At 42.9% G+C, this 121,896-nt stretch overlaps 2 protein-coding genes and 1 long non-coding RNA gene across 3 annotated transcripts; 1 reads left to right on the top strand and 2 right to left on the bottom strand.

Annotated features, from left to right (window-relative positions):
• Positions 1-5,381: 5,381 nt before the first annotated feature.
• Positions 5,382-76,235, bottom strand: SRP68 (signal recognition particle 68). The gene is made up of 16 exons (XM_030208223.1): positions 76,098-76,235; positions 72,480-72,546; positions 55,945-56,058; positions 55,254-55,449; positions 48,544-48,626; positions 46,585-46,694; positions 46,233-46,315; positions 39,494-39,634; positions 33,236-33,334; positions 32,743-32,807; positions 26,850-27,009; positions 25,198-25,292; positions 17,664-17,793; positions 10,180-10,255; positions 9,429-9,481; positions 5,382-9,139 (listed from the first exon to the last, which is right to left on the bottom strand). Exons 1-16 carry the CDS (start codon positions 76,219-76,221, stop codon positions 8,912-8,914), a joined length of 1,824 nt encoding a protein of 607 aa, XP_030064083.1. The 5' UTR covers positions 76,222-76,235; the 3' UTR covers positions 5,382-8,911.
• Positions 76,236-99,215: 22,980 nt separating this feature from the next.
• Positions 99,216-112,974, top strand: GALR2 (galanin receptor 2). Its single transcript, XM_030206307.1, has 2 exons — positions 99,216-99,559; positions 112,092-112,974. The coding sequence occupies exons 1-2, from the start codon at positions 99,216-99,218 to the stop codon at positions 112,870-112,872; spliced, it is 1,125 nt and encodes a 374-aa protein (XP_030062167.1). The 3' UTR covers positions 112,873-112,974.
• On the bottom strand, positions 104,440-106,976 carry LOC115472157. The gene is made up of 3 exons (XR_003942472.1): positions 106,890-106,976; positions 105,236-105,336; positions 104,440-104,515 (listed from the first exon to the last, which is right to left on the bottom strand). It is a non-coding gene; the product is annotated as an uncharacterized LOC115472157 (long non-coding RNA).
• Positions 112,975-121,896: the final 8,922 nt, after the last annotated feature.

The raw sequence follows: 121,896 nt of genomic DNA, 5'->3' as shown, positions 1-121,896 counted from the left end.
TGTGGGACCACTGGGAGTGTGGCCCCAGTAACCTAGAAATCACTGGGGATAATTTGAGAGTAGGAGACTGTGTTCTAGTGTAGAGCACAAGCGGCAGGTGCAGGTGGACCCGAGCTGTGCTGGGGATAGACCCTCTAAGTGGCCATGGGGTAACCCCAGGCAGGTCACTATGCATTTCATGACACCCCCCTAAATTTGTGCTTGAGGCAATGGAGGGTCAAATGACTTGTCCAAGATCTCAAGGAGTAGCATTCAGAGTTGAACCCAGGCTTCCCTGGTTCTCACAACTAGAACATAGGAGGTTCTGTTGGCTATAGGTGCAGATGAGAAAGGGGGGCCATAGTTGTTGTTCAAATTGCTGAAATTGTAATGTCACCTTACCAGGTAACTGAATTTGGGTACCAAGTTGACAATAAAAGTATCCTTTTAAAAAAGCTGTAACACATATATTATCATGCACTCTTGCCAGAAGATTCATGTAGGACAAACCTCCCAAAATGTTTGCATTAGAATGCTGGAGCACAGAAGATACTTGGCAACTTTTGAAAACAGGTACTCCCTCGCTATTGCACTGTGACCAATTTCAACATTCAGTTTGACTCGTGAAGACATTTTATTATTGTTAAACTTCTACCCCAAGAGGTAATAGAAAAATGTCCATACATGGAAGCATGACACCCTAGTTGTAATACTGTGATATTAGCACTAGAGGTTTTGGCAGCCATTTAGATCCCAGCAGCCACAAGGCAAGAGCAAGTGGGCATTGCTCCCACCCCACTAGGCACGGGGACTGGGTCAGAGATGGGGGGTAGGAGTGGGGGCAAGAGTAAGGGCAGGGGGCCTTGCAGCCCAACATCTATTTTTCAGGGCCTTCATGCCCAATGTGCATGTAGTGGTGGTGGAAGAGATCTTTGAGGGAGGCTGCCACGTCACACTTGTGCTCACATGTGGGGCCTCCTTGGGGGGGGGGGGGGGGTCAATTTGGTGAATAGCGTCAGAGGTTGGATGATGGAGGGGAGTTATAGAAGCTTTTTAAAGAGGCAGTTGTGGAATGGTGTCTGGAAAGGAGAGGGAGGCAGGCATCAGCGTAGGACTGTGATATAGGGGGGGGGGGGGGGGAAATAATGCTAGGATCAGGGGGCAACATTTTTAGAAAGTTGCTCCTGCATTCCTGTGGGTAAGGGAAGTATATCCCCCCCCCCCCCAGCTTTCTAAAATTGCTGTTCAATCAGGACAGAGGGGCTGGAACATAAGTACATAAGTAATGCCATACTGGGAAAAGACCAAGGGTCCATCGAGCCCAGCATCCTGTCCATGACAGCAGCCAATCCAGGCCAAGGGCACCTGGCAAGCTTCCCAAACGTACAAACATTCTATACATGTTATTCCTGGAATTTGGGATTTTTCCAAGTCCGTTTAGTAGCAGCCCTGTTCCTATTTTACAAGAGGCTTTATATTGCGATGAGTTATAGGAGATTCTGACAAGACTGGACAGCCAAATGGCAGATGAAATTTAATATGGATAAAGTAAAAAGTAATGCTGTGAAAGAGTGTTTTAAGCCTGTAAAATAGATTGGATATTTTCCTGCCTGAATTAATTCTGAAGAGTATTTCTCTAATTTGGCAAGCAGATGGTGCATGTTTATGCTTAAAGCTGTTATAGAGGACTTTTTTATTTTAGGTAGCACACAGATAATAGGAAGAGCCTGTAGTAATGTGACCAGCTTTTATTTGAAACTTGACTGGTCCAAGCTCTTATTGGCCTAGAGTTTGAAATTATCCAGCAGATGTTGGCTGTTGCTTCAATCTTAGCCCAGGAGGAAAGAGAAATCTCTTTGCTGAGGCTTGGTGAATTATAAGTCCTGACCTTCCCAGGTACTGTTTAGACATAATATAGATGTTTAGGTGGTGTTATAATTGATCCATATTTCAGTTACCTGTTATTGTTTACTGACTGCACATTTTTTGTTAATTTGTTCCAGTGTGACAATAAACCTGTTTAGTTTGTTCACTCTACTGTCTGGACTTATAAAGAATCATGGTGGTTTGTGTGTTGGGTCAATGAGTGCTTTCTAGGAGCTGTGGGACGCAGTAACCTAGAAATCACAGGAGATAATTGGAGAGCAGGAGACTCACCCAGAGGCAGTTGTGACCCAGTTGGTGGGAGGAGGGTACTAGTGTAAAACACAAGGTGCACATGCAGGCTGACCTGAGCTGTGCTAGAGCTAGCCCCTACGTGACCAGTGGTGGCTAGACATTTCGTGACAGATGCATATAGGGAAAATAATCCCAACCACTGGTACAGAATGATGGGTTTCCGAGTGAGATGTTGACACCCAGTAAAAGGATCCTACAGTCACCGTAGACAGTACATTGAGAGCCTCAGCTCATTGATCAATGGTGGTAAAACAACATCAACAAATAAATAGGGTAGAGGAAAATAGCAAATATACTTCTGAATTGATCCAGTCTTTTTTTTTTTTGGGGGGGGGGGGGGGGTAGGGGGGATGGTAGTGTAGGCAGGAGTTAAGTAGTAGGTGCAGTTGGGGTTGCTCCATACTAGACCTAGAAAAGTTTGGTTATTTATTCTGCATCACAAATCAAAGCAATTTAAAATTACATATTAAAAAGCAGGAAAGTTACTATAATTGTCAATAGGGAAGAACACACAAAGTAGTCCTGACCACCACCAAAACCTCAACCCCTAACCCATATGGGCCAATTAAAAAGAGGTAAGTTTCTGGCAGGGATTGAATTTGACAAGATGATTCTTCACATAAGCACTTAGGGAAATTATTCCATAAGTACAGGGCCAGGAAATATCACTTCAAGCTGTGACAATGATAGTGAAGGAAGAATCAAATGATGATCATTAATGCAGCAAAGAGCACAAGGGACACATAGAGAAGTTACTGAAGCTAAGTAACTAGGAGAATGATCACAAATGGCCTTGAAAGTCAAAACAGCTTATACTGAAATTGAAACTTAATTGGTAACTAATGTAGACAGATTAATAGCAGACAGCAGTGGTCAATTTTTTAAGCACAACAGAGGAAGCGAGCTGCAGTATTGTATAATGTCTATAAGGCACAGAGAACAACAACAACAAAAAAAAAAAGGCTAACGGAGGTTAAGATGCTTCCTCTTGGAGAAGAGATGGTAGATGGGAGATGTAAACCTGTGAAATCATGAGTGGGATGGAACATGAGAACAGGTTAAATGGGGAATGGTTGTTTAACCTTTCAACTGCTACTACTCTCATTCCACACAGGATTAAGCTGTAGCATATGCTGTTGGAAGATGTGGTCAAGGTAATTAGCAGAAGAAGGTTTAAAAAGCATTTAGACAAGTTCCTGGAGGAAAGTTTATGAAGCCATGAAAAGCCACTAATTTTAATTAAAGTGTAAACGATATAGGATCCTGTCAGGAACTTGTGACCTGGACAGGAGGCCACTGTTGGAGAACAGATGATGGGTTTGATGGTCTAACATGGCACAGCACATCATACATTCTTATTATGAATGTATGCACACAGTGCTCTCACATATTCTTTCCCTTCAAAAGCATGGCTAAAAATATTTCTCAAGTAGTAACGCTAGAAAGTTATGTTCTCTTTGAAGAACAAGGTTCTCCTAAAGTGCTAACAAGAAACTAACAATTGTAAAGTGGATAACTACCCCTGAAATACAAAATATTACAGCTGTCTTCTGTAAGGAGGTGGTAATAGGCACTCCAAACTGCCCAGAATACGGCCGCCAGACTCAGATTTGGAAAGACTAAATATGAAAGTGCAAAACCACTGAGAGAAACTGCACTGGCTCCCACTGAAGGAACGTATTGCGTTCAAAATCTGCACGATTGTACACAAAATCATTCATGCAGACGCCCCACTCTACATGCTAAACCTCTTGGATCTACCTCCCAGAAACGCCACAAGATCATCCCGCTAAATTTCTCAACCTGCACTACCCCAGCTGCAAAGGACTGAAGTATAAACTGATGCATGCTACTACCTTCTCGTACATGAGCACGCAGCTCTGGAATGCATTACCCACAGACTTGAAAGCAATCAATGAAACAACTATCTTTCGAAAATCTCTGAAAACATTCCTCTTCAACAAGGCCTACAATGAACACCTATAACCTCACTAAGTCACCTCACCAACCCACTCAATCATGAAAGCTCACCTTATACAACTATCCTAAGCACTCCCTTCCTTCTTCCCTTCCTTGATCGCTACACATTACTAACTGTATCAGATATCCTGATATGACAATGTCAACAAATTTATGTAAGCCACATTGAGCCTGCAAACAGGTGGGGGAATGTGGGATACAAATGCAATAAATAAATAAGTAAATTTGTGGCAGTTCCACTTTTAACAGAAATGGCCATAGCCATCTAAAGACTGATCAAAACAAGCTGTAATAAAGGCAAAGCCATAATGTACACTTTTGGGTAGCTCCAGTTGAATCTGTTGGAAAATGAATAGTTTCACACAAAATTTATACCCTAGTGCAAGATTATACCAAAATCCTGCAAAAATATAAAGCTAAATACTACCAACCCCCCCCCCCCCCAAAAAAAAAAAAAACGTTTCAGTAACATATTTTTCTTTATCGTGTTCAATTCTATCATCCTGTTAAGAGAGAAATACAAAATACGACAAGGCATCTCACATTTGTTCACTTCCTCTGCTGCTGCAGCTGGCAAATGAACCAGATGCATCCATCATTCTGTGTTCACTGCAGTGAGGCACAGGTGAAGAGTAACCATACCACACATTTATACAGAACCCTGTCTGATTTTGCAGGGCACTTTCTCCACGTACCATGTTCCAAGACATAAAGCAGCTCTGAGGCTCTGTGAGGAACAATAAATTCTGTGCTTTTTATTCTGCATTTCATCCTTTTCTCATTTGCGATTGTATTTCAAAGGAAACACTGTGCATATTTTACTATTTATGGATAGTTCCCTGGTGCAACCACCATTCTTCAAATTATGCTCAGAATACAATGTATAGTCTACTACACAAAGCTCAGGAGCAGGTTCCAATAGTAAACCAATAAGGCTTAACATACCACTCCTATTAAAAGTGCATCACAAAGGCACTAACTCTGCCCTGATCCTTGTTAAATGTCTGCCCAAACTTGTGAACAGGCTACTTCTTTTCAAAATGCAAAGTGATTTTTCTACATTCTCTGGCTACAAGAACCTTGAACTCTTCCTTAGCATTTCAATTAACATTTTAAAACAGAGAAAAAATATGTTCTTCTTGCCATGACAATCTCCTTTTGGCTTCTCATCAGTTATGTGTCACAGCAGTTTAAGGTTCAAACGACATTTGACCTTTTTAAACATTTGTAACAGCAGCCAGAGATAAAACAGAGCACCATTTAATCGGGAAAGACTCACTGCTTGCAGTCTGTTTGAGGGGTGTAGGCAGGAGTTCATGGAAAGTACAGCAATATGTAATGAAGACAAGGCAGGAGAAATTTATTATAAACATTAAGACAAATAATATTCAAATCTGAGTTAATGTAAAACTCAAACAAGGAGACAGAAGTTTAGAACCATGGCCATTAACTGAAAAGAAAAAAATAACCCTAGACATGAGCCCTTAGGACACTGTCTCACTTTCAGAGACATTTTTCATTAAATAAGAGGACGACACAAATTATAAACTTTTTTCTACCTCCTGTTAGTTCAAAATCTATTACTTTGATAAATGAAAAATAGTCAATTTGAATTTCATACTTACAATTGTTTTTTCCTTAAATAAAGTTCTTTTTTTTTTTTTAATACGAGCAGAATATTACAACACCCTTCTAGATTAAGAAAAATCCCTAAATAGTGCACTCCTGAAATAAGGTAATTTTTTGTCCCTTTTGAAATTAGTCAAGGCAAAGTAATATACATGGTTTCTGAACTGTGTATATATTTCATTCTGAAAACAGAGGGGTAAGATGAACAGGTTTACAGCTAGAGCTTTAGTAAATAATAGGTTTAATATATTTTATTTTTCAGTTGTATTTACATGACTGCCATGGAAAGTGGAAACCTTCTAATCTCATTAAGACAATAATGCTCTTGCCATGGAAAGTCAGCAATACTACTGCAAGGGGTAAGTGGGCCAGGGGGTCTGAGCACTGGATGAGGGATGTGGGGGAAATCCTGAGGCATAAGATTTCCCTTTGACACCAACACACTCTCTCTCTGTACCTTCCCATATTTTTAGGAATAGATTAAGAACAGGAATACTGTCATTATCCGAGTTTCCTGATCAACAAAGAACCGTAATCTCACATTATATATAAGAGGACTAATCTATACCAGATGACAGTCTTTTCTTGGATTTAGAGATACCAAGAACTGTAAGAACAGTACTACTTTTTCTGTGCTTTTCTATCCTCCCTCATGGTTGTTTCCTACTGTAACTTTTTTGTTAAGATACGCTACATGTAAAGCAGTTAATCAAAATCATCAATAAACTGACCTTTGGTGCATGAATACCATATCTGATTTAAGATATCCTTGAAAGCTGTTTAGTAAAATATGATTATTCAAAACATATGAAGAACTGATTGCACTTCTATAGCAACACTCATCCAAAAGAGAATTGTGATGTGATTTCCAATTGAAGATACAGTTTTAAACGCTACATGGAAACAACCACTGAAGACGGGGAATGATTGGAAATACTCCAAGCAAGCTATCAGCTCAGAACAGTTGGGTAATGAGAAGTATGCATCCAAGGTCATGTAGATAAGTCAACATAGAGCCCATAACACACAGGTCACGGCAATCTTCACGCCCAAGTATCACATCCTCTCTTCATACTGCTTAATGTACTAGTCCAAACGAAGGTTCCCAACAACCTTGCACCAAGACCCATGCAACAATCTGAATCTCACCGACTTAATAAGGGAAAAAAAAACAAACCAACCAACCAAACAGCTGGTGTTTTTAAGAAACCAGGAAAACATTTCTTCGCCAAGTGAACTACGCTTAGGGTATATTTTTGCTCTACTTAGTCAATGGATTAAGCTGTTCTTCTGTCTCTTCATATAGCATAAAACTGTGAAGGGTTCACACTGAGAAATATTTACTCTGGGGAATGATGGGTGATGCACGTTACACCTGAGACCAGATACATTAACTAAGAAACTGTTAATATGGCATGAATATTGCAGGTGGAAATTATTCCAAGACCGTCTTTACAGCCATATCTGTTTCTCAAATGTTTTGCTGGCACTGAGATTGATGCAAAGAGAAAGAAAAGAGAATCAAAGGAGCATCAGGCTCTTGAAAGTTTTCTGGGCTCAAACTGCTTAGAACTTGGGCCCCAGCCATTATGTATTAGAGCATGACAGAGGTATCAGCCAAGTGGTTTCAGAGGTGTGTGAAAAGCAGCCTTTGCCTTGGGCAAGTAAACACAACATCTAAATGAAGCTAGCTATGGGAGCTCAAAAGCTTGGGAACATAACTATGGCTATTTACGTTGGTTCTGCCAAAAATATTAGAACCTATAATGGAATCAAGAGGGCAAATAAAGATATTTTGGACGGGAGAGGGGCAGGTGGCAAGTCTGTGTCTATGGTGCATACTAAATTTGAATTTTTTTTTTAAAGGTGCATTTCACTACATATATATATATCCTGTCGCTCAGTCCATCTGTCTGTCCACTCTCTAGTTGCAATTTGCTGGCATCATCCCTTATTGAAGTGCCAGCTCTCATGCCACGTTTCAGCCAGATCCAGCCACGGATGTACACGGAACATTGCAGGTACAGGAACCCTAAAACAGAGAGATTATGAAACACACTGCTCCGCATGTTACCTTTTGTAAAGTCCCACATTACACGATTTGTAGCATTTAAGATCATTTTATGCAGAAGGTTGTCTCACTTTCTATAACAAATTTAAAAAGTGTGCATATGAAAACCATATCAGGAAAAACTGGCCTCTGAAAGCAAGATCCAACCTATGGTAATGCTGTTACCTACGTGATTCTCAAAAATAACCTTTTAAGGATCAGCGGAGGTTGTAATACATATTCTGCCATGAATTATACTCTGATAGTAAGGTGGAATCCAACATTACAGATTACGCACTTATGGTCCATATTAGATTTGGCAGACAGCAGCAGAGCTCATGTACAGATATGTACAGAAGAAAGCCCAATTAACTTTTTGTGAGCAATTGTGCCTATCTGCCTGGCAAACATATCCCCCAAATCATGGAAGATACATATTCCAGTCCAGCAGGCTCAAATTAATGACCAGACACACAAGACTAGGTGTCTCTTGTTTTATCATCTATGATGGGTCACTAACAAAGTTAACAGGGCATTTGGTGAAAAATCACCTATTTGTTAGTGAAAATTTCTTAAATACACTGCTTCTTGATGAAAAATGGCGCATGAGGGACAAAATAAGGTAGACTAAGGAACAAAGCACAGTCAACAAAACCAGCTTGTTATCTTAGCTAGGGAGGAGCTGCTTCTCCCACCTGCTTTTGCAAGTGTTAACTTAGACAGCTGCCAAATTAAAAAATTGTCTTTCAATAATCCATTTCTCTCATTAATCATTCACTTTAATTTTGAAGAATACAAAGTTACTGGTCCAATAAGAGTGAGTATTGACCTTCAAGCGGTCTGAAAATAATTTCCAGACATTTCAGCATGGACCATATAGGAGTTCCTCTGCTCTAGATGTTATGATTTTTCCATTAAGTAGAAGGTGATGGTTCTTCTAATACAAACTAGTCCGATGTAAAGTATGCAACTGGATAATGCACTGAGAAGACCATATCCTTCCAGTAAGGTTCAAGATGCCACGTCGATGTCTGCTGAAACTTCACAAATACAGAACTGCTCCCCACTTTTCCTCCTTCATTTGGATCTCCTTAATTAACCTCTGAATCCAAAAATGCCCTTGATGTAACCAGTCAGGCCGCTTTTCGCCTTCTGCTCCACTTTGTCTTCCAAGGGCGGGAGAGTCACATGGTTGAGGGCTAGGTCAAAGAATAGAGGTTTGCATGGGATGGGCTGAAAGCCAGGGGGGAACTGTACAAGGTTGGCCTGCTTGGTAACAAGAGACGAATCCAGGCAGAAGATCTCAAGGCATTCAGAGAGAGGCTGCGAAGAGAAAGGCATGGGTGGGACAAGAGACAAAAAAGTTGAGGACAAGAACTATAATGAAACAAAAACAGCATTTATTTTTTTCTATTCCTTCTCCCTCCTGTTCAAAGTACCTGTTTTAAATACAGCTGAACAGTGAGAAGACTGGAAAGTCTGCCGCAATTTCAATACAAATTATGAAAAAGTAATGATTTAGCATTTTGAACTAGAACACACATGTTGACATAAAAATGTAGTCTTTTCTGCTCCCATTCCCAAAAATACACCTGGGAGGCACAGTTCTTACCTTGCTGTCTTTCACTTGGGAAGGAGACTCTGCTTCATTGGTGTTGTCTGTATCTAAAAACAATTCAGAGGAACTTTGAACAGCACTACTTATGGCAAAGGGATAGTTGGACTATTTAAAAAGAAAAGCTAACTGGCAAAATACAAGCTTCACAGTTTATGTAAGAGTGTCTGACTGGTCATCAGACAGACAGGTCTGCAACAATATTATCTTGAGCAGGGGGCTCTATAGCGGTTGGGTGGTAGCATATATTCTCTTCCCAAAACCTAGCAAGTATGGGGTATGCAGGCATGGTATACAAATGACTGCTCCCACCATCTCTAGGAGTCTCAAGTTATGATTCCTGAAGAATTGATAGTGTCTATAGTTTATGGTTCAGACCGACAATCTTGTCTAACTGGACAATAAACCTTTCATTTACTTTGCTACAATTGCTGGCATTTGACAAAAACAATGGCCTACGAAACAGCTTGTGCTGCCCTGGAGAATTTGCGTCCTCAATCCTATCAAGATAATGCTGGAAAGGTTTTGACCACACAATTCATGGAAGGCACTAGAGACTATTATTCCCTCATCCTATCAGAGCGAAGGGAGAGAGCAACAGGTTTGAATAGATTAGAAGTGACAGCCATATCATTAAGATAGAAGTTCGTAGTGTCTATAAAAAAAAACACTACTTTAACTGAGTGATTGGAATGACAGTAAAGTGTTTATAACCACATATTCCAAAACAGATTAGTTCATGGCTTACCCAAGATGGCAGCTGCCTGCAGAGAATACTTCTCGGCATTCACCTGTGTAATCAGTTCCTGGACATCCGGCAGGTCCTAAATCATTAAAAAGTAATTTTACTTGCAAGAAATTCAAAGCATACAAGATCATTACCCACCTTTTTGAAGAAATTTCACCCAAGGTGGTATACAACATATTAAGATTACTGGTGGTGGAGACAGGGAGGGGGAACAAAACCACAAAATACAAATAAATACAAAAAGTATATTAACAGTGAAAAGGTGGAAGGGTTGGTGATGGGGGAGACTGGCTTGTCAAGAACAGGAACAAAGCCGGTCTAGGATCTGGATTTAACACTCAGCTCACATCCTCTGCTCTACGGTGCAGAGGGGAGGGAGAATGGGAGGGTGCCTGTCATGTAGCCAAATTTCAGCTTTGGCACGGAAACCAGCCCAAAACAACCATTCGGCCTCGTTTTTGTTTTGGCTGAAAATACTAGTGCATTCTCGGCTGAACCAAAACTTTTTGTGCTATGTCCTGTGGCTCCCTCCCCACCAACCCCTGAATAGAAGCAGCTCACTCCCAGACCCACCCATAGGCCCTTTTCTTCCTCTGGACCTATTGCTCATCCCCTGGTATCTAGCTGGGGCAGGAGTGATCCCTAGTTGTGCTGCGTATGTCTAGTAGTGCCCATGGCGTTGCTGCAGTGAAAATGGCTGCCACTGGAGGTCACAGCAGCCATTTTTGAGACTGGAGCCAGCATGGGCAGGAGTGACTAGTAAGTTACTCCTGCTCTGACTAGCCACTAGAACACCAAGGGATGGAAGGAGGCTGTTCATGTTTTGGGGCTGGGTGTTTGGGCCACCCTTTACAAATCATCATACAACAGTGACACATAGAGGCTACTCTGAGGCCACTGGCTGAGGACTGGAGCTGCAATGACTGGACTGAAGTTGGGAGGAGCTATGAAATATGGGAAAAAAATTCCCAGACAGCTGTTAATGAAAGCTTATTGAGCCAGATCCCAGACCTGGTTCAAACTGACATTTAATCCTCAAGGAGAAGGAAACTGCCAGGTAAGGAATAAAACAAAAATAAAAAAAATAAAATTACAGAATGCTGATTTCTGGAATACTTAAAGGAAACTGGAAAGGTTAAGACTGAAATGTAGCTAGCATGGCAATAGCTGAATAATTATGTACACATAAGTAATAGTCTTTCTGCATGGGCATCCTTAGTCCAATGAAAAGCAGCTGTGATTATGGTAATATTTAATGGCCAGTTATCATCCTAAAATGCCTGTTTGCCAAGATTCTCATTCAGTACGTCTGGAGCTATGCCCAGAGTGTCAAGATAGTAAGTACTAAAGCCAAGCCACCGATGTAGCAGAAGCCTTAATTAATTAATTTGCAAGAACTAATTAATGCATTAATGCAGTTCTGGGCCTTCTGGGTTAAAACTTTTCAGTTAGGTGGCTTCCCAGATGCTCCTAGGTTTATAGCTTCTGGATACTCTCTGATTATGGAATTAGATTTGGTAATTTATTTTTCTTTTTAGTATCAAATATATGCCAACAAGAACTAGATTCTGAATCACTCAGCAGCAGTATGCACCACCTAAAAACTTTCCAAATCACTTGTCAAGGGTTAAATGCTACTCAATCTGAAGAGGAGAAACCCTTAAGTCCAAGTACAGAAACAGAGCATTTATTTGTTCCATGGGTAAAGATTATGTCCTTTGGAGCAGCTCTTACTCTAGACATTGGTGTCGTTACTAAAGCAGGTGCCAACTGAAGCACTGGATCAGACCCCGTCTAAAAGCACCAGATAAAAGTCATACTACTAAACTTTTAAGCTCGAATCCTAAATAGCCATCATGCAACTTTTAAATAATTCTACATAGAAATGATGGCTGACTATACTACCTATCAATGCCAACTACTAAGCTCTACAATCTCAGCTAAACTAAGTCTTTTCTTCAACAGAAACAATTCCTGACTCAGTCACAATGTATTGTTCATTTACTGACAATCTGTTGTCTGTACATGAGTGTATACACCACGATACAAACTAGTGCCCTAAGATTAAGCTAAAGTAATCCATTTGGTCTTCCATACCAGAAAGCAAAAGGGATCATTTGGATTCCTAGGTTCTGCAAGAGAGGCTGGAATGTCCCCAGATGATCTGGATCCGATTTCTTGACCTGAAAGACTGGTTTTTTCCCTTTATAGAATTTGTCAGGTGACCGATAAGAAAATCTAACAAATATGGAAATTTACATAACAGTCCCTGGACAGAGAGAAACTTACCTTGTATTCCTACATAAGCGCACAACTATGGAATGGGCTCCCAAAAGCTGTGAAAACAATCCACGGCCACTTGAACTTCAGGAAATCACTAAAAAAAACTTACCTTTTCAAAAAGGCCTACCCCAACGACCCCACGTAACCCTCTTCACCTACCAACACAGCATGACTATGATCGAACAGGACATCACGCAATCTTCATCCATTATGACCCTCCACTTATACCTCATACGATCACTATACAACTTTGTATTTGTTATCCACCGACTGGGCAAACGCCTTTGACGGTACTATGTAAGCCACATTGAGCATGCAAATAGGTGGGAAAATGTGGGGTACAAATGCGACAAATAAAATAAATAATCTCATGCAAGTCTGACCAACAACCAAATAGAGGAGGCAGACTCACTGATGTAACTTACTAAACAATATGTTCCATGCTGCAAACACTGCACTGACAGCAATCCTAACACCAACACAGGCAGCATGATGTATTTTACACAAGAACCTGTGAAAAGCTCACTGGAATTGCTTGTGAGAAAAAGGTTTACTTAAGTTTGATGGTTTGACCCTAAGTGGGATATCAAAGCAGTGTACAAAATGAAAAGGATGTAATAGTACAATGAAGAATACGAGCAACACAAACAGAAAATTTAAGCAAGACAGACGACATACATAGGGTTATAGATTCTGCTGTAAGCCAACAGTATTCGACAAGATCAGTCAGTCCGAGTTATTTATTTATTCATTCAGAACATTTATACCCCGCTTTATACCACTTAAAGCAGCCTCAAAGCGGCTTACAATGAACTGATGAATAATTACAATGACAATGGAAAGGGAGGGAAAATGCATTGCAAAGCGTTGGCCAGAGCTGAGAATTCAATTACAAATTGATCTGAATTGGAGTAGAGCAAGGAACCAGAGAAAAACAAACAACAGGAATGATGAAATTAAAGTCCAGGATGGTCCATAGATACGATGGTAGGAAGGACTTCAGTTGATTGAACAAACTGTGGCAGGATGAGAAGAGCACCCAGACAGGCCAGATTGAGGAAACCGGCTGCAGAAGAAGTGGAAAGCAGCTTTTCAACCGTCTTCTCCTTAGATGGATGCAGCAACCAGGCGACGCATTTCCCGAGGCCCAACAGCCCAGCCACAGCAGCCAACGGAGTTAGGGAGCAAAGATCAACAATTGAAGGCCGTATGGAACAAGCAGCCTTTCAGCATAGCTTTAAGCTATCATCTGGGAATGGCATATGTAATGGGAGAACAAGATGTCAAAGACAAGGTGCATAATGTCTTGCCAGACCCTCGGTTGAATTTAGAAAAAACTGAGATTACTGACTTCAAGGAGCAAAGATATGCAGTTTCTCCTGAAGAGATTTGTAAAGCTGTGACATGGTCTTTACTTTCTCTAAGCACTATAGGCTAAATGTTTTAGACAGAGGATAGTCTTTGGGGCAGCACTTAGAATTGGGGTTTCTGGATCCTGCTCAATTTAAGAGGTGTCCTTGTTACATCCCACATGCTCTGGATGGTCTGCTCTTATCTACTAATTTTCTTTCACAAGTCCTACCAGTCCAATCCAGTCTGGTCTCTGCGTCTAGGGAAAATAGTAATTTGCTTTGTTACACAAAGACTGAGTGGATCACCAGCTCTCCAACTTTGCTCTAGGCCATTCATCAAGATATGGATGAACCAACATACCCTCTCTGAATAGGGTCATGGCCGCCATAACCACCGCAACCTTTGAGAAGGCTCGGGGGGGGGGGGGGGGGGGGGAGTATGTTGGTAAACCAAGGTTAGGTCACCACTATCAGTTTCAAACTCTACCACCATAACACTCATGCATCTCTGACATGGCCCCAAACAAGAATATGGAGGTATGCCTCAAGGTCTAAGATTGGTAGGAATTCTCTTTTGCACACTGCTGAGAGCTGTCAGTTCACTCCTTTCAAATTCAGGATGGAGTAGAAGTGGCCTTCTTTCTTCAGCATGACAAAGTGGCATGTGGCCCACTCTTCTTGGCATGGGAACAACCATCCTCAAGTGTTTCAACCTTTAAATATTGGTCAGCCCTGCCACTTGTCTGGTGCTTGATAGGAAGACATGATAAATCTGAGGTGCTAGGAAAATACCAACATATAGCCTCTTCTAATTTCATCCAAGACCCAAGATCCTCAAGAAATTCAGTCAGATGACACCCTATCTGCTTGGTTGAGAGGACCCACAGTCTATCACTGGGTACCTTTGGCAGAAAAGGACTCTTACCAACTTCAAGTCTTCTTCAAAAGAGAAGCTTACCTCTAAAAGGCAGCCTACTAATCCAAGCTTTAGAGAAATGCTTGTCATCTTTTTGCGGTTATGACTGAGTAAGCTGCATGGAACCTGCTATGAGTGGGAAAGCGCGGGGTACAAATGTAACAAAAAATAAAAAATAAAACAAACTAATGTCCCCAAGAGGTGCAGAATAATGATGCACCTATGGAAAGCCCACCCAGATTGTAACCCCATTTGGAGTCCTGACCCACAGTTTGAGGAGCACTGCTTTAGAGGATGTATCTATTGACCAGTTCTTTCCTCATAGCAGGTGTCTGGTGGTAATGGACACTACCATACCCCTGGCTGAAGTCCAGGCGAGACTATACAAAGTATCTGCCACAAACTGAACTGCTTCAGCTTGACAGCTTCTCTTGGACGCCAATGTCCATCTTTCAAAGGCTCCTCAAGAAGCTGTCACACTCAGTGCAATCAGGCTCTGGACATGTAAGAACTGCAACCACAAAAGCCTGCTTCAATGACTAGTTTCTGGTCCTGAAGATCCTTAAGAACCATGCCATCCTCCAACAGAATAGTTTTTTTCTGGTTACTGTTTAACCAAGGCATCCACCTTAATTTTAAGCTGTCCTCTTCTGGAACCAATGGGTAAAGCTTACCCACAAGTCCTACCAACTCCGAGATCCAACTCCAGTGCATTCCACTCCATTGAAGTGAGGGCCTGGATGGCATGATGAATTGGAAAGGCTTCTGTCAGCTTACAAACACCCTCCAAAATGAATGTTCCTGTCTCCTGTCCTGGTAGCTCCAAGATGTACCTCAATTGCCTGCAAAATCACTGCTGGTAGCTGTTCTTGTTAGAAAATTTGGACCACTGTAGTGCCCCATCCCCCTTTCCCATGGGAATTGTCTTTGCTCTCCAGGCTGGATGCACAATAATCAGATCCTACACCTGATGCCACAGACCATGCCGTCCATTCCTCTCAGAACTCCAGGCAAGGTTTCTTGGCCTGAGAGGCCTCCTCCAAGACCTGTGGCTGATCCATCTCTTCTGGAGCCAAATACAAACTTCTGGATCTGCTTCAACAAAAATACACTTAATGCAAGAGGAAGACAAATCCTGGGGAAAAAGCTTCACCTGGTGCCAGAGACCTGGTCACATCAGCAGAGCTCCTAGCAGCTCTTTTGGGAAATAAGACCGCCTCAGGTAAGGCAGGATCTGGAGCCAGAGAAGGGGAAGGGATGGAAACTTGAGCCCTGACATGGAGAGAAGATGGCCACTTCTCCTGTGTTTTCATGACTGGCCATGTGCTCCTTGAGGGGACTTCAGTTTGACTTTTCTCCCTCACCAGTGGCCTCTCAAAATCCATCCTTAGCCCCAATGTTGCACTGCTATGCCCCTGGTGATCTGCCACTCCTCTGCAACATGAGCTGCACGGTCCAGAGCTACCATGGCAGCCTCTGTATTGGCAGCAAAGCTTTGCTTGTTTTGACAGTGATGCCATGCTAACCCTAGCAAAAGGCACAGTGCCACTAATCATGTGACCCCAATGACAGCCATCACTCTGCTGAAGACTGTGCTGTATCTGATACTCCCTCTAATCAGTGATGTCAGAGTTTCCCAGCCCCAAAACCTGTCACTTCTGGCGCTTAGTTAAGCAGAACCTAACAAAACCTGCAGCCTCAGCACCTGTGCTGCTTCTGGCGTGCTTTAGGCCATAAGGGAGGTAGGAGAAAGGCGGTAGCAAAGTGCCTAAGCCACCTCCCATTCTACTGCCCCTTTACCAGCTGCAGAATGGAAATCCCCCCTACAGGTACCTAGGTAGCTTTTTTTTCTTATTTTTAAAGAAAGAGCTTCAGAGGACTCTAGATACCCCCTCAATTGGATTATTAGTTCTCTAATTGGATCCAGGACCTACCAGACATGTTTAGAAACCAGCTGCTCAGAATGCCCATCAGAATCTGCTGGATACAGAAAACAATGAAGAGCGCACAGCTGCATGGTGCCTTATACATAACAGGGTTCACAGGAGTGGCCTAATGGTTAGCATGGTGGACTTTGGTCCTGGGGAACTGGGTTCGATTCCCACTGCAGGCACGGGCAGCTCCTTGTGACTCTGGGCAAGTCACTTAACACTCCATTGCCCCAGGTACAAATAAGTACCTGCATATAATATGTAAGCCGCATTGAATCTGCTATGAATGGGAAAGCGCGGGGTACAAATGTAACAAAAATGAAAATTAACAAAAATTAAAAATGTGCTCATTGTCTCCATTTACTGGCTGAGGGGCATAACCCAGGTGTTCTGGTCTAGTGGACAATAAGGAAATTGTGTTTTCACAGCAAAGGTACTGTTGCTGGTACCCTTCCCATCTCAATCAAAACACAGTTGTACAACTGTAGAGTGTCAGCATGGAAAAGCTGTAAGAGTGGAGAATCCAAGCAGACAATGGATAGGAAATGATTAGATTAACACTAGAAAGATATCAAACACCAATCTGAATGTTTTTTTTTTGTTTTGGCATCAGAGGAGTGTGTCTTATCAATTTATTGGTGAAAACCTAACATTAAAAACCTTAGATATATTTCAGCTGCCAGTCATAGAAGCTTAACTGCTTGTATGATATTGATGACTTGGATAAGGTGCAATATTTTACAAACAACCAAGTTTTTCCAGCTGGGATAGTTCCTTAGCAATGTACACAGAATAACTGGGCAGACTAGAAGGGCTAAGCTGGTCTTTATCTGCTGTTAGAGATATCAACTCACACAGACAGCATTAAAAACAAAACAAAAACACCTCAGGATTCTTTCTGCTGAGATTACACTGAACAGAAGAAACTTTCATAAAGGAACACAATAAATCAAACCAAAAACAATAGCAGCCTGTAGCACCTATAAAATATGGTTCTCGTACTTTCAAACTTTTCTTTGCAGCTCCAGCCTGGGTCTGAACTTCACTGGCATACTTCAGAACACGATCATACAGGACAAGAGCTTCACTCCACTTCTTCACAAGAACGTAGGACTGTGCAATAAAAAAACACCTAGAAAGGCATAATTAGACATCACCATTATGCTCTTTTTGTCAAAGTGCACATTTACACAAAAAATAACTCATAAGAGACATTAAAATCTGGTCACCAAATTACCATAAAGTGAACAAAATGACCAAGCTGTAAAGAAATTTCAGTTCTATGGTCATCACCTTCCTCCAAATGCACACATACCACATTTCCTATAGTTCAAAATCAAACCCTCATTTTTGTGTAAGCATATAATACACACACAAAAAAAGAAATACTTATCTGATACATTGATAAAGATAATTGTTTTCAAAATTAAAAATAAATAGTTCCAATCTTCCCTCTCCCCCACAAAAAAAAATAAAGATGAGTTTCATAGTGCTGATGGCTTTATAGTTCAAAGGTAAGACAATCACTTAAAAAAAAAACCAAAAAAAAAACAGCTACACAAAGTAATCTGAATTTTAGGCTACTTTGAAAGATATACACAATTTGCAGCCATCAGTGTTGTAGGTATTTTCTCTAGTAGCCACAAGCTTTGATGGTTTCCTATGGAACGATCCTGCACCTGTAGCAGAACAATTTAGCTAAAAATAATAAAAAGGACAAAGAACTAATGTGGACTTAAAAAAAAAAAAAAAAAAAAAGTCAGATGCCCCAAAACAAACGCCACAACAGCAAACCCCCCCAGAAACCAAACATAGCCTGCATTGGCAGATTCATAGTGCCCTGAAGAATCTCCCAAAAATGTAAGAGCCATAAGCACATCATACTGACGTTTAGATGAATAACTTGGATTCATTATAATTAAAACAGTATCAGTTAATATATAGGAAAGGGGGAAGAGAAGGGATTTTGGATCAGGCTCATGCCTTTTTCAGTTGTAGTTCAAGATGAGTTACATTCTCCTATTGTATTTTCCTCTCCTAGAAGTAGTGGAGGGTTTTAGGGGCCATTTTACCAAGCTGCAGTAAGCACTTGTGAGCTTACCATGGTACTTTTGACATGTGCACACACTACTGGTACAATAACATTTTTTATTTTGTTTTTGCTAAGGGGCGTCTGCTCTAATTAGTGCAGCCAGACTGCCAAGTGCTGATTCTCACGTGAGTCTTTACCACCTACAATATCATCAGGCTCATGCGCTAATGGCAAAATTAGCACATGGCCATTAGTAGAAAAATTGGCCATCTTACCGCAGTGGTAAAAAAATGGCCTATCACTGCTTTGTAAAAGGGCCCCTAAATGACTAGCAAGGAATCGCAGTGGCATATGAATAGGGCTTCTCCTGTTCTCACGTTGCTGCTCTAACCATTAAGCCAGTGTTTCCCAAACCTGGTCCTGGAGGCACCTCAGCCAGTCAGGTTTTCAGGATATCTACAACGAATATGCATGAGAGAGTTTTGCATGCAATGGAGGCACTACATATTTATTTATTGCATTTGTATACCACATTTTCCCACCTCTTTGCAGGCTCAATGTGGCTTACAATACATCATGAATAGTGAAGTATAAGAAATAAACATTTAGCATTACAGAGGATTTTGGGTAACATGATAGTGAAAAAGCATGATATTAGTATAGCAAGCAAACGTTATGAGACATTTCTGTGGAGGGGTTCACATGTGTTACTCTTTGTGGTATGGCTTGTTAAAGACATGTGTCTTCAGTAGTTTGCGGAAGTTAGTTCGTGGATCGTTTTAAAGTTGCGCGGTAGTGCGTTCCAGAATTGTGTGCTCAAGTAGGAGAAGGTTGATGCATGCATTAGTTTGTATTTTAGACCTTTGCAGTTGGGGAAATGAAGATTGAGGAATGTGCGGGATGATTTTGTAGCATTCCTGGGTGGCAAGTCTATCAGGTCTGACATGTAGGCTGGGGCATCTCCGTGAATGATTTTGTGAACTAGGGTACATATTTTGAACGTGATGCGTTCTTTAAGAGGGAACCAGTGTAGCTTTTCTCATAGGGGTTTAGCATTTTCATATTTTGTTTTACCGAATACGAGTCTAGTTCTTAAGAATATTCATTGTGGATAGTCTGAGAACCTGACTGGCTGAGGTGCCTCCAGGACCAGGATTGGGAAACACTGCATTAAGCTACTTTTCCACATCTCTTGAAAAAGCCAAGAGAACCATACTAATTGGTTTATTTAATATCAAGCCTTTTTCTCCATTCTGTACTACTCTTTTGATCTTATTCCAAGAATGTTTTGTTTAGTTCTGATATGTTTCATGCTTTTGAGAATAAAATGTGTGTTGATTATGGACCAGTCTTTGTTATTATATGTCCTTCCTTGTGTCCATCTTCTATGGGTATTTTTTTGTGTCTTTATATGTGCACATAATATTTAAAATAAAGTTTTTCTACTGTTCTGCTGGGCATATAACTCAATTTATTAATACATTGTATCCCACTGTTATCCAAAAAGTTTTGGTTCAAAGTGGAATACAATTTACATATTAGGTGAGAATTAAAAGTACATAAGTACATAAGTAGTGCCATACTGGGAAAGACCAAAGGTCCATCTAGCCCAGCATCCTGTCACCGACAGTGGCCAATCCAGGTCAAGGGCACCTGGCACGCTCCCCAAACGTAAAAACATTCCAGACAAGTTATACCTAAAAATGCGGAATTTTTCCAAGTCCATTTAATAGCGGTCTATGGACTTGTCCTTTAGGAATCTATCTAACCCCTTTTTAAACTCCGTCAAGCTAACCGCCCGTACCACGTTCTCCGGCAACGAATTCCAGAGTCTAATTACACGTTGGGTGAAGAAAAATTTTCTCCGATTCGTTTTAAATTTACCACACTGTAGCTTCAACTCATGCCCTCTAGTCCTAGTATTTTTGGATAGCGTGAACAGTCGCTTCACATCCACCCGATCCATTCCACTCATTATTTTATACACTTCTATCATATCTCCCCTCAGCCGTCTCTTCTCCAAGCTGAAAAGCCCTAGCCTTCTCAGCCTCTCTTCATAGGAAAGTCGTCCCATCCCCACTATCATTTTCGTCGCCCTTCGCTGTACCTTTTCCAATTCTACTATATCTTTTTTGAGATACGGAGACCAGTACTGAACACAATACTCCAGGTGCGGTCGCACCATGGAGCGATACAACGGCATTATAACATCCGCACACCTGGACTCCATACCCTTCCTAATAACACCCAACATTCTATTCGCTTTCCTAGCCGCAGCAGCACACTGAGCAGAAGGTTTCAGCGTATCATCGACGACGACACCCAGATCCCTTTCTTGATCCGTAACTCCTAACGCGGAACCTTGCAAGACGTAGCTATAATTCGGGTTCCTCTTACCCACATGCATCACTTTGCACTTGTCAACATTGAACTTCATCTGCCACTTGCACGCCCATTCTCCCAGTCTCGCAAGGTCCTCCTGTAATCGTTCACATTCCTCCTGCGACTTGACGACCCTGAATAATTTTGTGTCATCGGCGAATTTAATTACCTCACTAGTTATTCCCATCTCTAGGTCATTTATAAATACATTAAAAAGCAACGGACCCAGCACAGACCCCTGCGGGACCCCACTAACTACCCTCCTCCACTGAGAATACTGGCCACGCAATCCTACTCTCTGCTTCCTATCTTTCAACCAGTTCTTAATCCATAATAATACCCTACCTCCGATTCCATGACTCTGCAATTTCTTCAGGAGTCTTTCGTGCGGCACTTTGTCAAACGCCTTCTGAAAATCCAGATATACAATATCAACCGGCTCCCCATTGTCCACATGTTTGCTTACCCCCTCAAAAAAATGCATTAGATTGGTGAGGCAAGACTTCCCTTCACTAAATCCGTGCTGACTTTGTCTCATCAGTCCATGTTTTTGTATATGCTCTGCAATTTTATTCTTAATAATAGCCTCCACCATCTTGCCCGGCACCGACGTCAAACTCACCGGTCTATAATTTCCCGGATCTCCTCTGGAACCCTTCTTAAGTGAAAAGTACATAGAATTTTCAGAGAGGTAGTCTGTTTTTGTCTGCAGAATTTTCAGGAAGGTAGTTTTGAGGTGGTAGGACGATTTATGTAGTTGTGTGAAGGGTATTGATGAGGTGATTTGTAGAGGTGGGATGTTGATTTTTGAGGAGGGAAGATGATTTATGTAGTTGTGTGAAGGGTACTGATGAGGTGATTTAAGTAGGTGGGATGTTGATAGGGATGGGACGATGATAGAGGTATGACAATAGCTTGTGTGGCTGTTTGATGAGTTTTGATGAAGTAGATTTGTAGGGGTGGGACATTGGTGTCTTATGTAGTTAGCTTTAGAATTTGGCCTACAGTGCTATGAGCCATCATTTGAAGTTATCCTGGGCTCCACCCCTTCCTTTTTAGCCTCTCAACCATGCTCAGTTATCTTGGTAATAAAACTTGGCAAGAAGCCTCCACAAAACTGCTGCCTGGCCTGCCTGCTTACACCCCCCCCCCCCCCCATCCTTTTTCAAAACCTGTTTAACAAGAACACATTGGTAGGACTGGCTACGAAAAGAGGACCTTTCCAAAACTTTAAAATACCAGTTATCACTGCATTATATAGAAAAAAAACACTAGTAATTTGGAAGCAAAGCCAGCACTAGGTGGACTTCTATGGTCTGTGCCCTGATGGCGGCCTGGATAGATATGGATGGGTTTTAGAACAAGGACAGTGCTGGGCAGACCTCTATGGTCTATGCTCTAAAAACAGCATGAACAAATCAAGATCAGGTATACATGCGTTATATCACCTCATATCCATACCTTTAAGTAAAGCGAAGATACTTACCTGTAGCAGGTAGTCTCCGAGGACAGCAGGCAAGTGGGTTTGCGATCCGCGCTGGCCCGAAAACCGGCATTTAGAATAGCATTGACCAAAGTGGACAGCTGCCGCACCAAGTTCTGCAAGTGGATGCTCGTGAAGAGCTGGTATGATTGTATTCGGGCAGCAAGCATGGCGGCCTGACACATTTTCCTCCCAAAAGAACCCAAGGTCCTAGCTTCTCTGCCTGGGGGGCGCCGAAGCATAGTCTCTAGTACTCTTGGTTCTTTTGAGGGCAGAGTCCACCACCATGGAGTTTTGTGTGGGGTGACATCAACCCAGGCTCCCCGTGGATCCGATATTGGGACTCTGTCTTCTTCAGGACAATGAGAACAGAGGGGGCGCTCAGTTTCGCATAAGGACTTCCATGAGTACCTTATGCAAAGGAGCTGTCACACCTCCCTAGGTGGAGAGGTGTAGTCCAGGACCTTAAGCATCTCAGCCCTGGGCTCATCCTCCACGTCTATGGGGAATGGAATGGCCTGAGTCATTTCCTGCACAAAAAGATAAGGAGAGGCTCTCAGGAGGAGACAAGTCTCCTTTCAGGTGGAAGGGAAGGTTCAGAGGGAATCCCAAAGGACTCATCTGAGGAGAAGTACGTGGGATCTTCCTCGGTGTCAGAGAGTATTTCCTTCAGTGACTTCCGAGACCAGACCTGCCTTGACGCCAAAGACCCATGGTCTCAATGGCGATGTCGAGGGGCCTATTCCCGCACGGACTGCGGTGAAGCTTCCTCCATCGGCGTCGATGGGGAGTTGAATTGGGTGGCAGCTGATACCGGAGCCGCAAGCGGCGCCAAGCTCAGAGACCTCACCGCGGGTGGAGGCCCAGATATAGCTGCAGCAGACAGCAAGGTAGGCGCGAGCACCCCCGATGCCGGTGCAGTTTGGTGCAGCAGTCCTTCCAGAAGGGCTGAATCTGCTCGTCGAGAGCCGTCATCGGAAAACGCTGTGGGGCCGGTGGAGCAGTCAGTGGCAGAACTACCTGGGGTTTGGGAGCAGGAACTGGACTGTTGGGAGACTGATGCGCCGGCAAATCTTGTATGGAGGGGGAGCGGTCCTCCAGGCGTTCTCGCTTCTTGGGTGCAGATGTATTCGGTACCCCGGAGCTCCTGGTTCCATGTGTCGAGGGAGAACAGTGTCAGTGCTTCTTAGCCTTCACTTGATGCACCTCACTGAGGCTCCTTGGTGACGATGAGGACGTCATCGAATCCCCACGTCTCCTTGGGGTCAGGTGCGATGATGGACGGTCCCGGGGGGCCAGCATAGCAGGCGGCCTCGAGGCGGGTGGAGACCCACTTGACGTCTCGCTGCTCCCAGTGTGTCAAGGTCTCAGCAGCCATGCCTACCTCCATTCCCGACGTAGATGCCTCCCTCGATGCTGATGTTGAAGGACCAGACCGAGCCCCAAAAAGTGTCTCTCTGGGCTTCTCGAGCCAGTTGAGTCCTTTTCTTCATACGAAGACAAAGGGCACAACGGGCCGGTCTATGGTCGGGTCAAGGAACTGAATACACCACGAATGGGTATCTGTGCCCGAGATGGTCTGGTTGCACAGAGAACAGCGTTTGAAGCCACTGGGAGTCTTCGATGACATGAAAGGGAAGACTGCCCTAGCCAAATCAAAAAATGCAATCGTGCTGAAAAATACGCACAAAAAGGAGAAAACCCGGCCGAGCAGGCCTAAGGACGGCCGCAACTAAAATAAAAGGAAACTTGACGTGGGTCAAAAAATAAACCTAAGAAATAAAAGCAATTTTTTTTTTTTACTATACTAAAGAAAGAAAAAGAAGAAAATTCAGGCAAAAAAGCCGCGAAAAAAGAGGAACTGAAGATTCTCCCGGGCGATGAAGCGGAGCCAGGAAAACAGCTGCTGCTCCTCACACAGGAAAAAAAAAGTAACTGAGGAGCGCAGCCATGTGGCGGGTGGGAAGGCACTCAGCGCATGTGCAGTCGGATGCGCAGCGCGCTAAGGCTCTAGCAAACTTTTTTGCTATTCAATTTGCCGGTTCCCGGGCCGGCGCAGATCACAGACCCACTTGCGAGGATTATTTCAGCCTGCTTGTCCTCGGAGAATGAGTTTATCTACTTGGGCAGACTAAATGAACTGTACAGGTCTATCTACCGTCATCTACTATGTTACTATATACTATAGTGAAATTTCACCTATCACATGAATTAACATTCATTCTACTGATGCTCCATCACTGTGTGAATGCAGACCCCGAGTACTACTGGATTGGCTTTGTTATATTTTGCACTCAATCAGAAGAGACTTAATTTAGGTGGGCTGGTCTGAAAGGGTATTTGTTGATTGGAGAATAGGAATGTGTGTGCAGGCTGTAACATGGTATTTACTTTTAGTGCTTAACTGTTAGACGGCACTGAAATTGCTGGCACCGCAAAATTAGAAAGTGTAGATAATGCAGATAAACAGGGAAAATGACCACTAATCACATGACAGTCTTAAAAGGAAGTTCTTTGGACACAGCTGTAATTTGTTGAAATGCAAAATAGCATGCAATGTAACAAATTCTCAGAGCAACTTCACATAATAGTTGACCTCAAGACCACTCCTTGTCTGCCCCCTTCTTTCTGCTTGTTACCTGTAAGCTTTATACACTAGTGTCTTCAGTCCAGTTTCCTTCTGGAAATTCTTGTCCTCCTCCAGGCCAGGAAGTTGTATCAGCTCTACAAGATTCTGCAGAAAAACATCTAAAGTCAATCCCCAGACTCGTCACTCCTGATCTTTTAACTCAATCTCTATGGTCTGGCCACTCCTTCGGAACCTCCTAACTGCTGAACCGCTGGGAACTAGTTTCTGTCTCACAATTAGTGGGGTGGAAGGGTGGGAGAAAATGTATTGTGGCTTTTTTTTTAATCTAGATTAAAATGTGTGCTTTTTTTTTTTTTGCAAAATCATAGAAATTAAAAAAAAAATTGGACTTGAAAGTTACAAAAGAAGAAATTACTAAAACCAGTGTAGGGTTTGTAATCTACAAAGTGTTTGCACCAGATCTTTATGTCATTAAAGTTTTGTATAAAAGTGAGCTTGCTTTCTCGGTCCAGACTATTTTAGGGATGTATTCCGTAAATGCATTACTGGGTTTAACCAATATACTGAACTGCAATTATATGCATCTGATGACCATATTTTGTTTGATGCAAACTTGCTGTCAGGTTTTATTTGAGAAAGACGGATATGTGCAACACAGCACTTGTAAACAAAAGTATGACTATGTGCATGGGTTGACAAAACGTATTTATGGGCCACTGAATCCTTACAGACCAAGTCTGCTACATTTCAATCTTAATTGTACATGATGTACGGAGGGATTCTTACTCTAAGCTTACTTGACTCTGCCATCATACCAGCAACCTGCCTCATGGTTACTTTGGCTCTGTAACAAATGGGTGAAGTTCACTATTACTACTACTAAACATTTCTAGAGCGCTACTAGGGTTACGCAGCGCTGTACAATTTAACAAAGAGACAGTCCCTGCTCAAAGAGCTTACAATCTAATAGACAAGTGAACGGTCGGTCTGATAGGGGCAGTCAAATTGGGGCAGTCTGGATTCACTGAACTTAAGGTGCCGAATGCAGCAAAGCTTCAGCAGTATTAAAATCATCTAGCTACAGTCTGAGTAGTCTCATCCAGGACAGTATAATGCTTTCCCATTGTGCTAAGTGACAAGCAGTACCCTAGATAACAAGTTTCCTGATGTACTATTTAAGATAAGAGCTCAAAACAATCTTTGGTCCAAGGAAAATTACTGGAAGCATACATAAGAGATGACTGATCTTGGCTAGGATTAAATAAGAGCCTTTCTTCATGCATTCACATGGTTCAGGGAACAAGAGGCTTTTAAATGCAGGACAAGAAAAGGTGTTCTTGCACCACTGAAGAGCTACACCTACTGTATCTGAACGCAATTCCGCTTGAATTTCTGAGAAAAGCATGAGCTAAAGCCAAATCCTTTCCCTTCTTTGCTCAGATAACAAAATTTTAAGTACTTCGAATTTGTTTTAAATAATTTGAGAACCTTGAGTTTGTGTGTCAGGAGGCATCTGGTGATTAGTCATTTTCATGATCAGACAGGATATAAAAATTAATCCAGGAACTGCCTATTACTTTTCTCAACAAAATTTTTATCCAACAACACACTTTTTATATTATGAAGGAAAAGACTAAACTTAGGATTTATAGAGTGAGAACCATAGAAGAGGAAATCCAGTTTCCTCTCTGCCAGGTTTACCTGAAGGATGATATCATAAAGACGGATAAGGTCCTGAGGTCGTGGGGTGCGTTTTCCATCATCCACAGGTTGGTGCTGCTGTAGCAGTGCTTTCTGTAGTGCCTTGGCCATGCTCTCATTGCGCTTTATAGCTGTCGATAACTTGATGTAGGTCAGATAGCTGGAAGGAGAAATTAGGTCTTACCTGATAATTTTCTTTCCATTAGTCCTTCCCACTATTCTAGAACCTGTGGGACAGCTGTGTCCATCAACCAGCAGGTGGAAATAGAGAACTGAAAACTGAGCTGAGACATCTCTGGGCATCCAGTCCAGCTCCTTAGAATTTACGTAGGCAAGCAGTAAAGGAGAAACTCAAGAGTAACCACAACAACTTTAAACAACTCGCTAACCTAACACTAACCAGACTAGTAAACACATGTGGACCTTTCATCTCTGGGCAACTTGTACAGAACAAGAAATATGCAGGAAGCACCATGCAAGGTGACAGTTATTTGACCCATACTTCACACCGACTAAACATCTCAGACACCTCGGGCAGGCCTCTGGAATAGTGGGAAGGACTAATAAAAAAACATTATCAAGTAATACCTAATTTCTCCTTCCATTACACAGCTTCCCACTACTCCAGAACCTGTGGGATGTTCAAAAGCAATCCCTAGAGCGAGCGCGATCCTAGGGCTGCCGTCCCAAGGACCAAAGCCCCAAAACTGGTTTCCAAGTAAGCTGCAAAATCCACCCTGTAGTGCTTGGCAAAAGGTATGCAGCTTTCACCACACCACCACCTTGCAAATATCCGCCAGTGACAGTATGGTAGTCTCCACCCAGGATGTCACTGTATACCCTGCAGAATGAGCTGAGGAGCCTGCTTCTCCACAATTATCGCCATCAGCCAACTAGCAATAGCAGGTTTGGAAGCCACAAGGCCAAGCCTCAGTTTACCGAAACGCACAGTGTCAAATTTGCGAAACCCATTTGTGACATCCAGATATCTAATGAGGACTCTACACACAGAGAAGCTTCAAGGAAGAATACTGGTTCTCGTTGTCCTTTCTGCGAAAGGGCTGAAGCTCCACAGATTATTTCATCTCAACCATTGATGCCACTTGAAGTAAGGAACTGTGCTCAGGGAGGACCCCCCCCCCCCCTCGAAAAGTGATGAAAGGGATCCTAACGAGAAAGCCTGAAGCTCCAAAACCATGTGTGTTGACACGACACCAAGAACGCCATCTTTAGTGTAAGATTTTTCAAGGAGGCCTTCCAGAGTGATTCAAAAGGAGACTTCTAAAGAACCCAAAGGACTAAATTAAGGTCCCACTCTGGACATGGCATATAAAAGGGAGGTCACAAGCAGCCTGCTCCCCACAAAAATCAAAAAGACATCCGGGTAAGCTGCAAGAGATGTCTTCTGAAGTCACCACTGAAACAGGCCAAAGCTGCAACCTAAACTTCTAGAGAACCCAATGCCAATTCTTTCTGAAGACCTGCCTGAAGAAACACTAGGATGTGCACGATCTGAACACGAAAGGGAGAAAGTCTGAACTCAGAATACCAGTCCTCGAACGTCCTCCATACCCTCACATATGCCATGGCTATTGAAAGCTTCTGAAGCTGAAGCAAGGTAGCAATAGTCAAATCAGAATAACCTTTTCATCTCAACCAAGCCCTTTCAATGACCAAGCTGCAAGGCCAAAGGGGCACAGATCCTCTATGAGCACTGGACCTTGCTTCCGTAGGACATGTACCCCCAGTTCAGCAGCTGAATCAGGTCCACGTACCATGGCCTCCGTGGCCAATCCAGGACTATGAGAATTATTCGACCCTGGTGCAATGCAATCCTTTTCAACACGCAGCCGACCATGGACAAAGGAGGGAAGACATACATCTCCAGTTAGGGCATCGATCCCTATCTAGCCTGGCTCTTGCAGATGGCTGAAGAACTTGGGCACTTTGGCATTCTTTTTGTCGCTATCAAGTCCAGAAGTGGAGAACCTCATCATTCCATTAACAGCTGAAACCACTGGCTGGATAGTTCCTATTATCCCTGCGAGAAAGTCCACCTCCACATTCAAGGACCCCACGATGTGAACTGCCAACAAGCAGAGAAGACTTTCTCCAACTGACTCATGAGAGCGGCTGCCTTCACCACCATCAGAGAATGCAGGTCTCACCTTACTAGTATTGTCTGAGGGGAAGAAAAAAAAAATCAGACTGGGCCACTCTGCCAGAAAGGGAGCAAAGTTACATACTGTCCTGAGCTCCAAGTGACTTATCAACCACAGAGACTCCTGTTCCGTCCAGATGTCCTGTGCCAGATGGAAAGTGTAATGAGCTTCCCGACAGACTTAATATCCGTTGTAACCACCTTGCATTATCAGAAAGGAAGCTCAGACAGTCGAATTTGAGTGACAACCATTACTGCATACTCTGGCAACCAGCATTAAAGGAAGGTAAAGGTTGTATTTCTGTGTCACTGGAGACCAGTGGCTGACAAAAGAGTCCTTTAAGCCCGCATATGAGCCCTTGCCCATGGTACCACTTCCATCAACACTGTCATTGACCCCAAACCTGGATGTAGTCCCAGACCCTGGGCCTGCCTTGATACAGAAGACAATCTGTTGAACCAGCTTTGACCCCCCCTGCACTCAGTAAGGAAGATCCTTTCCCATGCTGTATCAAATAGCTCCAGCATCTACAATGGAGTTAGTCTGCTCTTCTCAAAATTGATCACCCAATGACAGCAGAAGACTGACAACTTTGTTCATTACCACCACGTTGTCCAAATAGGATGCATGAATGAGCCAGCCATTGAGATACGGGTGAACTCTGATTCTGTGGCACCACCACCATAACTTTAGTCTTGCCACGGCTCAAAGAACATTTACCAAAGGGCAAAGCCCCGAACTAGAAGCAAACTGAGGCTATGACTGCTGGAGGGTGTGAACGACATGAGGAAGGACCTAGCAAAGCTGGAGGAATGCACCGATATTTGGCAACTAAGGTTTAATCCCAAAAAATGCAGGGTCATGCACTTGGGTCGCAAAAATCCGAGGGAATGGTACAGTATAGGGGGTGAAGTGCTTCATTGTATGAAGGAAGAGCGGGACTTGGGGGTCATTGTGTCTGATGACCTTAAAGCTTCCAAACAGGTAGAAAAAGCGACTGTCAAAGCCAGAAGGATGCTTGGGTGCATAAAGAGAGGCATGACCAGCAGGAAAAAGGAGGTGATAGTGCCATTGTATAAGTCTCTAGTGAGACCCCATTTGAAGTACTGCTTGCAGTTCTGGAAACCACACCTACGGAAAGATATTAACAGGATGGAGTCGGTCCAGAGGGCAGCTATGAAATCAGTAAGCGGTCTTGAATGCAAAAATTATAGGGACGGGCTTATGAACATCAACATGTATACGGTGGGAGAGAGGAGACATGATAGAAACGTGTAAATATCTCAAGGGCATTTATGTACAGGAAGAGAGCCTTTTTCAAATGAAGGAGAGCTCTGGAATGAGGGGGCATATGACAAGAGGGAACAGGCTTAGCAGTAACCTAAGGAAGTACTATTTCACAGAAAGGGTGGTGGAGGCGTGGAATGGCCTCCCGGTGGAGGAGTCTAGTACTGTTCCAGAATTTAAAAAGGCATGGGATAAGCATGTGGGATTGCTTAGAACAGGAAGAATTAGGGGTTACAGAGAATGGGCAGACTGAATGGGTCATCTGCCTTCATGTTTCTATGTTTCTAGTGTCTACGCGAAAGCGGGACACATGGAAGCAGTTGTTTAGACCTTTCAGATTTAAGACCGGACAAAAGATGCCATCCTTCTTTGGGACAATGGAGTACACAGAGCATTTGCCTTGTCCCTGTTCAGCATGGAGAACTGAACAATGGCCTGCAGTGCCAGCAAAATCTACGATGGCATGAACCTCGACCGCCTTGTTTCCCTTTCGACAAGGAGACTGCAAGGAAAGAAGCGACCGGGCGGTTGAACTCTCAACTTGTACCTTTTGTAAGAATATCCGGAACCCACTGCTCCGATGTGATTTTGGCCCACTCCTCCTGAAAACGTCCTCCCACCAGAGGAAGAATGGACCAGCCTTGCATCATTGCAAAGCTCTGAAGGCATAAGGCACTCTAGCTGACTATGAGGACCTCCTGTCCACACAAAAAGGATGGGCATGCTTGAAAGCAGGACTTCTGACTGCATTGCAGACGACCAGGCTAGTACCGTCTGCCATCTTGAAATAGAGATAGAGAGTCCCCCTGAAGATGGACTACTAGAAGATTTCAGCATATCCTCCAGCTACTGCTGTGGCTTAGTTTTCCCCAGTTCTTTCACCAAGATAGTCTCCAATTAGCCACTTGCCAAATCTGAAATACGCTGTGCCAACTGTTTCCTCTGCATCCCAAGGGTTCCCAGCTTGCACACAATGCAACATCCTGGAGAGTCCCACAGCGGGAACATTGCTTAACTGCTTGTCAAGTGCAGCACACAGTGTCCCAAAGCAGCGAGTCAGGATCCTTCCCCTGCATCAAGTAGAACTTCCAGCACTCCAAGCTACTCTGAATAAAACTTTAATGGGACTTCTAGTGTCAGCTGCTTCACCCCCCCCCCCCCCCATATCACAGTCTCCACAAGTCTTACCACATCTGAGAAAAGCTAAGGAGCGATAGTTTGTCCCACGCTCTCCAGCAAATCTCTTCCCATTATTATTATTATTTTTTTTAAGATTGTGCTGGAAAAGAAGAGCTCCACAGGAAACAGGAGGTGGGAGGGAAGAAGTAAATTCACAAGGCACCAGACACAGGGATCTGAAGACCTCCAGATATGATTCTGCAGACTCAAGCCACCTGCAACGCTCAACTGGGGGACCAGCTGACCTACAGGATCAGGAGCAAAGCACCGAGAACCAGAGACTGAAAAGTGAGTCCATCCACCTACTGGATGGCAAGAGATATGCCTCAGCTCAGTTTTTAGTTCTTTACCTCCACCTGCTGGTTGATAGACACAAATATCCCACAGGTTCTGGAATAGTGGGAAGCTAAGTAATGGAATGTAGCATTGAAGCAGCTTATAAAGGAAATCAAAAGCTTCTCTTTTCAGGTCAGTTGATTCTAATCAATGGAAGATATGAAAATCCCAGTTCCTTACTCAAAATAGTATCTCCCACAAGAGAACTCCTAACATAAGGTGCTTCAGTTTCTTAGGGTCACCAGGAAGCCGACAACAGTTATACTCTTATTACAGGCCCTACTCAGCAATTTGCAGAGTGACATTCACTTCAAAGAAAGTCATCTGCCCATTTTCATTAAAAAAAAAAAAAAAAAAAAAGTTCAATTATCAAGGTCTCAGGGGAAGAGGGGGATACAAGGCTGAAAGTTCACTTAGGGCTACCAATACCCTAGCATTAGCCTTGGGGTCTATAATTTTGTTTCTTAACAGGTAAAATATTAGAAAAAACAAATACCACCTTTATTTTTATTGGTATTATTTTTTAATTTCTCAACAGTGGACTAACATGGCTATCGTTATGTATGGGGTTGGGGGGGGCAGATACAAATACTGCAGCTTTTTTTTTTGGCCCTTAGCTTCTTGAGGTTTTTTTTTTCTTTTCTGAACATTACCCTTACAGTTAAGTGCCTCAGCCAACCCCCACTCAGGAACCGACAAGAAAGGCTGACATCTAGCAATGAGCTGCAGATTACTTCAGTAATTTTAATGCTGTAGTAATCTGCATACTCATGGATTATAACATATGAAAATATTTTTGGATTGCTAAATTCACAGTAGTGTTGTGTGCTGAACCGGCTCTACTGTGTGGCTTTGTACATCAGCTCCTAAATTAAGTCTAAACATCTTTATTGAGGGCTACCCTCCCCACCCTTTTGCTACCTCTTTACCTGTGCAGATATTGCAAGTTGGACACTTTCCCCTGCTCCCCATCCACGAAGTGATCGCGCTGCTTCTACATGAGATAAAAAGTGGGATTATCTTAAAGAGAGAAAAGGACCGGATAAAATGCTACACAGAGTTAACGTTACTGAACATTATTTCTAAGGGAGAACAAGGGTGAATTCAGAAGAGACAAAGAGCATGCAGCAGGTAATGCTGAAGCTGATTTAAAGAGAGGCACAATCTGTGCTTCCAAAAAAAGGTTCATACTCAATCTGCACATCTTACACCACTATTGGTTCCGCTTTTGCTTTCTGAATGAGAGCGCCTTACACAATACCACCACCACAGAGAAAGGCACAATGCTGTTGCCGATACCACTAATGCAAATATCCATGGAGGTGCTGTGATTGACAGCCATAACTGGGTGACAGCACAGTGCTTAATGGTAATACTGCTAATTACAGGAGGTGCAGTACTACTAGTGTGCGTTGTACTTACTGGATCCATTCTCAGCTCCTCCCGCACAGCCTGAATAGCGTCACGACATTCACTCAACAGCGATTCAAAGAGACGCTCCTTGGTCTCCTCATTTTCCGTCTGAAAGGCAAACGGATGAAGTTCTTGGTTAGAGATTGTCAAATACTGACTCTACTTAAATTTTACCCTAAATATAAACATGTGCTATATGTTGTATCATAAAACATTTTGTCATAATGCTGTACTTTGGAGGAAGAATTTCTGGGCAGTAGGATGCAATGACCTTCCTGGACAAAAGCTCATCCTTCTAAATTCTTATGTACTGCTGCCTGCCTATTCTTCTCTCAGTACAGGATTTTACTAAAGAAAAACATTGGCTTTCAAGCTATTTTCTGGTTTTGATAAACACATCTAAATTCCAGCTTTGTTAAAATGTTAACTTTTTCTGATCATCCTGCACAAAAACAAAAGTGCTTTGGAGAGAAGACAAGTTTGTACTAAGATGTAAAGGTTTCACAGCACACAGAATCTATTTGGAATACGTGGAAATGCTTCAAGATTTACAGTTTTGTATGGCAGAAGTGAAAGGCCACAGAGTGCAGTTAAATATACACCTGGCAGGCTACATTTCATGTAATTCCTAATTTTTTTTTTTTTTTTTTGGTTGCCTCCATTCCCACAAGAAATCTTTTTATCAGGGGACTTTCACTTATATATGGGTCGGGTCAGGTCAGGTGATATGTTTACTACCCATTTACAAAGTGACCCTTATTTATCCACCTCAGAAAGTGAAAGAAAGAATTAACTACATCATCCTGGGATTTCAACCTTTGATCACCACAGATTTTACAGGCAAATACCTAACATAGTAAATCATGGCTTCTAAATTATTGATTTTCAAAAGTTATAAAAAAATCAATTCATACACTTGTTCATTTCTCTTTGATGGCTATTTGACACAAGGATTATAAGATACACGAACCGTTTCAGATTTTTTTTCTTCATTTTTAATAATGAACTTTACTCATGCAAATTTCGGTTCCTGGCCTCTGGTATATTAAGCTCTATACATGGGTTAGAATTCTCTACCACCTGGATACAGGTTAACATCCTCATCCTCCTCCTAGATGAGACACTGGACTACATAAGTATTAGAATAGAGCTCAATGTCCTTATACCCTTCATAGGGCCGCTCAGCATGCCTCAAACTCCAATGAGATTTACTTATTTTGGAATGCAGCAATATGCAGGACACTTCTGCACCTGTTCAGTAACTGCTTATCAATCAGCTTTACATTTTGAAATGAAACAGAAGTACAAATTGAAGAAAACAAAATACCCTCTTCGACTCCACAAAGCTACCGAGCGTACTCTTGATATTCCTTCATTTCTCTGCTGTTTGCATCCGGACTGGCTTGTCTGCTTGTAAGACTTCCAGAGTGTCTTAAGTTTGTTCTATGTAGGATTCCACATGCGGGCATACAATTCTGCTAAGAGCTGTGACTTCCTTCTGTTTACACGCTAAACTATTAAAATTAAATGTGCTGTGAAGAGGGGGCAGCCCATGAACCGATATAATTTGGGATTTCCCCCCAGATTATATATCGCATGAGATTTCCACATGGAAATCGAAGTGCATTCCATAACAATATGCATAACCTAATTGGTTAACAAGCAATCATCACTAATTGGCATGCATTAGAATTTATGTGCAGAACTGTGTAGGCATATTCTATAACGTGCTGTGTGTAAATACTAAGTCACATTGTTGAAAATGGGGAATGGCCTTGGGCGTTTCTAAAATCTATGCACGTTATAGAATACACCTGGTCTGCTCCTAATTTAGCTGTCTTAATTTACACCAGGTTTTACCTGGCATACTAAATTTAGTCACATGAACAGGTGCTCAGTGTATTCTATAAACTGTGTGGAAATTTAGGCTTATTCTATAAAGTATGCCTGCATTGAGGAGTACTTTATAGAATGCATATAGAAGTTGAGGAATGATATATATAAGAATCTAGACCTTTGCGGGCAATAAGACCCTAACAGCATAACATTACCCTGGCTTTAGAGACCCAAAACAGTTTTTAAGACACACAATTGGGTTACCGAGGTTTAATACAAAGTCTGCTTTTTATCAAAGGACAGTGAGTGAACTTAAGTTCTTTAGGGTAGCAAAAGGAGCTGTCTACACCAGGCAAGGAATAACACACTGGGTGAAGAAACTACATAGCACCCAGATACCTTCTATCTTAACATTATCTAGGGGCCCTTTTATTAAGCTGCATAGGCACCTACGAGTGCCAGTTCATAACAAAACGCCAGGCTACCGCATGGACCAGGTGGTAATTTCATTTTTTATGCATGCCCGCTACCTTAAGCCAGTGTTTGGAGTATCCCAAGGTGCCCTTTTATCTCCTAAGTTTATTTAATTTGTATCTAAGGCCAGTTATTGATTTTGTTACGGGTTGCATATTCACACTTTTGCCGATTATATTCAGTTGTATGTCCTGATATGAAGTTGATCATCTTGAGAAGCACCTAAGTTGTTATCCTGCTTGAATACAAACAAGCTCCAATTAAATACAAAAAAAAAAAAAAATATGGGTTCATAGCAACAACTATTCTTTCCCTGGTCCTGCATTATTTTGGGATGGCTCCATCATTACAGCTAAGGATCATAAGCGTAGTCTGGGAGTTGACTCAGATGCTGGGCTAACCTTTGAATTTTATATCAAGTGGTCAACTCTTCTTTTTTTTATTATTTTTGCCAGCTTCACTCACTACATTTTTATTTTTCCAACTCCAGATTTCACTCAATTAGTGTATGCTTTTGTGATTTCATGTATCGATTGTAATGTTTTGTTTGTGGGTTTGCTAGTCAAGAACTTGAAAAGGCTTCAACGGGTGCAAAATGCTGCTGGCCGTCTTTTATTTAATTCCACCAAGTTCTGGAATATTACTCCACTTATTTTTGCACTGGCTGCCCGTTGACAAACGTTGCACTTTTAAAATGCTGCTGCTGGCTTGTAAAGTTTATCATGTAGCCCCAAGAACTTTGTTGAAAGCGCTACCGGTTTACATACCTTGTTCTTTACCATCTTTAAATGAGAGATGTTTCTTCCTTACTTCTGCAAGTTCTTTTAGGCTTGCGTGCACTTGTAAGCATGCTTACTCTGGTTCTTTGACATTTTTATGGAATAATCTTCCTCAATCAGTTAGGAATATTAATGATCTTTTAACTTTTCACAGAAGTGCTAAAACATTTTTGTTCAGATAGATAGGTTCTTTGTGCTTGATATAAATCATCATAAGCTGGTATGAGATGCAAGTTTTTATTTTTTTTGTTTGATTTATTGGTACGACTTGTTTGATGTATTTATGATTATGTATGTATTTTTTGTAACCCGTTCTGAATGTTATTGGTGGAGCAGGCTAAATACACAAATACTGTGGATAGCTCTACTCCTGCATGTAAGCCAAACACAAATAGTTCCTTCCGGGACAGTAGTGCAATAGAGAAATATATTGGGCATAGTTGCAGTGGGCCTGACATATGCTCGAGCAGCTTTCCCAACGGCTTCACACGGGAGTCCAACTGAACTCTGCTCTCTTTTCAAGACTGAAAGGATCCGATTGCTGAAGGAGTGGGTTTGATTTAGAAGCAGGGATGGTTGCAGCTGGGAGTAACAGTCGAGAGACAAGTCTGACTGCATATTTTCCTTTAAAGACATTTCAAATACAAGGGATTACAAAAAAAAAAAAAAAAAAAAAAAAACCACCACAAAACAGATCAACTTTGTATGAACACTAAATTAGAGTGGGGAAAGCAAGTAAGCTATAAAAGATTTTAGAGCTAGTAAAAATTTCTGAAACCTGAAGTCCTCTATTTAAAATAAAAGTTAGCCAAATATGACACATGTGAAGAAAAACCTAAAGAACAAGTGATCTTGTTCACCCCCACCCCAGCAGGATATATTTACTACAGCTATAACAAATAGGAAGTTTTAATATTCAGATGAATATGAATAGGCATTATACAATAGCCATACTGGGTCTAGCCCAGTATCTTGCTTACAACAGTGGCCAATCCAGGTTACAGGTACCTGGCAGAAACCCTATTAGTAGCAACATTCCATGCTACTAATCCAGCAAGCAGTGGCTTCCCCCCATGCCATATCAATAACAGTTCCACAAAGGACCCTGTCCAAACTTTTTTTTAAGCCCAGATACGCTAACTGCCGTTACCACATCCGCTGGCAGCGAGTTCCAGAGCTTAATTATTCTTGAGTGAAAAAAATATTTCCTCCTATTTGTTTTAAAAGTAATCCCATGTAATTTCATCAAGTGTCCCTTAGTCTTTGTACTTTTTGGAAGAGTGAAAAACCTATTCACTTCTACACCACTCAGGATTTTATAGAACTCAATCAAATCCCCCTTCAGCTGTCTCTTTTCCAAGCGGAAGAGCCCCAACCTCTTTAGCTTTCCTCATGTCAGAGGAGTTCCATCCCCATCATCATTTTGGATTGGCTTTGAACCTTTTCTAATTCCACTGTATCTTTTTTGAGATATGGCGACCAGAATTGAATGCGATACTCAAGGTGAGATCGCACCATGGAATGATAGAGGCATTATAAAATTCTTTATCTTATTTTGCATCCTTTTCCTAATAATTTCTAGCATCCTGTTTGCTTTTTTTTTTTTTTTTTTAGCCGCAGCCACACATTGGGCAATTTCAGCGTACCGTCTACAACATCATCTGATCTTTTTCTCGAGTGCTAACTCTTAAGGTGGACCCTATGATATGGATTGTTCCTCCCAATGAGAATTACTTTGCATTTGTCCACATTAAATTTCATCTGCCACTTGGCCCAGTCTTCCAGTTTCCTAAGGTTTTCCTGCAATTTTTCACAAACCCGTTTTGACTTTGAATAGTTTTGTGCCATCTGCAAATTTAAATCACCTCACTCGTCATTCTGTTTCCCAGATCATTTATAAATATGTTAAATAGCACCAGTGCCAGTAAAGATCCCTGCAGCATTCCACTATGCCCCCTCCACCATTGAGAAAAGTGGCCATTTAACCCTATCCTGTTTTCAGTCCGATAACCAATTCCTAATCCACAGAAGGACATCGCCGCCTATCCCATGACTTAATTTTCTCAGGAGTCTCTCATGAGGAACTTTGTCAAAAGCTTTCTGAAAATCCAGATATACTACATTAACTGGCTCACCTTTATCCAGTTTATTTACGTCTTCAAAGAAATGAAGCAAATTGGCGAGGCAAGACTTCCCTTGGCTAAACCCATGCCGATTCTGTCCCATTAAACCATGTTTGCCTATGTGTTTCATAATTTCCACTATTTTCTCTGGCACTGAAGTCGGGCATACCGGTCTCTAATTTCCCAGATCACCCCTGGAACCCTTTTTAAAAAACTGGCGCCAACATTGGCCATCCTCCAATCTTCAGTTACTACAGATGGTTTTTAACAACAGGTTACAGATCACTAACAAATCAACAATTTCATGTTTGAGTTCTTTCAGTACCCTGGGATATATGCCATCTGATCCAGGTGATTTATCACTCTAACTTGTCAATTTGACTCAATGTGTCTTCCAGGTTCACCAAGAATAGTCTTTTTAAATCTAAGGGCCTCATTTACTAATTTGCATCCATGCATATTAATATATATTAAAGTCAAGGGCATAGTTAAAAAATAAGCCTTATGGAGAGAATAATGGGGCTTCCATTATTTAAAACATGTTAATGCGCATTAATGTAGTTTGTAAATAAGGCAAACATAGTTTTCCATTTGTTCCTGCATACCTCAACCCTCTCAACAGTTCTGCTTTTTTCATTTCATAGCACTGTGTTACGAGTTGTGTGCCTGGTATCAGTTACAGCAGAAACTAGTAAAAAGGAGGAAACGGAACATGAAGGCTCCATGACAGTCCATATGAGCAGTATGGGTACCTCATTTTCTACATTTACTTGGAAGAACCAACAGGATCATTAATACCCTATTTTATGCTTCAAAGTATGTGGAAAATTAAATACTCACAAATAAACCCTCATAAAAAGTACTAAGAGTGTTGTCGCAGCCTGAATTTCAGGGAGAGAATCTGGTCAATTTAAATGCTTCTACCCAAGGCATAAAAAGTTAAGACAAAATCAGTTGAAACGGCACCATCTGCAGGACAAAGCGCATGGCACTACCTGCATTATCACCTGGACAGTCACCTGTTCAGTACCTCCTCCACTATCCGTGTTCTTTACCTGTGCAATGGCAGCTTCATTGTCAGCCAGTCCCAACAAGAAGATCCTCACTTTGTCGATCTTCACAGGCACCGCTCGGCCTCTCCACTCCACCTCACTCATGGTAGCAGCCTTTTTGGCTCTAGTCTGGGTGATCAGTGACTGCAAGTTGCACAAACAGATAAAAAGGCTCAGAAGACAAAACAAACAAAGGCACCTTTGAATCTCTTTCTTTTATTAATGGTCTGCAGTGCTGCCATTTGGTTTCCACATCACAGGTTTATATTTTACAAACAGATTTACGAGCTCACCCACAGCAGCCCTCAGGGACACATCTCAGTTAATTACGAACTTAAATTGTCCCTGGCAGCTTTCTTTTAAGGAAAATTAATACTAAACCCATAACTACCACCACCACCACCACCCAGCAAGCTGTGCAAAGCCATGATAACCATCACAACAGTCATTCGGAGAACGTGCATGCCAGCTCAAAGTATCATCACTGCCTGGATTGTTCAAAGAAAATTACATCTCATTTAAAATACTTGAATACTGGGAAAGAATGAAGTTCAGAGAAGATTACCTTGCAGATTTTGAGTTCTTATTTTATTACTGCAATGGAATATATGCAGGGTGCAAAGATATGCTTCTAAAAAAAACTACAAACTGCCCAGAATACAGCTGCTAGGCTAATTTATGGTACATCGAGATTCGAAAGTTCAAGACCACTGCATGAGAAACTGCACTGGCTTCCTGTCAAGGACCAAATCACTTTTAAAATTTGCACTCTGGTGCATAAAACCATCTACGGTGAAGCCCCAGCATATATGGACACCCTAATCAACTTGCCACCTAGGAACTCTCACAGATCAGCTCATTTGTACCTAAATCTCCATTACCCAGTGTATAGTGGCCTCAAGTACAAGACCACCTACGCATCCACCTTCTCCTATATTAGCGCTCATTTGTGGAAGGGTCTACCTAAATTAGTGAAACTTACTCCTGATCACCCGACCTTCAAAAAATGCCTCAAGACCTTTTTATTTGGAAAAGCTTACGCTCAAATCCCGCCTAGCATCTCTTACTTCTGAACTGTCTCTGTCAAGGCATCATATTGATCACCACTACTCTCTCTTTTTCCCTTCTTTGCTTTTACCCTCTCTTACACTTCTAAGAAATTGTTTGTTTGCTGACTTGATGTATGTTTTTACAGACTGTTGCAAGCCACATTGAGCCTGCCCGTGGGTGGGATATGCATGCTATCCTATATAATAAAAAGCACCTCCAACATTCTGAAGCCAGCAGCCTTGCAGTGAAGCCTGAAGTGTTCGTAGGCATCATAATAGCTCCGCCCACATTCTCAGCCGATTCCATAAAAAACACCTCCAACGTTCTGAAGCCAGCAGCCTTGCAGTGAAGCCTGAGGTGTTCGTAGGCATCATAATAGCTCCGCCCACATTCTCAGCCGATTCCAAGGCAAGGGGAGGAGTAGGGAAACACACGGAGCGTGTTTCCCTACTCCTCCCCCTGCCTGGGAAACAGCTGTCACTGTGCCGCTCCCTGCCACTTCAGAGCAAGTGGCAGGGAGTGGCGTAACAACCTCTCCTCCCCCCCCCCCGCATCAACAAAGCAGTCGCGTACCTCTGCTGAGCTGACGGATCCGAAGTTCTGTTCTCGGCTGCGGGGCGTGGCTTCATGATTGAGCATCAGTGGAAGTTTGTGCGCGCGTCTGATGTCAGACGCACGCACATAGACTTCAACATAGGCTCAATCATGAAGCCACGCCCCGCAGCCGAGAAAGAACAGAACTTGATCCGTCAGCTCAGCAGAGGTACGCGACTGCTTCAGGGGAGGTATTTCGGAGGAAAGGGTGGTGTACAAAGGATCGCGGTAGGGGGGTGCAGGGGACATCAAAGCGGAGGGGGGGTTTTGAATGTGAGGGAGGGGGTAGTCTGGAACGCGGTGGGAGGGGCTGGACGGCCCTTGAACTGGGGAGGGAGGGAGGGACATATGTGTGGGTGGGTGTGTGGTTGTGCTTTGGGTGGGGCCCTTGAACTGGGAGGGAGGGGGGTCTGCAACTCGGGAGGGAGTTCTGCAACTCAGCAAGGAAAGGAGGGGGAGGGGTATGGAACTCGGGAGGGAAGGGAGGATGGGTGGGAATTTACCTTGCTAGCGCCCGTTTCATAGCGTTTCGAAACGGGCCTTTTTTACTAGTAAATAAATAAATATTGGACAGCAACTGAACTCAAAACCTTTACATTTTTCATTGCTATATCAGTTAAACATCTGGAGATTGACTTTTCAACAGGCTAGATTAAATAAAAGAAGGTACAGGAATTAAGGTGAAAAGCAGATACCAAGTATATTCAGACTTGCCTTTTAACTCTTTAATTGTACATTGTAAGCCACTTTGAGTCTGCTTTATGTGGAAAAAAGTGGGGTATAAATGTTCATAAATAAATAAATACTTTTGGAAGAAAGGGAACTCAACTTTACAGAGACTGGGGTCTCTATAACTATAGCTTCCTTTCTTACAAAGGTGGCATCTAGTAAGTTAACGCTAGCAGCTTCCTGGAAGAAGTGGGCATCCCTTTTCATAAAATGCAAGCCAAACTGATAACATACATATACCACACACACACATACATACATGATGGAGAAATTAACAGCTATCAAGGGGAAAGCTAGGGTAAAGTGGGAGAAGATCTGGGTAGCTTTTAGGGAGGTTAACTTTGATTATTTATGTAAAAAGAAGCTTCTATTTCAACTGAGGGATCTGATTAACTGAATTTATTTGGTGGATTGGGGGAGGGGGTACTTTGATAATTGTTTTCCCAAAAGATTTTTTCAAAAATAATGGTGATTTCAAGTGAATGGATGAACTATTTTTGTAAAGCTTTGGTACTGCAAATGTCACTGTTTGGTTGTTTCGAAGAAAAAAAAAACCAAAAAACAAAAAAAAAACAACAATTCCAGATTCCTTCCAGAACAGGGTTACCTCCCTGGGAGACCTCTGGAACTGGAGGATCTACAATGATCAAAGCTTCCGGGATCTTTGTATTGACTGCTGGCAACTCCTCCCTGTGAAGCAGCCTTACCACAGTAGGATCATCGTAGACTTAGGAGTAACATCAGAAAATAATTTTTTTTCATAGAGAGGGTAGTAGACACCTAGAACACCCTTTCAGGAGAGGTGACAGAATCAAAAATGGTGAGCAAATTCAAAAATGCACGGGATAGAGACCGATGCTGCCTAAATAGGAAGAGAATGGAAACGCAACACAGCCGTTGAGATGTGGTGTTAGGCGAGAGTAGTGGGAATTAAGGCCGAAGCCAGAGAGACTTTTATGGTCGTGTCCTGCAAAAGACAGTTGAAGTTCAACAACTCCAGTGTTGTAGATCACATTGTTATGTGCTGAGAGCGAAGGTGCTGTGCAGCTCAGTGGGGATGGGAAAACATCTTGGTAAGTTGAATACTGTCAGCAATACTTGGTGATAATATGTGGTAATAACCAAGACTTCATCACGTTTTTCTGCCAAGTGGAGACTTGACAACCAGTGTTTAATCATGGGTGTCTGGGGCCCATGCAGAGTGGTGGGTGTTGCTCTGGCCACCTTGCAGGTCTTTATCTACCATCATTTACTGTATTACTTTGTCTCCCACTGGGATTGGCCCGTTTTCTACCAGACCCATATGGGCCAGCCCCCTAATAGTAGCAGAACCACTAGTCTGATGAAGCAGTTGAAAGAACTAAGATTCTGTCATCTGCAGAGTCCAAGTGGGCCCTTTTTACTGCCCTGCAGAGAAAAGGAGGCAGTATAGAAACATCTGATCACTAAGAAACAGACTAACATTGAAAACGCTCTGTGAATGAGTAGCACAAATTCTGAAGAAAAAGGTTCTCCTGCTTCCAGGGGCTTGTGGGTCAAGTGACCCTGAAACTGCTCTTAGGGAAACTGACTACCTTATCTGTTGTCTGCTTTCAGCTAATGCAGGTCCTGTTAGACAAGGAAAGGCTGCATGCAGCACAGACGTTCAAACTGGCCAACATTTCCACCTCTCCTCTGTGAGAATGTGGAGAAGCTTCTGTCTGCTGCGACCCCAATGGAATATCCCCCAAACTGAAGCCACCAAAAGGGCCTCCCTGACATGAATTACACTGGCCTGCAGCACTGCGGTGGCCACAACAGTAAGCAACACTTGGGATGCTCTGCCAGTGCCTCCATGTTGTTACTTGAGCTCAACCCAGTAAGAATGTCCCAGAACAGTGAAAAAAAAATTAGATGTGGCTATACTTTCTTGCTTATTGCCCAGGTACCAGAAGAAATTCAGCATTGAAGAGTCACTGCTGAGTTTGAAATTTGTATCAAAATAAGCCCCCTTCCCCTCAAAGAATCAAACCAGCTCTGAGCCCAAAGGGACTGGTGCTGCTCAGTATTGTTCTGCTCCTACTGCACTTTTTTTATTTTAATGAAAAACAGACCAGTAATAGCTGAGCAAGGAAGGAGAAATGAAGAGGGAGGGGTAATCAGATGACTCATATTCCCCACAGCAGAGAAAATATTCTCCTGCTAGTCCCCCTACTCAGGAGCTGCACAATTTGCCTGTCATCACTTACTGGAGACAGAGAATACTGAGGAGTTACCTCTGCACTGTGCCCTTGTAGGCCAGAATTTACAACCTTTTGTTCTGTCTCCATCTGCTGGTGGATGGGCGAGACCCACAGGTTCTGGATTGGTCTGGTGAGGACACTAAGCAATTACAGTATTTGTGAGGGAGTGAGTGATATTGTCAGGTTTCCATAATACTCCCTCACTAGTGTTGAAGCTGAGCCACCTTACAGCAGGTGGCAGGGCTCAGGCAGAGAGATGGCTAAATGTCCTGGGGCAGAACAGATCAGGGAGGCCCTGAGAAAAGACGTCTCCAGGAGGGACGCACTGAGTGAAGTAATCTTCCCAGGGTGTTAGCTGGGCTGCAGTTCTTGTGGGGCATCCCAGGGAAGCAAGGTTTGCATCTGGTGTTAAGAAGTAAATGCCCAAGGAGAAGATATAGAAGACTGCCAAAAGGTGAAAGAGTTCATCTTTATTTATTAGGGCAGACCCTGGTCCTGGGCGTTTCAGCTGGAACCTGGCTTGGATTTATGTCCGAGTAATTTGAACTGTGAGGAAGACTGGCATGACAGAACTGTTGAGATGTGGAGATAATTGTCAAAGTGGTTGTTGTCCAGGTTTGAGCCCAAGTCTGTGATAGGAACAGACTGTACTACTTTGCTTGTTCAATAATAAAGTTCTTCCTTTGGCTTACACTATATCCATCCTGCATCTGTGAGGGTTTTATGCCTGTCCGTCAGCCATGCTGCCACAGTATTCTATAAATCTGTGTGTAACTGGGCACCCTGCCTATATTCTGCCAAGACTCCACCCATGTGAATGCCTACCTTCAAACTATGAGCATTGCATTTAAATACCAATTTATTTTTTCAGGTAGCAGGCAAAAGCTTGGCTCTTCAACCAAGCCTTTAATGGAAGTAGTAAATGGCTGCACGTTTACCCACACCTACTCTAGCTAAGATAATGTTCAAGCACCTTTCGTTAAATTAATCCCCTTATTTTCTTACTCCTGTTACTTTTCTTATCTATATGTTCCATCTTTGCTTATACTCTGGGCAGTCTTTGAAAATGTTTTATTGAATAATTGTGTTGACATTGTAAGTAGTATACTATACCATACTTTGCATTGTTTGAATTTTTACTGCTATAATTGCCTATTGCTTATGTATAGAATAGCATGTAGCTGGAATATTAGCATTTACATGCTTATATGGTGCACCTAGTGGCATTTTCATCATTTGAGTTCTTGGCACTTGCTTTTAGAATTACCTCCAAAATGTGCACATTTGAATATTTTAGAAAGAGTAATTAGACCTATGAAGCTTTTCTGAAAGCTTTATATTAAGTCAGTTAATTCCTTTCAGTCCACAGAATTACAAGCTGCCATGAACAAGCATAGTTTTCCAAGACAGTGGATATTTGCTCCAATCCCAGCTATACTAGTCCCTGCCAGGCATGCAGTTAATTATTATTAGCATTTGTATAGCGCTACCAGACACACGCAGCGCTGAACACCTGATACAAAGACAGTCCCTGCTCAAAAGAGCTTACAATCTAAATAATACACAGACAGACAAGACAGTTACAGGTGAGGGAAGTAATGGGTGAGAAGGAAGGAAGGGACAAGGGGAAGGCAATTGAGTAGTGGCTAGGAGCTAAAAAGCAGCAGTGAAAAGGTGGGTTTTCAGCATAGATTTGAAAACAGGTAGAGATGGAGCTAGACGTATAGGTCCAGGAAGTCTATTCCAGGCATAAGGTGCCGCGAGAGAAAAGGAGCGAAGCCTGGAGTTAGCAGTGGAGGAGAAGGGGGATGACAAGAGAGATTTGTCCAGTGAGCGGAGTTCACGGGGAGGAATGTAGGGAGAGATGAGAGTGGAGAGGTAATGGGGGGCTGCAGAGTGGATGCATTTAAAGGTCAGTACGAGAAGTTTAAACTGAATGCGGAAGCGGACAGGGAGCCAGTGAAGTGACTTGAGGAGTGGGCTAGTGTGGGTATAACAATTCTGGCGGAAAATAAGTCGTGCCGCAGAATTTTGGACAGATTGGAGAGGAGAATTAGAAATGTCAACTTTTCTGAGTTTCTCTCCTATAGTTTAGAAGGGGGAAGGAATATGTGCATGTTTAATACCCATTGTTGTGGGCATCTTACCTCCAGTTTTTCTGCTAAGAACCCTTCTGTTCCCCCAGATCGGAGACGCATCTGCATTAATTCATTGATGGCAGATTGGTCCCCTGAGAAAGAAAGAAAAAATGATCTTGATATTGCTAATCATACTGTATCCTCCAGTTTCAGAGAAATGCAAGCCTCTCCAAGATACTGTAAAATACTGGACACTGTGCTAGAGACAAACCCCCCCCCCCCCCCCCCCCCCCAATTCATTCTTTACAGCAGCTGGGAGAATGGGAAACTGGGAACCAACACTGCTGTGACTCCTAATGAATAACAGACTACTATGAAGTATTCTGGTGGACAAACTTTGGAATTTCAGGTGATCACTCACCAATGTTGTAAGCACAGTAGCGAATGTTGGGGGAGATCTCCTCCACTCGCTGATTGTACAGCACTGCCTGCTCTTCTGTAAAAGCATTTGCTAGTTTCTCATAGATGGTCCTGTAGAAGGAATGTTTAAAAAAAAAAAAAAAAAAAGTGTGATAAAATGAAACTTAAAATTAAGGAATAAGTTTACTGCATGAAAGGGATGGGACAATAGTTTGAACCATTTCATAATCTATGTGGGGTTATTTGGTGGCCCTTTTAATGTTGTTCTATTGATTAGAACTTTCAGAATCAAAATTTTATTTTTTTTATTTTAGTTACATTTGTACCCCGCGCTTTCCCACTCATGGCAGGCTCAATGCGGCTTACATATACAGGTACTTATTTGTACCTGGGGCAATGGAGGGTTAAGTGACTTGCCCAGAGTCACAAGGAGCTGCCTGTGCCTGAAGTGGGAATTGAACTCAGTTCCCCAGGACCAGAGTCCACCACCCTAACCACTCCTCCACTCCATCAGAGGCGTAGCCAGGTTTTGCTGTCAGGGGGAGCATTCTTTTGTAAATTAGCCACTGGTCAGTGTCCGACAGGCGGCAGTGCCAGTATTGTTGATCAGGTGCAGTGACTGTGGCCGGAAATTATTAATACAGGCTACCTGTGCTGCATCTCACCTACAAGGAAACTGGAAGTTACATCAAGAGGTGGGAGGTAGCAGAAGTCCCAGGACTAGCCAGAGCAGACAGCCTGTCTTAAATGCAAGTAAAATTATTCAAATTGTGACCAATCACCTCAGGAATACTCCTTTCACCGGTAGAAACTTTGCTTAAATCAGATGGACTTTTGTGTGGTGACTCTACAGGATGTGGAGCCCATTAGTCATGAGCATTTTTATTTTTGGTGACAAGGGCCACCAAAGGCTGCCCTTGCCCTAGAGCCTACTTTCAAATAGGGCCAGACAGTTTATGAAATAACACAACACAACCCTGCAAAAAGACACTAAAACCTATACAGAAAACTTACCACACCATAGCAGTCCTAATCCACCTATGAAAAGCTACTACTATAAATATTACACTGGGCCCTAGAGCACCTGCTACTGGGAAACGAACAAGCTGGACTGTTACAGATTCTTACAGACACCACACACTAGCAGAATATGGACAGACCCTCACCTGATACAAAATAGGGGACCACAAGAAACATGCAGACAAAAACTGAAATGGAGACCCCCCCCCCCCCTTCCCCTCAAGAAAGCCAGACTATAAAGGGCAATATTGGTAAAAGAGAAACAAATGTATTGTCCCCTGTACTTTGCAAAATAAAAACATTTTAAAAAATTGTGCCTGCTGTGTAAAATGTACATCTCAGTCCTTAAAGTATTACATTAAGAGGGACATAATCGAACGGGGCGCACAAGTTTCCTGATGACAACCCCCCCCCCCCCCAAAAAAAAAAAAAAAAACCAACCATTATTGCACAATGAAAACCTCAAAACAAATGTCACCAAAATTAATGACATAGGGCCCTCTACAGTAGTTCCCTAAAAACTCTGCCCTTAGGATCCTTAATCATATCTGGTTTTCAGGAGAATCAAAAAGAATATTCCTAAAGCTATGAAATGTATACACTTACATAAAAGCAAGGTTAATTTGAGAACTGATTATTCTGAAGATCAAGCATCTCATAAACAGTTTATATACATTTTATGTGGACAGGGGAAAACAAGGAGAACATTTGTCATAGGAGTTCAGTCTTTATGTAATACGTGCGTTTCAGAAGATGCAACATCTATTGGAATACCTGTATAAAAGGCTCTCAAAAGTGTTGTCCATCTGTGGAAACACAGTGTGCACATGGAGCCCAAGTGAGGATATGAGAAAGTTCCACAGAGACAGCTTTTGTACTGTATTAGACTACATTACATTGAGTTGCTGACTGCAAGGAATACACAGCCAATGGAACTCACTTGCATTTGTTGAGAGACTCCATTGCTTCTTTCCACTGCTGCTGCTCAAAGTGGAGCATTCCAGTGAGGTAGGCCATGTACGCCTGCTGGTCAATACAAAAAGAGAAGAAACAGTAATGGCTACAATAGAACTTCATCTGGATTGTTTTGTCATATGCTTTGTGTACTTTATTTTCTGTCCTGTCCAATACTACCAGAAGAAACAAAGAATAGGGATAAAACAATTGGCCTTTCAATAAAATTCAACCAAGGCTCTCAAAGAGAAATCTGTTTATTAAAACATCAGTTGTAGCAAATCCAATATTGCAGGACCCAAGGTCTCATTACAATAGTCAAAGACTTGACACACCTGCCTCAGGAGTCAAATGATCCACTGGTTAACAAGCACAAATGTACTTCGAAGTGTGTGAATTAGATTCACAATGACTTATCCTATTAATGAGTCATCTTGATTTTCTGCAAGGCAACCTTGTCAGAGTTCCCTGGTATGGTGGGCTGAACTGGGTCCCTGGGGCAAGTTGTGCTGGTCCCAAACTAGTTAGTGGCCTAGTGGTTAGAGCACCGGTCTTGTAATCCAGAGGTGGCCGGTTCAAATCCCGCTGCTGCTCCTTGTGATCTTGGGCAAGTCACTTAACCCTCCATTGCCTCAGGTACAAACTTAGATTGTGAGCCTTCCTGGGACAGAGAAATATCCAGCCTGAATGTAACTCACCTTGAGCTACTACTGAAAAAAGTGTGAGCTAAATCTGAATAAATAAAAATAAAATAGTTAGGGCAAGTTGGAACCTGAAACCCATGGGTCCAGGAGTGGAGTGATAGCATCTGGTATCCAAAAAAATAAATCACACCAGGGTGCCATAGTGCACACTTACGAACTGGCAGGAGACAAAGAGGAAAATGCAGGCCACAGCTTGCAGGATAGTGCTGGTGGTTGGAAATCAATAGCCAGGGCTGTGGAGTCTGAGTCAGCAAAAATGTACTGACTACAGCTTTAAAATAAAAATGACATAAAATCATAAATTTACTATATATATATATATATATCTATATATAATCTCTTTGTTCTGGATCCTAAGTACTAAGTATATTTACCAATACTATAGATCCAGAACAAACATTTAAAGCCCAATATCAATAGAAGCCAGAGTAGTACAGTAGAAAAATAGAGGAGTGGGGGTTGAGGGTTTGGCACTGCCCTGTCAACAACCCAACTAACATTTTCTTAACAAAATTCCCGGTGTCTTCAGTCCCTTCACTGAGGATTAACACACTGTGGCTCAGTGAAACCCCTGCTGCCACATTTGAACTGGAGGAAGCAGCAGGCATGGAGAGTGATACGGAGGACACAGAATGGGAAGAGGCATGATTCCTGCCCCCCCCCCCCCCCCCAACTAATTCAGAGCAAAACAGCGCAACAAAATAAGGAAAATGTTTTCCTCTTGTTCTTACACATTTTGGCTAGTGCTCAATGTTTCTAAATGTTTTTCCACTCCTCTCAGTAGGAAGTCTGCTGGCAGAATGAAGCTCCAAAAGATAAATATGTACAGTATAGGTCATGTAGTCAGTGAGGTCAGAAACAGAGCCAGAAGTCAAATCAAACTTCAAATAAAAATCAGACAACCTTTTCTCTGAACTATTTGAAACATTCTGTTGAACCTGAATAGACCTACAAAATCAAATTCAGGTAACCAGTTTAATTAACAAAAGGCAAACAAAACAAAAAAACAGTGCACTCCCTGACTCCAGCAACAGAATGAATCACAAGGACAACATTAAACAAGTAACTGAGGAGGAATTATTTGAAAATGTAAGCTTTTCAAATTTATTAAGAAGTTTTTTTTGTTTAACGAATGCTTCATAGTACTTATCACCGATACTAGTGGTAACAGATTTAGCTTGCTCTGCTCCACTTTGCAAATGATCATTATAATGCACCTTATATTTAAATTCTTTCACTTGAGCTGGAATTAACTAGTCAGCTTGTATGCAACAAACCAGTTATGGAATCTTTAATGGCCTGAAATGGAACCGAACCAGAATATCTTGAACTGCAGCCAAACGCGGCAGTTTGACCCCTGAACAGAACTGACAATCCAGTATGTGCATCCTTTTATATATTTCTAGTATTCTCCCTGGTAAATAAGTCCTGCAATATTGATCTCATATAGATGACTTCAGGATGCAAATCTCTCAAGTACCCTTCAAAGATGCTCTGTGGGTCACAGTATTCTGAGATGCGCATGTAACCGAATTGGATAACAAGCCAATCTGCCAATAATTGGGTGCTAAATAATTGGTATTAATTGGCAACAATTTGTACCTGCAAGCACATCTTGCTATGTGCTATTCCATAAAGATTCACGTGCAAAATAGTGTGCAACTCAAGAGAGGGCATGGGCAGGTCAGGGGACGTTCACTAAAGATGCACACAGTATTCCTGAATATCGGGGATCCACACTCAAATTATGCACCAGGATTTTTTCAGTTGGTGTAAATCCTCATGCCCAAAGTTTGGTGAGGAAATTGGCTCTAAGAGCTATTCTATAAATAGTGCCCAACTTGGAGTGCTGTTTATAGACAAGCGTTCCGTACAGATTTTTCTCAGTGCCAAATTCTGAGTGCCCATTTACTGAATCTAGTCCATAGGGGGCAATTCTATAACAGAGTGCCCCCTTTTAGGGCCCCCGATACTGTGTGGTGAGAGCCTATTTTAATAACAGTGTCTGGGTGCCAAGATTCCATGATTTAATACTAGTGTAACTTGGCATTGGTGTGCCTAATACTTATAAGCTCTCAGTTAACTCCTTGCCTAAGTGTGGTCATGATAAACTGCATGTGTGATGGCCCCACCTAAGCCCCTCCCATGCTCCGCCCAGGTAAACACCCCCTTACAATTACATGCTAGGTCAGTGATGGCGAACCTATGGCACACGTGCCAGAGAGGGCACGCAGAGCCCTCTCCCTTGGCACGCGTGCCGTCGCCATCACTGGTCCGCCCACTCTCCCTCCCAGTTTGGCCTTCCTCCCGCCCTCCCTCCAACCCAACGAGCAACAGGCCGCCCCCGCCCGTCTTCCCTCCCTCCCAGCACCAGGAACCTCCCTCCTCCTAAAATTTAAAAAGCGTACCTCCTCGGAGTCTGGGTTAAGGCGGCGTGCGTCGGTAGCGACAGCGAAGCGCGTGTGCTTCGCTCGACGCGCCTTCGGCCTTCCCTGTCTCTCAAGCTGTGGTCCAAGCGGGACCAGAGCTTGACAGACAGGGAAGGCCAAAGGCACATCGAGCGAAGCACACGCGCTTCGCTGCCGCTACCGACGCACACCGCCTTAACCCCGACTCCGAGGAGGTACGCTTTTTAAATTTTAGGAGGAGGGGGTTCCTGGTGCTGGGAGGGAGGGAGGCCAGCCTGCTGCATGCTGGGGGGAGGCCTGATGGTGGGTGCTGGGTGGGAGGGAAGGGTTGCTGGACATGAATGGAGGGCAAGAAATGAAGAAGAAAGGAGAAAAGTAAAGAAATAAATGGAAAGGAAGCCCTGGAAATGGAGTTAAGAGAACAGATAGAGAGCAGCAGAATCAGCGACTAGAACCAATATGGATAGAAAAACAAAATCACCAAACAAAGGTAGGAAAAATCATTTTATTTTCATTTTAGTGTTTGGAATATGTCGAATTGGAGAATTTACATCTGCTGTCTTATTTTGCACTGGGTATACTGGAGCTGTAACAGCTTACAGAAATGATTTATAATGGAAGAAAATCATGTTATTTTTTTCTCCTATACTAGTATAATATTTTCAATGATGTCTGTTTATATGCGCCATGGCTGGTGTAAGGGGTGTGGCTATCATAGGGGTGGAGTCATGTTGTGACCCCGCCCATAATAAGTATCGGCACTTTGCGATAAATAATTCGATTTTGGGTTGCTGTTTGGGCACGCGGTCTCTAAAAGGTTCGCCATCACTGTGCTAGGTGACTTACAGAATAGCACCTAGTTGCTTTGCTGCCATTAATGTCCATAAGTGTATACTTACCTGTGAAAGTGACAGTATTGTCTAAATTTAATAGCAAATTGAAGGGAGAAAAATACGCATGAATGGTGTCTGCAACAAAAAATTTAAAATATATAACCATTTCAAAACTCAAAACAAAATTAGGAGGAAATGACATGTGATAAATATGATTTGAGGACCTCTTACAGCGCAAGTCAGATATCTTTTTTAGGATTCAAATCATTTATCATTCCTCCACCTCCTAGTCAAACATATCTCTATTTTAATATTCCCATATAAAAAAATGTATTTCAAAAGACAAAAAAACCCCTCTCTCTATTAATATATAGCAACTGGTGCAATAATCAAATAGTACAAAGAGTACATATCTTGAAAGGTCCTAAGATCATAATCACTATTCTGATGTCATTTCCTCCTTATTATGATTGACTTTTGGAACTGTTATTCTGGTTTTGAGATAGCTATACATTTAAATGTTTTGCCACACCCCTCCGAAGGGACACCACCTTGTAAGTGGTGGAGGGGCTTCCGTGTTTCAATGACTCAGAGGGCTATGCTGAAGGGTTACCCATATCAGACAGGCCTCTGAGGAGAAACCAGACAAAGAGTGACCCTAACTGGAGGATCCAAGATGGCGCCGAGGGAGGATGTACATTAGTTGAGTTCCCGTTTTACATCAGAATACCTGAAGTAGGCGCGCTCCCCAGAGAATGGGGAAGAAGAAAGGCAAAGCTGTGGTGTTGTCCTCCTCGAACACAGCTGGGGTTCCCACCACTTCTCAGTGTACTTTGGAGAGATTCGGGGTCATAACGTCGGGGATATTGATTCCTGCTTCGGGGAACAGCAAGGCTTTATTGCCGAATCTCAGTGGAGAGGGAGTGACTGAGTCCCCCTGTTGGCATGACCTCTCCAAGACCCGGAAACATTAACGCTTCGCTATGGAGGTCAACAGTGGAAACGCCCGAAGTGGGTTAGGATTTTTACGCGATCCGAGGAGGTCCTGGCGCAGCATTGACTACGGATAATAAACCAACTGGGGGATTGGAGAGTGAGCTCTTCCCCCCCCCCCCCCCCCCGAAGATATCTGGAGCAGTTTCTGTGGAGAAATTGGACCTGGTGAAGCCACACAATGTCACAATGGACGCACTACGGGAAGTGCTGCAGAGTGTGAATAACTCTCTTCAGATGTCAAAAACTTTTTAGGAATAAATGTGTGATTATATCAATACTTATCTAACAAAGTGGAAGTCCAAGATAAAAAAATAAAGACTGATTTCGGAAATGGTTTCTCTACGAAAATCAGTTAATCTGGTAATGAAGGACAATTATGTTTCTTGTAAAAAATTGGAACTTCTGGAGAACCAATTAAGGAAAAATAACTTGAGAAAGAAATTTTCCTAAAATACTCTGTATATAGAGTTATATTATTAGTGACTTTTGCCTTTGATTTAGATAGGAACAATGTTTTGAAATTGTATTTCCGACATATGGCTGATAGTTTTTTGGGGTTCAACCTCCGCTCTCAGGACAAATCACTCCATTCTGTACCCTTCTCCACCACCGCTAACTCCAGACTCCGTCCCTTCTGCCTCACATCACCTTATGCCTGGAACAGACTTCCTGAGCCCATACGCCATTTTCAAGTCCTTACTCAAGACCCATCTCTTCTCCCTTGCTTTTGGTGCCTAACCACCTTCCCTTTCCTGATACCTACACTGACTACATAGCTTTTACCTTTAGATTGTAAGCTCTCTTGAGCAGGGACTGTCCTTCCCCATATTTAAACTTGTACAGCGCTGCGTAACCCTGGCAGTGCTATAGAAATGCTAAGTAGTAGTAGATATATTTCCTGACATATCAAGGGAATCGCAGACTAGGAGGTGTGAACTCTTAAGAGGGCTTTTAAGCAAAGAATCATTGCCCTAGGTGGGGCCTTCCTAGAGCGATTCCCTTGTAAGTGTTTTATTTCCTGATTACTTATTTGTTGAACCCAGGAAATAAGAGTTTGTGGAGTTAAAAGAACAGATGAAGAACCCTCTGCAGCAACTTCCTTTAAGTTACCACTGTACCAGCTGCAATTACCGATTAACCTTCCTCCCTCAGAAAACATGAATTGTAAGATTAACCATTCTGTGTTTTTCTTATTTTCTTTGAGATTGTTTTCCTGATCTTGGATCCCCCAATTGTGGACAATAATGTGGACTAACAAAGATGATATTTTTCCTTAATGTTTGTTTTAACTGATATTTTCTCTTTTCTTTCCCATTTATGTATTGGACATAAATGTAATATAAAATGAATAAAATAATTAAAAAAAATGTTTTGCCACAGACACCATTTGTACATATTTTTTCTCCCTTTAATTTGCTATGAGTTGACTTGTTTTTCTTAACTTTTTGGTTAAGTATTCTGTACGTTAACATGTGTAGACATGGACGCTCAGTTATAGAATTGCCCTTATATCACTCTACCTAAGCTCAAGGGTTACAAAGCTACTTCATCAGCAGTTCTAGTCTAAACCAACAAAAGGAACAAGAGCTTCCACCAGAAAGCAGAAAAATCCAATTCACCTTGAAATACCTTTTTGGGCAACTGGGAGAGATTTGTTCTAGACCCAAACATAACTTTTGTGATGACAGATCTCTGTACTATCCCCTCCCTCCTCCCCTTACACCCCACTATCACAGCAGAGTTTAAAGATCAGACCTGAGCTTCCAGTTTGGTTTTCGCATCTACTCGGTCACTTTCACACAACCACCCCAGCTCTTCGGCATGCTTCACAGCTTTGCGCAGGCGAGAGAGGAGGTGAAAACGTTTGCGCGGTTCAGTGTTTGCTTCCTGCTTGAGCTGCATTGCATAACTCCAGGCTCTTTCTGCATCCATCAAAACCAGCAGTAGGTATCTTAAAACAAATTAGTAGAAAATGTGAGATAGCTTAAGTTCCATATAGCCAAATATCAATTTTTTTTTTAATTAGTCCAAAGGTTCTTGAGATATGATTTAAATTTGCCTCCCACACATTTCTTATGGGGAAATTCTCAATTTTGCCCCCTCCGTTCCATAAAGGGAACCAGATTAAAAGTGATCATATTTAAGACTGTGAAAGGAAAAAACATATTTACTTGACAGCAACATTTCTTCCTCCCTACCATCAACACCGAACTCTTAATATGAAATCTCTATGACTAGATGTCTTCCCCTCCTCCTTTTCTCCATGAATAATTTGACTTTAATTATGCATCAAGACATAACTTAAAAAAATAAATACAAAATTGAGGCTAGGGTTCTAGCACCTGGAAAACAACCATAACCACTGGATTTTGTACTCGTGCTCTTAAGCAGAGTATCAAGTGCCATTAAAAAGAAATAATTTCAACTGCAAAGTCTGGTTCAGTACCTGTTGTCAGACAAAATCTCTGCAGTGACCTTCTTCCCAGTGAATTTATGTCTGTTCCCCATCTTGAAGTTCAGGGTTTTGCGGAGTCGTCTTAGCCGGCGAGAACAATAACCTCTGCAAGAGGAGAACAGGAATAGATGTCAGACCCGTCACAGGCTGTATCTCCTATTTCTTCCACTTCCCTCCCAGTGTGATCTATGAGACAGCAGGAGCCTGAACAGGACAAGTGAATATGAAATGTGAAGTATCCTTATTGTTTATCTGAACATAAGATGTGCCATACTAGTCCAGACCAAAGGTCCGTCATGCACAACAGCTTATTGTTTATACCTAGAGATACGTAGTGGCTTTCCCAAGCCTATATGGCAACAGTTTATGGACTTTTCCTCTAGAAGCTTTCCAAAACCCAACAACAAAAAGAGAAGAAACAGTAATGGCTACAATAGAACTTCATCTGGATTGTTTTGCCATATGCCTTTTTAAAACCGTTAATTGCCCATACCACATCTTTAGGCAACAAACACCAGAGTTTGAACCTTGAGTGAAAAAAATATTTTCGCCGATTCGTTTTAAATATGCTACCTATGAATACCACTGGTTGTCCCTTCATCTTAGTACTAGTTGAAAAGGAAAACAACTGCTTCCTATTTTATCTGTTCTACCTCACTTATGATTTAATAGGCTATCACATCTCCTCTCAGCCCTCTCTTCTCCAAGCTGTATAGGCCTAGCCTGTTTAGCCTCTCTTCATAGGGAAGTCGTTCCAGCCCTTATTTTGGATGTCCTTCTCTGTACCTTTTCTACTGCTGTTACATCATTTTGAGATGGGGCAACCAGAACACAGAAGACCTGCAGTCTTTCTACTCTGCCCAACAAAGTGGTTAGAGTCGCGCTGGCATCACAACTAGGGTAGCTGGCAATATGTTACCACACTTATCACATACAGGCTTCCATATGATGGTACAATATCACACCACCATGCCAAATAGTCTGAAGACTGCTTTATTTTAGCCTCAGAATAGCCACTCATTACATTAAACCAATAATCCAACCATATAGCCTAGTGGTTAGTGCAGCGGACTTTGATTCTGGAGAACTGGGTTTGATTCCCACTGCAGCTCCTTGTGACTCTGGGCAAGTCACTTAACCCTCCATTGCCCCTGGTACAAAATAAGTACCTGAATATATGTAAACCGCTTTGAATGTAGTTGCAAAAACCTCAGAAAGGCGGTATATTAAGTCCCATTTCCCTTTCCCTATTTGAGATTCTACATGGAACGTTGCTACTATTGGAGATTCTACATGGAATGTTGCTACTATTGGAGACTGTGTTGCTACTATTGGAGATTCTACATGGAATGTTGCTACTATTGGAGATTCTACATGGAATGTTGCTACTATTGGAGATTGTGTTGCTACTATTGGAGATTCTACATGGAATGTTGCTGCTATTGGAGATTGTGTTGCTACTATTGGAGATTCTACATGGAATGTTGCTGCTATTGGAGATTGTGTTGCTACTATTGGAGATTCTACATGGAATGTTGCTACTATTGGAGATTGTGTTGCTACTATTGGAGATTCTACATGGAATGTTGCTACTATTGGAGATTCTACATGGAATGTTGCTACTATTGGAGAGTAAAATTAGAGAGTAAAATGTTTCTTAGCAATACAACAATAGGAATGGATTTGATATATACTGCCTTTCTGTAGTTTTTGTAACTACATTCAAAGCGGTTTATGTAGCATATGGAGGAGGGTTAAGTGACCTGCCCAGAGTCACAAGGAGCTGCAGTGGGAATCTAACCCAGTTCCCCAGAATCAGTCCGCTGTATTAACCACTAGGCTACTCCTCCACTAGCAACATTCCATGTAGAAGCCTGCCCTTGCAGATCAGCAACGCGGCCGCGCAGGCTTCTGTTTCTGTGAGTCTGACGTCAGACTCACACAGAAGCCTGCGCAGCCGCATTGCTGATCTGCAAGGGCAGGCTTCTACATGGAATGTTGCTAGTGGAGGAGTAGCCTAGTGGTTAGTACAGCGGACTGATTCTGGGGAACTGGGTTAGATTCCCACTGCAGCTCCTTGTGACTCTGGGCAGGTCACTTAACCCTCCTCCATATGCTACATAAACCGCTTTGAATGTAGTTACAAAAACTACAGAAAGGCAGTATATATCAAATCCATTCCTATTGTTGTATTGCTAAGAAACATTTTACTCTAATTTCAACCTGAAGATGTCTTCCCCTCCCCCACAGAGATATACAACACCTATATTTATAAATATAAAAAGACATAAAAGATAAAATATGCAAATTTGATCCTGACTTGTCGTCATTTTTGGAATAGACCGTAGAAGCCTGCTTGACACTGGACTTATTTTTCCAACTACTGGAGTTGCCATCAAAGCTCACTTCAGCTCATCCTGACCTGTCTGCCATTTTTGGAACACAAAATTATAGAAGTCTGTCCAGCAATGGCCTTCCTTCCCAACTTTTGGAGTAGCTGTCCAAGCACCACTCCTGCCCATCATAACGCAAGGTTATTACGTTTTGTTTTGATTTCACCCTCTTTCCATATAATGATCATCTGTTATTCCATGCATTTTTGAATGCCATCACTGGGTTTTTTTTGTCTCCACTAGGCGGCTATTCCAGGTATCCACCACATACTGTAAAGAGTTTTATCCCCCCGATATTAGTCCTAAGTCTACCACCCTGCAACCCAGTTGATGTCCTCTAGTTCGTATTAGAGATGTGAATAAGGATGTATCTGTTTCCCATCCCCAGTCAATTCTATTCCGCCTCCACCCCATTCCCATCATACCGATACCGTCTCCTCACTATCCCCAGTCAATTCTTTTCCATCTCCGTACCACTCTCACCACCTCCACAGTTTTCTTTCCCATCCCCGTACCCAACCCACATTTAAAGGATCTTGTAAATTCAAGCAAAAACATAAAATGCAGCCTATATAAAATTTAACACACAATAGGCGTAACTGTTAAATATGCAAGAAAAACATTAATACCGAGTGTGACAAATTATTTCAAACTATGTAAAAATAAACCAGAGACTTTAATACATAGGGTGACTGACTATACACCCATTCTGCATTTGGTCTCGCTTGCTACACACTCACACTAACTTAGACCAGTTCCTCATATCCTAATTAACTGTACAAAACTTGCCTTTAGTTTAGCCACCCAACTGATTATGTACCACACATTTTTCCCTGTCTATATATCTGCATTTGGCCCCTCAGCTATATGGTAAGCAGTATTGTAGAAAAGCATTTATATCAAAGAAATGTTATATGAATGTTCTAATTGTGTGCTTATTAGATATTTCATTAGTATTATTTTACATCATATTATGTGTTATTTGAATTTCAGTGCTGTTAAACGTGTATATTTTTTATTCCGTTTCATGACAATCCTATTATTAGGTTTCAATTTGCTGTATGTATTGTATGTTTCTACATGTACGTTTCACTATTGTTATGCTGTTAACAAAATTGTAAGTTTGATGTTAAACTGTATTTACCATACACCACCTTGGGTGAATCTTCATAAAGGAGATTAATAAAGTCAAGTAAATAAGAGTCAGAATTCAGTTCCAATTTTTGTTCAGATTGTCACCCTGAAACTAAAAAGAACATTCTGATGATGTGCTGTGGCAGAAGATCCAAGCAGGGAGCAGGAAACGTGGTGAAATTAGGCCTCACCTGCTAATTTTCTTTCCTCTAGACCCCCCAGACCTGTCAAGACGCTTGAAGGTTTTTTTTTTTTTTTCCTTTAAAATAAATTTTATTGATAACTCAAAGTAAGCATACACCGTCAAGACGCTTGGGTTATGCACGCCTACCAGCAGAGGGAGACTGTGAACACTAAAACTAACAGTATAAGCCACCTGCAAAACCCCAAGCAGCCAGTAAATCGATAAAGCAGAAAAAAGAACTCATAGAACCCTGTACCCGGAAGTCAACTCAAACATGAATGTGCTTTTGCCGACCGAACGCCAACAGCACTCAGGTCCTCTCTGGACAAACCACTCCTGGTCAACAAAAAGCCAGAAGTCAAGCCCTATAGACTTATCAGCCACAGCAAAGCTCAGCTCAAAACAAAACCCTACAATCCTCACTAGAAGTAACAAACCGGGTGGGTTCTAGAGGAAAGAAAATTAGCAGGTAAGGCCTAATTTCACCTTCCTCAGCAACCCTCCAGACCGGCCAAGACGCTTGGGAAGTACCAAAGCAGTAAACCATCTAAGGGCGGGATCCCTAAAAACCAGAGGTCAGAACTGCCGCACCAAAACCCGCATCCTCTCTAGCCTAAACGTCAATCCTATAATGCTTCACAAAAGAATGCAGAGGACCACACAGCAGCCCTGCAAATATCCTGGGGAGGAATCAAACTGCTTTCGGCCCAGGTGAAGCCCCCCCCCCCCCCCCCCGAGTAGAATGTGCCTTTAGCACCGAAGGCACCTCACACCCCTTGAGAAAATAGGCCGAAAAAACTGACTCTTTCAACCATCTGGCTACAGTTGCTTTAGAAGCAGCAGCTCTCTTCTTAGGTCCTCCATACAACACAACCAACCTATCAGAGGTCCAAAAATCCTGAGTAAGAACGCAAGACCCAACGAACATCCAGTTTAGCTAAATGGTGTTGAGTCGACTCTCTCAACCTATTGCCCAATACCGGCAAAGAAATGTCCTAATTCACATGAAAAGAGGAAACCACCTTGGGCAAAAAGGATGGCATGGGCTTCAGAGACACCTTCTCCTTAGAAAAAGATAAGAAAGGAGCTCGACAGGACAAAGCCTGCAACTGCGAAATCCTTCGAGCCGAAGCAATAGCCACCAAAAACAGTCTTCAGAGTAAGGTCCTTACAAGTACTCTAATCCAGCGGCTCAAAGGGAGGACCCACCAGAACCTCCAACATCAGATTCAAATCTTACGGAGGAACCACTTGACGCCGTAGGGGATGGAGCAACTTCACCCCCCCCTCCCCCACAAAAACCAAACTACATCTGGAAAAGTTAAGGACACCCCCTGAACCTTCCCCCAGAAACAAGCCAAGGACACCCCCTGAACCTTCAAAGAGGAAAGGGCGAGACCCCTATCCAAACCATCTTGCAAAAATTCCAGCACTTCTGGAACCAAAATGTGCCAAGGGGAATAAGAACGCTCGACACCAATTCTCAAAACTTCGCCAAATGCGTATAAAAGTGAATGAGATGGACCGTTTACGAGACTAACAGTATCAATTACTCTGGACGAAAATCCTCTCTTCCGCAACCAGCTCCTCTCAAGAGCCAGGCTGTAAGCGAGAACGGAGACGGATCAGGCATCACGATAGGGCCTTGAACCAACAGCACTGACTCCTCTAGAGGAAGTGGACCCTGTACTGCTAGGTACACTACATCCCAGTACCACAGTCAACGAGGCCAATTTGGGGCCACCAGAATCACCGTCCCTGTGTGCCGCTCTAGTCTCTGAACTACACAACCCACCAGGGCCCAAGGAGGAAAACACATACAGTGACTCGAGGAGACCACAGAAGCACCAGGGTGTCGATCCCTTCGGACCTCGACGACGACTGAAAAACCGCGGCATCTGGGCGTTGTCGGACGTCGCCATGAAGTCCATCACAGGCAGACCCCACTCCAACACTAGACGAAACAGCGGATGATGAAGCGACCACTCGCCAGGATACAACGTGTATCCGCTCAGAAAATCCACGCTCACGTTGTCCACGTGACCTGCTGAGAGATCCTGCAGATGCACCTCTGCCCAGCACATTAACTCCGCTGCCTCCTCGGTGACCATCTGACTCTTCATATCCCCTTGACGATTGATGTAGGCAACGGCCGTGGCATTATCGGACAAGACTCGGACGCTAAGATACTAAAAGGCCTGAGGGCCAGATGGATCGCCTGTGTTTCTAGACGATTAATGGACCATCCGGCCTCCTCCAATGTCCAACGGCCCTGAACTACCTGTCCAAGGCAATGGGCCCCCCAGTCCGGCATCCATGGCGAGAACAACCCATTCCGGAGGATCCAAGGGCATGCCCTTCTTCAGATTTGGCGTGTGGAGCCACCACTGAAAGCTGAGGCGGGGAGCCACCGGCAAATGGAGGCTCTCCTCCAAGTCTTGTGTCTGAGGATACCAACGATCCTGAAGGGACGACTAACTGCCGCATGTGAGCCCTGGCCCACGGGACTACCTCTATCGATGCTGCCATGAGTCCCAATACCTGCAGATAAGAATGAGATGAAGGACTTCTCTCGGAGCAAAGCTGACAAATTACAACCTGCATCTTGGCAATCCGAGCTGACGGCAGGAACACCTGCCCCTTCGACGTGTCGAAATGGACCTCTAGATACTCCAGGGACTGTGACAGAACCAGGTGACTTGTCCACGTTCACCAACCAGCTGAGCGACTCCAAGAAACTCACTACTCCCGTGGTGGCCTCTGCACTATCCTGTCTTGACTTGTCTCGAATCAGCCAATCGTCGGGATATGGATGGACCAAGACACCTTGCTTTCTCAACGCTACCGCCACGACCACCATAACCTTGGAAAAGGTCTGGGGTACCGTTGCGAGACTGAAAGGTAGAGCACAGAATTGAAAATGCTGTCCTAAGACAGCAAAATGAAGAAAATGCTGATGAGCCGCCCGGATGGGAATATGCAGATAGGCTTCCATCAGATCCAGGGAAGTGAGGAACTCCCCTGTCTGAACCGCTACAATGACCGAACGCAACGTCTCCATCCGAAAGGAGGGAACCTTCAGCGCCTCATTGACCTTCAGATCTAAAATGGGACGGAAGGCACCCTCCTTCTTGGGGACCACGAAATAAATAGAGTAACAACCCGTCCCCCGCTCCGAGTTGGGGACGGGAACTACAGCCCCCAGATCGATCAATCGAAGGAGGGTTTGGCGAACTGCCCTGGCCTTGAGCCGAGAGCAACACGGAGATACCAGAAAAGTCAGGGAGAGGGCCGTCGAACTCTAGGGCATACCCGTCGCGCACCACCTCAAGTACCCACTGATCCAATGTGATCTGGGTTCACCTCTGATAAAACTGACGTTGACAAGCACCCACCCGAACCAGAGGCTGGACCCTCGCACCTTCATTGAGAGGCACACGCTGAGACGGAACCTGCCAAAGCTGCATCCAGACTTCTCCAGCGGCCTCCACAAAAGGGCTGAGTGCGCTGAAAAAAACGACCTCTAGGTGCTCCACTGGACCTACCTGGTCTATATTGCCGAGTGTCTTTAAGACGACCACACCCCCGACCACTCGATTTGGGACGCATCTCTGGCAGGCGTGGAACCTTAGCATCCCCCAAGATCGAGCACCAACTTATCCAGTTCATCCCCAAAGAGCATAGAACCCTTGAAGGGAGGAGAGCACAACTTGGGACTTAGAGGCTGCATCTGCGACCCCACCTTGAAGCCAGAGAAGCCGACGAGCTCCCACTACCAGAGCCATATTTTTTGCTGACGCATGCAGTAAATCATAAAGGGCATCCGCTAAGAAAGATGATCCCATCTCCAGTTTGCCCAGCTCCTGGACCCAGGAAGATCTGTCCCTAGCCAGATCATCCAGGAGCTTCTCAGCCCAGCGGAAGCAAGCGCAAGTCACTAATCCCCCCACACAGAGGCCTGCAGCGACAAGGCTAACAGATCAAAACTACGCCTAATAAAAGATTCCAACTTCCTATCTTGGGGATCCCGGAGAGCAGCCCCCCACCATCAACAGAAATAGCTGTGGCCTTAGTAACTGCTGTCACCACCACGTCCATTGTAGGAGGCTTTAAGGAATCCATATCCTCCTGTAAAAGAGTATAAAGCCTCGCCGTGGCTCTAGAAACCCTACAGGGAGAATCTGGGGAGGACCACGCCTGCATGACTCTCTCTCTTAGGTCTTTATTTATGGGAAAGGTACGGGAGGACCAACGAATACCCTTAACTAACAGATCCACCTGCTTTACATCCCCTACCGCGGCCTCAGGGGAATCAAACTTGAGTGTTGCAACCACCTAAATCAACTCAGCTAACTCATCTCTATGAAAGATCACTACCGAGGGGTCCTCACCTGGCAAGGAACCCACCTCCTCTTGACTGGTGTCCAAAAGAACTTCGTCCCCAAGATCACTGCACTCCTTCTCCGAGGGCTGAGCAGAAAATCTCAGGGTTCTCTGACCAATCCAGGCGTGGCCGCTTCACTACCAAGTGACCTACCCCCTTATGAAGGTCTGACTGCTGGGATCCTGACTTCCACACCTGAAACATTGACCAGATGAAGTCAGGAGGGAATCCCATCCCTCCTGCATTCTCAGGAGACCAGCCTGCACTCTGCCACATAAAATCCTGCAAGAGCTGCGGCAATCTGCAGGGCGGGAAGAATCTAAGATGGCGGCAGTTCCTGCCAAAATTGGAACCGCCACTCCACCACCCGAATGCGAGGACACCTCAGCTGAAACGGAACTGGCCCCGGGAACCTCCGCAGATAACGCCAGAGGCGAAGAGGGCTTCGGCTCCCCACAGAGCCTGCATTGTGCGCCAGGTGCGTCTAATCCCCGGCGCGAACAGAAACGGCAACGGAACAGTTTCCCTGCCGACATCCCCTCATGAAAGGGAGGAAGGAAGCAAAACAAGCGGCAGTAGAACCCAGCACAGCCCAGCACTCACTCCTCCTCCTCACAAACTGCACTGAAGCTCTCCCAGCCAGCCCAAAACCAAACGAGAACTGAAGGTTCTTTTTTTTTTTTTTCTTAAGCCCGGTTGCTGAAAACTGACAAGGGCAAAAGGTACTCAAGGTTCCTGAAAGAGAATAGGAGCAGAGGCACAGGGCTGTCTGCTCAGGCGAGCACAGCAGGCGGAGGGACACGGCCACCGGGTGTAACACCCCAGGGGAAAAACGGAGCCCCACCGGACCTACTTCCCCGAAGCGCATAGAGTCCAAGAACAGGGTGCTAACCACAAGAGGCCTAGAAACAACCCCTAAGCCTACCAGACCAGACTGACTGCTCAGGTTGCATGTCTACCCTCTGCTGGAGACTGAGAATTACTGGCTGCTTGGGTTTTTGCAGTGGCTTATACAGTGTTAAAGTTTTAGAGTTCTCAGTCTCCCTCTACTGGTAGGCGTGCATAACCCAAGCGTCTTGACTAGTCTGGAGGGTTGCTGAGGAAGTATCAGTTTTAGTCCACATGGGACCTCTGTTGCCAGAAGGCATAATTCCTTGTACAATCTCAATATGTACGTATCCACTCTGACCACAGAAGCTGTTTCCGGGCTTTTGAATAAGTTTAAAAAAAAAACAAAGAACCACCCCCCCCCCCCCCCGTCTCAGAGTCTTTTTGTTTTGGACATTTAGTTGGTACTTTGGTAATTGGCTGCACCTCAGCCACAGCTTGATATGTTGTCGGTGTTTGCAGTCTGTTCCACCTTTAACAATTTTGTAAGCAATATTGCTGAGGATCAACTTCAGTTTTTGATGGCTGGAGTCCATGAGAGAGTATGAAATTGAGATTATATGACCTGCGCAACCTATCCAGACTTCATCTTGAAATGCTGCTTTCATATTAGCTGCATTATCAGTCACACAGATGAGACTAGTTTAGTGGAGATTATACTCTGTCAAAATGCCCAAAATAATTGATGAATTATTTACCAGTTTAATCAGTGATTTCCCTTGTTGTCAAAATTAAGACATGCATCAATTTTCATCAAGGTGAGCTCCTCTCAACATTTTTTTTTTTTTTTTAAAGCTGAGGTGTTGGTGTCAAGTTTCTGAATCAAGGTATGCACAGGGACATAATCTGGTCCCCATCCCCTTCCACCCCATCCCTGCGGATTTCCCGTTGTCCCCATCCCCACACACCTGTAGTTCATATACCACTTTCTCTTCTCTGGAAAAGGATACTTTTCATATCTATTCAACCCCTCCTTTCCTCTAGAGTACACATAAAAATATAGAAAAAAGAGAAAGACCATATAGACTATCCAAAATTCCCATTCATGCCATCTACTATTCCTTCTTCCTTAGAGATCCTATGTACTTGTCCCAAGCTTTCTTGAATTTAGAAAACTACCTCACTACTACCTCTACTTGGAAGCCATTCCACAAATTCACCACCCTTTCCATGAAGTAGTATTTTCTCAGGTTACTTCCGAGTCTGACCCTTTAGCCTATGCCCCTTCATTCCGGAGTTTCCTTTCAACTGAAAGGCTCTCCTCCTGTGCATTTATGCCACAGAGGTATTAAAAACACCTCTCTCTCACTTTTCTTCCACGGTATACATTCTGAGATCTTTTGTCTGTTCCCATATGCTTTCAAGGTCACTAACTATTTTAGCAGCCACCCTCCAGACCAATTACATCCCATTTATATCTTTTTGAAGGTATATTCTCCAGAATTGTACATAGTATTCTAAACAAGGTCTCAAGAGTCTTATACAGAGGTAATATCACGTCTCAGGTCTTCAAGTAGAGCTGTGTGGGAACAGGGATTGCAGGAAACCCACCAGTTTTACTTATGGGTCCACAGGAATCCCATGGGGATGGGAGAAGTCACCAAGGGTTTCCTGCAGGAGGGTACTCCAAATTTCTGGAGACACAGACACTCGAAATGCACTGAAAGACACTACTGGAGTCATACAAAGAGGCTACTGAAGCACTGGCTCCACTACTGCTTAGAAAAAAAAAAAACCAAATCAAGGCTTGTCATTCTCTAGGTACAATATAAACATGGTCGCTCTGAGCTCTCTCATCAAAAATGTCCACGCCAAAAAGTTAATCTGAAATGGTTTGAGCTTTTAAGAATAACTGAATCTGTTCTAAAAAATGAATTCCTCATATTTTTTTTTCTTTGCATCCTTAGTCTTGGAAGTACCTGCGGGTACAAGTGGAGATGGAGATTAATTGTGGGGGATGGGTGGGGATTGAATGGATCTCAGTGGATACAGGTGAAATTTCTGTCCCCATGTAACTCTCTACTTCAAGTATCTTTCCATATGTTTTTCTGGCACAAACCCACATGCCATTTTTGTAGTCTCTCTCTGAACTGCTTCAAGTATTTAAGTCCTTCATGAGCTATGTCCTCCAAAACTGAACACAATACTTCAAGTAGGGCCTTACCAACTACTACAGGGCATTAACTCCTTTCTTATGCTGGTTATGCCTCTCTATGCAGCTCAGCATCCTTCTTTGCTGTGGCCACAGCTTTGTCGCAATGGTTTGCCACCTAGAGATCTTCAAAAACGATCACCCCAAAGTCCCTCTCCTGGTGTGTGGATAATCACCCTCTTACTTCTTAGCCCATACAACACCTTTGGATTTCTGCTCCCAAAGTGCATCACTCTGCTGTTTCTTGCCTTAAATCTGAACTGCAAGATTTTAAACCATTCTTCTAATTTTTGTACATCACTTCTCATATTGTTCACTCCTTCCAGGATAGCCACAGTATTGCAAATGTTCATGTCATCTGCAAAAAGGCAAACTTTTCCCACTAAACCTTTGGAAATTTCACTCACAAATATACCGACTAGAACTGGCCCAGCACTGATCCTTGAGGCACTCCACCACTTGCCTTTCTTTCTTCCAAGCGAATCCCATTTACCACCACTCTGTCAGCCAACCAATTTCTAATCCAGTTCAGTACTTGGAATGCAGTCATACAACAGATCAAAAAAAGGTATAATAAAACTGCCATTTATTCTCTATTACTTTTTGAATACTTCCTACCATCCTACTTGCATTTTTGACTGCTGCTACACACTGAGCTGAAATGTTCAAACTACTGTCTACCAAGACTCCAAGATCCTTTTCCTGGGTGGTAACTCCTTCTCTGCATACATTCAACAGATCGCCAAAACCTGTCGATTCTTTATCTACAATATTAGCAAAATCCACCCCTTCCTTTCTGATTACACTACCAGAACCCTTATCCACTACCTTGTCACCTCTCGCTTGGACTATTGCAATTTACTTCTCACTGGTCTTCCACTCAGCCATCTCTCTCCTCTCCAATCTGTCCAAAATTCTGCGGCACAACTTATTTTCCGCCAGAATCGTTACACCCTCACTAGACCACTCCTCAAGTCACTTCACTGGCTCCCTGTCCGCTTCCGCATACAGTTTAAACTTCTCTTACTGACCTTTAAATGCATCCACTCTGCAGCCCCCCCATTACTTCTCCACTCTCATCTCTCCCTACATTCCTCCCCGTGAACTCCGCTCTCTGGACAAATCTCTTGTCGTTCCCCTTCTCCTCCACTGCTAACTCCAGGCTTCGTTCCTTTTCTCTCGCGGCACCATATGCCTGGAATCGTCTTCCTGGACCTATACATCTAGCTCCATCTCTACCTGTTTTCAAATCTATGCTGAAAACCCACCTTTTCACTGCTGTTTTTGGCTCCTAGCCTCTACTCATTTGCCCTCCCCTTGCTCCTTCCTTCTCACCCAGTACTTCCCTCACCTGTAACTGTCTTGTCTGTCTGCATTATTTAGATTGTAAGCTCTTTTGAGCAGGGACTGCCTCTGTGTCAGCTGTTCAGCGCTGCGTGCGTCTGGTAGCGCTATACAAATGCTAATAAGGTTATTTTACCCTAAATGCTATTACTTTGAATTTGGTGGGTAAATGGCTGGTGAAATTTAAATGTGGACAAGCCCCTCCTCATTTTCACCAAGTCCTCCTGCTACTCTTCAATCTGCTTGTGATCTAACAGTTTTGAGTAATTTTATGCTACCTGCAAATTTCATCAGCTGCCTCATCTCTCCCATTTCTAGATCATTTATAAATATTTTATGAAATATTTTATTGAAATTTAATTACAACTCCAATTTCATACCTTTAGAACCATAGATACAACAATGGCAAAGAATGCAATATGTTAAACTTCGCCCCCCCCCCCCCACTACTTCCCAAAGGAGAATCATAAGTGTTTCCCTTCAATACTAAATCAAAGTCTCAGCATATTTAGTAGCATGCTTTGTAATTGGGGGTGGGGTGGTTAATGGCATTCCTCCTGGTTTAACTCTAAATCACCTAAAGCTAAACCACAGTGCTTGTGAAGAGATTGCCCTACAAGGATCAGCAGGTGGTACCACAAAAGGCAGCCACATGGGGGCATTCCCACCAGCAAGGTATATAAAGTTCCTGAATGTTAACGTTTTTGAAAAATTTTTTTTTTAACTCACCCATTTGGGATACATATATAACTGGTGGATCACTTTATAATGCATTTCCCTTAATTGTGAACTTCCAACTAGTTCTGTATTTAACACTCCTTCTAGAAAATCTCCCATTCTGTAAACTTCAGCTGAATCTTGGATCCATTTTTGTACTATATGCTTAAATGGGTCCTTATGTTTGTCCATGTAGGACTTATACCTTCAGTTACCCTATCCTGGGGCCAAAAACGATCAAAAGGACCTCTGGTCCATGCATCTGGGCGACATGCCAGCTAAGACTGTACATGGTGTTTCATGTGCAAGTATCTATAAGCATCAGAATATCAGAGTCCAAAATTCTGCATTAAATTGGTCAAAAGAGAGACGCTGCAAAGAGCTCTTCTCTTTCATCTTTTGAAGTGATGTGATGGCATCCCATTCAATGAACCTTATGCCCTGTATCCCTGGTTTAAAGTCTCCAGTACCTTGTAAGGCAAATAGCGGGATACAATGGACTGGCACTGAAAGTTAAATCCCACTCATCTTCCAAGCCCATTGCACTGACTGAACAAGATGATGTTGGATTATCTCAGTGGGCAAATCTTTAGCTTGTACAGCAAGAATTTATATAGTTTCACAATTTGACTTTCCATTTTATAGTTACAGAAAGTACTAGTTTACTGGACCCAATCTCTGGCAACCCTCAATCAAGTGATATTGCAGGTCTCAAGATGAGGTAAGCTGATGATGCCTTCATCCTTAGCCACCTTAAACAAATGCAGAAGTAAGCTCCCAACACAGACTCAAAAAGAAGAGAATGACACACATCCTTGCAATATATCCAGCTGCAAACTATGCCAAAACATTTCACAGGCCCCCATGGTCATTCACAAAGGAAAAATATTCAGCATTAAGGAATCTTTCACATGCTCATCTTCCAATGTGGTATGTATCATTCAGTGTAAAATATGCAACAAAGGCTGCTACATTGGAGAAACAAGCCAGATGCTAAAGAACAGATTTAATTTACATAGACACCATATGAAAAATGCTAGTACCAATCAGGATGTCACCTCTGTGGGGCAGCACTTTACCAGTGATTTCATGATAAGAATCCTGAAAGGGAACTTTAAAACAATACAGGAACGTAAGACCTTTGAAGTCAGAATGATTAAATATTTTGACACCCACCAGACAGGACTTAAAGATCTGCTTTGTCACCCTCCTATCTCCATGCATATCTCCCTGTCCCTCATCCACCCGACTCTTCTTGTCTCTCACCTATCCACCCTCATCCTGCAGTCACTGAAATGCTTTGATGTTTCACTTATATATACTGTCACCTACCAACATTTGCTTATTTCCGATCTGACGAAGAAGGGCAACCTTCGAAAGCTAATCAAGAAATGTATTAAGTTATGTCCAATAAAATAGGTATTATCTTATTTTCTTTTCCATGTTTTATTTTGTTTTATTTCTACTGATTACCTTTAAAAGTGGACTAACACGGCTACCACACCTCTCTACTCAATGGGTTTTTATAGAAGCTCTCAAAACATTATTTCCACTACAACAACTTTGCTAGTGACAAGTCTAAATGATGAGACAGATAGCAGCTTAAAAAATTCTTGCTTTGGGTGGGAATCTTTTCGATGTTTCAAAGCTTGGTTTCTTATTAAGGATTCTGATAATGTATTCTTAAACATTGCTCAGTTGAAAAAGTGGACTGACTTACTGGGAGACTGGAGAGGAGAGAAGGGACTAGAATATTTAATGCTGTATAGGTCAGAGATGCAAATTAATTTTTTCCTCCTTCCCTCATTTCTTTTGGAACCACAACTCTCCTCTAAATGTGGGTCAGTTAAACTCTCAAATTTAGAAAGTAACTATTTCTGCTGAATTTTTATTTCACTTGATTAGTGCCATTTACTTTGGGTTTTGGAAATGTATTTTCAAAATTCAAATAAAAAAATATAGCCGATTCATGAAATAAGACTTCCCTTTTTTAACTCCATGTAGGCTCTATCCCATTAAGCAATGTCTATTCATATGGCCAGCAATTTATTTACCACCTTTTTGAAGGAATTCACTCAAGGTAGTGGACAGCAAGAATAAGTCAAACATAAGTAACAGACAATTACAGCAATAAAAATATTCAAACAATACAAAGTATGGCATAGTATGCTACATTACAATGTCAACACAATGCGCAGTAAAACATTTTAACAGACGCATAGGGTGTATGCAAAAATGGAACATATAGATAAGGTAGAGTAAGAGGAGTAGGCAAATAAGATACTAATGTAAATAAAGTTAGTGTGTGTGCGCCTGGTTGACAAGCCAAACTTACACCTGCTTCCTGAAATAGAGCTAGTCTTGTGTTAAGTGAAGCCTTTCAGGGTGTACATTCCAGAGTGTAGGGGTTACTCCAGAGAAGTCTCGCTTGCGGCCATCACACTGTGCGATTATTTTCAGGAAAAGTTTTAAACAAAAAAGAAGCAACACTGAGCCTTCAAGAGAGCGATAACAGCCGTCCTTTATTGTAACAAAGACCCAAGACAGGCCGTGTTTCGGCGCACAAGCGCCTGCCTCAGAGGTCAGAGTATGTCTTCACAATATCTAGCAACAGGGGTTTGGAGACAGTCGTACTGAATAGCTAGTTGATGCTGGTCATGCGTACAGTTGTGAAGGATGCTGTCTTTGAAAAACCGCCAGAAAGACAGCGTCCTTCATGACTGTACGCACGACCAGCATAAGCTGGCTATTCAGTACGACTGTCTCCAAACCCTCAATGCTAGATATTGTGAAGACATACTCTGACCTCCGACGGCTGTTATCTCTCTCTTGAAGGCCCAGTGTTGCATGCTGCAAAACCCTCTCTTCTGTGACCAGAAAACATTTTTACCATTTTGCCTGGCACCAACATGCCAGTCTCTACCTTCCTGAATCGCCACAAGAGCCTTTTTAATTGGTCATGCTCCAATTCTTGTGTACCATAACCAATTTAATGATACAATTAAAGATTACTAGTAACAAGAATGCAAATTTGTTTTTAGATTTGTCAGTAAAACTTGTTACATGTTAATCAAAGAGAAGGTGCTGCAAGTTAAACCATTCCAACCAGATCAATACACCAGATTGCTGGCTACTGTTCTAGCAATAGTCACGCCTGTATACTTAAAAAAAACCACACATATATGAGGACAGAGGCAGTTCAAAGAAGAATAATCATGAAATTAAAGGCCTATTTCCTATGCATTTCAGATTTCATCAATAGAACAAAGTAGAAAACGGTAAAGCTACAATATTATTCTTAATGATGATGCTCGTGAACGATTCACTCACCTATATCTCTGGAAATCCCCATGCCGTAAGCCATGCTGCTGCTGAGATTCCTTGATGATCTGCAGAACTGCACTCTGAATTAAGGGAAATCTTATGACAGCTAAGCACTACTACTACTTTCTATAGCGCTACTAGATGTACGCAGCGCTGTACACTTGAACATGAAGAGACAGTCCCTGCTCGACAGAGCTTACAATCTAATTAGGACAGACAAACAGGACAAAGAAGAGATAAGGGAATATTAAAGTGAAAATGATAAAATAAGGGTTCTGAATAAGTGAATAAGGGTTAGGAGTTAAAAGCAGCATCAAAAAGGTGGGCTTTTAGCTTAGATTTGAAGACGGCCAGACATGGAGCCTGACGTACCGGCTCAGGAAGTCTAGTCCAGGCATATGGTGCAGCAAGATAACAGGAATGGAGTCTGGCATTAGCGGTGGAGGAAAACAGTGCAGATAAGAGATTTACCCAGTGAACAGAGTTCCTGGGAAGGAGTATAGGGAGAGATGAGAGTGGAGAGGCACTGAGAAGTCGCAGAGTGAATGCACTTATAAGTCAATAAAAGGAGTTTGAATTGTATGCAGAAACGGATAGGGAGCCAGTGAAGTGACTTGAGGAGAGGGCTAATATGAGCATAGCGACATTGGCGGAATATTAGTCGTGCAGCAGAATTTTGAACAGATTGAAGAGGAGAGAGATGGCTAAGTGGGAGACCTGTGAGAAGCAAGTTGCAATAGTCTAAGCGAGAGGTGATAAGAGTGTGGATGAGGGTTCTGGTAGTATACTCAGAAAGGAAAAGGCAAATTTTGGTGATATTATAGAGAAAGAAACAACAGGTTTTAGCAGTCTGCTGAATATGTGCAGAGCAGGAGTGGGAGGAATCGAAGATGACCCCAAGGTTACGAGCTGATGAGACAGGAAGGATGAGAGTTATCCACAGAAATAGAGAATGGGGGAAGAGGAGAGGTTGGTTTAGGTGGAAAGATAAGAAGCTCAGTCTTGGTCATGTTTAGTTTCAGATGGCGCTGAGACATCCACGCAGCAATGTCAGACAGGCAGGCTGATGCTTTGGCCTGGATTCCTGCTGAGATTTCTGGTGTGGAGAGGTAGATCTGGGAGTCGTCAGCATAAAGATGATACTGAAAACCTTGGGATGAGATCAGAGTACCAAGGGAAGAAGTATAGATGGAGAAAAGAAGATATCCCAGGACAGATCCCCGAGGTACACCAACTGACAGTGGGATAGAAGTAGAGGAGGATCCACCAGAGTATACACTAAAAGTACGCTGGGAGAGATAAGAAGAAAACCAGGAAAGAACAGAGCCCTGAAACCAAGTGAGGACAGAGTATCAAGGAGTAGGCTGTGATCAACAGTGTCAAAAGAGGCAGATAGATCGAGAATGATGAGGATAGAATAGAGCTCTTTGGATCTGGCCAGGAACAGGTCATTGGAGACTTTAGCAAGCGCTGTTTCAGTTGAATGAAGGGGACGAAAGCCAGATTGAAGATATCAAGAATAGCTTGAGATGAAAGAAAGTCAAAGCAACGACGGTGAACAGCACGTTCAAGTATCTTGGATAGGAAAGGGAGGAGGGAGATGGGGTTTTTTGTTAAGGAGTGGTGTGACTACACCATGTTTGAAGGCATCAGGAACAGTCGCAGTGGAAAGTGAAAGATTGAGGATATGACAGATAAAAGGGATGACAGTAGGAACGATAGTGTTAAGTAGATGAGTGGGAATAGGATCAGAGGAACAGGTAATTAATTTCGAGGAGGAAAGAAGATGGGTAGTTTCCTCTTCAGTGATTTCAGAAAAGGAGGCAGGGGTTGGAGAGTTGAGAGAATGGACTAAGGGAAGGAGAGGTGGAGGTGACCTGGTTAAGAATTCAAGTTTAATCTTGTGAACCTTATCATGAAAGTACCCAGAGTCTGGGGAGAAAGTGAAGGAGGAATTGGAGGTGAAGGCACTTTGAGGAGAGAGTTCAGTGTGGCAAAGAGACATCGAGGGTTTGAGCAAAGAGAATTTGTCAACTGAATGTAATAGTCCTGTTTGGCAAGTAAAAGAGCAGACTGGAAGGAGTTCAGCAAGAATCTGAAATGTATGAAGTCAGCATGGGCATGGGATTTCAGCCAAAGATGTTCAGCAGAGTGGGCACAGGAATGTAGGTAGCGGATTCTAGAGGTCAGCCAAGGCTGGGGTTTGGTACGTTTTACAGAACGGGGAATGGGAGAGGCGAGAGTATCCAGAGCAGAGGAGAGAATAGTATTATAGGAAGAGACAGCCTCATTGACAGACTTGGATAACATAGTGGTAGAGAAGAGATTTGAAACACTGGAGGACAGAGTAGAAGGAATAGCCTGAAGATTCCTAAATGTGTTGGTTAAGATTGGACGGGACTGGGGAGGAGGGTGTTTAAGTGTTAAAGTTATCAGATGATGGTCGGAGAGGGGAAGAGTTGAGGCACAAAAACTGGAGAGTGAGCAGTTTGAGAAAGAGATAGAATCAAGACAGTGGCCATTATGGTGAGTAGGAGCATTGGAGCACAGCTGAAGATTGAAAGAGGATGTTAAAGCAAGAAACTGAGAAGCATAAGCGTCAGAGGGATCATTAGCATGAATGTTAAAATCCCCAAGAATGAGGGAAGGAGATGAAGGTTCAAGAAAGAAGGAAAGCCAGGCATCAAAGTCAGTGAGAAAGGATGAAAGGGACTTATCAGGGGGTCAATAAATGACTACTACTCGGAGAGGCAGAGGAGCAAATAGACGGATGGAGTGGACTTCGAAGGAAGAAAAGCAGTGAGACTGAGTTGGAAGAGGAGGTTGAAATCTACAAGAGGGTGAAAGTAGTAGCCTGAGAACACCTCCATGGCCAACCGGGAAAGGAGTATGGGAGAAAAGCTAATCTCCATGGCATAGGGCCACGACTGAAGCAGAGTCTTCAGGGTGAAGGGAAATGGGACTTGATATACCGCCTTTCTGAGGTTTTTGCAACTACAATCAAAGCGGTTTACATATATTCAGGTACTTATTTTGTACCAGGGGCAATGGAGGGTTAAGTGAGTTGCCCAGAGTCACAAGGAGCTTTAATCACAGCCCCCTCCCCTTTCTTCAAGGCTTTTAGCAATTACAGACATGCAAAAATAGCAACTGATCCTCTGGTTCTTATTAGGAAGTGGCAGGAAGCACGCTTTACATGGAGCCTTCTTTTAACTAAAAAAAAATTATCGTTCTATAACAATTGTAATGGCGAAATCTAATTCCACACAGAAGTCTCACCAACTATCTCCCCTTCCAACATGTCAACATTTAACCACTAGGTAAAACAAGCAGCTATCCATACATTTCTAAAATAACTTGCATTCGCCACACCTTAGAATGAATTATTAGTAAAATATCAAGGATTTGGTAGATGCTTCTTTACAGCTACCAAGTACAAAGACTACTAGAAACAGGCAACCCTGAGATGCAAGCTAAGCGTCTCTCTGTCGTGGAAGAGTGACTTTTAAAACCTTTAATCCAAGCCCGGCCTCTCCTTAGTGACACGTCTGCATTCCCCGGCGCCCAGGACCAGCCACTTCCCTCTCAAACCACACACAGAGATCTGTCCAATCGGAAGGATACTCTCCAACCCCAGACTGTCTCCCAAAACCCTCGACTTAGTCCCACCACCGCCTAAAGCGGGTCGCTCGTTCTCTTTATTCTCTTCCATCCCATTACCGCCGGTCTGCAAGCCGTCCGCCGCCATTTTACGCGTGTCTCGCAAAGCATTATGGGCGCTGGTACTGGTAGGAGGAGTCAAGGCGAGCGACGCGATTGGCTCTCACTGCGCCGGACGGAAGGGACGAGCGACGCGATTGGCTCTCACTGCACCGGACCGGACGGAAGGGACGATGGGACAGTGGAAGATCGCGGATTGTGGGCGCTTATAATGTGCTTTATGAAAAGCTTATATTAGTTGAGAATAAGACATAATACCATTTATTGACAAAAATCTAGATTCTGTGAAGGTCATAATAACTTGTTTTACACCAGATGTGAAGCCAAAAGAAAAGAAACCCCTTCGGAAAAAATGCAAAAAAAAGGAGAGAAAAGTAGGGGTGGGCGAAGGAACTTCCAACATAAAACAAGTATAAAAACACTCTTATTGACAAAGCACGTACAGTAAAAAGACTCCACGCAGGCGACGTGTTTCAGCAGAAAGCCGCCTGCTTCAGGGGTCACAAGTGCCCAGTCGAAGGGACGGTGTAAAAGCCAGATCTGCGGGGAAAAAAATGAACTTTTAAAAGGTTTGTGATCATCGAATCCGGGAAGATCCCGAGGATCCCGCTGTATCCGGTTTTTACACCGTGCCCCCAGTCGAATGTATTTTCAGGAATGAAGATGTTGTTGAATTATGTCCAAATCCACCAACATACGATTTATCCAGCTTTAGAGATTACATTAGCAGAGCTACCTGTTTGGGGGGGGGGGGCAGCTTTTAAGAAGTGCCCAGACCCGCCCTGCCCCGTCTGCTCAGTGTTGCCCATTCTAACTCCTGGCTCAACCCCTGATGGGACCATTGCACCTCAATTCTGTGGCAGCAACAGGCCTTCTCCCCATCGGGCAGCAAGAGACGCCATAAAACATCATCCACTGCCAGAAGGGGGGGTTGCAGCTGAACAGGAGTTCTTGGCTTCCCAGCAGGAGTAAAGGAGATGATCCGTGACAGTAGGAGACTTGGCAGGTCTGTCTTTCGTCTAGGTTTGACACTTCATCCTACTACTACTATTTAGCATTTCTATAGCGCTGCAAGGCGCAGCGCTGCACAAACATAGAAGAAAGACAGTCCCTGCTCAAAGAGCTTACAATCTAATAGACAAAAAAAATAAGCAAATCAAATCAATTAATGTGTACAGGAAGGAGGAGAGGAGGGTAGGTGGAGGCGAGTGGTTACAAGTGGTTACGAGTCAAAAGCAATGTTAAAGAGGTGGGCTTTCAGTCTAGATTTAAAGGTGGCCAAGGATGGGGCAAGACATAGGGGCTCAGGAAGTTTATTCCAGGCGTAGGGTGCAGCAAGACAGAAGGCGCGAAGTCTGGAGTTGGCAGTAGTGGAGAAGGGAACAGATAAGAAGGATTTATCCATGGAGCGGAGTGCACGGGAAGGGGTGTAGGGAAGGACGAGTGTGGAGAGATACTGGGGAGCAGCAGAGTGAGTACATTTATAGGTTAGTAGAAGAAGTTTGAACAGGATGCGAAAACGGATAGGGAGCCAGTGAAGCGACTTGAGGAGAGGGGTCAACCCATTGGGGGTCAGGTCAACCCATTAGGGGTCAGTGCCTTAAGTGAGTCATGTGATAGAGTCACACGAGGATGGCTGAGCACAGTTTCTACAGCAAGATTAGCAACAAAATATTCCATGGTGATCCAATAAGCTAATGAGATGCAAACTCAAAGTGTGAAGAACTTGATAAGGGCAGCTTCACATTTCAAAGAAAACAAAAGTGCTACCATACATCTGCAAGTGAACCAGAATGTTCTTCAAATAAATATTAGCCTCACAAAAATTTCTTTAACATAAAACAGGGGCAACAGAATGCCTATTTTGTGTGGGGGTTCAAGCACTGCCCCCAACCCCACCTCAGCTCCACCCAACCCTACCCCTAGCTCTGCCTCAACCCTAGCATCTCCCCTTCCCTTCCTTACCATTCCATAATTCTCTCCACCTCCCCATGGCATTCAGCATCTCTGTCCTTCCCTACCTTTCAATCCTCTACCCCTATGGCGTCCAGCATTTCTCTCCTTCCCATCCTCCCTTCCCCCCTGGTCTCCAGCATCTCTCTCCTTTCCTCCCTTTTCAGCATTGCTTTCCTTCCCCCTTCCCTACCCACGGTCTCCAGCATCTCTTTTCTTTTTTTCCACCCCTCCTTCTCTACAAGTGGTTTATTTTCTTACCTCCCTCCCCCATTTAAGATGGTTCCCAGGACATCACCGGTGTCTTAGTGGCTTGTTGCTCCGAAGTAGGAAAAACAACAGCATTTTTCCAGGAATAAAACAACTTGTGGTATTCATCACAAAATGTGTTATCAATTTAACATAATAATAAAGTGTTTTGTATGCACGTCTATGCTTTGCATCACACCAGGGGTTCTCAGCACAGTCCTCGAGACACACCAAGACAGTCAGGTTTTCAGGATACCCATAATGAATATGCATGAGATAAATTTGCATAGAATGGAGTCAGTACATATAAATCTATCTCATGCATATTCATTGTGGGTATCTTGAAAACCACTAGAATACAGAATACCAACAATTTCCACAAACTGTATACCAATAATAGTCCCAACAAATATGAATGATGTAGCTCCAAAACAGAAGGAAAAAGGCCTCAAAGAGCTCTTAGAACGTAAAAATCTGCCAGAGCTAACCAGATCAAAATGATCTTCTCTTCATCATTGGCCAGAAAAAACCTTCCAGTTGTGAAATACTTCCTACAATTCTGATAATTTTTTTTTTTATTCCTTTTTTTTTTTTTGCTTATTCTCACTTATTCTTGCTTAATAAAGCATTTTATTGCATAGATTTCACTCAAATAGTGTATTTCCATCATTTACAATGTATTGTAAGCCACACTGAGCCCGCAAATAGGTGGGAAAATGTGGGATACAAATGCAATCAAATAAAATAGTGCTTGTCTAAATGTTCTTTACATAGAAAACAAAGGAAAGCAAAGGGGGACTACAATGATACACATCAATAAGAATGGTAGTACCGTGCAGACACTTATCATTTTATGTCGGGACTATCTGTTGTCAGCACTGGGAGATCGTGTGCTATACCAAGCTTTCTTCACCCCCTTGCCCCCAAGCCGACGGTGGCCAGCGTGTCGCGCTGCTGCTTCAGGGTCTTGGTGGCAGGGATGCTTTTGGAACAGTCACTTATCTGCTTCTCTTCGAGTGTGCACGATACTACCATTCTTTTTCCTTCCATTTTGGAGCTACATCATTCATATATGTTGGGACTATTATTGGTATACGTATAATCTAACTTCCCGAGCCCTTGCGCCAAGCCCCCTCCCTGCCCATCTTCAAGTCTTTGCTTAAAGCCCACCTCTTCAATGCTGCGTTCAGCACCTAAGTCTTACCTTTCAGGAAATCCAGACGCCCCCAATTTGACTGCCCCTATCAGACTGACTGTTCATGTGTCCTTTAGATTGTAAGCTCTTTGAGCAGGGACTGTCCTATGTTAAATTGTACAGCGCTGCGTAACCCTAGTAGCGCTTTAGAAATGTTAAGTAGTAGTAGTAACTAGGACATTTTCAGTTTGTGGAAATGTTTGGTATTCTGCATTCTAGCGATTTTATATTTCCACACCCAACTTGATTTAGGCTTTATCTTGAAAACCAGACTGGTTTGGTGTGTCCTGAGGACTCGATTAAGAACCCCTGCATCACACTATTATGTATCCTGCACTAGCATCAATTAGAGTGTGTTGTGGTAATATAATGCATGTTATTGCTGCTTAAGACATGTTAAGGGACAAATAACATGCATTATTTCTGTAACACATTTTAATAGCTACTCCCAAAATGTCAGAATTCAGCATGGATTACTGATTATGTGTATGTTCTTATTTAGGTCACTGACAAAAGACTGGCATTGATGCTGTTAGAGGTTTTTTTTTCCTCCTAGATTGGTCCTAGTGCTCAGATTCAGGGCTGTCCTTGGAGAGGAAGGGAGATGGAAACTAGGTGGCTACACAGTGCCCTGTACCCCCACATTAGTCCCATCTCCTGCAACTGGTAACAGAGCTGAGCCATAGTAGATCCTCCTCTTCCCATCCTCTCTTCCACCAGCATGAGGCACAAGAGAGCTCTTTTCTGCAAGTGCCCTCTCTGCCACCTTCATAACAAGAGAAAAGCATAAAGAAAGGGGGGGGGGGGGGGGGAGGGAGACAGAAAAATTTCACTCCCCTGAAAATGTTTCTCTTCTTTCCCTCCACTACTGGTGCCTTCTTCACACTCAACAAACTTGGCATGACAAAATGTATATTGTTGGTTCAAAGTTATCTTTGTCATGTAACCCAAGATTCTTTTTTTTTTTTTGCAAGAAGTCTTTATTAAACAGAATATCAATACAATACAGCTTCATATTTGTTGGGTACAATGTACTTCTGCTGTAAATAGTAGAAAAAAAAAAAAGAAAAAACACCTACCCAGCACACTACATTTACGTTGTAACTTAACCATAGTTAACTTCAGAATTTTTGTGTATTTTACATGTATTAATTAGCTGGAACTGAACTTAACAATTGGACTCCCCAGCCCCCCTCCCCCCCCAAGTAACCCAAGATTCTTATGCAATACCAATTATCTATTCTCTTATGTATTTCCACTATTCATGATGTAATGTAAGCCACATTGAGCCTGCAAAGAGGTGGGAAAATGTGGGATACAAATGCAATAAAATAAATAAATAAAAAAGTAAAAATAGAAATAAACATAACAGTGCTAATGACAGTAAGTAAAATAACAAGGTACAGAATGGTTAATTACTGGTTTCTGCTGCTGTTCTGTATTGCTCCTGGTGCCAGCAGCTGTCCCAGTTCTATTAGCCTCTATTTTGATGTTTTAATTTGGTTTATATTTTGTGTCTGCTATATTATCTGTACTAATACAGCCTCACTCACAATAGTCCTTTAAGAGCTAAAGAACTAGAAACAGTTGTAATAGATGTAATCTTGAGCTAGCAGTAGCAGCACACTGTACACATCATCTACTGATACTACAATGGAGCTGAAGCCTAGGGTCTGGCTTGTCTATGGAGTTTGAACTGCTCCTGAAAGATTAACCAAGGAAGGGAATGAAAGATGGAAACAAGAAAGGGACTTACATAATTTCATTTATTCACATCTATTTTCTAACATGGTTTTTTAGTTGGAGTTTTGATTAAATGAGTATGGGATTTTATATACCACCTTTCTGTGTTTACAATCAAAGTGGTTTACATATTATATATAAATACTTATTGTGTACCTAGGGCAGTGGAGGATTATGTGACTTGCCCAGAGTCACAAGGAGCTGCAGTGGGAATCAAGCCTAGTTCCTCTCGTTCTCAGGGTGCTGCACTAACCACTAGGTTACTCCTCCACTCCATATATTGAAGTGGAGTGAGCTATGGGGGGGTTGGTAGGGGACAGCAGGTTATGAAAATTGATTAGGGATGAGGGGTTGGGTGGGGAAAAGGAGTATTGTTATTTGTATTGAATTGTAACATACTTTGGACCATTTGGTGAGGCTTGCCATCAAGTGTTGGAAATAAATTTTTAAAAAAGTCAGACGTGCACTGTTTACAAAATGTATCTTTTGGTTTTGCACTTACGCCTCTAAAACCTGCATAGAAAGAATAGCTGGCATTCAGCTCAAGAGCCACTGACATGTTTCTTCTTGCAGCAATGTTTAAATTCGCTAGAAGCAGAGACGCCAAGTCTTACTCATTACGAATATGTCACACTCATTTGAAGGCTTTCTCACTTTCATACTCTTTGAGCTCTTCTCTCACTCATTAGCACACTCATTTGAAGACTTCTTCACTTTCACACTCTTTGAGACCCTTCTCTCACTCATTAGGAATGTGTCACACTTATTTGAAGGCTTTCTCGCTCTCACATTCTTTGGGCCCTTCTCTCACTCATTAGGAATGTGTCACACTCATTTGAAGGCTTTCTCACATTCACACTCTTTGAGACCCTTCTTTCACTCATTAGGAATGTGTCACACTCATTTGAAGGTTTTCTCACGTTCATACTCTTTGAGACCTTTCTCTCACTCATTAGGAATGTTCCACACTCATTTGAAGAATTTCTCATGTTCACACTCTTTGAGACCCTTCTTTCACTCATTAGGAATGTGTCACACTCATTTGAAGGTTTTCTCACATTCATACTCTTTGAGACCCTTCTCTCACTGATTAGGAATGTTCCACACTCATTTGAAGGCTTTCTCACTGTCACACTCTTTGAGACCCCTCTCTCACTCATTAGGAATGTGTCACACTCATTTGATGGTTTTCTCACTGTCACAGTCTTTGAACTCTTCTCTCTCTCATTAAGAAGGCTCTCACACTCACATTCTTTGGGCCCTTCTCTCACTCATTAGGAATATGTCACACTCATTTGAAGGCTTTCTCACGTTCACACTCTTTGAGACCTCTCTCTCACTCATTAGGAATGTGTCACACTCATTTGATGGTTTTCTCACTGTCACAGTCTTTGAACTCTTTCTCATTAGGAAAGTTTCATTCATTTGAAGGCTCTCACACTCACATTCTTTGGGCCCTTCTCTCACTCATTAGAACCCTAGTGCCCATGCACTAATCCTGATCACTGCTTTCATGAGTGGCAAGCCTAAGAGGAGAAAAGCCAAGTAGCCCAACCAGTAGGAAGAAATCTGAACACACCTTCCTGCATACCACATCTTCCTGCACATTGCGTCCCCCTTGAACTTTTAAGTATACTACTACTACTACTTAGCATTTCTATAGCGCTGCCAGGTGGCTCTTGAGCTGTACAAGTTTAAACATGGGGAAGGACAGTCCCTGCTCAAGATTATGTGCTCTGAAATGAATGTAAGTATTTTAAACTCCTAATTCTATAAAAGTTGCCAAAAATTGCATGCGCAAATTTTGGTGTGTGCCCAACTTGCGCCTGAAATTTAGTTGAATAACGAGCCAATTAGTGTCTTTTAACAAGAAATTATTGGCACTAATTACATTTAATTGGAATTTACATGCGAGTAAAAAAAGGCGTACAGAAATGGGAGGGTCATGGGTGAAATGGGGGCATTCCTAGCATTTATGCGTGTTGTTATAGAATAATGGGGATACGCGCCTAATTTAGGTGCGAGTCCTGCTCTTAAACATTATTCTATAAACCGAGCCTAACTTTAAGCGGGGCTTATAGAATAACACTTTTTTTGGCACCATATATAGTATCTATCCCTTAGCCACTGAATAGATAGCAATTTTCAGCCCAGATAATTTGCCCATATTGCCTCAACTCTGTCTATGTCTTTTCAGAGGCTCCAAAGAAAATCAAATATCATTTCATGCTGCTATTCTTTTCATTTGCAAAGCAATAGGACACTTTCTAGATTTATTCCCTGGACACACCAATTATTCTTTGGGACAGAAAATCTCACTATATTTGTCTGTCCTAATTAGATTATAAGCTCTGTCAAGCAGGGACTGTCTCTTCATGTTCAAGTGTACAGCGCTGCGTACGTCTAGTAGCGTTTTAGAAATGATAAGTAGTAGTAGTAGTATTTGGAATGATTCACCCTTGGCATCTGTACAGAAGGGATTTTAGGATCTAACTGCTCTGAAAGTGGTCTGGTTTCTGAAGTCCTAAAAAATGAGTAAAATTTGCAGCAGTGGGCCAGTTGCACCATTTCCTAGTGAACAGTCACACTTCCCTGCTCCCTGGCCACCCTTTTATAAGATATCTTTGTATGCACGTGCCATCACATTTCCATTAAGAGGTGAAAGCAGTTGAAGATAACCTCTTGGAAGAGCTAATTTTGAATAGATGAACTCTGTGCATAAGTTGTACAGCCAATTACTCATTTTCTGACGTTTGTGTCTGGAGAGATAGCAGCAAAGGATTATGTCATGGAGCACAATGAAGATAAATGCAAGAGTCTTTAATCTGGCAGAATGGTTGTGTATTCAGGATTTGTTTCTGTAGAATTCCTGAGTCACACAAATGACTGAATGTTTGGGGCTCTTTGGGTAGCAGCATTTTTGCCTTATGCAGCACAATTAAATAAATAAATGTTTTAAAAACCCTGCAGTCATCTTGAGCATCTCCAGACTTTTGTGCAAGTGCCTTCAGAATGAATAAATTTACTCCTGTTTGAGGCAGGAGTACATTCTTTCAACTGAAGTCGGCAGGCACAGGGCTTATTTTTTAAAGTTAGTGCTTGCTCCTTCTGCAATTAACTTACAGCATGAAGATTTAGGCTAGAAATTTATCAGGAAGACGACAGTTAAGCAGTGGGACAAGTTATTGAGGGAGGCTGAGGAATCTCAGTCTTCAGGGGTTTTTAAAAGCAAATGGAGAAAACATTTTTGCCTAGGTGGTTTAGGTACAGCTTAACTTGCTTGAAGGACAGACATCTTAGGATTGTTCCAGCTCCAGGGGCAGACTGACCAGTCTATTAATAGGGCAGTAGGGGGGTCCACTCTCTCCCAACCAGTAATAACCAGTAATATATGTCAGATGGGTAGTTAGGGGCCCATGACCCTTATTGCCCAGGGGCCCAGATCACTGTTAGTCTGCTTCTGTCCAGCTCTATTGTTTTAATAATAATAATAATGTATTTAAAATTCCGCATTATCATCAAATTCTAAGCAGAGAACAAATCACATACACAATAAAATAAAAATGTACAAAGATGGACAAAATATCATACAAAATAATATCATCAAAACTAACAACAGCAACATGTTTAAAGCTTCATATGACGTTTTCATGAGAACATAAGGAGTTAGATCATGCCAGTAACATCCTCCTACCTCTTTTTTGGAATGGCATGACTTAGAGCAGTGATGCTCAAATAGTCCTTTCCCTGTGACTCCCAGCCAGTCAAATTTTCAGGATCCCCACTGTGCTCTATTGCACTTGCACTCTGGTTGCCAAAAGTGGCATACAACAAAAATGAAAAATATGGTCCATAGAATACAGAGCCGGTAGTGGGAGGCGGGGCTGGAGGTTGGGAGGCGGGGATAGTGCGGGGCAGACTTATATGGTCTGTGCCAGAGCCAGTGGTGGGAGGCGGGACTGGAGGTTGGGAGGCAGGGATAGCGCTGGGCAGACTTATACGGTCTGTACCAGAGCCGGTGGTGGGAGGCGGGGATAGTGCTGGGCAGACTTATACGTCTATGCTAGAGCCGGTGGTTGGGAGGCGGGGCTAGTGCTGGGCAGACTTATACGGTCTGTGCCCTGAAGAGCACAGGTACAAATCAAAGTAGGGTATACACAAAAGTAGCACACATGAGTTGTCTTGTTGGGCAGACTGGATGGACCGTGCAGGTCTTTTTCTGCCGTCATCTACTATGTTACTATGTTATTTTAGTACAGAATAGTCAAAACTACATAACAAAAATAAACAAAAACAAACCTTTTCTCAAAATACAGTGCATAATTCAAAATATCTATTTATATATTTACCACTGTTTAATATACCACATGGGCCATAATTGGTTTCAATGTGATTTACAAAATACACAAGTTGAGAGCAGAGAGAAGTACAAGAATAGGCAGATAACATGGGTTAGGAAGTAGGAAAGGTGAGAGTAAAGAGGTGGGTTTTGAGACTTGACGGTGGTATAGGAGGATTCCAATTGAAGATGAAGGGAAAAGGAGTTCCAAAGTTTAGGGCCTGCATAAGAACAGCCATACTGGGTTGGACCAATGGTCCATCTAGCCCAGTATCCTGCTTCCAACAGTGACAAATCCAGGTCACAAGTACATGGCAGAAACCCAAATAGTAGCATAAGTACATAAGTGTTGCCTTACTGGGACAGACCGAAGGTCCATCAAACCCAGCATCCTGTTTCCAACAGTGGCCAATCCAGATTACAAGTACCTGGCAAGATACCAAAACAGTACAATACATTTTATACCACTTATCCTAGAAATAAACAGTAGATTTAACCCAAGTCCATCTTAATAATGGCTTGTGGACTTTTCTTTTAGGAAGCTATCTAAACCTTTTTTAAACCGCGCTAAATTAACTGCTTTTACCACATTCTCGGGCAACGAATTCCAGAGTTTAATTACATGCCTTTGTATCGCTCCATGGTGTGACCACACCTTGAATATGTTATGCAATTCTGGTCACCGCATCTCAAGAAAGATATAGCAGAATTGGAAAAGGTGCATCGAACGGCGACTAAAATGATAGCGGGGATGGGACGATTTCCCTATGAAGAAAGACTAAGGAGGCTAGGGCTTTTCAGCTTGGAGAAGAGACGGCTGAGGGGAGACATGATAGAGGTATATAAAATAATGAGTGGAGTGGAACAGGTGGATGTGAAGCGTCTGTTTACGCTTTCCAAAAATACTAGGACTAGGGGGCATGCGATGAAACTACAGTGTAGTAAATTTAAAACAAATCGGAGAAAATTTTTCTTCACTCGTGTAATTAAACTCTGGAATTCGTTGCCAGAGAAAGTGGTGAAGGCGGTTAGCTTAGCAGAGTTTAAAAAGGGGTTAGACGGTTTCCTGAAGGACAAGTCCATAAACCACTACTAAATGGACTTGGGAAAAATCCACAATTCCAGGAATAACTTGTATAGAATGTTTGTACGTTTGGGAAGGATGCCAGGTGCCCTTGGCCTGGATTGGCCGCTGTCGTGGACAGGATGCTGGGCTCAATGGACCTTGGTCTTTTCCCAGTGTGGCATTACTTATGTACTTATGTTTTGATTGACCCTCTGATGTCCTCTTTGCCTCATATCATGGGAGTACCATTGGTCCACCTCCACTCTTTTTGGTTTGGGGGCTGACTGGATGGACCATGCAAGTCCTTATCTGCTATCATCTACTATGTTACTGTGTTAAGGAAAAGGACAGCAGTAACCTAAAAATTCTACATTGTAGCTTCTGCAAACAAGGTCAGGAGCACTAGGGGGGGGGGTGGTATGATATTCCTCTCTACAATCTTTAGAAGAATGGAATGTTTCAAATTAGTGGACCTGAAATCAGTGCTTTCATCAATACTAGATCCCCGTATGAATATGCATGAGTTATATCTGCATACATCAGAGGATATGCTAATACAGATCATGCATATTCATTAGGAATACCCTGAAAACTCAACTGACTAGGAGAGAGAGGGGGTCGAAGACTGGTCTGAGCATCACTGAGGTACAGCAGTGTTTCTCAGTCTGCTCCTAGAGTACCTCCCAGCTAGTCTGGTCTTCATGATGTCCACAATGAATATTCATAAGATAGATCTGTTACAGGAAAGTGCTAAGGCAATGACACCTTTGTGACTTTATACAGAAAGTCACAACTCGCTCCTAATATTCTCTGCACAAATTTGTAACACCACTGAATTTTGTAGATGCAACATCTATAGGGCCATTGGGGTCTATTGGGAAAGCTTAGTGCATCTAACTTCGAGTATAAAATACCCTTTTTGTTACATACTAAAATGTGATTAAATATTTCATTTTGCCCCATTCACCCAAGGGAACACGAAAGCAGTAAAAATTTCCTACACATAACCTTCGTCTGAGATGCAATGGCATCTATCATATTACTGTTCATTGGGGGTTAAAGGCAGTTATTCAGGGGCCAATTTACAAAGTGGCGGTAAGACCAGTGCGGGCTTACCACACGCTAATCTGGACCCACCACTGGCACAACGTGGGTGCCGGCAGTAGTTCTAGCCCCAGTGCGTGCCATTTCCGGTGTTAGGGAAAATCGGCCAGTATTTTGTTTTAGCGCGGTGCTAACCAGGTGGTAATTGGGCAGTGCCGCACGCTACTCAGTTACCGCTGGGTTAGTGTGGGAGCCCTTACCATTACCTCAGTGGGTGACGGTAAGTGCTCCCCCCCCCCCCCCCCGCACGGCCACATGGTAGGCAATCTTACTGCATTGCATGGCCATGGCTATTTTCAGCATTTTTCACCCTCTGCAGTAAAAAGGGCCGCAGCGCACAGCAAAACCGGCCTCCCCACTGCTAGCGCAGGGCTCTTTTTACTGCAGCTTGGTAAAAGGACCACTCAATAAATTAAGTCGTTGACTATATTAATTTTCTGCTATATACTGTTTTTCATTTAGAAAATGTTCTTTTCCTGGGTTAAAAAAAAAAACTTTATTGTGCTTCTGATTATTTGGCTTTTACAGAGACTAGTGCATTTTTTAGTGGACAGTCATCTACACTGTAAATGAGTTCCAACAGTGTCAGTGTGACAAGTAGTTGATTACTTCAAATTACCATCAAGCCCCCTTCCCCCACCTCAATCTCCAATGCCACCTTATTATGAATCACAGCCCCTTTAACAGTCAGGGTTCTCTATTCTGATATTTGATGACATATTTTGGCAGCCAACCATGTGACAAAATTACACAGCATTTCACCAGCGAGGGTCATTACGCCCCGAGGAGGTTTCATTTACCTCCAGCAGCCATACTTTAGCCAAAGAAAGCTTTCTGGAGTCCTTTGATTACCATATATTTGCATTGTTCTCGGCTACTAGAGTGAATTGGAGAAAACGTGAAAGAAGTGGGAGGGAGGAATGCAAATGAAGAAAAAGAGAGAGAAAGAGTTTCGTCCTCAACAAAAGAATATTATAATTCCCAAGGAACAGCAAAAGCCTATTCAAAAGTCACCTTGGTTCCTCTCCAAGCACCACACTAATGATTTTACTTTGTACAAACTGGTGTAGCTGCCCTGTTGGTCCACTTGGATTTGCAGAAATAATAAAGAAAGAGATTTGGGATTTGGTCCTACCCTTTTTCAGTTGTGGCTCAAGGTGAGTTACGTTCAGGTATAGTAAGTATTTTCTTGTCTCCAGAACAGGGGCCTAGCCAGACAGCAGATTTTGGGTGGGCCTAGGAGTGGAGGAGTGGCCTAGTGGTTAGGGTGGTGGACTTTGGTCCTGGGGAACTGAGGGACTGAGTTTGATTCCCACTTCAGGCACAGGCAGCTCCTTGTGACTCTGGGCAAGTCACTTAACCCTCCATTGCCCCATGTAAGCCGCATTGAGCCTGCCATGAGTGGGAAAGCGCGGGGTACAAATGTAACAAAAATAAAATAGATACTATTGGAGATTCTTCATGGAATATTGCTAATATTGGAGATTCTACATGGAATGTTGCTATTCCACTAGCAACATTCCATGTAGAAGGCTGCGCAGGCTTCTGTTTCTGTGAGTCTGACGTCCTGCACGTACGTGCAGGACGTCAGACTCACAGAAGCAGAAGCCTGGGTGGCCACATTGGTGATCTGCAAGGGCTGACTTCTACATGGAATGTTGCTAGTGGAATAGCAACATTCCATGTAGAATCTCAAATAGTAGCAACAGTGGAGGAGTGGCCTAGTGGTTAGGGTGGTGGACTTTGGTCCTGAGGAACTGAGTTCAATTCCCACTTCAGGCACAGGCAGCTCCTTGTGACTCTGGGCAAGTCACTTAACCCTCCATTGCTCCATGTAAGCTGCATTGAGCCTGCCATGAGTGGAAAAGCGTGGGATACAAATGTAACAAAAAAAAAAAGTGGGTGGGCACCAAGTGTTCTCCCCCCCAACACCAATAAAATATCTCAGCTGGTGGGAAAATGTTTCTCTCTACCTTAGCAGCCTGCAGCAAGCATGCACTGAAAACTGAGCATGTGCAGGTGCCACTATCATGGAGAGCAGTGTTTTTGTTACCATCAGGGGGAAGTCTTCAGCTAAATGTGTGCTAATGTTGGGTTGGCCTGAACCCTAACTGTGCGGGCCTTGGCCCACCCAGGCCCATCTGTGGCTACGCCACTGCTCCAGAAGACTCACAATCTAAGGGGCCCCTTTTACAAAGCTGCAGCAAGCGCTATCACATTCTTACCCCAGCAAAAAATGGCTAACCACAGGGTGCGCTGAGGTATCCTGTGGTAATTTGGGGATGTGTGCGCACTACTCATGCACTAAAAAATAAAATTTATTTTTTAACACTGAGGATGATTAAGTGACTTGCCCAAGATCACAAGGAGCCACAGTGGGATTTAAAGTGGGCTTCTCTGGTTTTTAGTCCTTTGAACTAACCATTAGGCTATTTCTCCACTGTTTTGACTGCAAGTTTATTTTAACAATATTTTAAAAAAGTGAGTAAAAAAGAATTATTAACTATTCCTTCCACTGCAAAGATTCATAAAGTGACCATTAGATCTTAGTCTTTCTGGGTTGCAGGGCATCAACATTGGAACTAGCTATCTACTATTATTTCTTTAGAATGGGATATTTAAAATTCTGAAAATAGTTGTAGGTAATAAATAGAAACAAAACACAGAAAAGAAAATAAAATGATACCTTTTCTCGAAAGCTTATTTATTTCAGGCTGTTTTAATTAATGTATGTGGAGGGACATTTTGATATGTTTTGCGGAAAATGTCCAAAAATCTAGTAGTGAAAATGGCCATTTTCCACTCAGAACAATGTCTAACTTTTTGTTTCAAAAATGGCCATTTGCTAGATGTTTTTGTGCTCAGTGCTTATATCTTTTTGGACAATTTTCGAAAAAGAAAAAATTCTAGGGGAAAACGCACAAAAACAAGCCATTGGGATGTATGGGGGAGGGGCAAGCATTCTTAGCAGGCTGGCCACACAGACATCTCAGAAGAGCAATGGAGCACCCTAGAGGGTACTGCAGTGGACTTCTCATAAAAGATCCCAGGTACACATCTCAACATAACCCCCTTATATGGAGAACCCTCCAAAACCCACCAAAAACCTACTGTATGTAACTCTACACCACTACAATAGCCCTTGTGTCTGCAGGTGTCACCTATATGTGGGTACAGTAGGTTTTTTTTTTTGGGGGGGGGGGGCTGATACTTTCCACCACAAGTGTACCAGATAGAGTGGATTATGGGCCTGGGTCTCCTTCTCTACAGCACTTCACTGACCACTAGGCTACTCCAGGGACCTGCTTGCTACTCTAATAGGACTGGCCATAACATCTGAAGCTGTCATAGAGTCTATGTACTGTTTCTTTCACATCTGTGGGGGGTGGGAGGGGGTCAGTGACCACTGTGGGAGTAATGGGGGTCATGCTTTAATCCCTCCAGTAGTCATTTGGTCATCTAGGCTACCTTTTTGTGACTTAGTCGTGATTGAAACAGATGTTTTACCATAATTTATTCTTCCAATTTCTTACTCAGGAACTTTCATGTATTACCATAATTTATTCTTCCTTAACATATATATGCACATGATATATATCTATACCATGATCTGTTCACGTATGTTATGTTACATGTATGTTACCATGTATGTATGCAACTTAACACATTACCATTTGTAATTCTGTTACCTGGAAATGGCAACCACCATTACGGCAAATGTAAGCCACATTGAGCCTGCAAATTGGTGGGAAAATGTGGGATACAAATAAATAAAATCTAGCCAAACCATCTAACTTTTAGCACCAGATGTTTTTGTTTTGTTCCATTATGGCAGAAAAGCTTCCAAATTTTGGGAATGCATAAATCCCACCCCGACACGCCTCCTTGTGATTTGGATGCACTGCATATGAACTGCATAGAAAACGGTCATAAAAATGGGTTTCAAAAATAGCAATTTGGACATTTTAGGAAACAAAACATCCATCTGCCGCTTTGTACCACTTTTTGGACATTTTTCTATTTTGAAAATGAGCCCCTTTATGTCTTAATAATATTTTAGGTTATGTTGTTGTTTATGATGTTTGCATGTGTTCATATTTTGTTACTCACCTAGACATATAGGATAGGCAAGTATAAAAAGAATAATGGGCTCATATTCATTGTGGATATCCTGAAAACCTGACTGACTGGGATACCTCTAGGGCCAGGTTTGGGAACTACTGACATCTGATATAAGTGTGTATAAAATACATTTCTTGAGTAGCTTTTGAGAGCTAAGACTCCCTTCCTCAGATCAGAACAGAATGAGCCAAAGATGACATTTAACAGAATATATAAATGAATCATACGCTTTTTATTTCATTGAATGATTGATTTATATATTCTGTTAATGTCATCTTTGGTTCATTTTGTTCTGCTCTGAGAAAGGGAGTCTTAGCTCTCAAAAGTGATGACCAGTCACTAGAAAAAAAAAGACAATTATGCTAGGAAAGGTTTGAAGGTAAAAGAGAATGTGGAAGACCAACAATAAGATGGATTGACACAATCACAACAATTAATGCTCCATTAAAAAGTTTCCGCACAGAAATAGAAAACAGGATGTTCTGGAGAAAGTCAACTTATAAGGTCATCAGGAGTGAACTTTGATATGACGGCACTCAATCAATCAAAGTGCCATCATGTCAAAGTTGACTCCTGATGACCATATAAGTTGACTTTCTCCAGAACGCCCTTTTTTCTATTTGTATGCGGAGACTTTTTAATGGAGCATTAATTGTTGATGTGATTGTGTCAATCCATCTTACTGTTGGTCTTCCACACCCTCTTTTACCTTCAACCTTTCCTAGCATAATTGTTTTTTTCTAGTGACTGGTCATCACATAATATGGCTGAAATGTGATAGTTTCAGTCTAGTCATGGGAGCTTTGTGAGAATTCTGGTTTTATTTAGCCAAGGACCCATCTGCTTGATTGCCTGATAGTCCATGCTATTTTTAACAGTCGTCTGCAGTACCACAACTCAAATGCTTCAATACTCTCTCTGTTCTGCTTTTTCATAGTCCAACTGTTGCATCCATGCAGTGTAATAGAAAAAACATTGCCCATATAATTTGAATCTTTGCTAGTAATAACACATCACATGACTTGAAGAACTTCTCCAATCCCTCCGTTCACTGCAGCTCTGCCATGGCTATTCTGCGGAGTTCCTCTTGACTACTGGAGTCATTGTTGTTGATGATTGATCCTAAAAGGCAGAAACTGTCTGCAAGGTTGGGGTGGGTGGGAGGGAGTCATTGACCACTGGGGAAGTAAGAGGGGTCATCCCTGATTCCCTCCAGTGGTCATCTGGTCATTTAGGGCACATTTTTGTGCCTTATTCATTGTAAAAACAGGTCTAGACTAATATGTTGAAATTTCATCTCAGATGTCTTTGTTTTGTTCCATTATGGCTGTAAAACATCCAAGTCTTAGGAATGCCCTCAGCCTGTCCCCAAAACACCCCTGACATGCCCCCTTGTGATTTGGACGCAATGCAGATGAATTGCATAGATAAAAGTCTGAATACTAGGTTTCAAAAATACTGATTTAGATGCTTTGTAATGCCTGGAGAAGAAATTTGTCCAAATGCTGTTTTATGACACTTTTTGGATGTTTTTCTCTTTTTAGAATGAGCCCCATAGTATCAGAAACAGAAGAACAATCATATAATAAAAATATGATAAATGACAGCAGAATTCAATTGATACATCATAATAGCCTAGAAAGCATCTCATATTCACAATGCAGCACAACACAAATGAAACACCTCAATAGGCAACACATTAACCCCCGATTACTAAGCCGCACTAGCGACTGCCATGCAATAGTGCCAACACACTTCATTGACTTTGAATGGATTGTGTTGGCATTGCTGCGCGGCAGCCGCTAATTCAGCTTAGTAAAGGGGGGGGGGGGGGGAGATATTTATGCAAATAAGAAACCCAGGACCAGTTTCAACCCTTCAGGAAAACTGTTATTAGAATTATTTTACAGTATTAGACGACCAATTTTTTTTACATGAAATAGAAGTCAGGTGCAACTTCAGGTGGCTCCTACCATTGACCAGCTTTGGACATTTTGCCAGGCTTGCTCAATAGTAGCTATGCCCCTGGGGGGAGGGGGGCAGATAGGGGCCTGAAACCTGAAAGTTAACTGAGGGAAATAACCTAAGGGCAACCAATACTCTTGCACTAGCTCTGCCCACAGCCAGTCAAATTTTCAGGATATCTACAAGGAATACCCATGAGATAAATCTGCATGCACTGCTTCCACTGTATTCACACTTATTTATCTCATGCATATTCAGTGTGGATATCCTGAAAACCTGACAGGCTATGGGGTCCCCAGGATAGATGTGGCAAGCCCTGCCCTAGAGTCAGCTCTATCTCCTCCCGTCCAATTCCCCTAATTGTATAATCATGCATGCCCAAATTGAGGCTTAGGTGCAAATTTGCGTGCACAGCTTAATTTAATAATCAGCTGTTAATGGGAGTTAGTTACCAATTAGATATCACAAAGATCAACATGTGTAACTGTATAATCTTTAAAACTTCCAGAACTGTCTTATAATGTCTTTCTGCTTTAACACCATCATGTATTTCACCACCATGTAACACAAAACCCTCTGTAAACCAAATGTATACTCACTTCTATTTCCAGTATCCATGATGAATTGTAAGCCACATTGAGCCTGCAAAGAGGTGGGATAATGTGGGATACAAATGCAATAAATAATAAAATAATAATTATTATTATTGGCTTTAATTGGTGTTAATTGGCACCAACTAGCAGTTGCTCCGCTGCCCTTAGCCACTATTCTAGAAGCTGTGTGCACAAATTCTATCATGCACAACTTCTAGGGGGTGTGGATGTGGGAGGGGCATGGGTGGGTTAGGGGCATGCCTAGGTGTGTAGTTTATAAAATACTAGAAGTTATGCATCTAACTGCTAACAGGTGTGAGCATTTGCTTGTTACTGTTAGCTCATTTATAGAAAACTAATACCAATGAAATAGTTCACAGCAGGTTACAAGGATACTAGATTAAAGAAAATCTAGGATGTAGCAATAATTTCGCTAAATATATCATAAGCCAAAATAATCAGATCAGTAACAATCCTAGAATAACAACTTACATTGTACTGTAATTGCTTCCTTAGCACATATTTATGAAACAACGTCTTCAAATCTTTCTTTAAAATAACAGAACTGGATTGGCCACTGTTGGAAACAGGATGCTGGGCTTGATGGACCTTTGGTCTTTCCCAGTATGGCAATACTTATGTACTTATGTATTACGCCTTAATATGGGTGACAAAATAGGCTTTAAGGTAGCAGCCTGATATGAAAACAAGCATGTAAAGAATTTCTTTGAAGTAATTCCCCGAGGACTAGGAAAAGAGAAGAAAAGTAAATTGTGAATATTATGTTGTTGAGTCAAATTAGAACAGCAAACTAAAGAGAGCATATATTGAAGGATTAGACCACATATAATCTTATATAATACCCCCCCCCCCCCCATTTTAACAGCACCCTAGCCTCTACAGGAAGCCATTGCAACTTAATAAAGAATGGAGAAATTCGATCTGATTTCTTAAGAAAAAAAATTAAACGTTTTCTCAGAATCTTTTTCGATAAACCTAAATATATAATGCTACAGTAGTCCGATTTGCTATGAAAAAGCGACTGTACTACCAGTCAAAAATGATCTACCGATAGATATTTTTTGAATACTTCTCAGTTTTCTCAACATAAGAAAAGAGCTTCTTACTAATGAATTGATCTGGATTGCAAACCTGCACATTCAACAGTCATTCACTGAGCAACAGTTTGTGCATCTGATTGCATCACAGCAACAAATACAGAGGTTAGTCCTTGAGCCATTGCAGCAAAATACATTGCTTAGCCACCAGGCTACTCCCTCCGCAAGGTCATCCATTATATCTAACAAACTTCTGCAGGGGTTGCTGCAAAAATTTGTCCATATATCATGGACGTAGCCAGACCTTGAGGTGGGAGGGGGCCAGAGCCCAAAGTGTGGGGGGGGGGGCACATTTTGTTCACCACCCTGCTTCCGCCCTCTCCTCTGCTGCCTCGCCCCCTCTGCCGCCCCCATCTGCTGCTGCTGTACATCTTGGTTGGCGGGGGTCCCCAACCCCTGCCAGCTGAAGACTTTGTCCAGCACTGGTCTTCGGCACCGCCGCATTGCCTGCCCTGCTCCCTCTCACATCTGGCACGCTCCTTTTAGTGAAACTGAGCATGCTCAATTTCCTTAATATCAGCAAACAGGGGCCCAGAGCAAATTTGGGGGGGGGGCAGGTCCCCATGGCCCAACCTAGTTACACCACTGCCATACATATGACCCAAGTGCAACAATAAGGTTTTCCAAAAATCAGGAATCACTGACAATCCCCCAGTGTTTGAAAGTTCCTTACACAGTCCTAAACTTAGGACAATTTCCATCAGTAGGTATTCCCATTTTGTTTTACCCTGGATGTGTGAATATACATACAAAGAAAAAATTATAATGGAGTTCTCTAAGTTGTGCTAGCATGTTTCATCCTGCTGCCTATATTTTGGCGCTCTTTCATTAATCTACCCCTATATGGGTACAGCAGAACTCAGACATTGTCTTTTAATACCATTTAAAAAGTAATATTCTGATGTCATCTCAGTAACAGCCTTTAAATCACTTATGTATATGGATTGTGGCTGAACAGACAAGCCCGAAAGCTAGTCTTGAAGGGCCCAGTTAACCATAGGCTGGGCCACTTACCTTGAACTCAGAGCTCTGGCAGCCAGACAAAAGTTCCAGATGAAGGAGGAGTTGTAGATGGAGGTAGGGTTGGTGTTCCTGGGCTAGCGGCATGATTTGTTCCTTCAATTTATGCACCTTTTCCCGCTGGACCCCTGATGACTCTTGGTCAGACACTCCGGTGAGATGGGTTTGCCGGCAGGAGTATTTAATGTAGCTCCCCTCTGAGGCTCAAGGCTCCTTGGAGGAAGCTTACTCTCCCACCCACCCTCTGTATTGCTTGACCTTGGATTAGATTGACTCCCCTGTTGGAAGGGTGTGACACCTGAAATACAGGGGTTGTAATGAGTGGACACCTGAAATACAGGGGTTGTGGCTCATGGGGGATGAGTCATAAGCAGGAGCGATCAAGATTTGATTATCATGGTGGGCCACATGACCCGGTTAACGGGCATGGAGGTCCATGCTTGCTCCAAGGCCCTAGGTGTTAAGGCGGGGATGGTGGATATTTTCAGAGGTAGAGCCGCTGACGGACTTGCTACTTAACTGGCAAGGTGAGTAGCCTGGGGGGGGGGGGGGTTGTCAGAATATTGTAGTGTAACTCAGGGTGTTACTGTTCGGAATTCTTTGTTACCACTTCCCTAGAATTGTAAATAATCAAAGCTGTGGCCCACTGATTACCTCCAATTGGTGTGCTGTTCAATTTGTTTGCTGATATTAAGGAATATTATTAAAGGGAGGGGGGAAGGGAAAGGTGATGTGAAAGGGAAGGTATTTTGAAAAGAATGTAGTGGTTATATCGCTGCCTAGCCATATAGTGTGTGTGTGTGTGTGTGGGGGGGGGGGGGGTCCCTGCTGTATAGATATATGTTCAGCACTGCCACTTCTGCAGAGAGAGGTGCTAAATATACATCAAATATTTAAACCCTGCAGCTGGTGTTTAAAAAGAAATATCGACGGGGGGGGGGGGGGGGGTAAATATTGACTGGATAGTGCTTCCTTTTCTGTAAAATATATGTAAGGGTTGGAGAATGGGTGGCATGAGGCAGGACTGGCACTTAGGTGTGGGTAAGTCAACTTTTGTATAGGCTTAGAACCCAGTTCTTTCATCTCGAGGCACAGTGAGACAAAATGTAAGTTCGTTTTCCAATCAGTTCAGAAGAATCCACAACCAAGCGGAGAACTCGAACGCCCCACGGGAAAACACAAGTATAAGTGAGAGTGGGATGTTTGACCACGGGAATACAAATCCTGGAGACAAGAATCTTAAAAAGTTTATTTATTGATGAAAAGACTCAACTATTGTGTTTCGGCTGTCAGGCCTGCATCAGGAGTCTTGCTCAATAAGTCGTTTATTGAGTCTCAGACCCTGGAAGAACAGCTGATATGTGCAGTAGGTAGCTCGTGATGTGTTGTACAGGTCTTTAGAAAGACCTTTGGTGATGAGCTTGCTGGTAGACAAATGAGTGTTGTAAAAAGCATGACTCCTGATGCAGGACTGACAGCCGAAACACAACAGTTGTGTCGAGTCTTTTCATCAATAAACAAACTTTTTAAGATTCTTGTCTCCAGGATTTGTATTCCCTTGGTCAAACATCCCACTCTCACTTATACTCGTTTTCCAATCAGTATCATTTGTGGCTCTGACGAAAGGTTCCTGTATGAAACGCACGTGTCTTAAAACCCAAACAAGGTTTTTTTTTTTTTTTACTCTTTTCTCATAAATTGTGTCACAGAGCTTCAAGCTTCTTGCAGAACAAAGCGAATCTATTAAAAGAGCATTGCTGTGGGCAAATTGTTGGAGTGGAAGTCTGCTATTGTGGAATTAAAAACACAATTCAACTTACATCTCCCCCCCACCCCACCCCAGCCAAGAAGGCTCAACTTCTATGTTTTCTGAAAGTAGCTGACGTAAGGAGAAATCAATACATCGGGGGGGGGGGGGGGGGGGGGCTCGGTTTCTATGGACACCATTAATTTTATTTTAGCTTTTCGTCTCCCTGGAAACGAGAAGCTCCTCTGATCTATTTATTTTCACAAATATTCCGAGCACAAATCATCAGGGCTCCGACAGGGGAGAGAACTGGTAGAAGTTTTTTTTTTTCATTTTCATTAGTCGGATGATTATTTCTAACAGAAAAAAGCGATCGCTCGAAAGAAGGCAAGTTTACTGGGAACAGTTTTAAAGCTCCACTGCTCGGTGCAGTTAAAAAAAAAAACTAGACGTCTGTTTTTTGAGTTGGAAAACTCGTAAGGAGGGAAGAGAAAAGATAAGGGAGCCTTTGCAAGCATCTAACGCTGACCTATATGTCTATGCACGCAGAGTTTTAAAAGGACAAGCTAAAAATGTAATTAAAAAAAAAAAAAAGCAGACCAAGGAGAGCTTGAATCCATCCTTCTTTGCACGGGGAAAGAGCGGTGGCGGTAAAGGAAGTTTCTTTGAAAAGACGAGACAAGCTTTAGACGGTGGAAAGAGTTCCTGGGTGCAGAAGAGATGCTTTGATGGCAGCTGTTTGATCTGTTCGCTGTCTCTGCCTTTTCTTTTTGGTGGGGAGATACAAGAAGGAAAGCGTTGGGAAAGGATGAACCGCTCCGCCCCTCCAGGCTCCAGCGAGGGCTGCCATCCGGAGTCGGTGCTCATCCCGCTGGTATACTCGGCCATATTCTTGGTGGGCACGGTGGGCAACAGCCTGGTGCTGGCCGTGCTGTTGAGGAATGGCAAGATAAACAACACCACCAACCTATTCATCCTCAACCTCGGCGTGGCCGACCTGTGCTTCATCCTTTTCTGCGTGCCTTTCCAAGCTACCATCTACGTCCTGGACAGCTGGGTCTTCGGACCCTTCGTGTGCAAAGCCGTGCACTTCTTCATCTACCTGACCATGTATGCCAGCAGCTTCACCCTGGCCACGGTGTCCCTGGACAGGTAGGTTGGGACCCTTCTGGCACTGCGCTTTACAAGCAACACATTATCTTTTAAAAAAATTGTTCTTATTTTAAATATGCCATGCAAACAATACATTTAAAATAAAATGAGAAAGAACTCCAATTAAAACAGGAAAGAACACACACTAACGTCTTATCTAGGCATAAAAAAATATATAGTAAGGGATGCATCTCCAAGAGGTTGCACAGGCCATATACGGCAACATCTAAAGTATTGGGCAAATCAAACGCCTGCTGGAAATAGTGATTTGAATCTTGACAAGGAAAGTTCAGCTCTGATATCACAGAGAAAATTATTCCAAAAACTTTGGTGCCAGAGTTTCTTAGCAGGCACAAGAATGAACTTTAATGGTGAGCTTGAGTGTGGGTACGTTTTCAGTCTCCTGAATTCTTGCATTATGCCAAAATGCCTCATGTACAGGCATCTTATCTTTAATGACACCAGTGGTGCCCCCATACAACTGGGAAAACTTCTGTACCTTTCTTTCACATGTCCTTGGTCTCTGATTGGATCTTTGGGTCCTTGGTAATTTTTAGATTTGTTGTTATGTGTTATGTTGAGATATCAATTAAGGGTGGGGATGAAAAAATTAAAAAGACACATAAAGAATGAAGCCCCTTGTTAAAAGGAGAGAGGAAACAGATCCCAGGAACTCCGTTCACTGGGTAAATCTCTCTTATCTGCACCCTTCTCCTCCACTGCTAACTCCAGACTCTGTTCCTTTTATCTTGCTGCACCTGGAATAGACTTCCTGAGCTGATACCTCAAGCTCCATCTCTGGCTGTCTAAGCTAAAAGCCCACCTTTTTGATGCTGCTTTTAACTCCTAACCCTTATTCACTTGTTCAGAACCCTTATGTTATCATCCTCACTTTAATATTCCCTTATCTCTTGTTTGTCCTGTTTGTCTGTCCTAATTAGATTGTAAGCTCTGTCAAGCAGGGACTGTCTCTTCATGTTCAAGTGTACAGTGCTGCGTACGTCTAGCAGCGCTATACAAATGATAAGTAGTAGTAGTCTTTGGGATTCCGGAATCTTGCTACTCTTTGGGATTCCGGAATCTTGCTACTCTATAGGATTCCACACAGAATCTTCCTACTCTTATTCCTTGTCCTAATTAGATTGTAAGCTCTGTCGAGCAGGGACTGTCTCTTCATGTTCAAGTGTACAGCGCTGCGTACGTCTAGTAGCGCTATAGAAATGATTAGTAGTAGTAGTAGATGTGCCAAGAAGTCTGCCAGAGAGGAGATTGTAAATTCAAAGGCAGCTGCCTTTAAAGACAGTAAATGGGACAATGAAAAGAAGAGACAATATATTTCTGCTGAGAAGAGGGCTATTTCACACTTACGTTTCCTAAGAACTGAAGAATTGTACAGCCTACTGCTGTCCCCTTTGAATGAACAGTGCATTCAGATTAATGCTAAGTGCAAGCAGCTAATGTTATGTGAGACTTTCTCAGCAGGTTGTGGTCAATCGGGATTCATCATCTGTATTGTTTTTAAGGTGACCAATTTATGGCTGAAATCAATCCCAAATCTGCAATTATAGGGATGCATTTTAGAAAGTTAGGAAAGAAAGCAAAGCAAAATCTGCAATTCACGTGTAAAGAAAGCTATAGGAAGCTTTATTTCTGTTTATACAGAAGTTTCAAAGTCCCACAAGTTCAGAGACACACAGGTAACACTAGGCAAATCTCTCCTAATTGTACTCTTCTCCCCCATCGCTAACTCCACACTCCATTCCTTTTATCTTGCTGCACACCTTTTGCCTGGAATAGACTCCCTGAGCCATTACGTCAAGCTCCATCCCTGGCCGCCTTCAAATCCAGACTAAAGGCTACCTGTTTGATGCTGCTTTTAATTCCTAACTTGTCACCTGCTCGTAACCTTTGTCTTCCTCTCTTCAATAGTCCCTTCCCATATGTCCTACCTGTCTGTCCTACCCTTATCCCTTGTTTGTCCTGTCTGCCTGTCCTGATTTAGATTGTAAGCTCTTTTGAGCAGGGACTGTCTTTTCTTCATGTTAAATTGTGAAGCGCTGTGTATGACTGGTAGCGCTATAGAAATGATTTATAGTAGTAGTAGTAGGTAGTCATACATGTAAGAGTAGATGATCAGGTATGCTTATTCCTTAGAATATAATAGATTTCCTGGAAGAGAAGATGAACACGCAGAACTCAATGAATTCATCTGAGACCAACTAATAACCTGTATCAAACATCATCCAGGTATAGGGGTTAACGGGCATTTAGCACAGAGGCTATGGAGAAATGTAATCAAATGAACCCAGAAGGTGAAGTCTGTACATTTCTTATCTTCTGACTTTATTGCAAAAACCACATCTACCAAGCTATTATCACATCTGCTTTACCTTTGCATTCATAGGTAATGAGTTGTTTGGCACAATTTCAGTAACTCATAGAAACAGAAGCCTGCGCAGCCTTCTACATGGAATGTTGCTAGTGGAATAGCAACATTCCATGTAGAATCTCCAATAGTAGCAACATTCCATGTAGAATCTCCAATAGTATCTATTTTATTTTTGTTACATTTGTACCCCGCACTTTCCCACTCATGGCAGGCTCAATGCGGCTTACATGGGGCAATGGAGGGTTAAGTGACTTGCCCAGAGTCACAAGGAGCTGCCTGTGCCTGAAGTGGGAATCGAACTCAGTTCCTCAGGACCAAAGTCCACCACCCTAACCACTAGGCCACTCCTCCACTGTTGCTACTATTTGAGATTCTACATGGAATGTTGCTATTCCACTAGCAACATTCCATGTAGAAGTCGGCCCTTGCAGATCACCATTGTGGCAGCGCAGGCTTCTGCTTCTGTGAGTCTGACGTCCTGCACGTACGTGCAGGACGTCAGACTCACAGAAACAGAAGCCTGCGCAGCCTTCTACATGGAATGTTGCCAGTGGAATAGCAACATTCCATGTAGAATCTCCAATAGTAGCAACATTCCATGTAGAATCTCCAATAGTATCTATTTTAGATTTGTTACATTTGTACCCTGCACTGTACTGTATACAAATTAAAGTAGGTGCAATAAAAGTGCAGTCGGCACAATAAAGATGAATAATGTGCATTAAAAAAAAAACATAAACAGAGCACATAAACTTAGTTTACATTTCCTAGTAACTGTGCTTTTATTTTCTTGTCTGGCATTTGCAGTTTAAGGGCAGTTTATTACATTGGCCTGTAAAAGTAAAGGGTAGTAGATTTGATACGCTGCCTTTCTGTGGTTTACATATGTGCGGGTAAAAGTCAAAGCAGACTTGGGAGTAAGACCCAAGAGGTTTGGGATTTTTGCCCTCTGCTCAGACAATTTATTTTCTCTAACAGGGACTAAACTACAGGAGTGGCATCTCAGAAGGAACACCTTATGCTTATTAACTCAAAGGAGATTAACTTTTACCACAGTGAGCTCCTTATGGAAAGCGCAATCACGTAACCTCAGTAAACTCGTGCAAAAGAAGGCCTTAGGCTTCCTGAAACAACACAATTTTCTTTTAGTCAAGGCTTCTTTGCATCATTTAAGGAAGCTCCTAAACCATATCTAGTTAAACTGTTTGATTAAATAACGTAATGCATTTTTAAAAAGCTATGGGCCTCTTTTACTGATTTTCGGTGCGGCAATTGAATGGGCTTCCTCTCATTTGCAGCGTGGGAATTGCTAGTGCAGCTCGTAAAAGAAGCCCTATGTAGCTTGCAAGGAATGCCTCGTATTTTTATCTTATTGTAAACTACAGAAAGCATTTATGTTTTATATTTTGATTTTTGTTCACAACCTTTTCAGTAGTAGCTCAAGGTGAGTTACATGCAGGTACACTGGGTATTTCTCTGTCCCAGGAGGGCTCACAATCTAAGTTTGTACCTGAAGCAATGGAGGGTTAAGTGACTTGCTCAAGATCACAAGGAGTAGTGGTGGGATTTGAACCAGCTACCTCTGGATGTCAAGACCAGTGCTCTAACCACTAGGCCACTCCTCCACTGGGACCTTGTGGGGTATAAGTGCTAATGTAAATATAAATGTAAATTAAGACCGGGCCTAATTATGAGTCTAATTCATGTACCTGTTTCTATAGAATGTTTAAATCTTTTTTTTGCTAATCAATGAACAGACAATGAACTTTACAGCAATCACCAAGTTGAATAAGACAAGACAAGAGAACCAACATAGCATTTGAAAGTTAAACCTCTTGCTCACAACTCCCATACTCTCCCCCTCCTCCCTCTTCCCCTGCACTGCAAATCAGCTACCCCCAAAGATATGATGGAGGCCTAGTCCTATTGATTTAAGATTCTGCTATGGGCTGCTGGCTGCAACGTTGTCCAAAATTGCTCCCAAATACGCTGAAACTTTGTTTTTATCGGAGTCATACGTGCATAAGTATTGCCACACTGGGACAGACCAAAGGTCCATCAAGCCCAGCATTCTGTTTCCAACAGTGACCAATTCAGGTCACAAATACCTGGCAAGATCCCAAAAAAGTTCAATACATTTTATGCCGCTTATCCCAGAAATAAGCAGTGGATTTTCCCCAAGTCAATTCAATAATGGTCTAAGGACTTTTCCTTTAGGAAGCTGTCCAGACCTTTTTTAAACCCCACTAAGCTAACCACCTTTACCACATTCTCTGGCAACAAATTCCAGAGTTTAATTACACGTTGAGTGAAGAAAAGTTTTCTCTAATTCATACTAAATTTACTACTTTGTAGATTCATCACATGCCCCCTAGTCCTAGTATTTTTGGAAAGAGTAAACAAACGATTCACGTCTACCGGTTCCACTCCACTCATTATTTTATAGACCACTATCATATCTCCCCTCAGCCGTCTTTTCTCCAAGCTGAAGAGCCCTAGACACTTCAGCCTTTCTTCATAGGGAAGTTGTCCCATCTCCTTTATCAGTCGAGATATCAAAGACATTTCTGTAATAAAAAAACCAAGTTTTCAAAACAATTGGAGTGCTAAATTGAACAGAATTGTCCCTCCCTGGCCACAGTGAAGGAATTTGCTCAATACTGTGTGTGGGTGGGGGTGGGGGTGGCGGGGGGGGGGGGGGTACTCAAACACCCACTGCACCCACAGAACTGGCATCTATTTTAAAAGGCAGCAATATCCTTAAGCTGGCACTATCATTTGCTAAGATACAGATCTGACATACCATAGTTACACAAGTGTCTGGTCATCTTGCCAGATAACGTCAAAATCAAATTATTTAGTGTATTAGAATGATATTCTGCACAGTCTCAGAGGCATTTTGTAATCATATTGAGAAATTCAGATGACTCATCGTGGTTTATGATGGTTGTGAATATATTGCCCATTAGACAGATATAGTGAAAAGCAGAACACAGAGGGAATGGGTTTGCAATAGCAGAAACAGAGAAACCAATGTAGGAGTAAAATTTCAATCAGGCAAAAAAGAAGCATGTGAGGGAGTTAAAAAAACACGCAAAGGGAGAAAGACATGTAAGGAAAAGAGGAAGGCAGACAACAGAAATAATTATAGTATAGTACAGGTCAGCTGCATCCAATTGAAGGGACATAGGACGTGAAAAGTTGGAAACAACATCAGGAGGGAGACAGAGAATGACAGCTAAATATAGAAAAGGAAAAATAAAATCCTTAAAAGCATGTACTCTCACCAGAGCTGAAGTATTGGACTTTTCTTCTGTTTTCTAAAGCTTCCGGTTGTATTTATCCACACGTCATGAGCTTATTTCATTGGAATACTCTTGCTATTAAACTGTCATTGTACAAGAAAAAACAAAAACAGACCAGGGTACAGAGCTGCATAGGCTGTATTGCGTTTGTTAATGTTAAAAAATTACAACTAGATATGTTCTTTTTGACTACTGCACGGTCAACTTAGCTGTTCAGGTTCAACCTATGTTGTTCATTTTTCACATGCCATCAGAAACAATCCCAGCAGTAAACAGTCCAGTTAGGAGCGCCTTATCTCTATAGCTGCTACATGAAGGAGTGGGGGGAAAGAGTAGATGGTTTTTTCCCCTCCACAGCTAGACTGCAATATATAGGAATAGGAAAAAATGCACTTTGACTAGTAAACACAAGGGAAAATATCAAGGATGACAGGCTATAATGTGGTTTTCAATAAAAGGTGATGATTTAGGAAGCATTTTAGAAGCACCTAGATTCTTGGCAGATTGAATACATGTACAAAATTTTAGAAGGTCACTATTTGCAATGTAGAACACCCTTCCTCTCCCCACCCCCAGATGCAGACATTTAAGGAGGCATTGTTGGGAAATGTCAGGGCTGTGGTATGTGTGTTCCAAAAAAACCAGAGGTGTCCTTCCCATTTTACCACAGGACCTCCAGTTCTTTCTTCTGTCGGGGGCGGGGGGGGGGGGTTGTTTTGGGGTAAGGGAGCACTAGACCACCAGGGGAGGTCTGTTCTGTTGGGGAGGGGGGGGGGTTGTTGGGTCAGGTCTGTCCAGGCCTGGCCGGGGGGGGGGGGGGCTCCTTTGTTGGGTTTGGGGGGGGAGGGGGATCTGGAGGTCAGCCCTTTGGAATGTATGACAGGTCTGGTCTATTTTTTGACAGCCTAGACCTGCCAAACAACTTCTGCAGGATGATTGTGCCTCCGGCGCATGCCCAAGCCACAATCCTCCCGCAGAAGTACCTCTATGATCAGAGCTAATAGTGCACATGAATTTGCACGCCATTAGCTTTGATCATATGGGCATTATTTGCCCCATGCTGTTCTGGCACTAATTTTAGAGCGCTGTTTGGAACAGCATGGGGTTTTGATCATCTGCACCAAATCTGTCCTCTGTCCCTTCCCCAGCATATGCCCCTATGTTTGCAAATAGATTTCAGAAATCACATCTGGCCAGTTAAATGCACCATAACCGGCTATCCATGAACTTTCAGTGAGACAAGGCTGGTGACCAGCCGGATATTTCGCACGATATAACCAACTATCTGCCAATTTTCAGAGCAAGTTTGGTGGCCATATTTGACCACATGAATATCAGGTCTGTCTTTGGCCAGTTGAAACTTAACTGGACAGTGCTGATTATTGGCTTGGCCGGTTAAGTTTGAGCCAGCCCAAAATAAACCGGGTATTCAATGCCAGTCACCGGAAACGACCTGCATTGAATATCTGGATGCAGCACTGACCACGGGATTTAGCTGGGCTATCTCCTGTGGTCTGAATATCGAGCCCTTTTGTGTTTGTGATTCACATAGAGCCAGGCTTGTCTTTAGAGCGGCCCCATTCCTGAGCTACGAGTGAAATCATCGCTAATAGAGGACTATGGTCCAGATTTTTACCTTTTCAGCAAGAGCAGAACATAAAAGCAGTGTAAGTCCAGAAGTCAGCTGATTGGTTCAATTTTGAAATGACACTTTTGTCTGAAGACTTCAGCGCCTGCAGTCTCTGGAAAAAATATTATAGCAAAAGATCACGTGGGACTAACGCCAAATTCTTAAATTTGAGCTTTTTCAAGCAAAGGACCTGCAATGTTCTGGCAGACATATGTGTTTGTACAGTATTTCTGTTCAGAAATCATGTGAGTAAACTTTGTTTCTCATGGCTAAATTCTACACAAGGTGCTTTTTTTTTTTGTTTAAATAGGAGCATCGTCTTCAAATGGATTTGTTAATGGTTTGTAATAACTCACAAGTTGCCTGGTGACAACACATTACAGAGACTTACATGGAAGGAAATTGTACAGTACTAAGGATATTGTGTTGTATTAATGTTTCCTTCTAAACACAGTTTTAGCTGTGTCCCAGGCAGTAGTGATGTCTTTGTGGAGAAGGTTGAATCAAGATGATAGAGGTATGTAAAATAATGAGTGGAGTGGAACAGGTAGATGTGAAGCGTCTGTTCATGCTTTCCAAAAATATTAGAAGTAGGGGGCATGCGATGAAACTACAGTTTAGTAAATTTAAAACAAATCAGAGAAAATATTTCTTCACCCAACGCGTAATTAAACTCTGGAATTCGTTGCTGGAGAACGTGGTGAAGGCGGTTAGCTTAGCAGAGTTTAAAAAGGGGTTAGACGGTTTCCTAAAGGACAAGTCCATAGACCGCTACTAAATGGACTTGGGAAAAATCCACAATTCCAGGAATAACATGTATAGAATGTTTGTACGTTTGGGAAGCTTGCCCAGGTGCCCTTGGCCTGGATTGGCCGCTGTCGTGGACAGGATGCTGGGCTCGATGGACCCTTGGTCTTTTCCCAGTGTGGCATTACTTATGTACTTATGACCACCTCTGTACATGTGCATTCAGAAGCCCTGTACCTTCACACTAGTCTCTGTCCAATAACTGGCAAGCTATACAATAGCAGAGGCACCAGCAGTGAGTGAAGAGGTACACTGAGACATGAGCTAGACAACTCATCCTACTCTATAATTTTAATCTTGTCAGGAGGATTCCCTTACCTCCAAATTGTTCAATTTCAGGTAATTTGCCCTGGGACCTGCAGCCAGGGCCAGATTTACCTTTCACATTAATGCTGCCAGGCAGCTGTCTAAATTGGTTAATGGAAAATGGGGTCATAGCTATTCAGGTTTGGATAGCAGTTATGACTTGGGTTATCTATAGATGTCATAGTTGTTATTGATGTTAGTGAAGACTGGATCATAAAGATGAACATTATTCCAAGACTAGCCGAAGGGCCCATAAAAAATGATAGGAAGAAAAGCAGGTACATGCAGGCACTCTCTATTCTAACATTTCACTGAAGACCATGGCTTCCCAGGATTAGTTTTGGGGGTGGAGTTGCCCTTTCTCTAGTGATCACTGCCATCGAGATGTAGTCTAATCCCCAGTGCTGAGAGCAGAATGGTTGGGGAAAAGATGAACTTTCTCACATTCTTTCTTTCTTCTCATGCCTTTCTTTCCTTGACCCCAGCCTTTTTTCCCCTTCCCCTGCCTGACCCAGCACTCCACCCCCTCCCTAGTCTAACTCCAGCACTCTTTTCCCCACTCCCCAACACTTCCTCTGTCCCTTTGCCAGCAAGATGCCTACATTCTCTCCCTTTCCCCAAAACTTCTACTATGGCCAGATTCAATTATACAGCACCAGTACTAGCCACAAGGTCTAAACATAGACAAGCACACAAACATTGCAAGAACTGACTTTTATGTATACATTAAACACTTTTGTATAAGGGTTTTCAAGATCATATATATCCCGTGTTTTGAAGAGTCACTTTGGTGGTCAGAGCTGAAGAAGGGTCTTAGGTTGAGAACTCATGAGCTGCAGCATCTGTGGATAAAACTTCATGTTGGCTTATAAAAAAAAAATATCACAACTAAAGACATCTAGTCATGTTTTGGACAGTAAGTTTTCCATGGAAACAAGCTATGAAATGATATAAAAATTTGTATTTTACCCACATATTTCTTGCATTCTCAAAATTTGTCTTCTTTATCTTGGTAGTACCATAATAATCCACTGGCTAATATTTATAGTTTTCAAATTACCGGGTGGGGATGTTTTAGTTTAGTCTTGGTTTCAATTTGCATCTTGAACACAGTATTGGTGGACACTCATCTATCTACCCATTGAAATCAGTGCTGCTGGTTCTATATTGAATCAGGATAGGATTGTCAGAAATACAGAACTGGCATATAAAATGTTCCTACTGGAAATGGGTAAGTCAGTAGTTAAGGAATATCCCTTAGATCGCTTTTCTTTCAGTATAGAATTCACAATGTCCATAGAAAGAAAAGCTACGAGAATGGTATGGGATTTGCGTTGCAAGACATATGAGGAGAGACTTGTTGACCTGAACATGTATACCCTGGAGGAAAGGAGAAACAGGGGTGATATGATACAGACGTTCAAATATTTGAAAGGTATTAATCCGCAAACGAACCTTTTCCAGAGATGGGAAGGCAGTAGAACTAGAGGACATGAAATGAAATTGAAGGGGGGGGGGGGGGGGCAGACTCAAGAAAAATGTTAGGAAGTATTTTTTCACGGAGAGAGTGGTGGATGCTTGTAATGCCCTCCCGCGGGAGGTGGTGGAGAGGAAAATGGTAACGGAATTCAACATGCGTGGGATAAAGGATAAAGGAATCCTGCTCAGAAGGAAGGGATCCCCAGAAGCTTAGCCGGTGGTGGGAGGCAGGGCTGGTGGTTGGGAGGTGGGGATAGTGCTGGGCAGACTTATACGGTCTGTGCCAGAGCCGGTGGTGGGAGGCGGGGCAGGTGGTTAGGGGGCGGGGATAGTGCTGGGCAGACTTATACGGTCTGTGCCCTGAAAATGGAAGATACAAATCAAGGTAAAGTATACACAAAAATGGCACATGTGAGTTTATCTTGTTGGGCAGATTGGATGGACCGTGCAGGTCTTTTTCTGCCATCATCTACTATGTTACTATGTAGATGGATGGACAGGAAAAGTCTGAGGGGAGAAAGAGACAGAGAGAAACTGATGACTTTATTTTTAGATTTCATTTTATTTAACCATGACTAAACTGGGAAATTTAGTGCAAATTTCCATGAACAATTTTAGTAACAGCAATATAGCCCCTTAAACTATTTTGCAAAGGATTTAATAACATAAACCTGCTTGTTATTTTTTCTAGTAAAGTAGTAGGGTGTAGAAACCTGCCTTAGAATCAAATACTGTAGGACTGCAACTATTTGTGCTAATCTTATTTTTGTTCTTTGTCAATGACCCCCCCCCCCCCCCCCCCCCCGAGGTTTTCCCATTTTTACACCTCCTTCTTTTAGCTCATTGTAGTGGCAGGCTCGCCCTGAACTTGACCAGTAGGTGGCACACTTGTGCAATAATTGTGCAGTTCAATGTCCCAGGAGATGTGAACTATTGATCTCTTTTCTGCCTTATCACTCTGCCGTATAAAACATTAGCAGACTGTAATGAAATGAATACATTATTTATTTACTGCCCTTTGCTTATTTATGTGTTTACTTGCTTCAACTCCAAGCAAGTAGAGTGGAGGAGTGGCCTAGTGGTTAGGGTGGTGGACTCTGGTCCTGAGGAACTGAGTTCGATTCTCACCTCAGGCACAGGCAGCTCCTTGTGACTCTGGGCAAGTCACTTAACCCTCCATTGCCCCATGTAAGCCGCATTGAGCCTGCCATGAGTGGGAAAGCACAGGGTACAAATGTAACAAAAATAAAATAGATACTATTGGAGATTCTACATGGAATGTTGCTATTCCACTAGCAACATTCCATGTAGAAGCCTGCGCGGCCATATTGGTGATCTGCAAGGGCCGACTTCTACATGGAATGTTGCTAGTGGAATAGCAACACTCCATGTAGAATCTGAAATAGTAGCAACAGTGGAGGAGTGGCCTAGTGGTTAGGGTGGTGGACTTTGGTCCTGAGGAACTGAGTTGGATTCCCACTTCAGGCACAGGCAGCTCCTTGTGACTCTTGGCAAGTCACTTAACCCTCCATTGCCCCAGGTACAAATAAGTACCTGTAAGCCACATTGAGCCTGCCATGAGTGGGAAAGCGCGGGGTACAAATGTAACAAAAAAAATACTATAAAGCTGTGTAAGTATTTAATTAATGCACTTTGCATAGCCATGGGTGCTTGTAAAATGTCCAAGGATATCCAGTGTGCTAGTGCTAAAAACATAAATCAAAAGGCACTGACACCAGAATGTGAAAAGCAGGCAGACTGAAAGAAGAAAACAAAGTCCTAGGTTTCAACAAATCCATAAATTAAAGTGAGGTACAGGTGTGCATAGTTAGGTCCTGATACCCATTCAGACTGGATAAGTTATTGGAGATTAAAAAAAAAATTTCTATCCACTGTATGCTTAATTTATGGCATTTGATATGCTTTACAACCATGCATTTCTTTTTTATTTTTTCAGAAGAACAACCTAATTTACAGAAATTACTTTCCCAATGAAGTTCATTTTGAAATAATAGATTTAATAGCCAGCAGTTGGAGAGCCTTCCCTCTGGAGCTGAAGGGAGGGATATTGCTAAGTTAAGACAGGCAGCTGTCCCATTAGATCTCAGATTGAAAATTTCTGCTAATGGTCTTGGTAACGGATACAGCAGGGCTCAAGTGTCTCAGGTGTCATTTATTTCCTCGGCTTGGCAACTCTGAAAAAAAAAGAAAAAGATAGAGAAACAGCTGCCAGAAGCACTCAGCTATCTATTTGAAGTCTTACTTTGGGTGACGTTTCCTCTCCAAGAATATTTTTTGATGGGTGAAATTGGGGGAAGAAAAGCAACAATCGTTCTCAATAAAACTGAGACTTATCCATTTGACCCATCTGAATCTGATTCTCTGTTTCCACTCTAAGGCTAGGACTTGGTCCATGTTTGCTTGGCCGCCGTTGTTGTCTTTAATTTCCAGTTGTCTTAGGTTAAATGTTTGCCTGCAATGTAGCAGTTGTACAATGACATTAGATAATGTGATAATTTATTAATATGTACACAATTTTTAAAGTTTCTTTTATGAAACATTAGTTCTTACCATGTGCCATTGATATGTATGTTTGTCTTTTTTCTTGCATGCCAGGTACTTGGCAATACGATACCCATTACGTTCTCGAGAGTTGAGGACTCCTAGGAATGCCCTCACTGCCATTGGTCTTATTTGGGGCCTTTCCATCATTTTCTCTGGCCCATACCTCAGTTATTACCAGGAGCTTCAGATGGCCAATGTCACTGTCTGCCTTCCTGGTTGGCAGGACTCCCAACGCAAAGCCATGGACCTTTGCACATTTGTCTTCAGTTACATCATCCCTGTGCTGATTCTAAGCCTCACCTATGCCAGGACAATCCGCTATCTCTGGAAGGCAGTAGACCCCATTGAAGACATGTCAGAGTCCAAGAAAGCCAAGCGCAAGGTGACTCGGATGATCATCATTGTGGCTATTCTCTTTTGCCTCTGCTGGCTGCCCCACCACCTGGTCATCCTCTATTTCTGGTTTGGCAATTTTTCCCTGAACCACTTCACCTATGCTCTCCGCATTCTCTCCCATGTTATCTCCTATGCAAACTCTTGTGTGAACCCTATTGTTTATGCTTTGGTCTCCAAGCACTTTCGCAAAGGATTCAAGAAAATCTTCAACTGCCTCCTGCACAAGAAGGTGGCCAACAAGGTGCATGCAGTCCAAGCCACCAATACTGGTGTCAGCACCTTGGAAGTTGGGTCCACGGAGGTGACCCAAGTTAGTGAGGCCCATGCCAGGCCATCTAGCTGTTGCCAGATTTCAGCACAACAGTGGGGTGAACCTGAACAGCTACGACTTGGACAGAAAGCTCCTAACAGTTTCATCACCTTCAATGTCACCTAAAATACACAGCAGTATCTGCAGACTTTACATATATTGATGTATTTATCTATCTAATAACTGATGGGTTTATATTAAGATCACCAGGGAAGGACCTTGATAGTGCTTTTAAGGGTTTGGAGAGTCCTTTGTGGTCTTCATTCTCTAGCTACCATTTTTGCAGGTAAATAACTTGTGTACCTAAATGTTTGAGCTCAGATCAGTGGCGTAGCCACAGGTGGGCCTGGGTGGGCCGGGGCCCATCCACTTAGGGCTCAGGCCCACCCAACAGCAGCACATATTTAATGCTAGCTAGTGGGGATCCCAAGCTCCGCCAGCTGAAGGCCTCCCCCTGATGGTGCTGAAAACACTGCTCACTTCAGCAGTCTAAGTTTCCTAAGCTGCTGATACTGGCCTCATCACATTGGGGGGGGGGGGGGGGAACACTTGGTGCCCACCCACTTCTTGACTAGGCCCACCCAAAATCTGCTGTCTGGCTACGCCCCTGGATCAGATTTGGAAAATGGATTAATATATCTAAAATCCAAATCCAAATGAACTGAAGAGCTCAAAATATTTAAGAATACATTGATTGATCTGTACAATGAAGATAAGTCATAAGAACACTTAAAGCTGTTGATGAAGTTCTAAGCCTCACTTTCATCCTTTCTCTCCCTTTGGGTGCCTTTTACCTTTTCCGCTTATATGATGTAATGGGGTATTCTAGAGACATGGAGAAATATTTGTTGAATTCTTTTGTGCTGCTCTGTGTGTATCCAGGTCATAGTTTCTTTTCATGACGTGTAAGATCAGGACTGAGGAAGGATTGGGGGGGGGGGGGGGTCTGTCTAGAGCATCCACAAAATCTCCATGCCCCTCTAGAATTCTAAATATAAACCAATGACAAAAGCAGTGTCATCTGCATGGATAAAAAAAAAAGTGTGCCTGGAAATACATACAGAGGAAATGTGACTAAAAACAATAGCCAGACGATGTGAAAATGTCAAACGTTTATTATCATCCGAGATTTGACATGAGCCATATTTTGGCCTAATAGGTCTGTGTTGTATTGAGCCTTGGATGGTAACAAAAGTTTGATATTTTCACATCGTCTGGCTATCATTTTTAGTCACTTTGCTGTTTGTCTCGTTGACTGGGAGGATTTGTTCTTCTGTTTTCACGTTGGAAGTACATAGAGAGGGATATAAATCAGGTTATTTGTGTAAATTATCTGTATAAATTCTACTTTTTTTTCTTTTGCTTGGTATGAATGCCATAGATTTTGCTTTGAGTTTTCATTGTAGAAGGGAAGAAGGTGTGAAAAGAGGTGGACACTAAACTAAGAGGACCATGCCACCCCGAGGCTCTTAAACTCACACCTAGGGTCTCTGAGCTTTTTTTACGTGATCAGGTTGGAACTTGGAAGAACCCAATCATTCCTTTGGATCCTGCTCACAAGTTTGAAATGTCTGCCAATTAAACCATCTTTCTGTGTTCTATTATGTGTCTTAATATATGCTAATGCTTTCCTTTGCATCCTTATTAAAAGAAAAAATAAAGAAAGAAAGAAAAAAAATTACAGTCTAGTCATTAATGGGTCAACTTTAATACTATATAGTTAGGTAGACAGTGCACTGGTACTTTTCCCTATGGACTTTGCAGTAGTTCTCATACTTTTCCTTTGAAAATCACCTCAGGAAACAATGCCCACAGAGATTTGCACATTCTTTTCCGCAGATAAATTTTCCCTGAAAAACAAGGTGCATAATTTTGAAAATCCAAAACTCTACATACCTTTTGTTGCTTCTCTTGACTCAACCTTGCTTCTGAGCCACTAAAAGTATGCATAGTGTTGATCCTTGGGCAGTTTTCAGAGAGCTGATTATGTTACCTGTTAATGAGGAGGTTAGCATACACTAACTACTAACCTGTGTGTGAGACCTCGAGCAAGGGTTGGGGAATGGGCTGGTAAATAACACAGCCAGACAAAGGGGTGAAACTGAAAACTCCAAACAGCCCAGAACACAGCAGCCGAAAACCAAAATACGAAAGTGCAAAACCCCTACGAGAGAAACTACACTGGTTACCACTCAAAGAACGCATCACGTTTAAAGTATGTACCCTAGTACATAAAATCATCCACGGCGAGGCCCCAGCTTACATGTCTGACCTGATTGACCTACCACCCAGGAATGCCAAAAGATCATCTTGTGCACATTCCTTAATCTTCACTTCCCAAACTGCAAAGGCCTAAAATATAAACTAATGCACGCATCAACCTTTTCCTATATGAGCACGCAATTCTGGAACGCATTGCCACGTAACCTAAAAGCGACCTATGAACTGACCAACTTCCGAAAACTGCTGAAGACCCATCTTTTCGACAAGACATACCACAATGACTAAAACATATGAAATCCCCACATACATCTAGCAAGCAATGTTAAGAGCGCCTCACATTATATCTTTATCATGTTTTCCATTACCAAAATACTTCTGTAACACTACATGTCAACTCTCCTCTCAGTTCCACTATCCACGATATATTGTAAGCCACATTGAGCCTGCAAAGAGGTGGGATAATGTGGGATACAAATGCAATAAATAATAATAATAATAATAAGTATGTATTCAAAGGAATCCTTGGGTCTGTTCCTTTCACAAGGCCCAAGATATAGGTTAGGAAACTTCTGCAGTCCAGTACATTCTTGTAAGCAAGCCTCTGGAGGTAGGCCAAACACAGGCTGCGGCTGCCGGGGTTGCTACACCCCAAACGCAGCCGAATAGTTCTCGGTTATCTGCCGAGGTTCAGGTCTGGCTCCAGCCGGACCTCAAAGCAAAACTTACAAAGTTCAGTCTGGCAATACCAAATGGCATGCCTCGGCCAGGTCACGTTTATGGAGCTGTAGCTTCAGCATCAAATGCTGGGGATCAACTCTTCTCTGCCTGGGCCTCCTTAACCTCAGCCTGGCCCTTTCTTTTACACTCCCAAGTCTGGGCTCCGCCCTTCCTGGCTCACTTCCTCCCAGGGTGAGAGCAGTGCTCTTAAGGTGTGCCAGGGCGAGGAGCAGTGTTCTATAAACCCCCTCACACTGTGTCTTAGCAATTCTCATGTGCTAATTTCCATGTTCACTTTCTAAGACAGAAGGGAGAGGAGAACAGGTGAGAAATGAATGTTTCAGTTAACACTTTACTGCCTAGTAGCCCCTAGACTCTATATATGGTGCTCAAAATTGTTCATGCAAATTTATGCGCGTGCCAGTGTGTGCAATTTAATTGAGTAATGAGCCAATTAGCATCAATAATTAGGTGCTAATAATCAATTATTGGTGCTAATTGGCAACAATTTGGATTTGCGCATCCATCTTACTAAGCACTATTCTTTAAAGATTCACATGCAAACCTTATAGTGTGCAACTGGAAAGGGGCAATGGCCATGGAAAGGGCATGGCTGGGTCAGAGGCATTCACTAACGATGCGAATTTGGGGGATCCATGCCCAATTTACATGCAAGGATTTACACTAGGTATCAGTGGTGCGCTGACCATGGTGCTGCATGCTATTTTATAAACGGTGCCCAGCTCGGAGCACCAGTTATAGGACACTGCACAATGCACATTTTTGGCACCCAAATTTGGATGCCATTTACTGAATCTAGTCCTAACCCCTACTTCTAGAAAGTTGCATGTCTAAATCTGTGACTAGCCTGCAAATTTGTGTGCAGTTGCATACATAATTTAACAATGAGCTGATAATGTGGTAATAATTGAACAACATTAAGCTATAATTGGCACTAAATGGGAAAGAGGACTTGATATTATTATTATTTGGTGCATTTTTACCCCACATTTTCTCACATAAGCAGGCACAATGTGGCTTACATTGTCAAAAGGATACAATTCAACACAGAGATGGCACAGAAACAGAATGTGACAGGAGGGGAAGGTAAACGGAATGACAGGGGAGAAGAGCCAACAAGAGAGAGAGGTTAAGCAGTGGAGGAGCCAGGGGAATAAGCCTTGGTGAATATACTGCTTTTCTGAGGTTTTTGCAACTACATTCAAAGGGGTTTACATATATTCAGGTACTTATTTTGTACTAGGGGCAATGAAGGGTTAAATGACTTGCCCAGAGTCACAAGGAGCTGCAGTGAAAATCGAACTCAGTTCCCAAGGATCAAAGTCCACTGCACTAACCACTAGGCTACTCCTCCACTAGCAACATGCCATGTAGAAGCCTGCCTTTGCAGATCAGCAATGCGGCCGCGCAGGCTTCTGTTCTGTGAGTCTGATGTCCTGGACGTCAGACTCACAGAAACAGAAGCCTGCGCGGCTGTGTTGCTGATCTGCAAGGGCAGGCAGGCATCTACATGGAATGTTGCTAGTGGAATAGCAACGTTCCATGTAGAATCTCAAACAGTAGCAACGTAATCTCAAACAGTAGCCAACATTCCATGTAGAATCTTAGATAGTAGCAACATTCCATTTAGAATCTGAAATAGGGAAAGGGAAATGGGACGCTATACCACCTTTCTGAGGTTTTTGCAACTACATTCAAAGCAGTTTATGTATATTCAGGTCCTTATTTTGTACCAGGGGCAATGGAGGGTTAAGTGACTTGCCCAGAGTCACAAGGAGCTGCAGTGGGAATCGAACTCACTTTGCCAGGATCAAGGTCCACTGCATTAACCACTAGGCTACTCCTCCACTAGGCTACTCCTCCACTCCACTCCACTCCACTCGCTATTCTATTAGTTTCACTCAAATTCCAGAGTGTACAACTTCAAGGGGGACTTGGACCTAGCAAGGCCTTGGGTGGCTTGGGGATGTGTCAAGCAATTACCCACAGGGGTTATAAATTACTATCAGTTGCGTGCCTAACTGCCTATAGCTGGGCACGAGCATTGACACCAGCCTTTGAGCTGATATAACTGTCTGCTTCTAAAGTTGGGTGCATAAATGCAGAGGTAGACTAGTATTCTGTGACGGCAGAATTTACGCTTAGCGCACGTCATCCTGGTACCTAAATTTCAGTGATGTCTTGAGGCTATAACCCTAAATGTTAATGTGGTAGATAATATGGCACACTACAAGCCACCTGAACAGGTGTAGTTAATTGCGTCACATTCTATGCTACTCAGTTAATGTACAGTAACAAGCTTTTGTCTGCATTCGCTGAATGACAAATTGTAAGGTACGCCCCCAACAGTTAATGTGGAGGCTTTGCATTTACTATCTGCTAATTTTGGTCATTCACCTGAGATAACTAATATCTGACTGCCTTGGAAAATATATTAGCACTGAGAGTCCTGAACTGGCATTATTTCACAGTTTCCCACAGGCCTATGTTCAGAACTGCTGCAGGAAGCTAACAGTGCAGAAACCATATCAACGGAACAGCGCTGAAACCTAGCTCACCAATGTTCAAAGGAAATGATATTGAAATTATATGCATGCTGTAAAAGCGAAAGCAAGGGGGGGGGGGGGGGGGGAATGTGCTTGGCACATGCACAGAAGACTTTCGCGGTAAGCTCAGCTCCTGTGTGCATACAGCTTTGAAACCTGAACGTGAAGCACACATAGGCATCGGTTTTCTGCACCTTTAAATATAAGCATTACATTTTTTTTACTTGGAAGGCTTATATATAAATGCCGGAAACAGGTGCCAATGTGTGCTTTCACTTTTGGGTTTGCTCTGACCTGCACACATTTGTCTGTCACTACCAGTTCTTAGGAGATTGCAAGGGCTTCCTTCTCCTTTCAAACTATATAAAAACTGGGGCGGAGCACCTCCTCCTCCTCCTAACAAGGGGGGTGTGCCAAGCAGTTGTGCGGCTGTCAACTCTGCTGATTCCCTGCCTCCTCTGATGTCAACTTCCTGTTCCGGGGCAGGGGACAGGCAGAGACGACAGCTGTGCGACTGCTCACTGCACTCCCTTGTTGCCTGCACCCGGGGCAGACCACCCCACTGCCCTGCCCTTGGTACGCTAGAGCACAGCATGAAACACCAAGATGCAGGGGTGTAGCCAGACTTCGGTGGGAGGGGGGTCCAGATCCTGAGGTGAGGGGCACATTTTAGCCCCCCCAGCACTGCCGACCCCCCGCCACTTTTGACCGCCCCCCCACTGCTGACCCTTTCAATCCCCCCTTCCCACCGCTGCCTACCCTCCCCTGCCGCCGCCGCCATCAGGTACCTTTGCTAGCGGGGGTCCCCAACCCTCACCAGCTGAAGTCCTCTTCAGCGCTGGTCTCTGGCGCGGCCGCGTTGCTGATCTGTAGTGCAAGGATTCTGTTTCTGTGAGTCTGACGTCCTGCACGTAGGAACGTAGGACCAATCTGTAACCTCGTGCCCATGTAACTATACAGGAAACTGGTACGTATGCACATTAAGTGGCAGCAAAATGACTGAGCGCCGTTCTGAAAGAGAGCACGAAAGTGACATAATGCATAAATGCAAGGGAGCATGGGAGAGGCATAGGGTGGGGTTTCTACTTACTTGCACAACTTAAAGAATACAGTAAATTATGATCATTCCTGCAACATTTAGACTCTATGGCTAGTGTAACTGCTGGTTCGAAAATGAAAGATGCGCTGATACCAGGTTACACTAGTAGGTATTCAGTTGCCCAGAATAGGCTTTCATTGAGCACCAAAAGGGGGCACCCACTTATAGAATTGCCCCAAATGTCATTATGATGACGTGGTTCTGCTAACGAAAGAAACACATCACAGGTGTGCAAAAGGCTCTCTGTGCAGCTCAGCGGGTAAAGGTGCATGGATTACCCATCTTTACCACTGTGCTGTCACCCCGATCAGCTTCTGACCCACAAAAACAGCTATCCTTGTATTCTACAACTGGGCAGCATGAGAATTATACTCACTGCTGAACTAGTCAGTCTTGAATTTTTTTCCATTGGTTGTAAAGCTTTTCACCAATCTGAAAGTGCTCATCCTCAGGGAAAAGGGACGGGTGAGATGGGATAGTTTTCTGTGCTGTGAAGTTATACATACACAACGGATTTTGCCTTCCTCTGTGTCAGCAGGGTGGAATTGATGGATCCCTTGTCTTCTCCAACCCAGTGACAGGTGCATACTATTCTCTCATTTCAAAGCCATTGTCATTGGCATCTCATTTGCACAAATTCTAAAATCTTCACACAAAAAGAACTCTGTATAACATACTGGGATGAACGAGCAGGTGCCCATTTATTGAAGTCTTGGCAGAACAAAGCTTTTTAAAGCCAAGGATTCAACATATCCATAGCTGTCTCTCCTCTTCCCTCTCTCCCTGTCCTCTCTATGCTTCTCCTGACAATAGCCCTGCAATTATACTCTTGGATGACAGGAGGACCATTTTTGGAGCCAGCCAGCTGCTGCTATGAAGCAATGACGCTTGGAGCTGGGGAGGAAAGATGAAAGCAGATATAACACTAAAAGAACTAAGATGGGAGCCATTTTCCTTTTGTGCTTGTTTTCCTGCCGATGAAATTGAAAAGTTAATGGCTAGCACAGATTATTATACTTCTATTGCCCCTCTAGATAAAGCTTTCATGCTGTGTGATTTATACAGGAAAGTGAGAGGCTTCCCATTTCATCTTCTCTTCTACATGATGAGCTTTCCCTGCTGCCCACTCAACCCCGCCTCCCCAACCTCTGGATGATTTAACAAGTCTAATACCGTTCCTTATACCCCCAGTCTTTATCTGGATAATTTTCTAGAAAAGCAGTAGTGTGCTTACTGTGTTAGTCCAATTTACAGGCTTATTGGATTATTTTAATGCATTTCCAGTCAATGCTCAGCCGGCAGCGGTCAACATTTTTAAAGCACTGACTACTGTCAGCTAAATTAAACCTGGATATTCAATGTTGGACCATGTCCGGCCAGGAACCAGCTACCGGCACTTATGTGGGTTCTGACCAATATTCTGCCGGGAACTGCATAAGACACTTATCTGGGTCCGGGCTGAATATCAGCTGGGAACTAGAGCCCAGACGGGCCTGGGCTCAGGCCCACCCAGAATTCTGGCACCCTTGTTATGGCTGTCAGGGATCCCTAAGCTCCGTCAGCTGAAAAGGTCTTCCAACGGCCAGAACAAATCACTTCCCTACTCACTGCTGCTGGCAGCACTGTCCACACACTGCTTCCATGCCTGCTCCCCCCATGCATGCTCAGTGTTCGCTGTCCCCCCACCCCCTTGCCAGCTCAAGTATTTATTTTTTCCTAGGGGTCACTGGGGCTGGGGCCAGGAAGGGGAATTGGATGGAACTAGGGGGTAGTTGAAGGATTGGTGATTTAGGCAGCAACCCAGAAAGCACCCACATAGATAAGTGACCAAACATAGGATGTTTATGTGGTCCTATCTGGCCACTTAGCTGTGCAAGATCCAGCACTGAATATGGCTCATTCCTGCATAAGCACAAGCTCCTTACAGATTGCACCCTGGATCACCTGGGCAGGTATTCGGCAGCACTGCCCAGTTAAATGCCACTGAATATTGGTGACTAGTCCACTTGGTGGGTTTGTGCAGCCAGGAGCCTCTCCTGTCCACTTAAACCATGCCGAATATCAATCCCTTGGATTCTAAGCCCTACAGGGCCAGGGAAATGTCTACTCTGCGTACGTCTAGTAGCGCTATGGAAATGATAAGTAGTAGTAGTAGTACTCTATCTGAATACAACTCACCTTGATCTGCACTAAAAAGCATGTGCTAAATCTACAATTCCTTCCCCTTCCTTTAACCTCCTACTGAAGTACCGGGAAAAAAAGGACAAAATGCCACATTTTGGAGTGGAGGAGTAGCCTAGTGGTTAGTGCAGTGGACTCTGATTCTGGGGAACTGAGTTCAATTCCCATTGCAGCTCCTTGTGACTCTGGGCAAGTCACTTAACCCTCCATTGCCCCATGTAAGCCGCATTGAGCCTGCCATTAGTGGGAAAGCGCAGGGTACAAATGTAACAAAAATAAAATAGATACTATTGGAGATTCTACATGGAATGTTGCTACTATTGGAAATTCTACATGGAATGTTGCTATTCCACAAGCAACATT

The sequence above is a fragment of the Microcaecilia unicolor genome, chromosome 6 (assembly GCF_901765095.1).
Source record: "Microcaecilia unicolor chromosome 6, aMicUni1.1, whole genome shotgun sequence".
NCBI lineage: Eukaryota > Metazoa > Chordata > Amphibia > Gymnophiona > Siphonopidae > Microcaecilia > Microcaecilia unicolor.
Note: the sequence above shows the minus strand (reverse complement) of the source record. Positions and strands in the feature narration are given on the sequence as shown.

What these genes read in the sequence shown, in the direction of transcription:
- GALR2 (XM_030206307.1), top strand. Translation starts at nt 99,216, where the DNA reads ATGAACCGCTCCGCCCCTCCAGGCTCCAGCGAGGGCTGCCATCCGGAG. An exon ending in GCCACGGTGTCCCTGGACAG is followed by an intron (nt 99,560 to 112,091) that starts GTAGGTTGGGAC and finishes CTTGCATGCCAG; the next exon opens with GTACTTGGCAATACGATACC.
- SRP68 (XM_030208223.1), bottom strand. Translation starts at nt 76,221, where the DNA reads ATGGCGGCGGACGGCTTGCAGACCGGCGGTAATGGGATGGAAGAGAAT. An exon ending in GAGATTTTGTCTGACAACAG is followed by an intron (nt 55,450 to 55,944) that starts GTACTGAACCAG and finishes ATTTGTTTTAAG; the next exon opens with ATACCTACTGCTGGTTTTGA. An exon ending in CTGCAAAGAAAAGTTTGAAA is followed by an intron (nt 10,256 to 17,663) that starts GTACGAGAACCA and finishes TTAATGATTTAG; the next exon opens with GACCTGCCGGATGTCCAGGA.